Raw genomic sequence first — 121,172 nt, 5'->3', positions numbered from 1 at the left:
ATTCGGTTTCAGCCATTGTGCAATGATTTTGATCGTGTCCGGAAAATTCGCCGCAAGAGCATTTTGCTGTAAACAAGGGTCACCAAGCTTTTTTGAACGCGGGCCAGGTGTGAGATAAAACTGTGTTGAAACGGGCCGGACAAATATTTTTGTCAATGCAATGTAATAAATTCTCAAAAGTAGGGAAATCCATTCAATTTATTCAACAATATAAATTCTACATTTCTAAAGTCTTAAATGTTAAATTTTATATCGCAGAATATAGATCAAGAACATCATAGCAAAACAAATATACAAGATTTCTAGACAACTATCCTAAGGTTAGCTGTTAGCAAAACAATTGCTGTCATGAATATTCGCATGTAAGCAGTACAAAAGTTAACGTGACTTGTCCTATTAGCGCAAAATGCACGTTCGACGTTCATTTCAGCACGAGAACGTACACAGCAACAGTTTCGCCGAAAGCATGTGCCACGAGTGCGTGCCGGTAGAGAATTTCAGCCTATTTCTAGACAATTTTTGATTACTGCAATCAAACTATTACTCCTAAGAAGGCAAAATTATGATTGACTTATTCGATTCATACTTAAATTTCGAAATCACAACCAAGAACTAACGAATAGCTTTCAAAATTGCAAAAACGAGGTATTGTTTGAAACCACAACTGAAAATCTGTCCGAGTGACAAGTGTCTGAGCGGATGCGAAAGGGTCTAATGTTACGTCACTTTTTGCATCTTGCTGACTGGCCAATGTTACGAAATGAACAAGGTAATCGATGATGTAAGAAACATATTTTGGAAAAAAATTGGCCATTTTTTCGTGATATTGTGGGCCAGATGAAAAGACGCCGCGGGCCGTAGTTTGGTGACGCCTGCTGTAAAACAAGCATTCGTGATAACATGAAAAATCGCCGCAACAGCATTTGGCTGTAATATAAGTACTTGTGATAAGGACAATTAGGTTTATAGGGTTAGAATAAGCTCCTAAATACCGAATCTGTTTTAAATATGTATGTATGTTTATTAGTCTCGTAGTAGTAAGCAATATAAAAAATTGACACTATTAATATTGAAGACGGGACGCATGTACAAGACCGTACTGGCCTAGGTCATTTCAGTTGGCTGTACATCAGTAAATTATTCTATTGCGTCAGATAGGGATCCAATAACAGCCACAGCATTGAAATTAGCAGATCATTATAAACATATTAAAAAATAAAATAGGATTTAGTATGCTAGATTCGATTTAACTTTTTTTAAATAGAAATTTATTCAGTATTTCGCATTCTTAATTAACCGTTCTAGTTCTACCTCGACGCTTTATGCATAAAACATTTAACAACCTTTCTATAATGAAGAACTTATTTAGGGGAAATTATTCTCATTCTTGTTCATATATACTTGTAGCAATTTGAACTTCAAATGTAACATAGCATACAAATACAACCATGCCTTTAAAGTTGAAGAAATGTCAAGCAAAGTTACGGGAACGTGTTCGCGCTCACTCAGCAAACTTGTTCGAAAATATACTCCCGCGAAGACACAATGCCTAGCCGAGGATGATTCGTGTTGACCCACTGACTTCGCCTTCGTAGCGGGGTTCCGATAATTGGCTGAACGACCCTAAATCACCGCAGCGGGTTAGTATTTTATGTCTGTCGTTAGTTGTAAACTTCAACGATATCCAAAAACCAGTGTTCACTATTAGCGCACCAGCAAGCAGTAATCATTTTTTAAAATACAAGATATTTGAACTCGAAATTATAGACTTATAATCGTACATACCGTACTGATTCTGACAAAAGACGATTTAGGCCTTGATTATAAACAAATTAATGTGTGTACTTGCATCCGATATCCCGTTCCAGTCTTTGTAATTTAGGGTCCGATCCGATAATTGATGGAATCGTTCGTAGCACAGCACGTAGATCTCACTCAATTTATCACAGTTTTTGTCATCAATTATATGTTTTCAAGTGTGCAAAAAGCTTTTCCATGTTAAATATTTGAAAATCAAAAATTAAATAAATATCCAATAGCAATTAAATGTTTATAATATGTTCATAAAGTCTTACATGATAAACGTACCCCAACAAACCCGACCTAGGACTCAACAACATGATGGCATCGATTAATACAATCTAACAGCACTCCACTGAATTAACATTCTGACTCGTCCACAATCGAGGTGGGCCATCCGAGGCAGTATTGCGTTAATTGGAAACCTCACTTTAGGTCTAACCAAACTCCTCAAAATAGCAACTGGTACAAAAACATTTCCAAGGTCTCCACTTCCTGACTTCAGTACCGAATGCCTTGTTCCGTCTGAAACGCACTGTGCGACAACTGTCTGCTAGACATATGACGCAAAGTACTCACTGTTTTCCAATATCTTTTACGAGATAGACGAAGATAAGAAAAAAACATACGAAAGTCCCACCACTTGGCGCTGGCAACTGAAAATTAGGTCATTCTTCGTTTTTCACGAGAGAATCGATTGAGGTCATAGTGAACTTCTTGCTTTACTTTACAGATAGTGAATGTTTGGGAGGCAATGTTATTGGCTAGCGTGATTGACTCCTGAGCAGTTTTATCAGTAAAGGAGGCCGGCGGACTTCAGATAATACATATTTTGTTTGATGGAAGGAGTATTATTATAGCATATTTGGGTAAAATTAACTTCCGTTAGTTGATGGTTGGACGGACGTGTTTTAGCAATGATTTCTGATTTGACTGGAATATTGAAATTTAAAAGTAAACTGAAGTCATAAAGCGAAACCATTAGACATCGTTCCGAGCATGACCACGTCTCTGCGTTATGCACTCGGGGCATCAAAACAAGGCCATTAAATGACCAATAAATAGTTCGGTTAGAAAAGCATAAAGAAAATTGAGATAATTGAAGGTAAACTACAGCTCGACATGCAGTGCAGTGTAACTTGGATTTTTTCTTTGGGAGACCTTTCATATAAAGCGTAAGATATTGCGCATTGAAAGATATGCGCATTGTAAGATATTGCGTCTACTCGTTTTACAATAAAACAATTGAAAGCTTGTGATTTTGATATTTATGCGTGCACTACTGGGTTAAGCTCTATCCCAGTGGTCCCCAAACTGGGGGTTATTACCCCCAAGGGGGTGGGTAATTGGATAATATTATGAGGTTCACTGTCAATAAATTTTTTTATAATTACTCTCCTTTTCGCTGGTCTGACATTGAATCAAGATGGTTAGTGCTTGGCATATGTTGTCATAAGCAGGTGTCGTTACTCATATTTCACATTTTTCCGACGACACCTGCTACGTGCAAAAGTTCTACTTATGTATATTGGAACTGAATAAATATTACAACGGGATATATATGCAACACGTTAACGTTTCGAAATTCAATATGTATCCCAAAATCACTCATTTTGTTCTACGGGATCAAGGTAAAGAGAGACTGATACAGAATTGGATTTGTTCCATTCGTTTGACGTGCCCCACTTGTTCTACGTGTCACACGTGTTTCACTCATCACACTTGCCTCACGTGTCCCACTTGCCCCACGTGTCCCAGTCGATCTACGTGTCCCCCTTATTCCCATGTCCCACTCGTTCTACATGCCCCTTGTATCTCATATGTTCTCCCTGTCCCTTTCGTCCCAAGGTTGTGAAGATTGGCGTATATGTGAACTATACCTGATTAAATTAAATTATTGTGATTACTATTTATGAAAACGATTTTTTGATTCACAAATTTTAATGGCAATAGATGTATATATTAAAGATATACCGATACCGCTATATCGCCGATACCGGTAGCAATCCGATATCGACACGCCGATATTTCGAAAAGACGTTATTCCGAGGATATTCAATTATCGTCTCGATTGTGAGGGACAGCCAGGATAAAATAGTTGTCTCCAAAATCTACTGACACTGACTTTCTTGAAACTCTGACGTCATGGTGTATTACGATTGATAAACACTACATTTTACAGGGTACTTGTTAATGTCACAATCAAAGTTATGTTAAACGCCTGATTCAATCGACGTTATACTCATGGCTATACAAAGTTTTCGTCGTTTTAATTACATTAAGTGTATAATTATCAAATCACCTTGACCATGTCATCACGTACTCCGACACCAACAATCGGATAACTTTTTTTTTCGACAGACAGAATGGCTGTCAAAATATTTTTATTCTAATGTATGTATCCTCATTCAAATTTTTCATCGCAAAATTACAGTCTTCAATTGATTCGGGTATAGTTCACGGTGACCGTACATTTGAACCCACGTACATTTGAACCCATGCGTATATCCATGGGTTCAATCTATATGCGGGTGCTAAAACCCATGGGTTAGGGTTAGTATGGGTTTAACTATCCGTGAAAACAAAAAAAATTCCATAGGTGCAATAGCATACAGGTGAAATTGTCATGGGTTCAAATGTACGTGGGTTCAAATGTAATGGAACCATAGTTCACTTATACACCAATTTCAACAACCTTAAAAAACTGTTCTATCTGTTTCATTGTTCTAGTTAGTTCCAAGGGCATACAATCCATCAAAAATTATTTTTCAAATAAAACTATCTTATTAGACAGATAATATGCCAAAATGTACCTTATCTAACTGAATTATTCAAATATATACTTGAATATGAAGAAACAACGTATTAAAGACAAGTGTGGAATAAGTTGAGCACGAGGGGTACTTAGGACACACGAGACACGTGAAACAATTGGGATACATGAGACCAAAGTGACTATAAATCAGTGGTTCCAAACCTTTCTAACCTGGCGGACCGGTAAAATTGAAAAAAAATGTACTCGCAAAAATTGAAATGAGTGGAACAGAAAATATTAACTCATGTTTGCGTAATGTAGGAAATATCACTATGCTTTTAGAAAAAAAAAAACCTTAAAAAATTTTAAAAAACCATCAAATCGATATCTATCGATTACTTAGCAATGGGTATTCGTTATCAAGAGAGCTCAAAAATGAATTTGGACAATGATTCTTTTATGAATCTGGACCGTAGAGTAGTAGATGTTTCATCGGGTTTACCATATCAAAACCTCTGCAGATGATCAACGCCGCAAACAGAATGAATTTAGATTTCAATTATAACGTTTATTGCTTTAACGTCATTGCTAACTTGGCACCAGGCTCAAAATTCTGCTGTGCATCACCCGGAAAAGATTGCAGCGGCCCGTGCTTTCGTTGCGCGCCTCGTGACCACCTGCTAACTTGGCTTCAGGCTCAAAATTCTGCTGTGCATCACCCGGAAAAGATCGCAGCGGCCCGTGCTTTCGTTGCGCGCCTCGTGACCACCTGCAGGGTTGCAACAAGTTCAAGTCTCGATGGGTGTCAAAGTGAAAAAATTCAATCAATAACCACTGAAAATTTCAAAGTAATTGATAGTGTAATTAATGAGAGAAGCTATTTTTATCATACAGTAACATAAAAAGGCGAATACCAGCAATTATAATAACAAAGATTCCGTAGATCTACAAATGTGTCAAATACCCGTCTTTGCATACTAATATGCTTCCATTATCCAATCCTACAATTCAACTTTTAATGAGTGCGTGTTCAGACAATGCCGCTTTATCCTATTGTTTTTGCTCCTTACAACCTTATGTTTTCGGCTTCTTGCCTCAAAGCTACCTTTAGTTTCTCCCAAATATATACTTCGCCACACTCACATATATTACCTGACCGTGTAAATAAATATGGGAAATATCACATTAATGGGCATCTAACATGATGCCTAGCTTTACGTACGACTAGTACATTTACTGCAGTCGAATTTCAATTGCTCATACTTTCGATTTCCCACAGTTGCAGAGACTATATATATATACCCCAAACCCAAATATGTGAGATCGTCCTTTACAGCACGATACCTGACTAGCTCCCAGTGGCGGCGCGTCAATAGGGCCAACCGGGGCAATGCCCCGGTTGTTTTTCGGTATGATAAAAAATATTCGAAAAATACCTCAATATCGGTTGCACAGACTGTCTACACTAGCCATATTCTCCCGACATGGTTCATTTTTCGCTCGCAAAGCCTTCGCCGAACGTCAACGGGGCGACGCCGATTTTGCCCGGGTTGCTCATTGTATATCGTATTCTCTCTTTTATCTTCCACTCGCCGCGTTTGTCTCGTTTGTTTTCTGTTTCTTTTACTAAATCATCGGGGCTAGCACCGAAATTATGACGACACAATGCCGACGTTTCTTACAACAACGTGTTGACATATTCACGCATTCCTTCTCGTTCGTTGGTTGCTTGAAGAGTTGATAGTTTCCTCGCCTTCGTTTTTGTCGCTTGTTTCGCTATTTGAATCAGTTAGAGACCTTTAGTCCATTTGCTTTCGATTTTCCACATTCCTTTTGAGCTCCTCACTTCTTTCCGGCTTCGCATTTCTTAGCCTTAGACCTCATAAGGAATAAGGTTGATGCACTACTTCGCACTTCGTTTTCGCAGCTGCCTCTGGAACAAAAATTAGAAGTACAACGTCTTGGGTCTTATCAACAAAAAAATTGTTCACTGGAACAATCCCGTGACAGAGGAAAGCGTCGGCGTACATTCTGCGCAGAAACTTGGTATAAAAAATACGAATGGTTGTGTTACAGCGAGGACAAAAATGCACTTTTTTGTTTTTATTGCCTACTTTTTGCTACCGCCCGTGACTCACGTTGGTGTAAATTTGGTTTTAGAGATCTTAAACATCTTTCCGAGCGTGCCAGGCATCATCAATCTTCTATGGAGCATCTGGACAATGCAGTAAAATACCGAACATTCGGAAATGTTAATATTGCAGCACAGTTGGATGAAGGACGCGCGGTTTCTATTCGTCGGCACAACCAAAACGTCGAGAAAAACCGCCATGTTCTCGGTCGATTGATAGATGTTTTGAAGTTCATTGGTTGTCACGAGCTGTCCCTCCGTGGATACGATGAACGGGCTGGCTCTTCTAATAGAGGGGTATTTTTGGATATGGTGGAATACACCGCATCCTGGATACAGTATTGAGAGATCATCTTGATGCCGCAACTGTTTCGAAAGGGACATCTAAGGATATCCAAAATGATTTGCTCGACTCAATGTATTAAATTTATTTACAACATTTGGCTCTGGAAATTGAGAATTGCCAGTTCCTTTCGATTCAGTCTGACGAGACAACTGACATCACGTGCGTTTCCCAACTGGCTGTGATTTTTCGGTTCGTGAAAGATGGTAAACCTACCGAGAGATTTCACAGCTTTGTACCAATCGTTGATCGCACGGCTTGCGGGATATCGGCTGTACTGAAAGAAGTGTTACAGTCTTACAACGCGAAGTCAAAATTGATTGCTCAAACTTATGACGGCACGGCAGTCATGAGTGGGTCGAAACATGGTGTTCAAGTTTATATAAAAGAAGATTTTCCTCATGCGCATTTTTTACATTGTTATGCACACCAATTTAACCTCGTTATTAAAAATATGTGTCTTGATACCCCTCTCGTCCGTATATTTTTTGCAAATGTTTCGGGGTTTTCTTTATTTTTTTCCGTTTCGCCGAAGCGCTCTGACCTCCTTCGCCAGATATGTAGCCACCGTCTCCCAGTTTGTGCACCAACACGTTGGAACTTCCAATCACGCGTGGTGCAGGGCGTGTCCGAAATTAGGTCTGAGCTCATTGAGTGTTTCAATGGCATTCAGAGCTCTCCGGTTTGGGACGAACGCTCTGTGAGGGAGGCGGCAGGTCTAAAGCGTCTGCTAGAACAGGGCTACTCAACTATTTTTACCGAAGATCCGCATACAAAACTTCAAAATTATTTGGGTCCGGTCTTTCCAGAATTTATATATCGGCATCCTTAAAAACGCACACTTCCTTGACCGGCTAATGATTATTAGCTAATCAAAATTGCTTATTATGGTGTTATAGTTCCTTTCATATATATTCAAAACTACAAGAGTCATTTTATAAAAGGAAACTTTAAAAGTGGGGCTAATGATCTAAAATAAAGAATTAGGTGCGGTCCGAATCAAATACTCGAAAGGTCCGGATTCGGACCGCGGTCCGCCAGTTGAGTGGCCCTGTGCTAGAAGATGGTGAGTTTTCATTTTTTCTCCACAATATTCTATCACGTGGATGTATTATACGGCGCATTGCAGTCAAGGCTAATAGATGGAGCGTCTGTGCAGTCGTGTATTTCAGACTTCTGCGATGCTGTATCTCGTATCCGGGAAACAATAAAATACGACGACACACGGAGTGCTTCTTTACGCCGCGGGCAAACAACGCAGCGTTTGATTTTGTCTGCAAAGGAATGCTGTGACATTCTGGTGAATCAAATAGGCGATCGTCTGCGCACTGAACACCTTGCCGCGTTCTCTCTGATGAACCCCAAAAATTTTTCAAAATTTGCACGTCAATTTCCCATCCATTTGTTGGCTACTGTCTCAAAATTTTATCCCATGATAAACGTGAGTAAATTGGAAAATGAATTGCGATGTATATACACCAATCAAACTTTTTTGAACATCACATCAACTTGCGCGCTCTATGGGTTCCTCATAGATAACACTCTAGTAACTACCTTTGCGGCGTCTGCAAAATTTCTGGACATCATTTTGACGACGCCTATTTCTTCCGCCGACGCAGAGCGAACATTCAGCACGATGAAGCGTATTAAAACGTATCTCAGAAACACAATGGAGCAAGATAGATTAAATTCCTTGGCTGTTTTATCCATTCACAGAGACGTTATTTCTGGGATGCATGACTTTAATCAGCGCGTTATTGAGCATTTTGCTTCCAAGAAACCGCGGCGTGTTGCATATATGTTCAAGCAGTAGAAGTCTAGCAGCATATATATCTATGAGTGAGCGACGCATGTCCTTATCTTTGCATTAACTTTCCTTTCTTCATATTAACGTTTTAAACCTTATTTTAGATTTTGTCTGCTTTCCCGAAGTTTCTGTTAATATGTCATTGTATTTATCTGGGTAAATATTGCCTTTCCTTTTGAAAGAGGTTTCAAAATAAACTATGTCTATATTTATTAATCCCTTGACTTGGACCGGTTTTAAAGACACTTTCTCATCGTTAAAAATTGTCGCTTTTGCCGATTGGTTGTTACCGATGGAATGGTTTTTATACTCATAAAATGATGGGAGAACTTACAGCGCTCATCCTGTCCCCGTAGATGGGGGTGACTTGGTCCCGCAGTAGCTTGCCCCGGTTGTCAAAATGACCACGCGCCGCCACTGCTAGCTCCTATGAGTGCAATGGATAAAAAATAAGGTGTACGGTTTACATCAGGCCTGCCCAACCTTTTTCGTCTCGCGGGCCACTTTCACGTCACGAAATCGGTCGCGGGCCGCAAACGTTTGTACCAAACATTAATACCAGATAAGTCCTGATTTCGGTGTAGGTAATTACATAATACATAAAAGGCGAGTTTACTAACATAAAATCAATCAAATTTTTGAAATTGCTTCTGGTTACTGGGTGGGGCTGGCAAATTATTCGAATATCGAGTCGAATATTAGAATAGCAGTTTACTATTCGAATATCTGGTAGACGGGGCGTGGACATAACACTAGCGGGCGACCGAATCAAAGAATCAATCATTACGCAACATACTTGCGGTTTTTTGACGACCACGCAAAAAACACACACATCACGTCAAAATTGAGTATTATATTCGCGTTAAAGTGTTTTTATTCATTTATTTTCAGTAGCCACGAACCTGTTTCAACGTTTCAATGAGCATAATGTGCGCCAATGTCGCGGCAATATCAAGTTTTAGTGAGCCGTTTCGTAAAATTTGAAACACCAATCCAAGTATTTAATGAAGTAACATAACGAAGATTTCTGAATGAATAGTCCGATATATACGGATTTGTGACTAAAAAGTAGCAATGCCATACGTCAATTTCATCAGAATTATTGACTGATACGCAGTGACGACATTTCCAAAATCTTATTTAACGCGAACATAACATGAACAAAAGTACAAACATAAAAAGACAACGAGTCCGGGGACCGGGACCAGTGCCCAAGATATTGTTGACTTTTTATTTTAGGTTGGCGATAAAGACGATCAAAGCCGACACGAAAGAAAGCAATCAGAATGAAATTAATTTGCAAACTTAGGCCCCAAGTTCATTCCTATAATTGCGCTCAGCGTTCGTCCCCCATGATCGCACAATATCTTTCGAGTTCGTCGAACAGAACGCACAGTTTTGCGAGAAATAAAAAAGCTGACTTGATATCCACCAGGGTGCAAGACTTGACACATACATAATAATAATAAGAACCGACATTTGAACGTAGATAGACGGCAGGAACAATTACACCAAAATCACAAAAGATACTTATGTATATATAGTAAAATGTATGTAAAAATGTATAGTAAAGATTTAAAAAGTCTGCTTGCAAACTTTATAGGGCGGGCCGCAAAAAACAGTTCGGCGGGCTGCATGCGGGCCGCGGGTTGGGCAGCCTTGGTTTACATCAATTAAGTGGTAGGTAGGCCAATATTGCATTTCGCCAAATATATATTCACAAACTGTCGTCACTCCGACAGAGCGCAAACGTAATAAATAAAATTCCCTGCGGCTTAATTGCTGCCCTTAGGACTAGATGATGATTACGCTTTTGTCAGTCCAATCTTAGGTTTGTCCGAGATTCAGTGATGAATAAGAAAGATTGAGTTTAGCAAGATGGCAAGAGTAAGACGTTTTAGTAGTTTGAGACTTCCGAATACAGAATCAGCTAAATTAAATACTCAAAGAAGATATTTTGTGGATTGAGAATTCTAAAACAAAAAAAGCGACACTCTTGAAGTCGATAGCGTGATATCAACCTACACGACGAAACAAAAATGCAGCCAAGTAATTAAACTGAATTGCACAGTTTGGATAATCAAGATTATTTATAAACCCTCTTCCAGCGGCTTCACTCATATGAGAGAATAGTCATACTTAATTTTGTGATCGGTAAACTACTGTTAATATCGCTCTTAGCTCTTTGTTGACGTTATGCCCTGATATGAGAGAAGCGATAGAACCTTCCAGCCGTGACGCAAAGTGCGAATCGTATAAATAGCGTGGATTTCAAAATCGCCTGTCAGATGTCTGAAAATGTCGACTCAGCTCAGACAGGAAATACTCCTTTATAATGACTTATTGTTGGTTTAGCATGTATTTTCAGTCATATATACTATCCCTGACCATCCCTGGCGTTGTGTTGTTTTGGTAAATGTGATTTCGACTGCTCCATAGTTGGCAGAAGTATGTAAAATTATTGAAAAATAGTATGCTAGTAAAACTTCAGCAAGAGCTCAAGTCAAATATAAAATATATTATTTTATACACTCCAGATTATTAGATGTTCTTGTAACCTTGATATATGCCGTTTAATATATTTAAATCATAAAAGTACATTGACGCATCAGATGCATTAACTCAGAAGCGAAATTTTCTTAGAGGGAACACTGGGCGTAACTTCTAGATAACAAGCATTCTCAGACTGAGATCATCTGCCTTTTGTTGCAAAACATTTCTATTTTTTAGCGATCACAGTATGGTCGAACTTGGAGAACTTCAAATACCAAGAGGTTGTTATGCTGTGCCGTCGCCTAGAATCTAAACCTTGGATCAAGGTTTCTTAACCTATGTTTAATTGAGCACCCGTGGTTTGGCGGAATTGTTCCAGGGGTTTGAAAAAAGTTATAGAAGGCTCTCTTTGTCGTCCGTCACAGATGTCACACCCTTGAGGTGTGCTTGCGTATTAGCGATTTCAGACGCTTTCTGATATAGCTTCGAAGGTTTCGGTTGTTGTGACTAACCTCAGGGAACTTGAGTCGAATATTTGCGAAAACGACACCATATAGCCATAATCCACTACAAGTTGAAAATCAGAAGTAAGTGTGCATGATTGAAAATAAAATCAATGCGTGTTTGAGGTTCCCCAAATGGCCTATCTTTTAAGCTTTGCACGCCGACGATCTTATTATGGCACCGATTCATACCGTATCAAAATTCCTTTAAAACAATTAACAATGCTTTCGAGTGCATTTGATAGCTATTCGAAGTCTGAGATTTTTTTAATGTCTTCAGTCACACAACATATACTAACCCTTGTACCAATAAGTTTTTTGCACAGCATGGGATATTTCGACAACGCTGATCACGGTGGTTTGTGCGAAAAACTCTTTGCTATTCCCAGCAGTATGGCGGCTAATACCCTTCGACAACCCATGCTCAATCACAATTACAGAACCATTCGCACTCTATATAAATTGAAGACGGTTGCATTTTCTATAACTTTGCGCAAAATATTAGATTCCGGTTATAAAGTTCAGGTTGATCTCCAGGTTTTCACTGTTCAAAACGTTAGGATTCGACGAAATCTTACAAAATAACTTGCAGTATATATTTCAAGTTACATTTAGTAACACGCAATATTACTAATGTTTTCCGATAGTTTTATCAAAATTATAGACACGCAATGCTAAACTTATATTGGTAACAGTTTTGACTGATGACACAGTGACTATTTTGACAAAATCATTGTCATCATGCGAAAATCAGTGTAACATTAATGTTTCATAATATTCCTTATAATACCTTCATACCAATTCTACAAAGAAGCTGCAAATTAGAGTTGTTTTCATCATTTTATTTTAATAATATTATAAAAAGAGTTAGGTAGGTTCCTTATCGTATTTGGTCTTGGTAATTGAATATTCTTTCATATCGCTCATGGTAGATTTCACTGGGGACTCAAGGTTATCTCCGTTTGCATTGAGATTCGAGGACAGATCATTCTTCCATGGATAGTCACAATTTTCTCTTGCAGATAGAACACAATTTTCAATTCCATTGACGTCACCCAATAAATGCTTCTTGTCAGTTTCTAACTTGCCAAACAGTTTCATCAATAGATCCGACGGCTTAGTTCCCTCCTCTTCTTGTTTTCTCTCGTAAGAGGACTTTGATGATTGTTTTTCTGTCGAATTGTAGTTTCCCACAGTGAGATATTTTCTTCTAGTGGGCGTGTCTCCAACTGTCGGAGAATAACTGCCAAAATAGATAACTTCTTTTTCAAGTTTTTCCAGCCTTTTCTTGCAGCCATCAATGGATGAAGGGATACCCAAATGGAGATTTTCAATTTCTTTTGAAAATTGGTATCCTCTTTTCTGCATTTTTTCTACAGTATGTTTTTTAGGTTCGGTCCAATAATCCTCTTTGATTGATGAAAGTTTTTTCTGTGTATTTAATTCGGATTTTGATACAAAGATTTGGTCTAGTTTTAGGTTCGAGCAATCCAGGTTACATTCGTTATTATGAGGTTCTAATGTACTAATCAAATTTGGTAATACCTCTTTGTTGTTTATTAGGGTATGAGCCTTTTTATTTTTGACATTTTCGTTATTATTTTCATGCTTATTTTCTTGATGTGTAAAATTTGAAAAGTCCAGCAGTCTTCCATTTTGGTCAAGATGTCTTGTTACTTTAGCCTCATTCTTTTGTGTACTCTTTTCATCACACTTTTGTAACAATTGTAAAGACGGAGTTTCAAACTTTCTTGTCAAAAATATCGATGATGTTTGCAATTCGGTGTTGGGTGTTTCTATCTTATTCGAATCATATGTTTCTGGCATACACTGTTCCGAAGCATCAGTTTTCAAAAAAGGCGACGGATTTTTAATATCCTCAGATGAATCGAAAAGTAAATCTGCAGTTCTCGCATCAGTGTGTTCTTGCTCATTTGTGATAAGTTTTTCAGATGTAGAGATAGATATTTCTTGATCAAACGAATGTGCGGTTCGATTACCTGAGTTCAAAAGATCGTCTTTTTTAACCTGTGTAATATCTGGTGAATGAACCAATACATTTGAGTTTCCATCATTTTCAGATTTCAATTTCTCAGGCTCAGTTCCCATTTCAGTAGTCTGTAGTGTAGGGGGTGCTGCAAAATTGGATTCATGAACCTCTGAAAACTTACTTTTCGATATTATGTGTCGCTTTCTACGCATCGCATAAATATTAGTGTTGCCAAGAGCCCTTTCTTTCTCTCTCAATTTTGATTTCGTTTCATCAAATTCTTTCACCATTCCGTCAAGTTTTTTCTTAGTTTCTCTATGTCTTTTCCTCTCAATATTAATTTGTCGCAGAAAGCAATTTGACGTAAGTTCCACATGTTTATTTAGCTTCTCAATTTTCTGTTCAGCGGTCTCCAGAATGCGCTCCCTATCGGCAAGCTCTTTTGTTAGCGTCGATCTTTCATGGAGCTCATTTTCTTGAACAACGTCTTTTAGTTTCCGCAAAGTACTCTCCATTCTTAACATCGATTTGCTATTTTCGCGCAGTTTGGATTCTAGTTCTCTTTCAGCAGTGCGGGCTCTTCTCAGCCTGAAGCGTAAAGATTTTTCCTCTTCTGCCTGTTGCGATAGCAATCGTGGTAAATCGCTCTCCGTCTCGTCAAATTTACGAATAACTTTTTCTTGCTTTTGTTGAAGTGTTTTCAAGATTCTATTTTCTTTTGAAATCTCTTCAAATTTTTGCGTGATATCAAAAAGCTCATTTTGAAGTTTATTCAACTTATCTCTTTTTGCTTGAAGCATTTTAGCTACTAAAGTATTTCCGATATTTGCATCTGAAACAGATACCTTCTTAACTATGTTTCTCAATCCTGATCGTTTTCTTTCATCATGCCCCGTCTTTTGCCGACAGTTTTGTAAACTTCGCCTTTCATATTTTTGTGTGGATTTAGAGGAACACATCGGTACACTTCGTCTACTCTCGATATCGAATTCATCGGAATAGATGGGCGAATAAGACACATATTCATCTTCATACTGTCTTTCTTCCACGTCGTACTCCGGACTTGAATTGACCTCCTCCGAAGTATTGCGCGGATAGGGCACATTCATCTTTACACTCGTGGGTATACACTGAGTTTTCACAACATGATATTACTAAAATAATGATTTGAAAACTTTACAAACGCATTATTACGTCACACCAAGTTCACACAAATAGTTACTTTTATGTCGTCACAGTTAAAATAAATGAAATGATTTTCTCGGAATCGCAGCTCCAATTTGGTCTATAAACTATAAACATGTGATCCCATAGCGCACAAAATATATTTATTGACTTTGAAAAATGGTTTGTTTTGCAATTGGCATGATTCACTTAGTAATACACAATCTGAAATATTAAGATATTTCCAACTATCTATTCTACAGATTCGTCCTGATGACCTCATTTCTTGTTTTGACTCACAGATTTCATAGATGAAGTGTTGCAACTTCTATTTTTTCGTCATTACTTTACATACATTACAACCTTTATTAATTAATGATGGACTTTTTTTACTAGTGTTCGACACCAAAATATTCTAGTGCTATAGTCCAATATATATTTGATTCATGTTTCCGAGTATTAAACTTCTACTAAAATCTAGATATTAACAATATTTTACACTTAGTGTTTACCTAAATTCATAGTGACAGACAGCTTTTTGAGAAATTGAATATAAAGGAACTAGTAGAAAATAGTTTTTTTTACTGATGCCTCTTTTGCCAAATTTCTCCAGGTCAAATTTGCTTATGATTGTCGGTTTATGAAACAAAAGAAAAACCTAAACACCAAGTCGCTGCGCTATTTTGTGCAGATCACTGGTACGTGACTGAAGTGATGAAAGATGAACAAGATTAGTCATTTTATATCGTCCACTGCTCCCTATTCCCAAGATGAGTAGAAAATTTTTTTTCAATATTATCAATTGATATATACACAAAGTTTAGACATTGCCGATGAAAGCTCGTATTCTTTTTTACTTCTGTTTTGTTGAAACAATATCATAGTGTACAGACAACACATCTCAACTCTCTGCCTGCTACAAATGGTTCACAAGGTAATGAAGTACACTGAACTTCAACCATCTGCAGGAATCCCCCTTTCTGATCTCCTATCGTGCCGGGAACAATTTGAGGTCTTTCGTCCACACAAATGAATTCAGTCGAGTGCTTGTCACTGTGACCCCCAGACATTATATATCCCGCATATTCTCTGTGCCAACCTTTGGGACAATCGCCTCTCCCAGGAATCATCATCTGCAAAGTGTAAATTTTTAACTCAAATTAAAAGAGGGAGAGTTTATATCACAAAAATGTCATGACATTTTTTTCGAAAGGTTATACACTTTTATACAACTGTTTGAGTTGGGCGCACCAAATTTATATTTTACAATTTTTATCGTTATGCAAATATCCCTCGACTCACAATGATGTTGAATTTGAAGAATACCAGTGAATAAGAAAATCTTCTTACAAAATATAAATTGATTTACGAAGGTATTTGTAATTATCCGTTTTCTTCCAGGTATTATGATGTAATAATATTTGATGCTGATGTATGACTTTGTATGCATGTAAGAATATTTTCTACCTTAGATACCCGAGCTTCAGCCATGCACATAGCACATGGTACAGAATGGAATTGCAATGAATTTGTTTCAGTCGACGTCAAATCAAATAATTGATACACCCAAGCACTGTCTCAAAATTCGACTCCATAGACGTAGGAACTTCCTACAAATTGAGAATATAAAAGAAATTGTACAAGTTACTAGAGTTTGGCAAAAGTGCACACTTTTTGCGTAAAGCAGTGGTGTGCAACCGACGACCCACAGAGAAGTCCCTATTTTAAATGGTGGGGTGTCCACGAAACGAGTTTTTGATTTAGTTTATTCCGGTATGTGCGAGTAATTCCAATCCCTTTGCGATGCAAAGCCTATCCCTAATTTCAATTTATTATCTAAGCCTATGACGTTACAATGCCCTACCTGCTAGCTTGTGCGAAGTGAAAAACGCATGTCATAAGATCAACAACCAAATTTTGTGCCTGCAACTACCAGAAAGCCTATGTGCACCCCGCGGTTTCACCCAGTTATTTGTATCTGGCCCTCTTGTATTATAGGTTGCATATTCCTGGAGTAAAAACCTGACATGTTTGCCAGTTGAATAATATAAATATTATCTCACTACATTTGCAGCCAGTGAAGTCAGAAAGTCGATTACGTTTGGACGAAATTTTAATATTACCTTGAGATCCCTCAACATATTTTCCCGGAGTGTAAGAAACGTTATGGTGAAGACACATGTAGTTTGCTCCACTTCCAGTATTAGCGTAATAACTTGCTGCCATATATCCTGCATTGAATACAATAACCTCAATTAAAATTCCATAATAAATCCAATCCATAAAAAGAACCCGCAATGAACACATTACAACGCACGCTTGTTTTATCTAAAATGTGGACCTATTATCTTTTGCAGGGTTCTTCAAACTTTTTTCATCACGACCCACTTTTTGCGACCCCCAATAACTAAAATGAAAATACATTAAAATTTGATAATACAAAGACTATTTAACAAAAAATAATAACACTGACAATGAGAACCATTCCCTTGGATATTTTCGCACAGAACATAGAACCTGGTTTCTATTTCTATGGTTGTTGGTCTCAGTATTGGTTCCAAATCTTTCAAATTAGATCAATATTTTGTTTTAACATAACTTAGTGTCGAAAAGGATTTTACCACGACCCCCAATGATCCCTTTCGCGATTTATCGGGGGTAGACTCCCAGCAGATCTCTGTTCTCTCTTATATAATTTATGTTTTTATTTTCAACCCAAGGTTGTGCTGATTTTGAAGAAATGTGCTTCTATTTCTAATATTCAGCTTGTCGATTTTAGCAGAATCGGTTACGACATTGGGTCTCTATATTTTTTGTACTCTGTTTATATTAATATTATTATATTAAATTATTGTCGAATTCAATATGTATAAATTTGTTATGTTGCTCAATTGATTATACGATGTCTGCATTGTATAATATCTCTGAATATGTTTGTATCCAATTACTATTATTTACCAGAATAAACAAATCTCGTGATCCCGTGATTTGGGCAATCTCTTCTTCCCCATCTCAAATAAGTTATTCCTCCAGCTGAACAAAATAAATCATATCTGAATGTGTTTCAAAAGTAGCCCAGTTTAACTTTTTAAATTTTTACACTTACAATTGTTGCTTTCTAAATATTCTTCTTCTTCATTCTACAATAAATCATTAATAATAAAATAGTTTTAAATAAGATATGCGATACACACGCACCAACATGCAAAGAACACTAAATATATCCCTGATAACGAACACGTACAAACACGAAGCGGTTCTAAAACGATGATTTATATCAACAACCTTTCTATAAATAAATGACCAACACATTTAATATCACCATCAGTATGAGTCAATCAACTACCAAGCAGTTAAAATAAAGGAAACACTCCCTCGTACTTATTTCTAATTTGAAGCGATTTGTTCGATATATCATATTTTTAGTATGTAGTTCAAATTGTTTTATGCTAATTGCAAACTAACATATTTCTTCTACACCTGTGAATAACGCAACTTTTGCTAAATATAAAATTGAAAAATTGTTAAATTTGTTGTCATTTGGTAACTTACTGAAGAATGTCTGTTTGATCTCTTCGTAATTACGTGCGATGCCATATGTGATTTAATGGAATCAGCAATTTCACGCTTCATTCTGCTATGTTCAGCTTCATCTCTGTCTTTAATTGCTGCTCTCAATACTTGAATATCTTTTTCATACCTGTTGTATATATTGTCATTGCTTAAGTAGTATATCATCATATTGACAGTAACTACTAAAACAAATATAGAACAACAATTTAAAACTTTAATTGAATATCTGATATCTACAATCCACATTTTATTAGGAATTTAGAAGTAGAAGTTTTAAGATTAAAATGCCTCTCTACGGATAGAAGTAGATGCTAATTGCCTGAATATTGCAATAGGCGCCGTTATATTATTCACCTGGACAATGACAAATACTTAAATCGTACATGGACACATTTAGTGGGACAGATAAATGTCCCAGACATTTTCTGGGAATAGCTCATTACTCAAGAACTCATTTTTCAGTCGCAGCAAATTTTATGAATTGGCTTAAATAGTAAGCAAGTTTTTTGCTAATGTATGCGAATTTCATTACCTTATCATTCTTCCATTATTATGTGATATGAACTGCGTCGTACTTCCCAGTAAAATTGCAAGCACAATCAAAGATGTCGCAACTTTAACAAATCGTATGATTATCGATGTCCTGCAACCTGCCAGATAGCGGGTTCCGAGTAATCCAATGTCATTTTCGGAATCTCTTGCAAACATGATATCTATATTATTGGTTCTAATCTATTGTGCTAACAAATGCCGCCTAAAACGTAAAAATGATAATGATGTGAAAATGAAAAAATCAAGCTTTACTTAAAAGTACTTCTTACTTAAATAATTGATCCATGTCAACGCCATGAGTCACTGAAGCTGCAAAACAAGTTTTCGCTGAGGTTCAGCTTACCTAAGTAAAATTCCTCGACATGGTATTGAACATGGCGTGGTAAACAAACGGGTTCAAAAATGGGGCCTACTTACAGAAAGAAACAAAATATCAATTTGTTGAGCAAGTTGCATTCAAATCGCGAGGCCAATGACGTTTTTTTTACTCAAATTGCAGCTCCTCTGTTAAAGTTATCTTACATACAATAAACTTTTTAAATAAGTGCTAATCTGGTAAGCTTTTGCGCGAATAAAATATTATTGATTTACCGTGTAATTCTGCAAATATTTTTTGAAATTGAAATCATTCTGACAATGTATCGCTTACAGAGGAATGTTATTTGTAAACAGAAGTAAACAACGTTTCTATGGAGACGTTCAAATTATCATTCTCCAGTTGTTATTTATTAACGTTCTGCAAAATATAAAATATTTACTAAATGTTAATACAGCACGATATAATATTACAAGAAAGTATGTTAAAACAAGGTTTGGTGGTTATTACAAGTCTATGTGCGCTCATGCATGCCTCACATGGTCTATAGATTTTGAATAAAAACCACAAAATTTCCTCGATGTTAGGAAATCCCATATTTTTAGAAGCGCCTCAATGATTAAAAAAAAAAAAAAAGATGGTGTTTATTAGTTCGGCAACGCTGATTCAACGGTGATAATTCCGAAATATTCAATGTTATTCGATACCACCGATTGGTTTATACTTATATTTTTACATTCGCACGAATTATGTTTATAATTCATTAAACGTAATCTTTATGTATTCTTGTTATGGACGTTGCTCTATCAAGGTGACTGTTAATTTGAGTGTAACCAATCCAATTAAGCTTAAAGTGCACCAAACTAGCCCATTGTAAATGGATATCTTATCGATCGGTGAAATTATTATTTGCTCTGCTTATGTGATAGACGAAATCCTAAGTTATATACAATTGTTACTTCTTATGATGCGTTGTAAATCTAGGAAGACATGTTACATATAGTACATAGGGCAGCCATATGTGTTCTTTCGTATTAGATACTGCGGCATTTGCAATGGAACACAAGCTCGTACGCATACAATGACAGAGTTGAAGGCAACGCCGGTTCCAATAATAAAATCGTCTCTATTATGTCATTATTTAGGTCTCTTTGGCAGGATTTGTTTGATCATATGTTAGTTAAGTGTTTTATAAAACACATCGATCACAAATTAATACCCAACTTCGAAATTTATGACTTTCTTAACACAATTTAAGTATATATTTTATAATTCGCGTTTTCCAGATTTATGTTTTTGATATTTATGATTATGAGTAGATGCTGTCAATTATGACCAAATTTTAAGGTCTTTTCGCATTATCCTGGTACATACTGAACAAATAACACTGTCAATGTATTTTACTTTCAAGTGTTTTAAAAATAAATATGATGATGAACAATTTCAGCTCCCTTCCTGTATTCCCGCATATTGTTACGCCTATGAAACTTAGCTTTTCAAAGAGAAGATCAACGTTGGGGTGTCGATTTGTAGTGTTGGTGGTGTCACATGTGTAATCAGTTAAATGATAAATTAACTCCACAACAAGCTAATCGTGCTGTTCATTTATCGTGGAGTGATAACTGAATAGTCAGACTACGCAATTGATGAAGAAGTATTATAATGTTATTGGTAACCTACATGACATATACAAGAGTGTTACAATGCTGAAATCGTTGATACCACGATACCTGTAAGCTTTTGGGGTGAGAACTGCACGAGAAACTAAAGATATATTCATTCATATAACAGTTTATTCCATTAGTCATTTGCAACAATTGATAAATGGTTTGAAATACAATAATGTACATTGAGTCTTACCCATGAACAAGAATCCATGCACAAAAAAGGGAAAACACTCTGTGATAACCTTATCAGTTCATGAAACCGTCACAAAGAACAAGGAATTTTTTTTATATAAGGAAAAGTATGCAAACAAAATTACATTAAAATAAACTCAGCGCTAACCCCCCTTCCTCCTACAACTGCTCCCTGGGGGCCTTGGGATCCAGGTTAGAAACCACCGGTCTATATATTAACCACTATTTCACACTAACTGTTTGCCTAAAATTAAATTATATAGTGACAGCTTTTTGAGAAATTGAATAAAAAAAGCTAAAAAAACATGATTTTTTATGATAATACCTCTGGCCAATTTTTTTCACGCCAGATTTGCCTATGATGGTAAGTTTGTGAAACGATGAAAAAACATGAACACCAAGTTGCTACGCTATTATGTGCAAATTTCTGGGATATGACTGCAGTGATAATAGATATAGATATATATATACAAAATTAGTCATTTTATATCGTCATCTGCTCCTTCCTATTCACGAGATAGGTACAACAAAAGTACATAAAGCTTGAACATTGCCGATGAAATCTTGTATTCCTTTTTAAATTTATTTTGTTAAAACAATATCATAATGTACAGACAACACATCTCAACTCTCTGCCTACTACAAAAGGTTCACAAAGTAGTGAAGGACACTGAACTTCAACCATCTGCAGGGATCCTCCCCCCTGATTTCCTATCGTGCCTGGAACGATTTGAGGTCTTTCGTCCACACAAATGAATTCAGTCGAGTGCTTGTCACTGTGACCGCTAGACATTATATATCCCGCATATTCTCTGTGCCAACCTTTGGGACAATCGCCTCTCCCAGGAATCATCATCTGCAAAATGTAATGTTTTAATTGTCCGTGTTCCATTACTCAAATTATAAGTAGAGAGCATTTTTATCACAAAATGTCATGAGATTTATTCAAAAGTTTACACTTTTATACAACTCTTTAAATCAAGCGCTCTAAATTTACATGTTTTACCATTTTTATCGGTATCCAAATAAATAACACTCGTCTGACAATGATGTTGAGTTTGAAGAATACATGTGAAAAAATCTTCTCACGAAATATAAATTGATTTACGAAGGTATTTGTAATGTATTCTATTGCACTCATGCAAATTATTTTCTTATATACTAGATATTATTATGTAATAATATTTGATGCTGATGTATGGCTTTGTATGCATGTAGAAATCTTTTCTACCTTGGATACTCTAGCTTCAGCCATGCACATAGCACATGGTACAGAATGGAATTGCAATGAATTTGTTTCAGTCGACGTCAAATCAAATAATTGATACACCCAAGCACTGTCTCGAAATTCGACTCCATAGACGTAGGAACTTCCTATGAATTCAGAATATAAGAGAAATTGTACAAATTACTACAGTTTGGCAAAAGTGCTTTCTTTTTGCGTAAAACAGTGGTGTGCAACTTGCGGCCTGCGAAGAAGTCCCTATTTTAAATGGTGTGCTGTCCACGAAACGAGTTTTTGATTTAGTTTATTCTGGTATGTGCGAGTAATTCCAATTCCTTTGCGTTGCAAAGCCTATACCTATTTCCAATTTATCATCTAAGCCTATGACGTTACAATGCCCTACCTGCTAGCTTGTGCAAAGCGTAAAACGCATGTCATGAGATAAATAACTAAAATGTCGTGCCTGCAACTACTAGAAAGTATATGTGCGTCCCGCGAATTCACCCAGTTATTTGTATCTGGCCCTCTTGCATTATAGGTTGCACATTCCTGGAGTAAAAAGCTGACATGTTTGCCAGTTGAATAATATAAATATTGTCACACTATATATGCAGCCAGTGAAGTCAAGCAGTCGATTACGTTTGAACAAATTTTTAATATTACCTTGAGATCCCTCAACGTATTTTCCAGGAGTGTAAGAAACATTATGGTGAAGACACATGTAGTTTGCTCCACTGCCAGTATGAGTGTAATGACCTGCTGCCATATATCCTGCATTAAATACAATAATCTCAATTAAATTCCATAACAAATCCAATCCATAATAAAAACTCGCAATAAACACAGTATAACGCAAGCTTACGTTACTTGTTTTATCTAAAATGTATCACTTAATCGGACACTAGGTGGATCTATAATCTATTGCAGCGTTCTTCAAACATTTGTCACCACGTAATTAAAAAAATACATTGAAAAATTAATACAAAAAATAGTAAACAAAAAATAATGGTGCTTCTTGGATTTTACACTGTCTACAATCTCGTATACTCTCTTTAAATGCGTTTTTATCCGATTACAGCTCTTTACCAGAATAGACAAATCTTGTGATCCCTTGATTTGGGCAATCTCTTCTTCCCCATCTCAAATAAGTTATTCCTCCAGCTGAACAAAATAAATCATATCTGAATGTGTTTCAAAAGTAGCCCAGTTTAATTTTCTATATTTTTACACATACCAATTCTGCGATCCAAGTATTCTTCTTCTCCATTCTACAATAAATTAATAAAATAGTTTTAATAAGATATGCGATACACACGTACAAACACGAAGCAGTTCTAAACTGATGATTTATATCAGGGGTGGCCAACCTGCTCTCGACCGCGATCGACTGACTGACTGATCGGTAATAAGATCATATATACACAAAAACAAATGAGTACTGAATATGCAGATAAGTACACACATGCAAACAAAAGTTCCACCGCTGCCCAATCTCGGCTCTGTGGGCGCATTTTTAATTAAATTGCCACGAAAACTTCAATATTCTTTGGGTTTTATTCAAATAATACAATTCAGATCTAACGCATGCCTAACTTTTAGTCCTAAGTGATGAATATTCCTCAAAAAACCTTGCCAAGTATCCCTATTATCGAAACAGCGTAAAAAAATTCTTAAACCTAAAATGTTACATGACTAATCAAACTTAGGTAACTAATTTCTCAGTACCGTTTCTCAGTCAATACACACTATATTCGGCGCGTTCATTCCTAAACATTGGCAGCGGCGAAATTTTCATTTGTTAAATAATACTATGATCCATCGGACTTGGCCATACTCAAATGCTGCATGTGTACATAGTATTTTGCGCATGTAGGCTACGGTCCTGTATTTTTCTTGTTTTAAAACACACAACAGCCGCCGCATGAAACAGGTTCAAGGTAATTTTTTGGGGTATGTTATTAAATTCACTCAACATCTGACGCGATCAACTACACGAAACGTGGCAACCGGTCGATCGTGGTCGACGTGTTCTCCACCCCTGAAATAACGTTTAAGAAAAAAACCTTTGCTAAATATACGATGAAAAGATTGTTAAATTTGTTGTCAATTGCTAACTTACTGAGGAATTTCTGTTTGATCTCTTCGTAATTTTGTGCGCTGCCATATGTGATTCAAGAGAATCAGCAATTTCACGCTTCATTCTGATATGTTGAGCTACATCTCTGTCTTTAATTGCTGCTCTCAGTACTTGAATATCTTTTTCATACCTGTTGTACATATAGTCATTTATTAGTTAGTATATCATCATATTGGCAGTAACTACTAAAACAAATATAGTACAACAACTTAAACATTAATTGAATATATGATATCTACAATCCACATTTTATTAGGAATTTAGAAGTAGAAGAATTAAAATGAAAATGCCTGTCTCAAAAGAAATGCACATAAATTAGATGCTAATTGCCTGAATATTGCAATAGGAACCTTTATATTTTTCAATCGGACAATGACAATAGCATAAATCGTACATAACTTATATTGCCATGAACACATTTAGTGGGACAGATAAATGCCACAGACACTTTTTGCGAATAGCTCTTGCCTCAAGCACTCATTTTTCAGTCGCAGCAAATTTTATGAATGTGCTTTAATGGTAAACACGTTTTGTGCTAATGTATGCGAATTTCCCTACCTCAGCATTCTTTCGTTATTTTGTGATATGAACTGCATCGCACTTCCCAGTAAGAATGCAAAGACAATCAAAGCTGTAGCAACTTTAACAAATCGTATGACTATCGATGTCCTGCAACCTGTCAGATAGCGAGCTTTCAATAACTCAATTTCATTTTCGGACTCTCTTGAAAACATGGTATCTGTATTATTGGATTCAATCTATTGTGCTAACTAATGCCGCCTAATACGTAAAAATGATAATGATGTGAAAATGGAAAAATCCAACTGTTCCTAAAAGTACTTCTCACTTGAATAATTCATCCGTATCAGCGATATAAGTCACTGAAGCTGCAAAACAAGTTTTCCGCTGAGGTTCAGCTTACCGAAGTAAAAATCCTCGACATGGTATTGATCATGGGGTGATAAACAAAAGGGTTCAAATAATGTGGGCTAGTTACAAAAAGACACAAAAGAGTAATTTATTGAGCAAGGTGCATCTAAATCGCGAGGGCAATGACGTTTTTTTTTACTCAAATTGCGTTTCCTCTGTTAAAGTTATCTTACATACAATAAACTTTTTAAAAAAGTGCTAATCCGGTAATCTTTATCGCGAATGAAATATTATTGAATTATCGTGTAATTCTGCAAATATTTTTCGAAGTTGAAATCATTCTGACAATGTGTCACTCACAGACGAATGTTATTTGTAAACAGAAGTAAACAACGTTTTCATGGAGACGTTCAAATCATCATTCTTCAGTTTTTATTTATTAACGTTCTGCAAAATATAAAATATTTTCTAAATGTTAATACAGCACTATATAATATTACAAGAAAGTATGTTAAAACAAGGTTTGGTGGTTATTACAAGTCTATGTGCGCTCATGCATGGCTCACATGGTCTATAGATTTTTAATAAAGACTACAAAATTTCCTCGATGTTATAAGATCCATATTTTTAGAAGCGCCATAAAATGAATAAAAAGAAAAAACCGATAGAATTTATCAATTCGGAAACGCTGATATTCAATCGAATGAATTTTGAAAAGCAGCGAATAATAATACTAATTCGGAAATACGCAATGCTATTCAATACCAGCGATTTTTTATACTTATTTTTTCGCACAAATTCATTCGCGTGATTTATGGTAATAATCGATTACAGGTATTATTTACTTATTCATGTTAAACACGTTGCTCTATCAAAGTGAATGTTAATTTGAGTGAATTCAATCTAATTAAGCTTATAGTTCCCCAAACTAGCCCATTGTTATAAATGAATATCATATCGATGAAATTATCATTTGTCATGCTAATATTATTGACGAGATCTGAAGTTATGTACAATAGTTACTTCTTCAGATGCGTTGTATATCTAATAATACATGTTACATATAGTGCATAGACGTAGCCATCGGGGTCTGGGAAGCCATATGAGTTACTTTATAATTTAATGCTGCGGCATTTGCATTGAAACACAAACTCGTAAGTTTCATCACTAATTCATCAATTTAACAAATTTTCTATAGCATACAACAGTCAATGTCAGAGTGGTAATTCAATGTCATTTTCGTACTCTCCTGAAAACATGATATTTATCTTATTAGTTTCAATCTATTGTGCTAATAAATGCCGTAATAAAATCAAAAAATGATAATATTGCAAAAATGAAACAAATTCCAACTTTTATTAATTGTGCTTCTCACTTGATTAATTCATTCGTATCAACGCTATGAGTCACTGAAGCTGCAAAACAAGTTTTTCGCTGACGTTCAGCTTACCCAAGTCAAAAATCCTCGACATGGTATTGAACATGGCGTGATAAACAAACGGTATTCAAGTATGGTGGCTAGTTACAAAAAGACACAAAAGAGTAATTTTTTGAGCAAGTTGCATCTAAATCGCGAGGCCAATCGCGAGACGTTTTTTCTCAAATTGCATATTCTCTGTTAAAGTTATTTTACATACAATAAACTTTTTAAAAAAAAGTGCTAATCCGGTAAGCTTTTGCGCGAATAAAATATTATTGAATTACCGTGTAATTCTGCGAATATTTTTCGAAGTTAAAATCATTCTGACAATGTGTCACTTACAGACGAATGTTATTTGTTAACAGAAGTAAACAACGTTTCTATGGAGACGTTCAGATCATCATTATTCAGTTGTTATTTATTAACGTTCTGCAAAATATATAATATTTTCCAAATAAAGCACGATATACCATTACAAGAAAGTGTGTTAAAACAAGGTTTGGTGGTTAGCACAAGTCGTCTATGTGCGTCCATGCATGCCTCACATGGTCTATAGATTTTAAATAAAAACTAGAAAATTTTCACGGTGTTATGAGATGCCATATTTTAAGAAGCGCCATAAATGAATAAAAAGAAAAAATAGATGGTATTTATCATTTCGGAAACGCTGATATTCAATGTATGCATCAGCCCGATGATGTCATGTCATGGTGAGACTCCCAATCAATTGTAATTCTTTAACAATAGAATATTTTTCAAAAAGCAGCGAATAATAATACTAATTCGGAAATGTGCAATGTTATACAATACCAGTTTTTTTTATACTTATGTTTTTGCTCAAAATCATACGCGTGATTTATGTTAATATAATCCATTACACGTGATCTTTACGTATTCATGTTAAATTAACTTGACCAACAAGATAATCGTGTTTATTTATCGAGGAGTGATAACCGCAGAGTCAGACTTACGCCCGTGATGTAGAATCTTCATTTTCAATATAAGCCTACATGACATGTACAAAAGCGTTACGATGCTAAATTTCTTCATACCACGATACCTGTAAGCGTTTGGGGTATAAACTGCAATAGAGATAACGGTTATGTTTATTCATAATATTTTATTCAATTATTCCTCTGCAACATATAATAAATGTGTGAATTGTTTATTTTCCAGGTGTAAAATACAACATAAATTGAGCAAACTACACATCCCAGTTCTCTTTCCGCGACAAATGGTTCGCAAAGTATTGATTCACATTGAGTCTCAACCATGAACGAGAATTCATACACAAAAAAGTGAAAACTCTTTGCGAAATAACCTGATCGGTTAATCGCAGTGGTTCTCAACCTTTTACCGACGCGTACCACTTCACTGTTTTTTTCACTCTGGCCGCGTACCACTGAAAAAGCCCCTTTTTGGCGCGCCTTATGGCACAAAACATGCGCTACGGGAGTATTTTATAATGTGGCACTACATCTTTAGTGACCTAATTCGCAAGACGGACGAAAACATGCCCATCCCATTCGTTCGTGGACAATGGACCGTTCCCCGACATTTGACCCCCAAAAAATTCTTCCTATACTTTACCATTGAAATTTTTTGGGGCTATTTTAAGAGTGTTTTTGCAAGTTGGCGCCTTTAAAATGGGGTATGTGTTTCAAACCATCATTATGATTCATCGCATACAACAATCTGTTTTTGAAAGTATCGGTAAAGAATTTTGGCCTAGTCTATCACAGCTATTTCTACACTAATTTTTTTATTAATGCAATTAAATTAAAACCCCTAGGAAGACAGAGTGATCATTGAATTATTAGATTTATATTTACGTTTCTGAGACACAACTGAAAACTAACGAATAGAATTCAAAAACGCGAAAACGAGGTAATGTTTACGACAACGCTTGAAAATCTATCTGAGTGAGAAAAGTGCCTGAGCGGATGCAAAAAGGGAGCATTGTTACGTCACGTTCTGCATCTTGCTGATTAGCCAATGTCACGAGGTAAACAAGGAAGTCGATGCTCTGGGCAGGCGAGGGCAATTTCTAAATGCTGGACTGGCCTCTAAGACGTTTTTCCGACCCTTGACCCCAGAAAAATTCCTCCAATACTTTACTATTGCAAAAAGATTATACTTTTTTTCGAAAGTGTTTACCTTCTTTTTCATTAAAATTATTTGGCTTACATGCACTGATAGCTTAGTTTAGATTAGTCTATCGCAGCATTTGCGAGACTCATTTTTGATTACAGCAATTAAATTAATGCTCCTTTGAAGATATAATGACAATTAGGATATTTCATTCACAAATACTTTTTTGAAACGCAACTGAAAACTGGAAAATGACACGCAAAACTACAAAAACGAGGCAATGGTTACTGATTGTTGCTGGTTACGGAAATAAACAAGGAAAGTGATGCACGGGAAAACATTCATGAGGGCCGTTCAGCGAATACATACAGTATGGAAGATAAAGCGTTGTCGGCGTATTTTGGCCAACTCAAAAGTTAATTGTTGCAATAATTCAAAGCCGCTCGCGTACCACTTGATCATCTTCCGCGTACCACAGGTTGGGAACCACTGAGTTAATGAAACCGTAATAATGAACAAGGAATTTCGTTTTATATAGGGAAAAATATGCAGGAAACTGATCTGTGGCCCATGCCCATGCTTATGCTATTTCGTCTGGGGGCCATGGGCCCAGGCTGGGAACTACTTGTCTAGGTATTAAACAAGATTTCAGACTAATTGTTCACCTAAAATACATAGTGACAGCTTTTTACAAATTGAATAAAAAGAATCAGGGGGAAAAGATTTTTTATGCTAATACCTTTTTGCTAAATTTTTCCATGACAAAATGTCAGTTTGTGAAATGACAGAAAAACTTGAAAACCAACTCGATACGCTTGTGGAAATATCAGGGACATGACTGCAATGATAAAAGATGATATACAAAGGTAGTCATTTCATATCGTCGTCTCCTCCCTTTTCCCAAGATAAGTACAACAAAATTTTCATTATTTTTAATTAATTGATTTTATGTTTCGACATTGTCGATGAAAGCTTGTATTTTATTACTTTATTTAACTTTTCTTGTTATAACAATATCATAGTGTACAGACTACACATCTCAACTCTCTGCCTGCTACAAAGGGTTCACAAAGTAGTGAAGGACACTGAACTTCAACCATCTGCAGGGATCCTCCTTTCTGATCTCCTATCGTGCCCGGAACAATTTGAGGTCTTTCGTCCACACAAATGAACTCAGTCGAGTGCTTGTCACTGTGACCGCTAGACATTATATATCCCGCATATTCTCTGTGCCAACCTTTGGGACAATCGTCTCTCCCAGGAATCATCATCTGGAAATGATAGATTTCTAAATGTCAGTTTTCAAGTACACAAATTATATGTATATATGTTGAGTTTACGGAAAGCCAGAAAAAAAAAATATTCTCAAAAAATATAAATTGTTCTACGATAGTATTTGTAAAATATTTAATTGCACTCATTTCTTCATTATTACAGGTATTTCAGTTCGGATACGACGATTTCTTCTCTATTCATTATGATTTAATAATATTTAATCTTGAAGCATGGATTTGTATGCATATAAGAATAATTTAACCTTTGATACTCGAGCTTCTGCCATGCACATAGCACATGGTACAGAATGAAATTGCAATGAATTTGTTTCAGTCAACGTCAAATCAAATAATTGATACATCCAAGCACCGTCTCGGAATTCGACTCCATAAACCGCAGAACTTCCTACAAATTGAAAATATAAAAAATGTACGTGTTACTGAAGTTTAGCACTTTTTTGTACTATCTTATAAATTTTTCGTTTGCGTAAAACACGGGTGTGCAACCAGCGGCCCGCAGAGAAGTGCCAATCTCTTTGCGTTGGAAAGCCTATACCAGATTACAATTTATCATTTATGCCTATGACGTTACAATGCCCCAACATCTAGCTTGTGCGAAGAGTACAACGCGTGTCATAAGATTAATAACCAAAATTACAATAACCTGCAACTATCAGAAATCATATGTTTGTTAATTTAATAATATAAATATTGTCACACTATCTTTGTATCCAATGAAGTCCGACATTCAATTACGTTTGAATAAATCTTTAATATTACCTTGAGTTCCCTCAACATATTTTCCTGGAGTGTAAGAAACGTTATGGTGAAGACACATGTAATTTGCTCCACTTCCAGTATGAGTGTAATGACTTGCTGCCATATATCCTGCATTGAATACAACAATCCCATAATATATTTCAAATGCCACATTTACTAAGAACGACGTGCCGTGTGTCGAATCATTATACATGAATATAACTGGTTCAAGTTAACACAAAATAATGAAAACGCAAACTAACATTGCCTTACTCTGAAATGTATCATTTAATTAAAAACTAAATGGACCTATAGTCTATCGTCGTATTTTTCAAACTTTGTTCATCCTAATCTGAAATTTCGCGACGTCCAAAACTAAAATAAAAATTAAAGTAAAATTCAATGACAGAGAATATTCAAAAAAAAAATTAAATACTCAATTGATTTTACACTGTCTACAATGTATAATATCTTTAAATATGTTTCTGCCCTAATTACTATTCGTTACCAGAATAGACAAATCTTGTGATCCCGTGATTTGGGCAATCTCTTCTTCCCCATCTCATATAAGTTATTCCTCCTGCTGAACAAAATAAATCGTATTAGAATATGTTTCAAAAGTAGTTCAACTTAACTTTCCACATTTTTAGACTTACCATTTTTGCGTTCTAAGTATTCTTTTCGTCCATTCTACAATAAATATTAGATTGGTTTTAATAAGATTTGCGATACACACGCGCCAACATGCAAAGAAGATGGTTAATGTAGCCCTGATAAACGTATTTGTACAAACATGAAGCAGTAGTGAATTGACGAGTCAACTTTTCTACAAACGAATTATCAAGACAATGAAAGCAACATCAGTCTGAGTCAATCCGCTACCAAGCAGGTAAACTAATTATATTTTTGACATATTTCTTCCATACCTGCTAATGACGTTTTAAAAAACAAACTATAGATACCATTGCAAAATTGTTAATTTTGTTGTCATTTGCTAACTTACTGAGGAATTTCTGTTTGATCTCTTCGTAATTACGTGCGATGCCATATGTGATTTAATGGAATCAGCAATTTCACGCTTTATTCTATGTTCAGCTACATCTCTGTCTTTAATTGCTGCTCTCAGTACTTGAATATCTTTTTCATACCTGTTGTACATATGGTCATTTTTTAGTTGGTATATCATCATATTAATAGTAACTACTAAAACAAATATAGAACCATAACTTGAACTCTAACTAAATATCTGATCTACAATCCACATTTTATTAGAAATTTAGAACTAGAAGAATTAAAATGAAGTTGCCTTTCTCAAAAAAAATGCGGATAAATTAGATGCTAATTGCCCTTAATATTGCAATAGGCATCGTCATACTTTGCACCTGTACAATGACAATAACATAAATCGTACATAACTTATGTTGTCATGAACACATTTAGTGGGACAGATAAATGCCCCAGACACATTTTGCGGATAGCTCTTTCCTCAAGCACTTATTATACAATCGCAGTATATTTTATGAATGCGCTTATTACAAGCTCTGTGCCAATGTATGCGAATTTCCCTACCTGAGCATTCTTTCGTTATTATGTGATATGAACTGCATCGTACTTCCCAGTAAGAATGCAAGGACAATCAAAGGTGTAACAACTCTGACAAATCGTATGACCATCGATGTCCTGCAACCTGCCAGATAGCGTGCTCTCAGTAATTCCATGTCATTTTCGGACTCCCTTGAAAACATGATATCTATAATATTGGTTTCAATTTATTGTGCTAACTAATGCCGCCTGAAACGTAAAAATGATAACGATGTGAAATGAAAAAAAAAATGCTAGCCTTTTTATAAGTGCATCTCACTTGGATATTTATTTGATCCATGTTAACGCTATGAGTCACTGAAACAGCAAAACGAGTTTGTCGCTGAGGTTCATCTTACCTAAGTAAAAATCCCCTACAATTGAACATGTCGTACAATTGAACATACGGATCACTCTCCGCATACATGTGCTATCAAGACTTTGTTATCAGTATAATATCTGTAAAAATAATCTATTCCCATTTCCTATTTTCAAAAATTACTTGCATTCTAGAAACTGTAACGCGGCAGTGAACGTGACCTAATAAGCCAGGATTGAGATTAGCTAGAATGAGCCATAAGATACAATAACAATGTCTGACTTTCCCTGCGGCAGAAATTTTTTGAATGCGCGGATAAAATATTATTGAATTGTCGTGTAATTTTGCAAACATTTTTCAAAATTAAAATCATTCTGATGATGTGTCAATACAGATGGATATTATTTGTAAACAAAAGTAAACAATGTTTTTATGCAGATGTTCAAACAGTTTTAATTTACTAACATTCTGCAAATATATAATATTTTCCAAATGTTTATACAACACGACATTCATTACAAATAAGTAAAACAAGGTTTAGTAATTATTACGAGTCTATGTGCGTTCATGCATGCCTCACATTGTCTATAGATTTTAAATGAACATTACCAAATTTCCTCGGTGTTATGAGATGCCATATTTTAAGAGGCGCCATAAATAAATTTAAAAAAAAAAACAGATGGTATTTACCAACGCTGTTATTCAGCATCTGTCCGATCCATGTGATGGCAAGACTCAATTATTTACACGCAACCAATTATTTACAATTCTCTAATAATCGAATGAATTTCAAAATAAAGAGAATAATAATACTAATTCAATATCTTATCGATGAAATTATTATTTGCTCTGCTCTAATGACTGACGAGATCTAAAGTTATGTACAACTGTTACTTCTCCAGATACACTGTAAGTTTGTTGAGGCATGTTACATATATTAGTACATCGACGTAGTCAGTGAGGTCTGGGGAGCCATATGTTTTATTAAATCGATACTTTGGCATTTGCAATGAAACACAAGCTTGTATGTTTCATCATTAATTCTTCGAAATAACAAATTTTTTATAGCATACAACAGACAATGTCAAAGTTGACAGGCACTTCATGAACACAGGATATAACACCCGTTTCAGTTATAAAATCGTCAAGTCACCATTATGTTATTATTTAATTATCTTTGACAACGTTTGTTTACACATTGGCGTTTTGATCCTTTGGTAATTCGGTGTTTCGAGCACAAATTAATACCCATAACTTAGAGAAATTTGTGGCCTTTTTATCACGATTTGAGCGTTTTATAATTCGACTAAGACAATTTCCTTGATGTAATATCATCCTTCCTTTTATCACCCACATGATATGTACAGAAGTGTCACAATGCTGAATTCGTTCATACCACGATACCCTTAAGTACTTGGGGTATAAAGTGAAAAAAGAGAACAGTTATATTTTTTCATACTATTTTAATTTTATCAGTCATTTGCAACATATAATAAATGTGTGAATATTTTATTTTTCAGGAGTTCAACACGACTCAAATTGAGCAAACTACACATCTCAATTCTCTTCCCGCGACAAATGGTTCGCAAAGTAATGATGCGCATTGAGTCTCAACCATGAACAGAAAGACACCCTTCTGATCTCCGCTTGTTCCAGGAACCACTTGAGGTCGTTCGTCGACGCAAATAAATTCGGTTGGATGTTTATCACCATGACTACCAGCCATGACGTATCCTCTATATTCAGTGGTCCAACCTTCCGGGCAAGTTTCCCGACCGGGAATCATGACCTGTAAGATTAGGATTAAAAACAATAAAAGCAATAACAATATTGAGGTGTTTATCGCATAATGACAATACTAAAAATTCGTTCGGGTCGTTCAAAGTGTTGGTAATTGGTATGTTGAAATAATTTTAAAAATATTGCAACGATTGATCGTTTCATCACATTTTCCTAATTAGAAAATTAAGGAAAACTCTGAGTTTATTAGCTATAAAACACTACTTGTTTTAAACCTGGTCAATTTTTCTTTCGGCCATGCATACGGCACAGGGAAGTGAATGAAATTGTAGAGTGTTAAATTCTGTATCAGAAAGATCGAATAGTTGATTCACCCAGTTTCCATCTCTGTACTCCACCCCGTACATATGCGAAGAACCTGGAGAACAGCATCAAATTTTAATACTCATTGGAAATAACATTCCACTACATTAAGTGAAGAAATTAATTTTGATAACCAAATTGCAGAGACATATCTTCAGATAAATTATTTGAAAAAAATAATTCGCTTTCATTGTTTTTATAAGTATATTGTGCATTTGTAATTAATAGCAGTAATCACAAAAAATGAATGGTTTGTGCTTCGATAGAAACAAGTAATCGGTATAATAGACACGGCAGTTAAATTATTATACCTTGTCCCCCTTCTACGTATGTTCCCGGAGTGTAGTCGACATTGAAATCAAGGCATATATGATTAGCACCCCCACCAGTATGTGAATAATGAGTTCCCGCTGCAAGTCCTGGATAAACGATAAAGAATCATATTTGTTCAGAAAAAAAAAATGAATATTAAAGAACATACGGTACATCATTTCTTATCGGTCATCTTCGAATTCAAACTCTCTACTGAGCTTAATATTTTACTGCAATTTGAAATGAGCCCACTTGCCATGAAGAAAGTGAACGTACTTTGCAATTTGACTGTGTGATTTTATACTAAAGTATATGAAGGGTTTCGAAGTTTAGGAAAAACAGATACGTTTGAATACAAACGTGCGTCTACGCTTCACATACCACTGTACACAAGTTTACTGTTTCCTTTACAATTTCGTCTTCCCCATCTAGTGTATGTTGTTCCGTATGCTAAATTAAGAAAATATGACGTGGTTATTGTTTAAGTGAATTTATGTTTAATAAAATAGCACGATTCTTTTATACTCACTTTGCCCAGGAATCTGAAAAAAAACAGACATAATGTTTTAGTTGACTTTTACATTTAAATAATATTATTGAAAGTTGAACCCAGGCAATGAAAGATATGATATCTAATTAAATGAGGTTACTCACATATTCGTCTTCGTCAGCATCTCTCTTCTTAACATCATGCTCCTGATTTGATTCGACAACTGAAGAAATTTCGCGCTTTATTCTATCCTTTATTTGCAAAGAACTTTTCTTAAAACTTGCCCGTAGAAAAGACAGCTCTCGTTCATACCTGTGTTATTGAACTCACTAAATGTTGGGCCTCAATAGCATGGGAGGTATGTTTGTAGAAATGGCTTTGTTTTCTAAATATTAGGCAATAAGTTAGTGAGTCAAAAAGTTCCCATCTCCTCTGAGAAAGCTCTAGAATCAATGCGAGTTTCCAATGAAAGGAATTTTAGTTGTAACATTTTTAATTTTGACAATAAAGGCATAGTGTCGACACAAAGCTATTGACGCAGCTATGTCAAATTTACTGTAGATTTTGATTCAAAATATGAAAGACGTACTAACCCTTCCATCCTTTGTTGGCTGAAAGACACATACATCATCATTGCAGAACAAAGTCCGATGATAGCCGTCAATGCTGCAAATTTTTTGATACCTTGTTTCCATTGCAGCGACCGGAAAACAGATATTTGCAAATCTCTAGAAGCATTCTCCTGTCTAGTCGCCATCAAGGTACAGAGCAGATAGAATCTTATAAGCAAAACCTGTAGGCAGACGATATAAAACTGTTAAACGTCCAAATATTTTATGATAACAATCTTGACATGTAATGCCAATGCAGTCTTTTTGATTTAGTAGTCATTTCATTCGTAACTTTTGTTTTTACTTGCAACGTTTCCTTTTCTAGTCAAAAGAATCTTTCAACTTATTGCATACCTTTGCTGTCGTTTATGAGAAGCTTTGGGTACACGACTTCAAATTGCTGATACAACTTAGAACCACGAACTTGTCATGTTCACAAGCAAATCGATAAAAACAACTTTTTCTAGCTTGAAGTTTACATTACTCTTTTAAATAAATCTTGTTTTGTCACAACGTAACTTATCCGCTCCTTCCACCGGAGGGTATAAGCGGTACTTTACGTTGCGGTTTGCAAAAGCAAGATTAGGTTTCGTAACATACTCGTAAAGGTTGTTCTTAATAAAGTATTACAGATTACAGCTATATTGGTTTTCGAAAACAACAACAAGAAATAATTCATGAGTCATAGGTTTTAACTTTCTGTGCGATAACATCAGGCGAAATAGAGTTGCAGCTACAGCATTTACAACTTAAAGCATTTAAAGTTTGAGCTAACGCAAGATTATAGAGAATTGAAAGATTACAGAAGGGTAATATTGTTCCGATTGACAATTCATTCAGATAATTTTTTCTTTTCCGTATATAGGAAGGTACATTGAGTTTATTATATCACCCATTTAGGAATACATAGTCTAAATACACATAGTTGCAACTAGATCATCTTTTGGGCGTATTTGCAAATTATTCAATAGAATTTGCTCCATGAAATAAAATACCAGAATAGAAGATGGTACAAAAATCAAGTTTGAGTGCCTGGCTGAGTAATTATAAGTTAATTTTATATTGAGTATCTTTTAAGCCGTCTAAGCTATAGCGTCAGATGAAAATTTATTAAAACACATACAAAATAAAAAACATTTATTCATTTCATTCCGAAGTTAGCAATATTTGAAGTATTGAGTTTGTTTTGTAAACTGCATGGGCCGACTCCAACAATGTTGGATTTTGTTAATATTTCATGTAGTAAAAGCAAATTAGCTTCCAAAAATTTTTACAACCTGGCATGGATTTTTGCAATAGTGGCTTGTTGTCTCAGTACGTTTCTTGCCATTAAAAATCACGAAAGAATGAAAAGGTGAGCATTTTGTTTACTCAAGAGAAACTTGACAATGCGATATAACCGCATGTACATTTTGCAATTCTGTTCTCCAGTTGAAACTTTCAGCTTTTATAATCCCATTACCTTCAGAATACTATGCTTTTAACTGTATGTAACATCATTGGCTTCTATACTCATTTATTACACACTTTGTCATTTGAAATTATCAGAGAATAATTAGACGCCATGATCGTTTGTGTTGCAAGTATTCTAAAATATGGGGCCGAAGACACTTATTTAAAAAAAAAAAATTTTTAAACAAAAATAAGATGCATAAAGCATAAAAGGTAAATAAATATTGAATTCACCCGAACATACTGCGGATTTGACAGTTCAGTGATTAACGAAAGTTTCAATCTAATTTAACTTTGTTTATTGGTATCAAATAGCATGACTGGCCAATATTCAAACGATGTTGTTATTTTTCATTCAATCCATATTCAATAACCTTAGATTTATATTAATCATTTTAAATGAAATTGTATCCCTTTTTATGTAAAAGTTTGCAACAAATTATTTGTGCTTTGTAAAAGTTATAATATTTGCAGATTTGAAAAAACGTTGCTAATAACAAGAAATATAGCACAAAAACAAAACGTTTTGACGCAAAGTCGAATTAAAAGAGAAATACAAGAATACAGGGATGGAGAAGTTCCAAAGCTCGTAATTAAGAAAAATGAGAAAAAGAAGAAAAAACCCATGGTAAAATTTTTCCTTGGTTATTCTTGGACAATCCATTTTTCCGATCACTAAATGCTCTGTAAATGAAAAACATCTGCGGGAGAGTTGCAAATTTACCAATATAAATATCCATGTAATCATTTGGCAGGAGTATGGCGTATTATGAATATGACTGAGTCGGGAGAAAATAGGGGTCGTTATACCAGTATTTAATCGTTTAATAAAATCAATATAATAAAATTATTGACAATACTAATTTATTTATTTTTAGGAGAATCTTGTACTGGAGAGTGGTGAGTATACGTTATGTACAAAATGAATGTTCTAATCATTAGTGTTAGTGCAATTGGTGATTCGTAATCGAAACTACAAAATAGATTTGACGAGAATCAGTAAACCGTTCTGCATTGACTTTTGAGCAAAATATTTGCATAGCAAAATACGTAGCTACTATATATAAATAAATACATTGGACAAACAGTAAATTAATGTGATGATAACGACCGTACAAAAACTATTTTACATGTAAAGGCGGAACTACATACGTGAGATGGGGAAGGAGAGATTGTCCCGAGAAAACCCTCACCAGCATTGTATACAGTGGTAATGAATACGCTAGTCTTTAATATTATGCAGCTGTCATGCTGACTTTGGTATTTTCCAAATGGCCACTTACTTTTTCTATGATCGAATTAATTAATTATCGTTAAAGTTTCCTTATCCTTCTGTTCAACATGAATGGATTGCTAGTTTATTTAAATGTACCGAACACCAAACCTGAGTGGCACATTTTTAAAGGTGTTGCTGCTGGTACCCATTATTCACATGGCGGAGGCGCTGCTAAATACATTTGTATATTTGGAAACATAACTTATGATCACGGAAGATATGTGGAAGGATCTCAAGGTTTGTGCCTAATGTTATTATACTTATCGCTAATGTCATTGACATAGAAAAGTAATTTTTTGGGAATTAATTCCATAAAGATTTCATTCTGTTAGTTTAATAATTTTGCAGTGGATGAAGAATTGACCAAACGACATTTTGCAACTATGCGATATAAAAATTGATAACTCAAGCGTTAAAAATTGCAGGGTCCTCTCACATTTATGGAGTTGAATACAGGGATAGCGCATGGACGTATCCTTTGTTTAACCTGTCGGAAACAGAAAATAACGCTTTACAATTTCACTCTGTACCATGTGCTTTATGCATGGCAGAAGCAATGGTGGCTCAAGTATGTTGAATAAATATTTATTATTGTTATTACACATGACTGGTTCAACGCAGTAAAGGTTCAATAAACATTCCACTATTTCGTTTATGAGAAATATGCGATTTTACAACGATTTTTGTTAAATATCTGAATTTCGATGGTAAAGGAAAGGAATTTATACCTCGATCAACGAAGTTAGTCGCAGTGTGAATTTACATGTTGATTTATAATGTCAAAACAATATACACGTTATGCAACCAACTGCAATATGCGTTGATATCGTTTTGAAATATTTAGATAATGATCCCCGGACGCGAATCCTGCCCTAAAGGCTGGATGTTGGAGTATCGAGGTTACATCATGGCTGGGGGACACGGAGACACTCACACTTCGAATTTTATATGTGTCGACGAAACACCTCAAGTCGTTCCTGGAACCAATGCAAACGATAAAGGATCTTTTCTTTTTATGGTTGAACCTCAATGCCCCTCACTACTTTGTGAGCCTTTTGTGGTTGGAAGAGAGTTACGATGTGTAGTTTGTACAATGTAAAAATATTCTATAAAATGGTATAATTATCCTGTATAATTTTTTTTGCGTCTGTATGACTACGAATATATGTGATCTTCTTGACTGTTTTTCATTCATCGTGTATGCCAGGACTTCTCAAACTAGGGGCCACGAAGAGAACACCAATTTTACACTAAAGTACCTTTATACTTTTACTATCTATTGTACTTTTTTAGACACTTGATTCGAAATACAATTATATAAACTACTGTTAAAGTAAAATCTCACTATTCCAAGTGAATACATCACCATACTCCAAAAATCATTCATTGTCTTCAATTTTGTTTCAAAAATAACACTAGGAATTATTTTGGGGCGTGTCTTTCATTTCATTTTTCAAAATAAAAATGCGAAGTAAAGAATTATGATACTTTTAAATATACAAAGAATGAAAACTAATTTCCACTGACCTATACGGTTTTATTTAAAATAACTACTAAACATGGTTCACTAACTAATTAAAAAGACTAGGAAAGATTTTTGCTATCGCCTAGGTCGGGCAACCCCTGGCACTTGGCACGCGAGCCCATTTATTCGGCACGCGAGCGAATCCTCGGAAATGAGATCATGTTTCTTCAGATATAAAGTTTCAAAACTATGAATTGTCTGATGAAACTAGGTGTTCGTTTATTCATTATCGTATGTCAACAATCCGTTATTTATTTGAACTTTTTTTTTCCCTTTCGTGACATATGGCTGCACAGAAATATAATAGGGGGGAAAAATGAATGAGCTCTCGAGAAAATTTGTCGAGAAGAACGCAGCAATATTTTGGTTGCATTCTTATGTAATATAGTTCGTCTGTACCACCCTTTTCTTCATTTCTTCTCGATTTAAGAAGTTGAACAGCTCATGTTGGTTAGAGTTACCTGCTAACTCACTGTTATAAACTGATTTCGAAAGAAATATAAGCGATTAGGGAAGGAAATAGAAGAGAGAAGTGCAGATAACGGACTATTGCGTGATTTGGATGCCATTGCCGAAACTTTTTCGTGTCTTACAAACTTTGCAACTGCTTTACTCTTCATGTTTTCATCTACATATGCTTGTGAATCTCTGTTCTCCGTTATGAACATTATCAAGTCTCGTAGCAATAGTAGTCTGAAAGATGAAACCAGTAGTTCGTGTATTTCTTTGAGAGTTACAAAATATAAACAAAATGTAAAATCTCTATCATCGGTAATGCAGCAGCAGAAGTCTGACTGATATTTTTTTTTTAATTGTAAAGCTGTCTGTACATGTTTAAAAGGTTTATAATTGTGTATTTTTGCTTTGAAAGTAGCAAAGCATTGTTTTTAATTTTGGTCGTACGGGAAAGGATTTTGTCATTAAATTTAGCTGATTTGGGTGCGCGAGCCGAAAAAGGTTTCTCACCCTGACATAATCGGAAAAAGTTTTGCGCTATCAACTAGCTCTTATTTTAAAACGAGGGCTTATATTAAAATCATTTTTAAAATTCAAGATAAGGCTTATTTCCGGTGAAACACGATAGAATCATCGCGCATGCTTAACAATGCCTATTCCGACCGTAATCCCAATTTGCGCGTGCTTACAAAACAATGCCGGATTTTATCGCTAAGCCAGCGGTTACCGAAGGCGATTTGTCGAGTGTGGCTCTAAAATTATAAGATTTGTTTTGAATATTAACTAATATATAATTGAATATTTTACATATTTTATTTATTTCAAATGTTTTATTGCTTCTTACTATTGCAAATGATGTGTATGAATCAAGAAATTAATTTTACTTTTCTGTGTTATTCACTTTCTGTTACGTAGCGTCCAATGTTACACTAGTAGAGGTGAATCCTACTTGCTGCAATTTCGTAGGCTGCAGTTTATTATTCGTTCACTGAACCGAGTTTAGCGAGAGTGCGTGATTTCTTAAAGCATATTAAATGAAAATCAGGCTGAGATAGGGAAGAGAAGTTTTTTTTATTCTTCAGGCCTACATGTTTATGAGCTTTAAAATAAAGTACATATCAACGATAAAAGTGTGTTTAATTCAAAGGCAGCATTTTTTCGTGTAGGTGCCCAGTGAGTTTTTCCTTGATAATTTGGCGTCGCACGTCTGCTGCTTTGTGTTAAATTTTAAGAGTGAGCAACAATGCTGGATCTGAATCATGCCGTCGGTGGCCAGACATCGTATTCATTATCATTGATGCCTGTATTAGTTAACGAACATTGAGCAACGACTGGGCCTTCTATGCAGCAAAAAGTAGTCACACCCATCCCACTAGCATTCGAGTAACGTTAATCTGAGTAAATAGGTGTTCATTTTTGTTATATGGTAGGCCCTAATAGTAGTGAAATTTAATGTATCAGTAAAAATCTCAAAAAATGCATATTTCGAACTGTTTAGCATTATTGCCGTGAACAAGATCCACGAAAAATTTTAGTTTACTGAAAGGGGCCGCGAGCTCAAAAGTTTGGGAAGACCTGGTGTATGCCATAATAATTTTCTACAATTCAGAGAAATATTAAAATTTGACGAGTGTTAAAGTTATGAATGTTCGTTATCCAATGTGTGTTAACTCTATGAATTACATATGCAGTCGGTGTAAATTTTGCAAGTACCAATAGTGATACATATTCCTATATGTAGCAATTTAAAGCATTGCCTCAGTAAATCACAGCAATTACATTTTTGCTGTATCATTCATCTGTATAATTATTTCCGGTAGCGTGCCAGTATTTTGCCCGACCTATTGACCTTCAATTTGACTTGTAGGCCTAATTCAGATTACTGCTATATTATTACATCGAGAATCGCATTCACTTTATTTTTGTATTGACTTAAACATTGCGTCCGTTTAACTTGTGTAGTAATTTATTTGTTATTGTTGACGCCGTAATTTCCCTTGATTGACTGTGTGCTTCTACACACTCTATTACGAAACAATTGAGAGAGTCTACGTGGGTAATTGCTTTCCCAGGCATGTCTCGCTTAGACAGGAATAGTTTCGGTAATTTGCTTTATATAGCGCTTCACTTTTGCAGAGAATGGCGCTCGTTTCGTTGTCATTTGTAAGTAAGTTAAAATTGTTCAGCGACCTTGACTTTCTGTTTTGACAGTAGGACTATTGAATAATGTAGATTATGGCTGCCCCACATAGGCCTAGTTTAAGGATATTTTATGTGCAATAGTTTGCATTTGTGATTGTTTTTACTGTTACAGTTTATTTAATTGATTTGTTCGGATTTCTTTGACGAATGATTTCATGGTCAACTTATGATAATTTAAGCCTGGAATAGCAGAAAAATTCGGCATGTTATAATATGTAACTTTTTTCTGATTTGAAGGCTGCAAGTTATTTAATAGTAATTTGGTTCCATTTGCTAATTAACTATGTCTGCTAATTGTGTTCATAAATTTGAGTGGGCTTTCTAAAGGCCGAATTGTGTATGATTATTTTTTTATTATTTCAAGTACCTTGTATTGATTTGTTTTTACGTTTGTATTAAGATAACCGTGTGAACTGTATACTTCGAGTTGTGTGATTTTCTGGTTTTGAGGATACAAACTTGGGGCTTGAAAGACCGCGTTATTAAACTGTTAATAGAAATCTAGTGTGTAGTCGATGTCGTCCAGGTCACAAAGAACGGTATTGTAAATGTTACAATATGTTTATATTACCTTATTCTCTGAAATATTTCATCATGTGTTTTCTAACGCGGGGCATCTAATACACCTCCTTTACTAATAACACAAAGCACGGTTAATAATGGTAACTAACCACCCAAGCACTTTAGCTCTCTCATTAATTTACCCAGTTCAGCATTTTTGCTTCTTGTAATTCTGCTTTATCGGGGAATACCCTCTTATCCTCTAAGTAGGCCGAATGCTAATCTCATGTACAGTAATTTGTGATGCGCGATGTTTGTTGGTAAACTTCCCAAATCGTCGCTCATCAATATTAACAGTACTCCGACAATCAATATTTTAGAACAAATGTTCAATTAGATATTCTTTATATCGCGCCTTGGTTCCCCGGCGCTTTCCTTTCTCAGTGAAATGTGTTTCAATTTAAAAAAAAATTCAACTTTGCGTGGTATCTTTTTACTGAAAGGAGAAACATAAAGTAGACTATATTGACCATGACTTGATGGACTTGAAATTTTGATTACCAGACGTTCTCACGAAATAGCAGATATTTTTATCTTGTAATATAGCCACAAAATTTCCGCAACGTATGAAATAAAGTTAATAAATATATTATGATTGTTTCCCAATGTGCAGTTTTGACTACCCGATGAAAAGAATTGTATGTAATTCGTAATTCCAAAAAGTTTGCAGGAAGTTGAAAATAAATTAATCGTGTGATAAAAATCCAATCCCGCAGCACCTTAACATACTAGAAAATAATGAAAAAAAAAACGGGTGGAATAATTACCTGTAGGTTTTATACATAATCTATAGACGGGTACATGACTAAGCTGAGAAAACCACATGAAAAAAGAAATGAAGGCACCACTGGGATAGTTTTGGAGACAATTGTCATGACAGATTTCATTTTCGCAAGTCAACCATTAGTCCAACATTAAGCGTTTCTATTGAGAAATTAACACCGATATTGAGCCCTGACGTCTATGGTTGATTCCGGACCGATAACCTGCGTTAGGTCTGAAGTTTTTATGGTAACATTATCATCGATGAACAATGTGATTTTGTCACAGTATTTTATAGCGTATGCCAAATATCTTTTGTGTGTAATGATATTTCCATGCATATCGAATATTTAATATCATGACATTTGTCAAATAATATGTGATAAGTAGTGAGGCCTCTAGTAAATATTGATTGATAAATGTATTATTTTTGAGATCGAGGTGGCGTTTTAAAATTTTGTGTAGACAACGGTTCAATAGATTAAATGTTTACATTAGTTTGGTAACATTGTGTCTTATGTGTATTAACCAAACTTATTGGAATGTTTGATTGTATCAAGGTTTAAACCATTAAAGTAAATAAGAATTAAAACTCGAGTTGGTGTAGACAAAGAGCGATGACCTTCGTAGACGGGGCGGTGACCAACTTACCGGTGAACATCGGAAGTGTTGCTGTATGTCTGCAGACGGGATAGGACAAAGACTGCACCAGGTCAAGAAAATCGCCGTGGAAGAACAGCACTTCGGAAAAACGCAAGCTGCAAGTAGCTTAGTCGTTCCCTATCCTAATTAACTAATTCAATGAATATTAATTAGAAACAAGGATACTGAAGCATCCCTGAAAAACAACACTAGTCCAGAATACCAGTCCTCACGTGGAAGTCTCCAATCAAGAGACTAAGTATTGTGTGTTTACATGTCATACTTAAAAAGACATTTATAGCAACCAGTGTTTAATTAAATCAAAAAGGAGAGGGGGATGTCGGCAGTCCGCGTGGTCTAAGTTTTAGTTTAGTTCGGGCTCGTTCTATTGTATATCGTCATCGGGATGATTATCGCTAACTCGTCGTCATCATTACTTATCGATTTTAATAACCCCTAACTATCGATCGATAAGTCTTCAGTTTCCAACCGATATTCTCGTTACTGTGTTGTTGTTTTTTTGCATTCGACGTGTCGCATTTTTCTCTTTCCCGTGTTATCGTTTTACGTATTCATTTTATTATCGTCCATCTAAGCTCAGCGAGATGTTTAGGTTTGCATTTCCGGTGGTAGCAGTTTAGGATTTTATTTCTTATGGCAATTTAGGATTACATTACCTTTATAGCGTTGTGGTTTGAATTCATTTAGTAGTCTTCGTTTATAACGGCCTTTGGTACTGTATTCGGAATCGTTCTATATAGTCCGGCAGATAAGGGGACCTTTTTGCCCCAAGTTTGATTTCAGACATAAAGTTTATTTGTGATTATTCATCTTGGGGTGATTGCCCATCATTTCTACATGGGTGTGGAGTTTACAGCCTTGAGCAATTTTTTTACGGCTCGATATTTGTATTAGTGTTTTTCGTCAAACCTGTGCATCATAATGACGCACAACCTGAACCATAACCTGTTACAATACTATGTTGAGGTTGTGCGCAATCTTGGTGCGCAAACTACGCAAGCACCAAATTTACTAGGAAATAAAATCAATAACTTTAAGGTATTTATTGAGATATTTGTATTAGTGTTTTTCGTCAAACATGTGCACTATAATGACGCACATCCTGAACCATAACCTGTTACAATACTATGTCCAGGTAGTGCGCAATCTTTGTGCACAAACTACGCAAGCACCAAATTTACTAGGAAATAAAATCAATAACTTTTAGGTATTTGTTGAGCCCAGCTTTGGGTCGCGACCCATATACAGTATATGAAAATACTGTCGAAACATACGCGTAAAATAAAGAGTAATATTTCAAAATACCCGTTTTTGTTTCAATTAACAATACAAGCCTGCTAATGCAGTCGCCAGTGGTTCAAGTGGATATACACTCGGTGGAGAACAGTCAATTATTTGTTAGCGAGAATTGTAGTTCGTTCTTATGTTCCATGCCAATGCTTTTCAAACTACCAAAGACTCTCAACACTTTTGCTTCTTCTCTTCTATAAAAATACATTGTTATTATACGTTCGCATTTCATCTGTTTGTTCGTGCCCCCAGATAACCGATCAGCGGCCTCCAAGGAGGACGGGGTCCCCTTTTAAGAAACCCTGTCATCAACTAAAAGAGGCGACCGTGCTTCTCTTGCCTGTTGTCATGCTGTTCCTGGAATTCAGCTACAACAAAAATTTCACGAAAACGGATTTTTAAATTTTATGATTTTATTAATATTCTCAGCAATGAATGATATACGGGTGGTAAAATGCCAAGTTATTCCAACAACATGATCATGTTTTGCAATTCACAACCAATATTTTGCATGTAACTTTGTTTGACAGAGCCCCAAGAGCTCTAACTACAAATATCAAAAATGTGATGCCGAAAAAGTCACATTACAACATTGTCAAATGTGTAGTATTTACAATAGATAACAGGTTTACCAAAAAGAATTACACGAAAAATAGTAAAATAAAGATCAATTCAGCAATATCTACTTGGTGATATGCATCTGTTGATGATTTTATGTGTTTGTTTCGGAAGTTCAACAACAGAATTAATTGTGGTTGTTGGGGATGTTTTAAAAAAAAGTTGCATGGAAAAAAGTTTTCACAAAATGTCAAGGTTTGATAGTAGTAGAGAAGTAGTAAAAATACTTTCATGTTTTTTTTTTCATTTGATAACCACGCCACAGAACTTCCCCGATAAGTAGACGCAGCAATTGCGAGAGGCAGAAATGCCAAGATGGGATTTCATCGCATTGCAAACCAATATTAGCAATTCTTATATATTCGCGCATTCCCATCTGAACAGCGTGGAAAAGATTATACCCATCTACACACTTTAAGAACTATGTCAGATTGGCGTCATATTATCGAATATCAGTAAAGAATAGTGCAATAGAAAAAGACATATAAGAATATATATTTAAAAACATTTCGTCACGCCAACTGCAGTCCGAAACTTGAGTGGGGCTTAGATACCAATTGGCGCTCATGTACAATGGTAAGACTGTAAGAGGCACGCGATGGAGCAGATACTAAGAGTATCCATCCCCCAGTTGTCATTTGAGTGGGTACTGCTGTTTTTATTGCAGATGTTACTGATCTTTTTGTATTAAAGATTTACTGGCATCACCGATTTAAGGATGTTGGAAACCAACACGCAATATTACAAAACTTACTTTCAACACGCGGTTTGAATGAATGAAAATGCTGAAACTAGTATTCTTTAGAACAGCATACAAATTCTATGGAATGAAATCATACACAAAAGCTCGTCAAAAACTTATAGCTCAATAATCAAGTGGAACTCGATGCATGTGCGCGTTACTACGTACAACTATGTTGGCATAACAGGTGCACATCCCGGTTTCGCATACGCATACCCTCTATCTCCACAAAAATATGATCAATTGTCAATATATAAATTTTGCCAAAGTTAATGCAGCACTGAAAGGTTGCGATTCTTCCAAAAGAAAACACGTTGCACATCTTTAGATATCAGTGGATGATTTCACATGGCCTTGTTCGGGGTGAAAGACGAGGTCAAATATTCCAATCCAATTCAACTAATAAAATATTTCCCTAAAAGTCCCTAAGCTTAAACTAGGAAAACGAAATGCCAAATGTAGTTTGAAGAGCGCAATAGAAAGTGGCTAGATGCTGGTCGATAGATCTTGGCTTGTATTAGTGAAATAAACTACCATTTATTCTACTAAAATTGAATTTCTGACATTGTAAGGAGATTCAATGTTACTATGTATGCAAAACTAAACCATGTAGCTATGGCATAATTTTTTTAACAAAAAGGCGCTCCTGAAGTATTCGTACCAAGATGGCGCACAACCTGAACATTGTATGTTTGCCAGGTTAGGGTTCAGGATGTGCGTCATCTTAGACCGAATACTTTAAATTCACTTAAAAAAAATTGCTCAACAATATATACTCCACACCCACCTGGGTATCATTATATATGTCATATACATTATATCTAAACAATAAAAAAAACTTTATGTCCAAAAACAATGTTAAGGTCAATTCTGCCGGAAGGCCACAAACCCAGAAAAATGGGGAAGGGCAAATTACGCCTTTGCGATAATCTCCACAGAGTACGAGCTCACAGCAAACATCGCCACTAACATATCCTCAGCAACGCGGTTCACCGCAGAAACAATTGAATATACATGAAACAACCCCGCAGTATTAAAGAAGCTTATATAATAGCAAATAAAAAAGGTGGGCTATATAATTTTTAGAGCAAACTAAAATTTTCACACCGCTTGGGCTGTACATCACACCAGTAACGGCCAATCACTATCAGTGTGTTACATGTGCAAGATTCCATGGCAGATCGCGACTAAGTGCGTGGTAAAAGCAATATTATGGATCAATGACTATGTATTGGGCAAAAATGATGGAGAAGAATGGGTAATCAAGTCAAGAATGAGAAAATTGCCTGATAATTTATTACAAGAATGCGAGAAAAAGTGGTTTCGATTGTTGAACGGTTACAACCCGCTGTAGGCTTCGTTACGCGATGTAAATGAGTTGAATAAGTACCTCGTCTCCCAAGGGTCCCCAACATTAGAGGAAGGAGCTAGCCTGTGCAAGATATATTTTGGGTACAGATCAAAAACCTAGGATAGAACCTATTGGCAAAAAAACGTCGCACTGGAACTCGGAACCCACTCAACAAGCTGCACCCAATGCAGAAACAGCCCAGATTAGTTATTATATTATAAATAGCCATATTTTAGCTGCTGGCGGTAACGTACCAAATTTAAAGACAATGGAAGCGGCACAACTGGCATACCCGCAAAGTTGGGAAGACCGCCGACCCCTTACCATGAGCCTAAAGGGCATAGACGGGTCTTGTCAAGTAAATTCCCCAATGATAGTAAATATGGATGGGCTAGAACAGGGGTGGGCAACACCTGGCACACGTGCCAAACATGGCATGAGTCAGCTGTCGATACAAACTGTTAGGGAAGGAATGCAGGAGAGAAGTGCAGAAAACGGACTATTGCGTGATTGGGATGCCATTCCCGAAAATTTTCTTGTCTCTTTGTTCTCAGTTATGAACTTTATCAGGTCTCGTAACAGGAGTAGCCTGGAAGATGAAACCAGTAGTTTGTGTATATCTTTGAAAGTTACAAAATATAAATCCAATGTAAAATCTCTATCAGCGGAAATGCAGCAAAAGAAGTCTCACTGATATAGAATAAGAAAAGTAATCAAATATATTTGTCTGTCTAAGAATCTCTCTGTACATGTTTAAAAGGTTTATTATTGTGTATTTTTGCTTTGGAAGTAGCAAAGCATTGTTTTTAATTTTGGTCGGCACGCGGAAGAATTTTGTGGATAAATTTAGCCGATTTTGGCACGCGAGTCGAAAACGGTTGCCCACCCCTGGGCTAGAAGTTCCTTTGGTCACGGAGCAAGAGATTCCTCTAAATATAATAGGGTTCGGATGGCTGCGACAAGTGTAAAACTTGCAATCGATAACTACAGAAATGAATAACCCATTGTCGCGGATGAGTAATTTGATAGTGACAGTCGGAGAAACTAAGCGCGACGACTCTTCTGTGAGGTCCGACGCGGAAGGGCAACGTATAGAGTCCAAAATATGTAAAGACTCACCGAGAGTTTCTGGCCAAGAACGGAGTGCAAAAGTTCAGATATCCGAACAAGCAAAAGGGGGGCCAAATCTGAAGGATAGAGCCTCAGCCTTGACTCGAGGGGGTCAAGTCTTGGACTTCCACGATGAAGCACGGAGTGCAGGAAAATCATCCGTCATGCTTGAAGCAAATAGACTAGTTACAACGTACGAACCAATAAGAAATTATGCGCTGAAAGAAGGCACGCCAAACGAAGTACTAGAAGAATTGCAAAGGTTGAACGCTGAGGCGATAGCCTTCCACCAGAACTTAATTCACCTGAAAATACCATAATTTCGGAAGAAGAACGGAGGGATGTATATGAGCCCTATGTCATAGAGTTAGAAGACCTAAAGGGTCACTTATCATCACCACAAAAGCCACATAGAGTTAATGGGGTCGACAGTAAAACCTTTTGTCTCAGGACCGTACAACTTGAGGGGAAGACTAGCGGGTTGCACACGCCAACTTGCAAAAGCAGTCAACAATAAGTACAAGAAGATTTGCAATGGTAACGTATAGAAAGAATTATAGAAAGGAGGTAGGGGAAATATCCTTTGCTGTACAATATAATAATTATGTTTGTATTCTGTATAAAGATTATCGTTGTAGCCAATATTTCTGCTGTCTGGCCAGAGCCATTTGCGCCTTGTATTGGAGAACTCTGGTTTATCGCAGGGGACCAAAACGTAAAATGTTGATGCTGCTAATGGACGGAGCTTATAGCGACTCGATAGTTAATATTGACTACTCTAGGATGATTTTGGAATTGCTCATCAGTGCGCTGGTTCCTAAAATTTATCTTGAACTGCCTCCCTTTTTAAAATATCTGTTCACAGTAGTAACAGTCCCGGATTGGCCGACACACTCCCGGAATGGACGACTGGCGTCCCGTGTCCCGGGTTGGGTTATGGTTGTCCCCGTATTTACTGACAACTAAGGCGTTCTAAAATAGAAAGCCATGTTAACGTGTTGGCTTTGTTCAAAACTTGAAACGGATGTAATTCACGCGAATATATATTTTTTAAATAAAAACGTTTACATTTGTATGTTCATTCAAATAGAGGTGAGTTGAAACTTGTGGATAAGAAATGTTTCGTCAACCAGATTCAGATATTTTTTTGGCGTGCATGAAATTTGTACAAACAAAATTAATCAAAAAAGGTAAAAAAACATTAACTAGAATTCAGTTGGAAACCGATGACTTATTGATCGAAGGTTAGGGGATCCCCCAAAACAGTGGTCTTACTCCATAGTGACACCGTGTGTCCCATCGCTAATTAATAAATAACTCGCTAATTATACGACATAATCCTTCCAAAATTAATAGGCTTCTGATCCTAGCTAAGATGAATACACATGCAAAATTTGGACCAGATTGAACCTCGCTTTCGTGAGATATCGCGTGCATCTAACATACATACATACAGACAGACAAATAAATACCTATCAACATACTTACCGATCAAGATCGATAAGTAATTAAAAGAAACTTGTATACAATATTTACGCAATTGACGGGGGGCGCAAAGGACTACTAATCGCAATGACTACTAACCGTGACCTCCTGATGACATAACACTAAAATAAGCTGAACAATTGCTAAATGGATGATAAAATTATATACAGCAATCACCTTAATTTGAGAAGATCATTCAACTTGGTATATCAATTGAAAAACACAGGTAGTTTTAAAGCGGTTCTCTGACTGTAAGTCGGTAAAAGGCAAGTAAAGGCGAAGATAGGATTAAATTTTATTAGTTTTTATAAACTCAAATTGATATTTAGTTTAGTACTCATGAATACCTTTCATATGAAAGAGTTGTTAAAGTGAAAGTGTTTTGGTTTCCCTAAAGACCACAAAAAGAAAGAGCTTTGGAGAAAAAGCTATACCTAGAAAAAATAGCACTAGTGGGCATTTTAAATGTTCAATTGGTAATTTTTTAATTAGTACAGTAATTTGGGCAAAGATTTATAACACCTAACCCATTGAGATTTGTTAAAAAAATTAGTCATTAAAGTTGCGGTGCGTACAATATTTTGTGTTTCTTATTTTTAATTATAATTCACTGCTTGTGTGAAGTTATTCGGCGCTCTTCAAACATTTAGTGACTTTACATTGATGTAATAATGCTTTTATTTTTATGTTGGTGGACGCAATTGCGAATTAAAATGGCATAGCATTATGAACGTTTCGTATCGGCCACGGAATGAAAATTTAATTAAACAGCGGTAATTAACCAAGCAACTGAAAAGTCGGCTCTTTTATAAGGAGTTATGTAATCGCGTCGTCGGTTTTAGTAGTTTTTTTCATGGAAAATTCTCAGTAATTTGGAGGAAGGCTTCGAATATGTAAATTTCCACCCTCCACTCCTTTTGAAAATTATAGCTGTACCCCTAGTCGTAGTAATATGCCGCATTTCGACTTACTACCCCCAATATAGATAATGCGTCGTTCAGATCAATTTCTCAGCCTGGAACTTTACAAACTCTAACTCTAGTTGATAGAATTTAGTTTCAGTATATATTTTTCGCGCCGAATCCAGAGACATCTCGGCGCATAGTTTGGAAACATCTTCATCACGAATACAAAGGATCCAAAAAAAAATAGGATACTAAGTCTGATACAGGCCCTCTGGCCTAAAGCTGTTAAATCTCTTTTGCGGTTACTTTTATGATCTGGTCTTGTAGAACTCGGTTGAGAAAATCTTCAGCTCACGGGTTATGTAATTAGTGCAACACAGTGGAAACATACTATGTTATATATATGGCTTTTATTCATTTTTGCTAACGAATAACAATCTTAACATTTCATAACAAGCAGGAAAATTATTTATATGGAATTTCACATAACTGCGGATGCTCCTATTATGGGAGTGAAGTCTCGTAAAATAGAAGCAGCTGAGCCCAGGTGATATAAAATGATGGAATATTGTTTCTTTACCTTTGAAATGAAATACATAATTAGCGGGGTATCATACAGATGCGTTGAATCACATTAAACAGCTATTTTTGTTGTATTAGTGATAATAATTATGACGGAATAACTGGAAAATATGTTTTATTTAATTCAAGCTTTAATTTAAGATTTTGGTCATCTTAATAAGAAAATTTAGGAATTAAAATAGCTTGTATCCTATGAGTTGAACATATTATTATTAACTATACCTCATTCCATCTCATTTGTTGATTTTGATCTTTATCTATATTATACAACGAATCTGCCAGACCAGGAAACTGAAGATTCGAAAAATATTGACCAGGCGAATATATAACATGCCTGAAAATTAAAATAACAGTTAGTGATTATCAATATATTAAATATAGGTTGATCTGAATTGAGCTTTTTCAACACGTTGTTGCATGTCAGGTATAATAGTCAAATTAATTTGATAAAATGATCAGAAGTCTTTTTTGATAAAAAACCAATGCTTTATTAAAAGTTGTCTAATTTACTGGTGGGATAATTTCACAACTAAATTATACTTACTTTTCTCGAATACCATCAATTCCTTGAATATCGATGAATGAACGTTCAAGTAATACGAGCTGATCGTTGGCAGCCCTAACAGCTAGTGGACTGAATAATAAAATATCAGAATTATTACTTTAAGTTTGCGATATAAATTCTGACCAATATTACTAAATTCACATACTTTTTGAGATCCACTTTCTTCAGTCTTTCATGGAAATGTTTTGCTTCGTTTGTCAACTCTTCCACGGCCGACTTCAATAATGCTAAATGAGCAAGTAAATGAGTGTATGCCATTAAAATTACATTCTGCTGCGAAATATTTACGGTTGTTCATAAATTTATGTACGGTTATTCATGAACTATTGGGAATGCGCAATTCGACAATACTGAATAACTCCCCATACTTTTGAGAAAAACTTCTGGCAAAAGTCTTGGACCTATTGATACTTAACCTAAAGTCAATTGTTTATATATATATATATAATAATATGCCAGATTTGTTTCAATACATCTCCCTGCTATTTCAATTGGGAGTATCGGAAAACTTACATAGAAAAAAAAAAGTTGTGATTCTATCATGCTTATTTTGTTTCTGTCCTCAAAATATCAAATTTTATTGTGGCAATCCGTATAATAATATACACAAATAAAGTTGATAAAATAGCTAGAAGTAAAGATGCGTCTCTTGAAATTTTATTTCTATAATGCAACACGTAGATTGACCGAATGGAGCACACCAAAATCATAAATAGGAACTTGTATGGTTAAAATCTATTGTAAAAAGGTTCCATGAACACTTTAATATCTAAATCTATAAGACATGATACAATAACTATATTACTTGTATTTATTCCATTTGCTTCCATATCTTTCTGGAATGATTTATAATTCAAAAACGCTGCGGCGCTGGATTTGACTTGTTCGGCGTAATCTACACAGTTCATTGGAACCAAAGCAGATTCCGCCAAACTTAGCGTCAATTCACCCCATAACCGACCAATTGCTTGGTGATATACAAAATCTGGGTCGAGAAAAGTAGTCATCAAGTCCAATGTTTCGTACACAGTGTGATAAACCGGGTAAAATTCCAAACCGAGTCTCTTAAAATAAAAACATATCCTATTCAGCAAATAGGTATTCATTATACGTGTAGTCGTGTAAATGCTCATTTATGCAAATTCGTATAGATATACGCGTGCTCTATTTGCTGTCGGCAATAGTGATTTCATAGTTTCAAAGTGAGTTCTAAGACCTTCAGTGGTATGAACATGTTGATGAAAATTTCGGAAGCGGATTGTCTGGAATACTAGCATAAATTTTCATACACAGCACGACATAGTAAAATTCGGATGAAGAGTTTTGTTGATATGCAAAACTTAGACGTCCGTTACAGCTTGTTCGTAACTACTTTGTTAAAGATAAGAAGAAATAATGGAAAATATGATACCAAACTAGATAAACCGCACGTTAAACAAATATTATTATTATAAAACGTTGGGTATATAAACAAATTCTGGTACGTTTCATTTTTGTCTACATGTAAATGCTTAACGTGCAAAATTACTATATTTTTTATACTTCTAACTTTTAAAAAGGTCGAACGTGGCCCAACTTCAAAAGAATGTCTTATGAAAATAGACTTACCACATCCCAAACATAAGCCATATCCACAACCGAGATTCCGGTCAAGTGTAGAAAAGAAGCATAATCGCTACCAACTCCAGGTAATAGAACTCTAAAAAATAAGCACCGGAATACAAAATGCCATCGTATTTAATGTGGATCCGACCATAGCCACCAATGGAGTTAGGAAACTAACTGAACGAAATAGTTTCAGACATAAAGTTTCAGAATACTTATGAAAATTCTACGTCGTGAAGTTGCCCCGTTTTATTACAACAATAATTCTAGATCTGGCACGAAAAACACTATAAACCCGATAGAACCAACAACTCGTATGTAATTATGTTATCATCTCATAATGATTAAATCATGATAAACGGATCTCAAGCATAAAAGTACTTAAAATTTATTATGTGCAATGTTTCAGCATACGATTAAAAATCTATACCGATAATTTGAAAAATATCAATCAAACGAAATATCTTACGTTGGCAATGTATTAGGATCAAATAAATTGGCCGGTAATTTGATTCTCCACGCATCGTACAATGTTTTTAATCCAACTGCGGCTTCGGCTTTGTTTGGATTTGGAATTTTTTTTGCAGCATCAAACACAGCTTGGCGAAGGTTGGGACTAGAGGCCGCATACATAGAATAAATTCCGACCACTGATGAATCCACATTTAAATACGCTACCGTTCTGTCGCTAAGTATCTTTTGATATTCCTGAAAGTATATATATATATCAGGATATACTCTTGTTGAAATTTGTTTATAAATATATTTATAGCGATTTAATTAAAGCAGTGATTCTCAAAGTGGATGATTTCGTCTCCACAGAGGGGAAAGGAATAAAACTGGGAGCGAAAAACTCGGAAAAGCCTATTGCGCATTTGCGCGAAACTTCTTTAGTATATGCTCTATAGGCAAGTATTCATTTCGATAACTGATTAGCTGATCGTTTTAACCATTTAGGGCAAAAACCGAATGATAAGAAGCATATTCAGCTGAGGTAAAGCACAAAGTTTTCCAGTTCGTCTCGATAGTGAGAAATCAGTTCAGTCAAAGATTCTGTATCATAGACTGAAGCCTGTTTCTACCCGATGATTTATAAAGTATATATATATATATATATACTATACCATGACGACGGTAACATGGTCGTTTTCACAATAAACTGTTTCAGCTGAGCTGAGTTTATGAGATGACACGACGATAGAGATATTTCAATTCTTACTAATATTATTTAATGAAAAAAAATATATCTTCAATAAATTACATCACTAAAATACAAACCTCAACCCATTCTTGTGATCCCACAAGTGCAAATTCTTCGGCGCCCCAGCTACAAAAGATAATGGTTCTTCTTGGCCTCCAACCCGTTTTTACGGCTTCTCCAAGTACCCTAGCCAATTCTACCATAACTGCGGTTCCGCTAGACGGATCTAGAGTTCCAAATGCCCATGCGTCTCGATGGTTACCCAAAATCACATAACGATCTGAACATTTTAAAAATATCAGAAATAACAAACAATGAAATAGGAGTGTATTTTTTACTTCAATCAAAAATATTTGGTGACTACAACTTTAGAAATAAAGATGGGCATATGTCTGGCTATAAAAGTCTCGACATGTTACCCAAAATACAAAAAATTATGGAATGTTCCAATTAGGTATTTTATGCTAGAAATCTTACAATTCTACCTAACGATTACCTGGTTCAACTGCGCCTCTGATGTAACCAATTACGTTGTGTACAGTTTTCATCTCATTTCTATTTGCTACATGCATTCGCATTTTACTGAAAATAATGTATCAGTGTTTCATAGGACAAAAACTTGATTAAATATGACAAAACCATGATTTTTATTAGTCTATGTTGTTCGTTTGAGTACAATATTAATAGATTTAAAAAAAAAATTCCGGTTCGAAAACGTACTTTTTGCAATAGATTGAATGAAACAGCTGACAAACCTATCAGTCAAGAAAAATGTTTTGTGATAATTATCACCTTGATATATTGAAACGCATTCATGATTAATTTGAAATATTATTCTCTGTATCAGTTTTCCTAAAAATGTGCGTAAAAACTCATTTTCGAATTCCTTTACTTTTACTATTCAAACCTTGTATCATATTTTCCAGAAAATCCAGGGCCCAGTCTGTATGTAATGTTCAGTCCTCCTTTCCATTTAGTGGGAACTTCGGGCCCAGCCATTCTTGACAAATATTTCCGGGCATCGTCATATCCTATTGGGGTAACAGGAATAGTTGGTAAATCTGTGTTTGACACGTCTTCTCTCCATGCAGTGTCTGAATGAAAGAAATAATATTATTCAACCTATGGCAATAGATGTCTGAAAAGTCAAGCGTAGGCACTCAGCCGTTGTGACTTTGTTTAGTAAAAGTTAAAAGTGGATGAAATAAAAAAGATTTCAAACAAAAGTATAAGTAATATGAATGAATCTAATGTATACTAGAATTGAAATGAAAATGTATGGCGTTGTATAATTTGAACAATTTAATATAACAATAAGACCATTTTTACCGATCGATGGATACTTCGGTGTCAAAGGATCTCCACTTTGAAGGCGAAGACTGCCACGTTGGGCGGCTGATCCAGGTAGAAACCAATCGTCAGGATAAACTCCTTTTCCAGCTACGGTAAATTCTTTCGGATCAGTGTACATAATAAGTCCCAAGCAACCAAATTCTGCGGCATGTTTAGCTGAACAAATTAATTGCATTTAGATTTAATTAGTCATTATATTTTGATTTACCTTAAACATAAATTTACTTTTTTACTTTTTCTTATTTCTCTTATCACGCGAACATTTTTGTGGAAAATTTGTTTCTATATATTTTTTTAAGATTTTTAACGTTTACCGCTTGCATAAAGTGGACTTCGTTTTCTACTTATGAATTTTTAAAAACCGCTTCAACGAAAATCGAACCAGGTTCGGAAACGGCCTTTGATGACGAAGTAGTGAGAACTCATTCCAGAAATTAGCTCCCTCGGCATTGGCGAGTAAGGTGTTCAACCTCGTCAGAAGGCTTTGCAGAACTGATCCTAGAGTAAGTATTTACCACTTTATTTCGTTTATCGACTGTTTGATTAAATATTTAGCGAAAGCATGATAATACCCAGTCACACTTTTGTATGAACCAAATACAAATTGTCAATTTGTACATTTACCAAAAGAGTGATAGTCTACTACCAGATAAACGTAGAATCCCAATAATGGTTCAGTTTTTTTAAATTTATTTCACATTATTATGTAACAAAACACTGTTGTATGTTGAACCTTACTAAACTGTCTGGTGATGTTAGCCTGATCTTTTTTTTGATGTCAGTTCTATCAATTTAATTTGTATACCTTGTTTTCCAGTACACACCGCTATTAACAACACAGTCCAGCTGTTATCGATCAACCAATGGAGATTCGCGACAACACATTTATTGGCATGAATGAATTACATATGATGCAAACTTGTAATAAAATGTTAAAAATAAATAAAAACTGATTTGAATAACTGCGTGAGGTGTTGTTGTTTCGGGCTGTGGGTAGGAGTTTGCATAGATTCCAACATAATTTTAAGGCTGAAACGATCCCTCGACTTGGAGCTGTTCTTTTAGTTCCATGGAGAGACATCAAAAAAGGTTACTTGCGAAAATTTTATCCATAGTTTTCTTCTTGTTTCGAGACAGATCCATCATTGTGAAATCTACTGTAACCACCAACTCCTCATTCCATACGTTACGGTAGCGTTTTCGTATATACCGGTATAGCCAGATAGCCTATATATACCGAAAATATAACAAAAAGACTAGTTACCGATATAGGATCAGATAAGCAGAGTAAACACACATGAATTATAAAATTTAAATCATTTGAGACAAAAAATGGCCTGGTATGCGCTTTTTTACTAGAAAATATATATATTGCAGGAAAATGTACAGCACAAAACTCGAGTACGTCTTGACCTCAATTAGTTGAGTTTACTGTAATTTCTCATAATGCAATAATATTATTTAAGATATTGGTATTGTTTTAAATAACAAAAGCTTCCTCCAAATGCACCGCCCAATAGAACTAGCACACGGTTCAAAATAAGTACACAGAATGCTATAATTGCCTTTGACCTAATGCAAAGTTTTGCCGACGAGTTCTCACCACTACGTCATCAACGGGACATACTAATCTGCGTTTGATTTCGGCAGAGCCGACTTTTAAAAATTCGAGTCTCGCAAACGATGTCCATTTTATGCAAACGGTAAACGCCAAAAATCCTAATAAATTATATAGAATCAAATTTTCTACAAAAATGTTTGCGTGATAACCCACCTTTAAAGAAGAATTATCCAAAGATGCACTTTTGGAGGATTTAATAGAATTATATGTCAATTAGGTTAAAAAAAACGTGTATAATCACCAACAACAATGAATCTACCGGTGAATGTTATTGTGAAGTAAGATCATTGCTCAGATGTTGCCATTCCAAAAAATGATACGAAATCAATTTGTTTCACGAACTTGAATAAAAATGTAGTGCAAGTATCTCTTCTCAGAAATAAAATTGAGCAGCTATTTATATAGCCCAAAATTTGTTCATTATTAGGGTTACTAACACTACACTAATTACACTAAGATTAGTGTAAATACCGAAAAAAATTGATATAAAGGATCACTCAATTGTATTCTGTTATTCAATTGTTATGTATTCTTAACGAAAATGTAAAACATTATGTATATATACACCTTTTTTGGCTTTTCCTGTTCCCCCGATTCTTGCAATACAAATTTTTCCCTTGACGTCGATACCAAATGTTTCGTTCAACTCCGTAAAATCTTCAATAGATCCAAAATTGACGTACACCAGATCTCCCTAAAATGAAATAAAAATACAAAAATATTTTGAAAATTAATGCAAAAATAAACCTAAAACCCTTTATAGCAGAGGCCACAGATGCTGACTGATAAAGACAAAAGCAAACCAAAACCATTGTAATCGAAGTAAGTCAGATAATTAGTAAATGTTCGGAGAGTCTAAATTAAAATAAAAACCTAATATGACGTCATGTGATACTTATTCGATTAATAATACATTTGTATATCACCTCACCCACTGACGCAAAAATTGAAACGAAATGCACAATAAAAAATATTTTGAAAAGCAATCAGGAATATTTTCAAAATGATATAAAGTTTTACAAAAACAAGTAGAACTATCGTCATAAATAAAAATTTACCTCAGGGTCTCCAGCAGGTGCATATGCCGAATAAGCATTCACAACTCCACTGACGTTTTGAGATTGGTCAAGTATTTTGTCTTCCAACGCACTTTTCACGGTTTCTCTTCCTAAAAAAGTACAAAGTTCGTGTAATATTGGTGTATTTTGTAGTTAATTATCTTTGGTTTGGGATTAGTTTTTGATTTAAATTAATTAAATATTATAGATGCCACGGTACGGTAGTTAATATCATTTTATGGCAAAATATTCAGTTGTTATTAAGTGAGATCAATTAGCTATCTTTCCTCATTTTTTGAGTGTTTGCGCTAGCTAGTCCCTACGCGCATATTGAGAGGAGTAGTAGAAAATAATGATAACATAGAATAAGGATGACCCTATGTCAAACGAAAGATTACAGAAATATATTTGTGTTTATTTGCAACAGGACCCTTGCATAATATAAAAGTTATAGAAAGGGTATTCTAATCTCAAATATTAATTTCCAAATATTTCCTTGGCACTCACCGTCACTTGTTCTGATGGCAACGTAATTAGGATCAGTATCGCTTGGATAAGAAAGTAAAACATCATATTTGTGAATTTTTACATCGAGTCCTGAACTGTTCCAACTGTCTGATATGAAACCCACCAATTCTACTTCATCCACTTCTCTTCCTGCAATATGAGGTTTACTAGCAAGGCGCCTATACAAAAAAAAATTGCAAGTTTACAAAACGAGATCAATACAGACCAAATAGAAACTAATAACCACAGGAATACCAAAATATGCTGCAATGGATCTTGATGAAAACCCTTTAAAATAGAACTCAACGGGGTTTAGGTGAACACAACTAGGAGAAAATAATTTTATGAAATTTTAAAACTTATATCTTGCGCATTTACTATATTTTATACGTGCATTTTAAAATTTATTTCCTATTTGATTGTCTTAGTTTTTTGAAGATTTGAAAAAATGTTTACGTGAAACTAATATTACTGATAAACTTTGAAGCAAATAAATGATTTCGTTAAATAGGAAAACATTGCACTCCATGTTAAATATAAATTTGATCTCCATGCCTGAGGGTGTTGCTAAGATAAAACTAAAAATATCGTGCTATAAAAAAAATATTAATAAATTTGCCATGCAATCAAAACAATAATGCAGTATAATTTGGGTATGGCTAAATTATCATCTCAACTACGAGCTTTCACCGATGGCCGAGCAAAGAATGCGTATTTTTTCATATATATTTATACCATAGAAAGATACTGAATAAATAAATAATGAAATCGAAACACTGAACAATATCCACATTAGTACAGAAGTACAGAATGTATGAAAATATGAATATTGATACAAGATGACAATCAAACTTAATTTAATAAGACTCCGTTTTTTTTGTTGTTGATAAAATTGACAAAACAGTCGGTCATGTAATAAAAATTTTTACCGTTTATTATACAGCTGTTTATTTTATACCGGATGTAGACTTACCTCAAATTTTCTTCAAGTTTAGTCGTATTCATTTGCTCCATGATAATTTTTCTAACTTTATCAATTTCAACAGAACTTCCATGTCCATTGCCATTATCTTTATCAACAACAAGTTGTAGATAAATTACTGTAATGCCAAGTCCCATGGCCGCCCCAAGCCCAAAGGCTGAAGTTATCGCTGAGCTGGTTCTCATTACGTTTGATTTCAACTTAGTAATGAGATATAAATGTTTTTTAATACAAAAATTCCATTTAAAAATTATCTACTTTCTTAATTGTGTGTTATGAATAGCATTAGATCTTTATTTTGTATTAGTTTATACTATGAGTCCACGAGCGTATTTCGGTACCCCGATGATGCATAATCGAACGTCATCACACCTTAGGTGTGATCCGGGCAGATAATATACTTTGGTTGATAGCTTACTAAATCTGAATAAAGATATTATAATTTTGGTCTGACGGAAGATTTTCTGAAAGCTTTTACTTATTTCAGAAGTCAAAAATACGCTCTTATCCTGGCAGAGGATATATCGATTCAAGTGCTTGTCTCCCAGAGTTTTACTCAAAATCTTTACTTTTATCAACCCATCATGTTCTTTTATGCTGGTATTTTTAAAGCAATATCTTAAAAAATTTTCCGGAACTAAAACAACTGTCACTACCACTCCTCTGGCCTCACCTAAAATTATTGCTCAATTTATATTATTGTAAGTGAATAATTATCCAAGTTTAAACTTAACGTCAATAGAATGAAATTTTAGTAATATACGATTTTTTCATAATCACTATTATCCACAATTATGTGTCACCTTGACGTCATCGTAATCAATTACTTCCAGCTAAACTTACAATGAGCCTAAAATAGATTAGGACTTGAGGCGATATCTCAATTTCATCTAGAAAATGTTGCTTACGGCACATAATTCTGATTTAATAAAAGAATACATTTGTATCTGTAGCGTTTCCGAAATAACGCCAAATGATTCAGACCGCCCGATTAATAACTGTAACTTCCGTCTTGGAATCATCTGTATATATCATACGAGGGAATGTTCCATTCATCGCAATGATAACAATAGCATTTTGGCATCTAATCGTTCAATCTAAGCGATCGGAAATAAGTCGTGCCTAGTACCGTCTGTTTAAGAAATCACGATACTTAAATCACTTTTTGCCGTATTTTCCTCGACGTGAAAAGTTTAATAATATACTATATATATACATATGAAAACATAATATGTATACTTCCAAATTTTTAGACCAAGTTTTGTTAACTTCAATCGAAGAGTTTAGCTAACTTCGAAGCTTGTGCTTTGAGATTCTGATTCTGTCTTCACTTTTTTGCTGTAGTAAGATGAGCAAATACTATTTTAACAGAGTACAGTTTGTCGTAACTAATGTAGCACAATGTATTTTACTGGCGATAAATACATACCTTATTTCAAATGAGATTTAACATACAAAATGAAGCTTAAATGTATGATATAATTGTTGCCGATTAGTGCTACTTCAGCTGTTATGCCCTCTGGCGTATTTGTCATTGATCAACTACATATTTTATATCTTAATGTTGACAGGCTTTCTGTACAAAAGTTTATTTGTTATTAGATTATCTGCTGTGTCTTGGGGTAAATGCTGTGCTGTTATCTAAATTTTATTGACTGTAAAGGGACCAAGCTCATGTTCAAACGATATTTAGATAGAGCCTTTGTAGTAGAACCTACAAGGTGATTCGTCGAAAATTATATTTCTTTTTTTTATTTAGCCGAAACTTTGATTGTAAAGAGCTAATAGCCAGTTAATCGGCGTCGAAAAACAGTGCAAAATTGTTATCAATTGCATTTGAACAGCTCTGGAGAAGTAGCGGACTTGGTAATTTTATTTGTTGACTAATCAAAAAAACTGAACTCATCAACAAGCACTGATTCGCCCTGACAAGATTGCGCACGTTTTCTCCAACTGCAGGGTGATTCATTTTGTAAAAGAAAGAATGAAAGCAGAGATAATTTATATACCTAATATAACAGTGACGGAATACTGAAATTACACTGCTTTATACTCTACTTCTAATACTGTTAGGTATCAAATATAAATACATAAACAAAAAGTGACAACCAAGATAACAGTATAAACAAACGTAAGGTCCTTTAGTAGATCTCTAGCCTACACTAGCGGAAAATACGTTTTCAATTCTCCGGTTTTACAGAGTATAGATTTATAGAGACAGTATATATATAGATTGCGTTTGTATTTGGTTGTTTACGGCGAACTTTGAAATCCACGTCTTATACGATATCCATTTCCTCCCAGTATTTGAGCAAATTTTTTTGGAAGTGTACTTTCTGTCCACTCAGCTACACTGACGTGTACAAAATTGTGTACAAAACGTGTACAAAGTTATCGTCAACAAAATTGCTTAAAACTTGTTCATGGACAAAGCAAGGAACAAATTATTTGTAATACTCACGGACAGGCAAGTTCTGCCTTATCCTCCGACAATTGATATATTTTCGTTGGAACGTCACAGACGAAATTGCTGTCAGAAAAGGCAATTAGGAAAACCTGCATGTTTGAGGCAGCGCTTTCATCTTTTACCAATTCGATGACAAAATACAGGTCGACACTTGCCGTTGAGTCGGACTTGCGAGTTTTCTTATCACAAATTGCTACGGAAATTGATAAATTGTGCAGTCGAAAGCAATCTCATCTAACACATTAATATCTTTCGTGTTATTGTGATGTAAATGAAACATTACCATTCCACGTTGGTTAGGCACAGGCATTATTACGGCATAGAATGGGGGTCCGTCAAAAAGTAGATTCTAAAACAGGGGGTACGCGGCTCTAGAAGTTTGGGGAACGCTGGACTAGAGAATATATATAGAGATAGAGTTTAAACGATGAATACGGAACGTTAGTTACGTAGTGGTGCTGAGGAAGTGCTGGACATCACTCATACTATGTAAAGGGATTGATCGAGAAGAACAGCGAGGCGTCGCCCTACACATCAAATCACACCCTTCAATAGCTGAGAGGCTGATTTCAGAAACGGTTGATCAGCAATCAGCAGTGACATCAAATTTAGACGTCAAACTTTTTGTTCTTGCATTATTAGGGAAAAACCCACGGCGCACTTATACGGAAACAAAATGCTATGCTGCTTTTAAATGAAACTCAATTTTGTACTCATTAATGTGTACTCCATGTCTTTGCAAGTTTGTAAACACGTAGGCCTAAGGAATAAAAACAGAAAGTCAACTACTCTTCCTCATTTTTGCCTGATTTTTCTTTGAAATGCTAAAAAAATCACTCATGTTCGCTTAACTTTATTCAGCACGCGAAATTGTGGCAAGTGGTGTCTATCTGTACGTAACAATGGAGGCAGACACTACGTTACAGAAAGTAAACGACATAGAAGGGTAAAACGAATTTATTGATTCATATTTACAGCATTTAAAATCATAAACAATAAAAAATTAATAATAGATACGATATGTAAAATATTCAATTATATTTTAGATACGTTTCACACAATTCTGTTAATTTTCGAGGCGCACTTAGCAACTCACTCTTTGGCAACCGCTGTTTCAAGGAATTGGAAACGCAATGGAACATGAGTTGAGTATTTGATTACTCTATTTTAACATATTTTCATTACAGCAGCATGCAGATTATTCCAGGAAGATCCGATTAAAAATCAAGTGCGACTGGTCGTAATGGGCTCTTCCTGTTGGAGCAATGCTAATTCTAACGTGACACCAGACAATTGCAACCTGATCAGGAAATCAAAATTAAGGTTACAGGAGGTAATACGCGGTTCAAAACCTCTCCTATCGTGTTTCAATATTTAACTCTCCATTGATCATTTTGCTCCAATATCCCACACTTCTTTTAATTGTCTCACATATATGCGTACTGATTGAATAAAACTTGTCTTGCTTGTCTCACAATTTCTCTACTTGCCCCGCTCAACATTGTTCTTTAAAACCGAACTAAAATATCACAAAAGTGGTTTACTAATAATCATTTATATTAGTTCCCCCTATCCAATATTTTTGAAAAATTTCTTCTGATTGAACTTGGTTTACAATGTTACGTATCGTCGGTTGTCGTTAATACATCATGTCTTGATCATCAATTTACCGGGACTGATGTGCATGAATCTCTAACGCTCATGTATTTCCTGTATGTCGAGGTTTCTTTCAAACTACGATATATTACATTTGAACTTGGGCTTTGTTGTTTTCTCCGGAGGTATTTTGGCCAACTACTCCAACATTTTTTGTATCAGCGATTCAAAATATTTTGGGACGTTTTCATTACAAGTCACAGATGTTTCAAAAAAAACCAATACAGCCCAGTTCAGATGATAATTTTTCACCTTCATCTACCTTTACATTCCTACTTATTTTGCTTCATTTGCTTTGTTTCCCACAAGAACAGTGCAAAGTTTTATTGATTTTTCCCCGTTGTCTGTTTCATTATGTTGGCCATTCTCAGCAACTATCGTGTTACCGCCGCTCTGCAAAGTTTGCAAGCATGGAACAGCTTCTTTTGATATGTATTCCAATGAATTTACTTGTAAAATACTGTACAGAAGAATGACTCCGTTCCATGATGAAATATCGGAGTTTTGTAACTCGTGATGACAAGATACAGAAACTTCAACTTTCTTTCCGTTCACTACTTACACATTTGTACTCGGGCCCGATGAAGCTAAAATAAAATAACATATATTGAATATTATTTAGAATTTGGTTAACATATCTATTAAACTTTGAGTTTAACGATAAATCATAAAAAAGGGAATAAAAAGTCATCATCAGCGAAGGTAATAGGACAAAAACGAAAACGCTTTATATCCTGAGTTAACAATTACGAAATGGCCTAGCTATATACGTCAACGATAACGGTTTATCAATTATTGAAAATTAGTAACTGAACCAAGCAAGCAGTAAATGAGAATTAAAAATAAAACAAATATAATTCACAGCAAATACAACAATGCTCATATATTACCCTAACTACCCTACCTTCACCCTAATTGTACCAAACGAGGCCGAATACCACAATGAATAAAGATACTGAATAAAGCAGACGAGGCATAAAATACACAAACCTCATGTTTGTTTAGACAAAAATAAGGGAAGTTACGCGCGACACAACAGCGAAATTTGCCAAAACTGGTAACAATCAACGAACAAAGTCTCTCACAGTATTTTAAATATAAAAACTGTACCTTTCTTTACTGACAGGGATTGAGGTGAGTATAAAACACAGAGAAGGAAATTTTTTTAAAGACTAGGTAAATGGAGTAGCTTCCCCAGGTTTGATATCTCCATTTGTATAAGCCCATGTATCGTATACATTCTTTCTTCCCTCGGCTATTTCACTTGGATATGGATTAGTCACGAGTTGTGCGGCTTCAAATACGGCATTCTTAATACTTGGAGAACCACCACCACTAAAACTATAACCCCCTCTAATGGAGGAATCAACGTTTAGGTAGGCAACAGATCTCGAACCCAAAACTCTCTGAAACTCCTGTAGAAAGCGTTTTGAATGTTTTCAACTCCATGTAGTTGCTCCATATTCTTTAAAATTGTTATAGTATAACACATTTCAACGCCTTATAATTACTTTTAAATGAATAAATGTGACCGAAAATAATCGGAAATAATCATAGAATCTGAGTTTGTTGCTCGATATTGGAACACTGGACTTATATCTAATATATTTATAGTCCTGTGTTGATAAAACAGCTTTTGAGTAAATCAAATTATATTAGTTATCAAGTTTCAAATTATTTTTGATTTACAAAACAACGTTAGCCGAAGAAAATTATTTAGGACTACTTCGTATAACTGAATTTATTATAGGACGTGTTTATATACATGAGGTGTCTGAAGAAATAATACTATTAGTAAAACACACTTCAACCCATTCAGCAGATCCGATCAATCCATATTCCTCAGCTCCCCAGCTGCAAAATACACTTGTTCGGCGAGGTTTCCATCCATTCCTTACTGCCGCACCAATTGCCCTAAAAAGTTCCAGCATTGTAGCAGTTCCGGATGATGGATCGATCTATAGAGCCGAAAACCTATGCATCTCGATGGTTTCCGAAAAGCACGTATCAATCTGTTTTAAAAAGGACAAATAAAACAGCCAAACGATTGTAAAATCATAATCAGAATGAGCAAGCTTGTCCATGAGACATATTTTCCGTCCGATCTCTTCGCATGGCAATTTATGCTTGTTTCATCCATCTCATGGCATGGCAATTCCTCGGCCAATCATGGTAAATAATCTTAAATGAAAATATGTGTGCATCTATATCAGGGGTGGACAAGGTTTTTGAACAAGGGGCCAAAAATTTTGCCTACCTAGACTGGCGGGCCATGTAAGTGTGACGTAAAAAGTTACATTTTATGAATAATATTTACAGTGTTACAAAAGCAACAGTGGAAAACAACAACCCTCGTGTCAAAACTAAATTTAATCACAATCTCAACAAATTCCGTGCCAGATTTGGCCCGCGGGCCGTACTTTACCCATGTCTGATCTATATGGTATCCCGCCCTAAACAAATTTAGATATATACATCTTTTGGAAGGTAAAAAGTATAACAGTCAGGGACATAGATTACGTAATAATATTGCCATTGAAAATATCTTGTGTACTTTCCCATACCACCCACCTCATGGGACGTTTTCCGCGCTATACCCATGGGAATGATAATCCCATGTTCAAGAATGAAAATAGATGACAACAATTGAGAAATTGGCTGATTTCCTGTCCGCACAGCTAAAGCGTGAACTCAAGAAACCACGAATATCTGTTCTCAAACAGATCGAAACAATAAATTAAAGAAGGCCATCCAATCCGATGTAAATATTTTGTTATTCTTGTGGGTATCGGAAGTTTTATAAATTCATGGAATGTTTTCACGGCCTAATTCAATTGATAGGGCCTACTTAAAAAGCTTTTACATACGGAAAGCATTGTCCACGCAGTTTATTACACCGTGCACAAGGTGTGTTATGTGCAACCATTTGGCTTGAATATACACTCAGATTCAATTGCAATGCATGACAATTAATACAATGTTTGAATTTGATGTTTTATATTGCACAATGAAGTTTGTAATTTTTTGTTGCTACTTCAATGTGAATTCCAACGAGTGAAAAGCATATCGTATTATATAACTAAGCAATGCTTTGCTCGTGGACTGTTTTTAAACAATATCAGAGAAATATCCTCATCGACATATTTTTGACATTTCAAACTCTTTAAATCTTTGAATGTGTCAAATTTGTATTTTGAAAATTCATGTGCAGAATAGAGAGAGCAATTGCCTTTCTCCCTTCAGCGAATAAATTACACATACTAGGTAAGACAAAGTTTGAACTTACTTAGCAAATTTTATTGCTATTATATCTTCCGTTGTTTCCTGTAAGCCTTCGTTTTATTGTGTCGGATTTTTTGATCCCAGAATACCCGCTACATTTTTAATTATCTCAATTATGGTTGATCTCCAACACACTTTTAAAACTTGAATGATCCTTTTTATGGGAATGCTGTTATATTTAAGTGTACAATTCTAATATATTCGCATACATGTGGATGGAAATATTTTGAAATATTAAGAGGGTATGCAAACTCCACTATATGGAGTCTACTCGCAATCAGAACTCATAATATTATAGACTGAACTTCTAACGTAGCTTCTTAATAACACTCTATCACATTGGTTCTCAAACTGTGGTCCGCGGTCGCTTAGGGGTCCGCGAAGCGATTTTAGGGAGACAGTGAGACAACTTAAAGCTCGCACTTTGATTTGAAGTAAAATTTTGATGTCATACTTTTACAGCGTTTATCCAAATCACGACAGGCTCTACTGAGGACATTATTACGTAACCAACGTTCTTGAACGTGGCAAGTACCGTAAATCAGAGCTTATTGTTTATGAAAGGCGTGTGCATCTGATTGTCAACTTTTTCGGGGTAATTTAAAAATTAATGTCAATGTCAATATTTTATTGTCAGTCAGTAGATGAATCAATGTCAATATTTTGATGTCAGTCAGTAGATGAATGCTTGATATACCGCGTTGCTATTTGCTTTCATTTTTTAGTGGACCGCGAGTCACTAAAAAAATTGCAAGGGGACCATTATGCATAATTTTTCAAAAAGTTTGAGAACCACTGCAGTCTATCATGTCTGCATAGCAACTCAACAGAGACTTCAAAATAGGTCACACAAAATCTTGAAATAGTGCCCCGACCTGACGTCTTCAATTTTGTTTTCAAATAAGCAAAAACAAGAAGCTTATAACTTTGAATGCGCTTGATTTTGTTACAACGAACAATTATGGTTAATACAAAGTGAAGATATACCTATTAGGCAAATTTTACCTAATTGTAGAAATGTTGCGATTTTTGGTAATAAATAAGTCTCATTATAATATGTCATCCCGCTTTTTGATTTGATTTTTTCTGAGAAATCTATTCAGACTATGTCAAGTCGCTCACTTTTAATTACATTTAAATTGCAAGAAGGTACTGACATTAAATGTTGCACAATACTCACCGCCTTTATTTCATCCATTATCATTTTACTCTCTTATAATTTTTTGGTTACATTGAGTCGCCATAGTTTTAGCTCTTTAAAAATTAAATTTTCATAGTTAATATTAAATAGTTTGTAAATTGATTAATTAATTATACGATCATCATTGTCGATAAACTTTAAACAACAGTGACTAGGCAATATCTGATTACACGACCTATGTGTGTCACTATGCTACAGTTTAATATGAAATATTAGATTTGATAAGTCTTTAAATTTTTAAAACTAATTTTAATAAAGATAGAATAAAATGCGTGATAAATAACAAAACAACATGGAGCTCAGCAAACCAAGTAGACAAGCCCACCCTAAAATTATTCATAATGCTGTTCAATATACTTTCCACAAAGCAAACATATTAGATCGAGGAACAACCTTCAATGAATTTGAATCAACAATTCAAAATCAACAGTTCAATGAACTTAAAAACTCGTCTGCTGTACAGTATCATTTTTTCTATTGTTGCAATAAATGCTTCTTGATTTGATACATTGGGTATAAAATTTTGTTTCGTTTGAGCATATAAGGCCATTGAAGTAGAAATATAGATGTCGACAACATGAGGATGCCTGTTGATGCAAATATTTTGGAATATTGAAGGGAGAATGCAAACTCCACCACGGAGTCTACTCGCAATCACAATTCCATAATATTATAGGATGTCTAACGTAGCTTCTTAAAATCACTCTATCATGTCTGCATAGCAACTCAACAAATACTTCAAAATAGGTCACAAAAAATATTTAAATAGTGCCGTATATCCATTCGTGCTTGGTTGTTGTTAGATCTAATTTTATATTTCTGATGAAACGCCGCACCTCCAAGAGCTTCCGATCAGGTTTTAAAATTAGTTTCAATATCCGTTTCTGCTTTTAAAATGCTATTAGGTTTCTATCTATCTTATGTCATCAATATGGATTCAGCAAAAGTCACCCTCTCTAATTTTCTATTTCACTGTGTATACTTAGGCCTGCTGAAGGGATTCAGTGCTTAAGGTTATCAACAGTTGCTTTAAGGCCTAACCTTAACCTGGTACACATACTACGTTCCGGTGTCCGTGATCTGGGTTCACATACTACGGGATTACCTTTTAAATTTTATGTAGATTCATTTGGGAATCATTTTACAAATATATATCACAAAATTACATTGAGTCAACTCGTTTTAGTTTCACTAAACGTTTGAATATCCCTTGATTGGTACAACATCTCTCAGTGTCGATGACGCCGAACCGATGTGGTATAGGAGGATAGCATATTGCCGACGGACCTGAAAAGAAAATATTTTTCAGCTTTCATATTATTATAGTGTAATTCTATTTTTTAAAGGTAATAAAATTGCAGAAATAAATACCATTCATATACAAATTCAGGTAAGTTACCTTTTCCCATCTTGCATCTCGATCTGGGTCAGCGTTGATTTCAAACATCGAGTCAACAAGTCCAGGGAATGCTGCTCCTCCATACGTATTGTGGAGACTTGGAGCGTATATCACGTGACTAAATAATATATATAATCACACAAATAAAGAAAGTTCCCAATGAAAAATAACTTTTACAACAATGTATGTACTTATGAACGTCTTTTCAGAATGGAAGAAAAAATGTTATTACCTAAACTGGCTCCTTCCTTCTATTCCTTGTTTATCGATGAATGCTTGTTCAAGTTGCATAAGTTGATCATTGATTGCTCTCACGGCTAGTGCACTGAAAATACATATATACATATGATATCGACATCAGATCTGTTACTCCATCAAGCACTCATTACAAGTTACAGAAAGAGTTTACCCAGTTTGAGTTTGATCAAGGGTTTTATTTTCTACAATAAAATTGCTTCAGTGCGTAAATCTTAATTAAATTACAAAACAAGGTTATGCCTAAACTCCAATTTTTAATAAGGACAATAATTATAATGAAAGCACGACAACCTACTGGAGATCCGCCGACGTTCGCTGCAAACGAGATTCGCTGATATGTGTTGGCGGAACCGCCGTCAGGTGTGCAAATTTTAATGACATCATAGCCCACGAAACAACTAATTTCATAGAGCTCACAGGAATATTTGAAATAAATAAAATATAGACTTCTTGCGAAAAATGCAATCTTTAATCACTTCAACGACTAGTAATTTCAAATCATTCGTTTCATTAATTTAAAGAGAAAGGCAATTTTTTTCGTAACAATAGGAAGAAGAATAAATAATAAATAACAAGCAGAACAACAATAACAAGACGATCTATAGGTCCACTCCGTTTCCTACAAAGGCGCAATTTCAGCTATGTCACGGTTGGTTCGTTGGAAGGAGGATTGGAAGCAGATTAACGTCGGAAGTCGGATAATCAGTGAATCGCGCTTCGTTTAGATAAACATAGTGTTAAATAATATACAGTCATCTTACTCTGTCAGATCGAGATTGTTAATTCTTTTATGAAGATTCGTTGCTGCTGTGGTAAAGTTTGCGACGGCGTCGTCGAGTAATGCTGAAATGACCAAAGTGGAGAAGACATATATAATTTATGAGTATGTTTGAGTTGTTCGTGAACACAAAACATTACACCTATTGGCAGAATTTCTTATCAAAATAAATAAATTATCAAAATTTATCTGTATCATAAAACTGGTATATGTACTTACTTGGATCCATGCAATGATCAGTCAGATTTTGTTTATAAATATTCAACATTGCTTTTTTATCAGCATTCATTTTTGTTGCATAATCTACAGCGCTCAAAGGCAAAACTGGCGAGTCCGCCAAATTTCTTGTCAATTCCGCTAAAACTCTCGCCGCTGCTTGATGATTGAGGAAATTTGGATCCACAAAATTTTTAACAAAATCGAATGTTTCATACACGGAATGGTACACTGGATAGCCGGGGATATCAATTCTCTAAAAAAAAATCAATTCATTATAGGTTTTTCTCACATTTTTACAGAAAAAGAAATATACAACTACTTTAAATTAAATATCTATTGATATCTAAAATAAATTTGTCATTTTGAGATTTACTCACCGAATCAAATATGTAATTTGCATTCATTACTGTAGTGCCAGTGAGCTGCAAGAACATTGTGTAGTCACTACCTGATCCAAGTGTTGAAAATCTGCAAATTTTACAAAATAGGGTCGCGATGAATAAGTATAAATATAACAAAAATTACTGGAATGTCTAAGTCTTGGAGACAAATAAGTACACTGGGATGCTTACTCAGGTTCGTTCCCTCCATTTGTATAAGCCCATGTATCGTATACAGTTTTTCTTCCCATGGATATTTCATTTGGGTTAGGATTAGTCACGAGTTTTGCTGCTTCAAAAACTGCATTCTTAATACTTGGAGAACCGCCAGCATCAAAACTGTACCCTCCGTTAACAAGCGTATCAGCATTAATAATGTTACGTATTGTCGGTTGTCGTTAATACATCATGTCTTGATCATCAATTTGCCGGGACTGATGTGCATGAATCTCTAACGCTCATGTATTTCCTGTATGTCGAGGTTTCTTTCAAACCACGATATATTACATTTGACTTGGGCTTTGTTATTTTCTCCGGAGGTATTTTGGCCAACTCCTCCAACATTTTTTGTATCAGCGATTCAAAAGATTTTGTGACGTTTTCATTACAAGTTACAGATGTTTCAAAAAATCCAACACAGCCCAGTTCAGATGATAATTTTTCACCTTCATCTACCTTTACATTCCTACTTATTTTGCTTCATTTGCTTTGTTTCCCACAAGAACAGTGCAAAGTTTTATTGATTTTTCCCCGTTGTCTGTTTCATTACGTTGGCCATTCTCAGCAACTATTGTGTTACCGCCGCTCTGCGAAGTTTGCAAGCATGGAACAGCTTCTTTTGATATGTATTCCAATGAATTTAATTGTAAAATACTGTACAGAAGAATGACTCCGTTCCATGATGAAATATCGGAGTTTTGTAACTCGTGATGACAAGATACAGAAACTTCAACTTTCTTTCCGTTCACTACTTACAATTTTGTACTCAGGCCTGATGAAGCTAAAATAAAATAACATATATAGAATATTATTTAGAATTTGGTTAACATATATATTAAACTTCGAGTTTAAAAGGGCATATAATACAAGTCTCCTTTTCCTATGGAAACTGAGAAAAATTTGACTTGAATGGTCGTCCTATGGTCGTCTCGTTACTACCCAGACATTCACCAAAAATCTTTATTTCATGTAAAACTGTTATACTGTGTTTTATTTACCGAACAAATGAATTTTCCTTTTCTCGTTCTTCCAAAACCGGCCAATAGACAAATGTGAAAATTAAAACAGTGCCACATTTCAAAAGGTATCGATAAATTTGGATCGGTCGCCTCTAGATTTACCGAGGCCGTGCATATATTAAAAAAACTAATGAATAAATCAAAAATGTTCTTCATGCTAGATCTAATGATTGATAACCAGCCAGTTTGATTTTTGTATTATGTTATGAATGCAACTACTAGATGCATTTGGTTCATAAGAAACCAATGTTGTTCGAATACAAGTATTATTGAAAGAATTACCGAATCTACAGTTGTCTTTTTTAGTTTCTAACATCTTAAATCAGTACAGATATTTGTATCTGTGTCTTAATCCACAAAATGTCGACAGAATTCTAACCTGTGAAACATATTATATACGAAGGAATGGAGTATTGCTATGTATGCATATGTGTGTATGTATATGTATTGCATAAGTATGTTACTCCAATTTGCTATTGAAAGGATAATATTTTCGGTAATCACCACTTTTGAATACATAAAATTTATACAATTTGTGATAGTACACATTAGCAAGTCCATCTATAAATAGCACTATTTATAATTGGTCACTGTTTAGGTGAGCAAGTAAACAGAATGGATAGCTTCATTACCAGCTGTTCTTGCTGTCGTCTATAACAGGGGTGTGCAAAGTGCGGCCCGCGGGCCAAATGCGGCACGCAAAGGAAAATTGTGCGGCCCGCGGAGGCAACTGGAGAGCAGTTTAAAAAAAATTAATATTAAAAGATACAAAAGCTAACAATTTAGGCGTTTTAACTTGTCATTTCTGCAAGGACCCCTAATGATGACATGAGATCAATAACAAAAGGACATCATTTTGTGCCTGCAACTAATAGAAAGCTGAGTTTGAAAGCTGTGTTAAATGTAGGTGCGGCCCGCGGTTTCACCTGGTTATTGATATTTGGTCCGCCTGCGAAAAAGGTTGCACACCCCTGGTCTATAATATCAAGTTTGTTTGAATAATTTATAATTTCATTTGATTTAGTTTTATGATATATATTTTGTTCTGTCTTTTTTTCCTGTAGTTTGATGGTCGTTTTATTGTTAAAAGCTGACGAATTCTTCAAAAGTGAATTGTTCTTTAATTATTCAAAAATTCTATAAATTTAGCATGCAGGTACAAGGAAATGATATATAATACAATATAATATTTGACCCCATGATATGGGCCCAGATGCGTTATCGTTATTCAGATTTTCTATAGTGTATAACCAATATAAGTCATTGGAAAATTTTTGAGTTTTCATTAAAATTGTCATTCATTTTGATACTATCGTGAAATTACGTGATACCATTAACAGGAAATTAAATCAATGACTGATTTATGCTACTAGAATGAGGGTTTATTTACTGCAATGAGTATTATGAAGACTTATTATGGAAAAATGTACACAAATATACATCACATCTGTTTTCATTACTTTATGCGTTTGAATATCCCCGGATTGGTACAACGTCTCTCAGTGTTGATGCTGCAGAACCGATATGATACAAAAGGATAGAATATTGTCGACGGACCTGGAAGAAAAATAATTTCCAGTCTGTGTGATTCTGTAATTTTCTGATATAGCATAGCTATGTCGTTGGTCAATAAATTTTTTTTTTTTGTTTGTTTGTAATTGCTATTATTACCTTTAAATAATCAGAAAAACAAGAATTCATGTGGTTCTATGCTTAAATTACCGTTTACCATCTTGCATCCGGATCTGGGTCAGCATCGATTTCAAACATCGAGTCAACAAGTCCTGGAAATGCAGCGCCACCATAAGTATTGTGAAGACTTGAAGCGTATATTACGTGACTAAATAAAATCGCAGATGAAAAAATGTCATTAGGTTCCATATACTAGACGCCGGGTTCGGTAACGATAATTTGCAATTCCGATAAAAATAAAAATTTACTTTTACAACAATATATTTTATCATTTGAGAGTTAGCCTACACTGTGCTATAAATTCTTAAACATTGCTAGCAGAAAAAATACATTTAATATTACTTAGGGTAATTAAGGCAAATTGTTATTACCTGAACTGAGTTTCACTTTCTATTCCTTGTTTATCGATGAATGCTTGTTCAAGTTGCATGAGTTGATCATTGATTACTCTCACGGCTAGTGCACTGAAAATACAGATGTACATACACGCTCATCGACATGTGATGTGGGACTTCATCAAACAGGCATCACAATTTTCAAAAAAGATTTTAAATAAAATTATAAAAAAGCTCGATTTGATACAATAAAATCGCCGTAGGCACAAATACCTAACTAAAGGTTCCCAAGAGCAAAGAAGCAAAGCATAAATTGTATTTTGTTTGTGCTTTTTCTTTTCGAGAAAGTAGATAACACTGCAATACTCGCACTAAACTGAGAATTACGTGATTCATTGCCTTTTCCTGCGGATATAGCTATTCATTAATTAATTGTACTCATATGATATAGATTATGGAGATTCTCTGCAGCTGTAGTAAAATTATTCATGGCGTCGTCGAGTAATGCTGAAATCGTCAAAAAGAAGAAAGCATAATATAATTTACATGTACGTTCAAGTTGTTCGGACACACTAAACATTACAGCGAGTGACAGTAGTTTTAGTATAGAATTGGGAACATGTCTTTATCATAAAACTGGTAAATGTACTTACTTGGATCCATGCCATGATAAGTCAGATTTTGTTTATAAAAATTCCAACAATGCGTCTTTATCGGCATTCATTTTCGTTGCATAATCTACAGCGCTTAGAGGCAAAACCGCCGAGTCCGCTAAATTCCGTGTCAATTCCGATGCTTGATGATAAAGAAAATTCGGATCTACAAACGTTTTAACATAGTCGAATGTTTCATAAATTGAATGATACACTGAAAAGCTGAATAGGCCGAGTCTCTAAAAAGTCAATACATTACAAGGGTTTTTAGTCTTCACAGAAAAATATATATTCAACTTCTTTAAATTAAATATGTAAAAATATAAGTTTGAAATACATTTTCCTTCTTTTTGAGTTTACGCACCTGATCATACACATATTTCGCATCCATTACTGTAGTACCCGTAAGCTGCAGAAACATTGTGTAATACTGCCTGATCCAAGAGTTGAAAATCTGCAAAATGGGGTTGTCATATTTAGACACACGAATGTTTCATGGCATAACCTATTTTAGGGAAGTGGGTTAACTGCAAATATAATGAAATATTTAACAATAAATCATAAAAAAGGGAACAAAAAGTCATCATCAGCGGAGGTAATAGGACAAAAACGAAAACGCTTAATATCCTGAGTTAACAATTACGAAATAGCCAAGCTATATACGTCAACGATACCGGTTTATCAATTATTGAAAATTAGTAACTGAACCAAGCAAGCAGTAAATGAGAATTAAAAATAAAACAAATATAATTCACAGCAAATACAACGATGCTCATATATTACTCTAACTACCCTACCTTTACCCTAATTGTACCAAACGAGGCCGAATACCACAATGAAAAAAGATACTGACCAAAGCAGGCGAGGCATAAAATACACAAACCTCAAAGAAGTTTAGATAAAAATAAGGGAATTTACGCGCGACACAACAGCGAAATTTGCCAAAACTGGTAACAATCAACGAACAAAGTCTCTCGCAGTATTTTAAATATAAAAACTGTACCTTTCTTTACTGACAGGGATTGAGGTGAGTATAAAACACAGAAAATGAAATTTTTTTAAAGACTAGGTAAATGGAGTAGCTTCCCCAGGTTTGATATTTCCATTTGTATAAGCCCATGTATCGTATACGTTCTTTCTTCCCTCGGCTATTTCACTTGGATTTGGATTAGTCACGAGTTGTGCGGCTTCAAATACGGCATTCTTAATACTTGGAGAACCACCACCACTAAAACTATAACCCCCTCTAATGGAGGAATCAACGTTTAGGTAGGCAACAGATCTCGAACCCAAAACTTTCTGAAACTCCTGTAGAAAGCCTTTTGAATGTTTTCAACTCCATGTAGTTGCTCCATATTCTTTAAAATTGTTATAGTATAGCACATTTCAACGCCTTATGATTACTTTTAAATGAATAAATGTAACCGAAAATAATCGGAACTAATCATAGAATCTGAGTTTATTGCTCGATATTGGAACACTGGACTTATATCTAATATATTTATAGTCCTGTGTTGATAAAACAGCTTTTTAGTAAATCCAAATATATTAGTTATCAAGTTACAAATTATTTTTGATTTACATAACAGCGTTAGCCGAAGAAAATTATTTAAGACTACACTTCGTATAACTCAATTTATTCTAGGACGTGTTTATATACATGAGGTGTCTGAAGAAATAATACTATTAGTAAAACACACTTCAACCCATTCAGCAGATCCGATCAATCCATATTCCTCAGCTCCCCAGCTGCAAAATACAATTGTTCGGCGGGGTTTCCATCCATTCCTTACTGCCGCACCAATTGCCCTAAAAGGTTCCAGCATTGCAGCAGTTCCAGATGATGGATCTATAGAGCCGAAAACCCATGCATCTCGATGGTTTACGAAAAGCACGTATCGATCTGTACTAAAAAGGACAAATAAAACAGCCAAACGATTGTAAAACCATAATTAGAATGAGAAAGCTTGTCCATGAGACATATTTTCCGTCCGATCTCTTCGCATGGCAATTTATGCTTGTTTCATCCATCTCATGGCATGGCAATTCCTCGGCCAATCATGGTAAATAATCTTAAATGAAAATATGTGTGCATCTATATCAGGGGTGGACAAGGTTTTTGAACAAGGGGCCAAAAATTTTGCCTACCTAGACTGGCGGGCCATGTAAGTGTGACGTAAAAAGTTACATTTTATGAATAATATTTACAGTGTTACAAAAGCAACAGTGGAAAACAACAACCCTCGTGTCAAAACTAAATTTAATCACAATCTCAACAAATTCCGTGCCAGATTTGGCCCGCGGGCCGTACTTTACCCATGTCTGATCTATATGGTATCCCGCCCTAAACAAATTTAGATATATACATCTTTTGGAAGGTAAAAAGTATAACAGTCAGGGACATAGATTACGTAATAATATTGCCATTGAAAATATCTTGTGTACTTTCCCATACCACCCACCTCATGGGACGTTTTCCGCGCTATACCCATGGGAATGATAATCCCATGTTCAAGAATGAAAATAGATGACAACAATTGAGAAATTGGCTGATTTCCTGTCCGCACAGCTAAAGCGTGAACTCAAGAAACCACGAATATCTGTTCTCAAACAGATCGAAACAATAAATTAAAGAAGGCCATCCAATCCGATGTAAATATTTTGTTATTCTTGTGGGTATCGGAAGTTTTATAAATTCATGGAATGTTTTCACGGCCTAATTCAATTGATAGGGCCTACTTAAAAAGCTTTTACATACGGAAAGCATTGTCCACGCAGTTTATTACACCGTGCACAAGGTGTGTTATGTGCAACCATTTGGCTTGAATATACACTCAGATTCAATTGCAATGCATGACAATTAATACAATGTTTGAATTTGATGTTTTATATTGCACAATAAAGTTTGTAATTTTTTGTTGCTACTTCAATGTGAATTCCAACGAGTAAAAAGCATATCGTATTATATAACTAAGCAATGCTTTGCTCGTGGACTGTTTTTAAACAATATCAGAGAAATATCCTCATCGACATATTTTTGACATTTCAAACTCTTTAAATCTTTGAATGTGTCAAATTTGTATTTTGAAAATTCATGTGCAGAATAGAGAGAGCAATTGCCTTTCTCCCTTCAGCGAATAAATTACACATACTAGGTAAGACAAAGTTTGAACTTACTTAGCAAATTTTATTGCTATTATATCTTCCGTTGTTTCCTGTAAGCCTTCGTTTTATTGTGTCGGATTTTTTGATCCCAGAATACCCGCTACATTTTTAATTATCTCAATTATGGTTGATCTCCAACACACTTTTAAAACTTGAATGATCCTTTTTATGGGAATGCTGTTATATTTAAGTGTACAATTCTAATATATTCGCATACATGTGGATGGAAATATTTTGAAATATTAAGAGGGTATGCAAACTTCACTATATGGAGTCTACTCGCAATCAGAACTCCATAATATTATAGGCTGAACGTCTAACGTAGCTTCTTAATATCACTCTATCACATTGGTTCTCAAACTGTGGTCCGCAGTCGCTTAAGGGTCCGCGAAGCGATTTTAGGGGGACAGTGAGACAACTTTAAGCTCGCACTTTGATTTGAAGTAAAATTTTGATGTCATGCTTTTACAGTGTTTATCGAAATCACGACAGGCTCTACCGAAGACATTATTACGTAATCAATGTTCTTGAACGTGGCAAGTACCGTAAATCAGAGCTTATTATTTATGAAAGGCGTGTGCATCTGATTGTAAATTTTCTCGGGGTAATTTAAAAATTTTGTTTCGTTTGAGCATATAAGGCCATTGAAGTAGAAATATAGATGTCGACAACATGAGGATGCCTGTTGATGCAAATATTTTGAAATATTGAAGGGGAATGCAAACTCCATCACGGAGTCTACTCGCAATCACAATTCCATAATATTATAGACTGTCCAACGTAGCTTCTTAAAATCACCCTATCATGTCTGCCTAGCAACTCAACAAAGACTTCAAAATAGGTCACAAAAAATATTGAAATAGTTCCGTATATCCATTCGTGCTTGGTTGCTGTTAGATCTAATTTTATATTTCTAATGAAACGCCGCACCTCACGTAAATTGAAAGAATATATATATAACTTCAAGAGCTTCTGATCAGGTTTTAAAATTAGTTTCAATATCCGTTTCTGCTTTTAAAATGCTATTAGGTTTCAATCTATCTTTATCAATCAATATGGATTCAGCAAAAGTCACCCTCTCTAATTTTCTATTTCACTGTGTATACTTATGCCTGCTGAAGGGATTCAGTGCTTAAGGTTATCAACAGTTGCGTTAAAGCCTAACCTTAACCTGGTACACATACTACGTTCCGGTGTCCGTGATCTTGGTTCACATACTACGGGATTACCTTTTAAATATGTAAATTCATTTTGGAATCAATTTACAAATATATATCACAAAATTACATTGAGTCAACTCGTTTTAGTTACACTAAACGTTTGAATATCCCTTGATTGGTACAACATCTCTCAGTGTCGATGACGCCGAACCGATGTGGTATAGGAGGATAGCATATTGTCGACGGACCTGAAAATCAAATATTTTTCAGCTTTCATATTATTTTAGTGTAATTCTATTTTTCAAAGGTAATAAAATTGCAGAAATAAATACCATTCATATAAATATTCAGGTGAGTTACCTTTTTCCATCTTGCCTCTGGATCTGGGTCAGCGTTGATTTCAAACATCGAGTCAACAAGTCCAGGGAATGCTGCTCCTCCATACGTATTGTGGAGACTTGGAGCGTATATCACGTGACTAAATAATATATATAATCACACAAATAAAAACAATGTCATTAAGTTCCATATATAATAAACGTTGGGTTTGGTGAATGAAAACATGACATAAAGAAAATTTCCAATGAAAAATACCTTTTACAACAATGTATGTACTTATGAACGTCTTTTCAGAATGGAAGAAAAATTGTTATTACCTAAACTGGGTCCTTCCTTCTATTCCTTGTTTATCGATGAATGCTTGTTCAAGTTGCATAAGTTGATCATTGATTGCTCTTACGGCTAGTGCACTGAAAATACATATATACATATGATATCAACACCAGATCTGTTACTCCATCAAGCACTCTTTACAAGTTATAGAAATAGTTTACCCAGTTTGAGTTTGATTAAGGGTTTCATTTTCTACAATAAAATTGCTTCAGTGAGTAAATCTTAATTAAATTACAAAACAAGGTTATGCCTAAACTCCAATTTTTAATAAGGACAATAAATATAATGAAAGCACGACAACCTACTCGAGATCCGACGACGTTCGCTGCGAACGACATTCGCTGATATGTGTTGGCGGAACCGCCGTCAGGTGCGCAAATTTTGATGACATCATAGCCCACGAAACAATTAATTTCATAGAGCTCACAGGAATATTTGAAATAAATAAAATATAAACTTCTTGCGAAAAATGCAATCTTTAATCACTTTAACGACTAGTAATTTCAAATCATTCTTTTCATTAATTTAAAGGTAAAGGCGATTTTTTCGTAACAATAGGAAGAAGAATAAATAATAAAGAACAAGCACAACAACAATAAAAAACGATCTATAGGTCCACTCCGTTTCCGACAAAGACGCAATTTCAGCTATGTCACGGTTGGTTCGTTGGAAGGAGGATTGGAAGCGGATTATCGTCGGAAGTCGGATAATCAGTTAATCGCCGCTACGTTTAGATAAATATAGTGTTAATAATATACATTCATCTTACTCTGTCAGATCGAGATTGTTAATTCTTTTATGAAGATTCGTTGCTGCTGTGGTAAAATTTGCGACGGCGTCGTCGAGTAATGCTGAAATGACCAAAGTGGAGAAGACATATATAATTTATGAGTATGTTTGAGTTGTTCGTAAACACAAAACATTACACCTATTGGCAGAATTTCTTATCAAAATAAATAAATTATCAAAATTTATCTGTATCATAAAACTGGTATATGTACTTACTTGGATCCATGCAATGATCAGTCAGATTTTGTTTATAAATATTCAACATTGCGTTTTTATCAGCATTCATTTTTGTTGCATAATCTACAGCGCTCAAAGGCAAAACTGGCGAGTCCGCCAAATTTCTTGTCAATTCCGCTAAAACTCTCGCCGCTGCTTGATGATTGAGGAAATTTGGATCCACAAAATTTTTAACAAAATCGAATGTTTCATACACGGAATGGTACACTGGATAGCCGGGGATACCAATTCTCTAAAAAAAAATCAATTCATTATAGGTTTTTCTCACATTTTTACAGAAAAAGAAATATACAACTACTTTAAATTAAATATCTATTGATATCTAAAATAAATTTGTCATTTTGAGATTTACTCACCGAATCAAATATGTAATTTGCATTCATTACTGTAGTGCCAGTGAGCTGCAAGAACATTGTGTAGTCACTACCTGATCCAAGTGTTGAAAATCTGCAAATTTTACAAAATAGGGTCGCGATGAATAAGTATAAATATAACAAAAATTACTGGAATGTCTAAGTCTTGGAGACAAATAAGTAAACTGGGATGCTTACTCAGGTTCGTTCCCTCCATTTGTATAAGCCCATGTATCGTATACAGTTTTTCTTCCCATGGATATTTCATTTGGGTTAGGATTAGTCACGAGTTTTGCTGCTTCAAAAACTGCATTCTTAATACTTGGAGAACCGCCAGCATCAAAACTGTACCCTCCGTTAACAAGCGTATCAGCATTAATGTATGCAATTGATCGTGAACCCAAAACTTTCTGAAATTCCTGTAAAATTAAAAATTGAAAAGGCTTTTTGAATATTTTAATTTTTAATCCCATATTTTTTAAAAATTGTTTTTAGTCTGAAATATTTTTCAATGCTGCATAACTACTTTTGAACACTAACATTAGTCAAATAATCACAAAATGGGAGTTTGTTGCTTGATATTGGAACACCGAACATGCATGCAAAAAATAGGTTTCATCTAAAAACTGCTTCCGCGTTATTTTGGATCAACGCGTCCCGTGAAATATTACCGAATCAAAAATAATGCGGCAAAAACTTGAGGTATCTCATGGATTAAGGTAATTGATGATATGTCTCAATAATATATTTTAATTGAACATACTTCAACCCATTCAGAAGATCCGATCATTCCATATTCCTCAGCTCCCCAGCTGCAGAATACAATTGTTCGGCGTGGTTTCCATCCATTCTTTGCGGCCGCACCAATTGCTCTCGAAATTTCCAGCATAGCAGCAGTTCCTGACGATGGATCCATGGCACCAAACACCCATGCATCTCGGTGGTTTCCAAAGAGTACGTATCGATCTGTTACAAATGAAGGTCCAATTATTTTAAAATCAAAAATTAAATACACATTTCAATTGCCATATTGACTGATTTCCCGGCTTGAAACTGTGAACTGAACATGTGGTGTTTAAAAAGTACTAACCCATAAAGGTTTATCTGTTCATCGAGCTTGGATATTTGTCATGTAAAAAAATTAATTAAGTGTACAATAATAAATTAAACATACCAGGTTCAATAGTTCCTCGAATATAACCGATAACATTATGAGCTGTTTTTCTTTCATTTGCGGTTGTAACATGCATTGACATCTTACTAGAATGAAGCGTAAAATTTAGGATTTGCAAAAACAAAAAAATATGAAAAGCTAATCAAAAATTCAAAATAAAACTGGTTGCAGAAATATTAAAAATTCTAAATAAACAATGAAAATAAATAATTCTGTTTGTCGATAATCGTATATTAACGATAGAGTATTATTTTTTTCCATTTATTATATTGTATTGTTAGTTACCCAGTTCCTACCTAGAAATACTCGTCTAAATAATGAATAAATAATGCTCGTTGAAAAAACTATTTGAGTGCAATTCCATCAAAATTATTCTACTGTCCTTGATTATTTAATCAGAAACGTACCTTGTGGTATGCTTTCCTTGGAACCCGGGTCCGTATCTATATGTTATATTCAAACCTCCTTTCCAACTTTCTTCCACTTCTTCGCCTCCCATATGCATCAGGTACATTATTGCGTCATCATATCCAACAGGTGTCACAGGTATTCTTGGAAGATTCGCATCTTCTTCGTTTATTCTCCACGCAGTGTCTGTAAATGATTGATATTGTGCTATTATTATTATTTGAAGTAGCATAAGTCCAAATTGTATCACAGTACTGGCTAAAGAATTGACATTTTTATACTATTTACGCGAAATCAAATACCAAGTTCTATATAAAACGAGTTCATATAAGTTCAGACTAACAACGTTCGTTGCAATATGCAGACACAAGAGTTGCGCAACATCGAAATGGAAGATATTGAAAATTGGTATTGCTTCTGACGCTTATATCGCCGGTAGTATAAAGAATTTAGAAATCGAGTTAATTTTACCTATAGATGGATAATGCATAGTGAGAGGATCTCCTTCATCTTTGAATAATGTCCCACGTTGTGCCCCAGTTCCTGGCAAATACCAAGTATCGGGATAGACTCCTTGTCCCGCCACTGCATAATCCGCCGGGTCGGAATATAATATTAATCCTGCACATTTGTATTGTCCGGCGTGTAATGCTGGCAATTAGAGAAATGTATACATTTAATTGAAGAAATTTATAAATTCGTATAATTTTAATAAAATTTGGGTTTATCATGATATTAGAAAATATCAGAGATAGTTTATAATATTGATAAGAATAACATTTATTTAGGTATATTTAAGTCAGAGTATGATGTTATAAAAATGTGCAGTGTTTTGAGTTTTGAATTGCTTGAACATCGTAGAAACAACATTCCAAGATACAGAAAATTAAAAAAATTCGAAATTTTTTTAAATGTGCAACAAATGTGACTTTATGTGAGAAATTACCTTTATCTCCTCTAAATATTTTTCCATAACGAGCTATGCAGATTTTTCCAGTAAGATCGATAGACTTAGTTCTATTGATGAAGATGAAGTCCTGGATTGTGCCATAATTTACGTACACAATATCCCCCTGCAATAATGCAAAAAATAGGGCAATTAAAATATAGTAATATACAGTTGAAGGGTTTTGGTATTTTCGTTGTTGTTCCTATGCTTGTTCTTTGACACGTTATAAAAAAGTCGCTTTTCTCTCGGATTACTGGACCAATTGCTTCGAAATTTTCCGTGGTTGAAGATGAATTTTTTTCCACAAGGCTATTACTTTCATTTATTTCGAAATTTCCTATGAATCCGATGAGATCTGCTATTTCATTCAAAATTTCACTGTTTTAACTTTTACGCATGGGAACATTGTTTTGACATTTATTTCAAGCAGTTCCGCCAAACGTGACGGCTGCTTCTGAAAATCCTTACTACTGAAAACTTTTTTGAAGGTACCGGTAACGTTAAAGGTAAGTACTGCTTCGCTCTGGTTTACGTGTCCATATATTTGAAGATTGCTCTCTTGTTTGAATGGTGATAAAATTAAAATCAGATCGAGAAAATACTGTTGAATTAGAAAAAAATGTTTTAACTGATAATTAATTTCGAATAACAATATAATCTTTGTCCTAATGGAACTACCCAGTGTCAAATATTTAAAATAGTCAGCTAGACTAAAATGCACACTTTGAGATATTAGATGTAACATTACCTTCGTATGTATATTTCACGGTGGTCTATTTGATATATAAAATTACCTGTCAGATAATTACGGCTAAAGAAAATTAAGAATTTGATACCTCTGGATCACCTTTTGCGGCATAAGCATTGAACGGATTGACCACGCCTGGTTTATCTTGTGAGGGATCCAATATAGCTTCGGTTGGATGACTTTTACTAACAAGAGTTCCTGTGAAAAAAGATTTTCCGAGAATCATTATCTATCAATCAGAAATGGAATTCATTTTTATATGCCTTAGTTCAATCATGTGTGTTACCAAGTGCACAAAATCAATTGACCGAATATGGTTCTCAGCTTAAAAAAAAACTTGCTAAGGGGATGTGCCAAAGTACAATAAATTAATTAGCATATTCAATAATTTAGGCAATTTGAATTACTCACCATTTTTTAATTTTATCGCAAGGGAATTAGAATCTTCCTGATTCGGATAAGACAGCAATACGTTATATGGATGGATTTCAACAGTTAGGCCAGAATCTCGCCAACTGTTTGCTACAAATTCTACGAGCTCGACCTCATCGACATCTCTTCCGGCTATATGTGGTTTTGCAGTCAATTTCCTGCAATACATGTACGAATTAGAATAATTCTGCATATTCTCGTAACCACGTTGAGAATGAGTATGAAATACGGCGTCTGATTAAGATTTGTTATCAATTTCTTTGGGGCAAAAAATATAATCTTTCGATTTGAAATATGCAGTAAAGGCTTTCTCTTTATCGGATGTGTCTCAGAAAAAATGGCTGCCATGTTTCTTATATCCATCGTTAGCATTGCATTTTCAGAACCTATATATCAATAAGAATTTAAAAGAATAACATTAAGATCAGTGTGAAAATAAAAACAATGTACATTTTAATTACAAGAAGGTACTGACATTAAATTTTGCTCAATATTCGCCTCCTTTATTTCATCCATTATCATTTTACTCGCTCTCGTATCTGCTTCCGATGTTTGATGACTCGAACCACCACCCCTACCAAAATAACCGATGATCACTCCAATACTCAGACTAATAACAGCTGCGACCACAGAAAGAATTATAACTCTTTGGTTACATTGAGTCGGCATAGTTTTAGGCTTTCTAAAAATAAAATTTCCATGGTTAATATTAAAAATTCCGTAAATTGATTAATTACCTAAACGATCAGCATTACTCATAAACCTCAAACTTTACACTACAGTGACTAGATAATATCTGATCTATGTGTATCAATATGTTACCGTTTAATTTAAAATATGAGATTTGATAAGGCTTTGATTTTTTAAACCTCATTTTAATGAGAATAGACTAAGATGCGTGATAAATTATAGGATAAAATGGAGCTCAGCACACCAAGTAGACAAGTTCACCCTAAACTTATTCATAATGTTGTCAAAATTCTCATAAATTAAACATTTCTGATCGAGGAACCTAAGTGAGTTTTATAGGGTTCATACCATCAATACATTATATTGAGTGAATTCATTTAACTCAAAAACTCGTCAGATGTACAGTTTCATTTTTTCTATTGTTGCAATAAATGCTTCTTGATTGGATACATTGGACACAAAATGTTATTTTGTTTGAGCATATAAGGTCATAAAATAGAAATATACATGTCGACAACAAGAGTAATATCAACAGTCAAGGTTATATTAAACAAAATTATATGATGCCAATTCCAATACTCTTCATTGCACGAATTTATGTATATGTGATAAATATATTCAGTTCAAAACTCGTTATTACCTAGTATGATATTTTTCGTCTCGGTTACTGGTGTATGTGTAACTTACACATTAACACGATATGTGTATAATTGCAAAATTTCTCTATCTCGAACCAGAAATATTTCAAACTTTTATGCATCATATTTTTCACAGTTGTTTCGTTCTAACTGGTTTCTGCCTAAATACCTAAATACTGTAAATCTATTTCTACTTCATCTCATGGTGATACCTGGTTCTTTTCTTTAATTCTCGCAATTTCTTTGCTATAGATAAAAGCGAATGCTGGTCTAAAATTTTAAACATTTTGTTCCAGATAGCTTGTTTGGTAATTTATATTATAATGCAAATTAAACTCGACTACTAAATGAATACCGAACATTGTAATACAATCGCAAACTTCTATAGGTATGCTGACGTAAGGCTGAATATGCTCCACATTTCAAATATTCAAACTTCACATTTTGCAATATTTTTTGGTAGGCTGCATACTGCGGAAGCACTCGATTACAATGACGATTGATTAGCCTCAAACTACTCAAAACTGTATTATAATTTAGTGCAATAAGGAAAATATTAAAAAACCACGAGCTTCGAATATACATGCATACGTTTCAAACCAGAATGATATTCTTCCCATTGCGATTTCTCGATTTTGGGCAAATGGTAATATTTACTTTATTCTGCAGCAGTTTTGACGACTTTATTGCATTTCTATTTGCTCTTTATAGCTTCACAAAAAAAAAATTGAAATAAATATGAATGATATGGAACAATCATCCTTTTTGCCAAATTGTTCACATCGACAAATTTGAATTCACTTAGCAAATTTGATTGCTATTATACTTTCCTTGATTCCTGTGGGACATCGTTTCATTGTTTCGGATTTTTTGATCCCAGATTAGCTGCTACTTTCTTAATTATCTCAATTATAGTTGATGTTGAACACACTTTCTAAACTTGAATGATCATTTATTAGTAAATGTTGTTATATTTAGGTGCACAATTCTAACATACCCGCAAACCTTGGATGCAAATATTTTGAAATAATAAAGGGGAATGTAAACTCCACTATAAAATCTACACGCAATCAGAATTTCTTAATATTATAGGCCAGTATTCTTCAACCTTTTTCACAGTGATGTATCTTTTTATAATTTTTCAAGAACTTTGTATACTTTACAAATACCAATGTTTATTTAAAGCTTAAATAAACATTGAATTTTAAGCACAGAATGTAAAAAAAAAACTAAAACTGACGATACTGCAATATAACCATGCAATCTATTGGTCTACTGTCTAAGTTGTAAAGTAAAAGGTCTAAATTTGACTGACGGCCCTAGCGCCAGCGGGAATAGTGCTCAACGTAAATCAAGCCACGTGCATGACAGCTGAAATCATCAACCCCAGACACGTGCCTGCATTATCTAGATAAATTGTGATGTAACAATCTACTCAAGTAGGTTCGTTGGGTAAATGCCTTTTATTTTTCACGTGCGCCACGTTTGCATTGTTGTCTCCAATTGATTATTTTATAATTTTAATTTATTATATTAAAGTTTAGAATCCCTGACTTGAGCTGTACACCCTTCGTATACCGTTTATCAGTTGTATTACTTATGCTCCGGTATACACTTGGATATACCTTATACCCGGTTGAAGGGCACTGTTATAGGCTAAACGTCTAACGTAGCTCATTAGAATCAATCTATCTATCATGTCTGCATAGCAACTCAATAGAGACTTCTGAATAGGTCACACAAAATATTGAAATAGTGTCGTATATCCATCCGTGCTTGGTGGTTGTTAGATCTAATTTTATATTTTTAGTGAAACGTCGCACATCACTTATATTGAAAGAATATATATATAAAACTTCAAGAGCTTCCGATCAGGTTTAAACTTCGTTTATCAGGTTTTAATATTCGTTTCTGCTTTTGAAATGCTATTAGGTTTCAACCTATCTTATATCAAACAACCTGACGTCTACATTTTTTTTTCAAAGAAGTAAAAACGAGAAGCTTATAATTTCGAATGCGCTTGTTTTTGTTACAATGAACAATAATAGCATTAGAATATGTAGTTCACAGAGATACTAATGACTATAAATCTACGAAGCGGGTAAGCTGAATCTCCACTTATTCATGCCATTTTTTGATTGAAATTCATATTATTAATGTGGATACAGCAAATATCACACTCTCTGAGTTTACACTTCACTGCGTATACTTGTGCCTGTTGTAGGGCTTCGGTGCTAAAGGTTATCGACAGTTTATTATTTTAAACAAGAATACCATAACCCATTTTGACGAAATATCAGTTATGTTAGAGCGCTTTCGTTAGATCATAGTCTAATTTCTTCAGACAAAACAATAATACCTGCAAAGGTGAAAGATTAAATATTATTTATCAAGTCAAGTTACTATAATAAACATTTTTACTTTTTAACTAGCCTACGAATCGAATAAGGGTCCGCAAGTATTCGTCCTTATTGAATTAAATAAGAAATTCTGTCGAAATTTATCACATTATGGTTAATACAAAGTGAAGATATACTATTTAGGCAAATTTTACCTAATTGTAGAAATGTTGCTATTTTTGCTAATAAATAAGTCTCATTATAATATGTCATCCCGCTCTTTGATTTGATTTTTCTGAGAAATCTATTCAGACTATGTCAAGGCGCTCACTTTCAGTATGTGGAATACCATGCAATTCTAAATTCTATCTACGAACACAATGAGCAAACTTTTCGCATTTTTGGTCTTGACGATGTTGCAAAATCGCGATAGAGTATTGAATATAGTATTGATATTAGCTCTCGGATCCATCACCATTATATCTGACTCTGGCATATATTATTGATTGTCAAGTCAAATTCAACACTCATAGAAAGGAATAGCATTCTAGCCACAAAAACAAATTTAATCAAGGAAATTGGTCCAGTAGTTGAGAAGGAAACAAGAAGAAAAAGAATACCAACAACAACGGTATACTATTTAACATATTGGGTCGGGATGCGAGTTCTGCAGGTTCCCTATATTTAACGAATATACGCCATCAACTAATTTTTGAGGTTTCAATAGAAATGTCATGCATATTGGAAATCATGGTGGAATGATGGAATACAATTTATAGCAAATGAATTCGACGATCAATTGAGCGTTTACTTACTGCATTTTAAATGGTACTCCCGTAGTATGTGAACCAAGATGGCGGACACCGGGACGTAGTATGTGTACCAGCTTAGGGTTAGGCCATAATTTTATTCCAATTTTCCTCATTTTAATTATATTACGAGTTCAAGTGACTCCCGTAGTATTTGTACCTAAATGATGGCTTAACCCTAACCTGGTAGACATTCTACGTTCCAGTGTCCGCCATCTTGGTTCACATACTACGGGAGTACCTTCTGAATATTATGTGGATTTATTTTGGAATCATTTTACAAATTTAAATCACAAAATGACATTGAGTCAACTCGTTTTAGTTACACTAAACGTTTGAATATCCCTTGATTGGTACAACATCTCTCAGTGTCGATGCTGCAGAACCGATATGGTACAGGAGGATAGCATATTGCCGACGGACCTGAAAAACGACGGATTCTGAGCTTTCATAATATTATAGTGTAATTCTATTTTTCAAAATTTATTAAAATTGCAGAATTAAACACCATGTATATAAAAATTCAGGTGAGTTACCCTTTCCCATCTTGCATCTGGATCTGGGTCAGCGTTGATTTCAAACATCGAGTCAACAAGTCCAGGGAATGCTGCTTCGCCATACGTATTGTGGAGACTTGGAGCGTATATAACGTGACTAAATAATATACAATCACACAAATAAAAACAAAGTCATTGGTTTTCATATATAATAAACGTTGGGTTTGGTGAATGAAAATTTGACATAAAAAAAGTTCCAATGAAAAATTACTTTTACAATAATGTATCAAATACTTTTGAAACGACGTTGTGCATGGAATTTCTAAAACAACACGAATCAAAGCAATATGAACTAACATTCTTGAATATATCTTTTCGAAATAAAAGAGGAATTGTTACTACCTAAACTGATTTCTTCCTTCTATTCCTTGTTTATCGATGAATGCCTGTTCAAGTTGCATAAGTTGATCATTGATTGCTCTCACGGCTAGTGCACTGAAAATACGTATGTACATATGATATCAACATCAGATCTGTCAATTCATCAAGTATTCATTACAAGTCTCAAGAATGGTTTGAGTAGGGTTCATTTTCTGCAATAAAGTTGCTACAATGCGTAAATTTTAAATTTCAAAACAAATTTCTTCCATAAATTTCCATTTATAACAACGACATTAATTTTATTGAAAGCACCACAATCTGAAAGATCCCATTTGAAAGGAAGCACGGCATGTATTAATTGAGGTATTGTTTTTTGTTTATAAAAAGTGTGTATACACTGCGATAGTAGATTTGACCCAACATCTACGTGTTACATTATGCCAGCTCACAAGTATGGAAAATTAGTGCACTATGCTTACAAGAGCGCAGCGCACACAGACTTACTTCGTTGCTGAAGTTATCCGAGATTAACAAAAAGGCGCAATTTATTCTGTTTCACTGTTGGTTCGTTTGAAGGAGGATGTCGGGTTATCAGTGAATCGCTCACTAAATATACTAAATAAATATATATACATTTATCTTACTCTGTCTGATCGAGATCGAGAATTCTTTTATGGAGATTCGTTGCTGCTGTTGCAAAGTTTGTGACGGCGTCGTCGAGTAATGCTGAAATGACCAAAGTGGAGAAGACATATATAATTTATGAGCACGTTCGAGTTGTTTGGACACACAAAACATTATGGCGATTAGCAGAATTTCTAACATACAACTGAAAAGCAAAAATCTCAAAATTTATCGTTATCATAAAACTGGTAAATGTATTTACTTGGATCCATGCGATGATCAGTCAGATTTTGTTTAAAAATATTCAACATTGCGTTTTTATCGGCATTCATTTTTGTTGCATAATCTACAGCGCTTAGAGGTAAAACTGGCGAATCCGCTAAATTTCGTGTCAATTCCGCTAGAACTCTTGCCGCTGCTTGATGATTGAGGAAATTTGGATCCACAAACTTTTTAACAAAATCGAATGTTTCATACACGGAATGGTACACTGGATAGCCGGAGATACCAATTCTCTGAGAAAATCAATTCATTATAAGTTTTTCTTACGTTTTTAAAAATAATCTAAAATAAAATTGTTATTTGAAGATTTACTCACCGGATCAAATATGTAATTTGCATTCATTACTGTGGTGCCAGTGAGCTGCAAGAACATCGTGTAGTCACTACCTGATCCAAGAGTTGAAAATCTGCAAATTTACAAAATGGAGTCGCGATGAATAAGTATAAATATAACAAAAACCAAGTGGAATGAATAAGTCTTGGAGACAAATGAGTAAACTGGGATGCTTACCCAGGTTCGTTCCCTCCATTTGTATGAGCCCATGTATCGTATACAGTTTTTCTTCCCATGGATATTTCATTTGGGTTAGGATTAGTCACGAGTTTTGCTGCTTCAAAAACTGCATTCTTAATACTTGGAGAACCGCCAGCATTAAAGCTATACCCTCCACGAACAAGCGTATCAGCATTAATGTATGCAATTGATCGTGAACCCAAAACTTTCTGAAATTCCTGTGAAAATAAAAATTGAAAAAAAAATTCTGATGTTTTCATTTTTCAACACCATGTATTTTTTTAAATTATTTTTAGTCAAACATATTTCAATGCTGTATAACTACTTTTGAACACTAACATTAGTCAAATAATCATAAAATGGGAGTTTGTTGCTTGATATTAGAACACCGAACATGCATATACTCACAGTTCTATACTGACGAATTGGCTCTTGTTTCAAATCAAAATATAATAACTATATGTTATGAAACAAAAAATAGGTTTCATTCAAAAAAATGCTTTCGCGGTATTTTGGATCAACGCGTGCCGTGAAATATTACCGATTCAAATGTAATGCGGGAGAAACATGAGGTATCTCATGGATGCGATTAATTGATGAGATGTCTCAATAGTATATTCTAATTGAACATACTTCAACCCATTCAGAAGATCCAATCAATCCATATTCCTCAGCTCCCCAGCTGCAGAATACAATTGTTCGACGCGGTTTCCATCCATTCTTTGCGGCCGCACCAATTGCCCTGGAAACTTCCAGCATAGCCGCAGTTCCTGACGATGGATCCATGGCACCAAACACCCATGCATCTCGATGGTTTCCGAAGAGTAGGTATCGATCTGTTACAAATGAAGGTCCAAATATTTTCAAATCAAAAATTAAGTATACATTTTAATTGACACATTAACTGATTTCCCGACTTGAAACCGTGAAATGTGGTGTTTAAAAAGTACTAACCCACAAAAGTTTTTCTGTTCATCGAACTTAAAATTGGTATATATATTTAAGTTAGGAGCCTTCGAGAATATCAAGGGCAGCCCCGGGTAGTGTTTATTTTGCAAGCATTAGGATTGGATAGACATCCAGAATTACAAAGGTAACACAAATTAGTTTGGTGCTCTACAGTCTACACTGCACAAAAAAATTGAAATCTCATTTTGTAATTTTCATATCTAATTCCAACGAATCAACACTATGTCGTATGACAGAGGTATAGTACTGTGGCACCCTTTTCAATTAATATTAGAGCAATGAGTCTCTCTGACATATCTTCAACTTTTCAAACATTATGAAATGAAAAAACTGAATTGAATGTTTTGGATTTGTCACGTGAAAAATTTATATGTATAATAGAACAATTCATCCTCTCTGTTCAGCAAATCCATTACACATACCAGGTTCAATAGTTCCTCGAATATAACCGATAACATTATGAGCTGTTTTTCTTTCATTTGTGGTTGTGACATGCATTGACATCTTACTAGAAAATAACGTAAATTTAAAATTTTTAAAAACAAAATTATATGGAAAGTTTTCCATTCAAAATAAAATTGGTTGCGGAAATATTAAAAATCATAAATAAACAATGAAAAGGAATAATTCAGTTTGCCGATAATCGGTATTTACGATAAAGTATTATTTTTTTTACCCTTCATATTGTATTGTTAGTTATTCAGTTCCTGCCTACAAATACCAGTCTATATAATGAATAGCATGCTCGTTGAAAAAAACTATTTGAGTGCAATTTCATCAAAATGTTAGTCTACTGTCATTGATTATTCAATCATAAACGTACCTTGTGGTATGCTTTCCCTGGAACCCGGGTCCGTATCTATATGTTATATTCAAACCTCCTCTCCAACTTTCTTCCACTTCTTCGCCTCCCATATGCATCAGGTACATTATTGCGTCATCATATCCAACAGGTGTCACGGGGATTTTTGGAAGATTCGCATCTCTTTCGTTTATTCTCCACGCAGTCTCTGCAAAAAATCGATATATATTGTGTCATTATTATTATTTGGAGAAGCATATGTCCAAATTATATCATAGTACTGGTTAAATAATTGACAACTTTATACTATTTACATGAAATCAAATACCAAGTTTTTATGTAAAAAGGGTCGATATAAGTCCAGACTAACAACGCCCGTTGCAATATGCAAACAAAAGAGTTGCGCAACGTCGAAGTGGGAGATATTGAAAACCTGATTATTCTATTTCTATTGTGTGAGTTTGACAGATCTGCCTAGAGTAAATATGAATGAATAGAAACGCATTTGCCATTCGTGTACAATCCTAGCATACAGTGATAATAAAAAAAATTCTCCGATTTACAACCAGATTCTGACGCCTATATCTTGCCAGTAGTAAAAAGAATTTATGAATCGAGTTAATTTTACCTATAGATGGATAATGCATAGTGAGAGGATCTCCTTCATCTTTGAATAATGTCCCACGTTGTGCCCCAGTTCCTGGCAAAAACCAAGTATCCGGATAGACTCCTTGTCCCGCCACTGCATAATCCGCCGGATCGGAATATAATATTAATCCTGCACAATTGTATTGTCCGGCGTGTAATGCTGGCAATTAAATAAATGCATTCAATCGTATATTTGTAATGAAATTTGGGTGCATCATGATATTAGAATTTATTAGAGATTGTTTATTGTATTGTTTATGATAACTTCATCATTTATTTAGATATAAAGTCAGAGTATGACGTTATGAAAATTTGCAATGTTTCGAGTAGGGAATTGTTTGAACATCGTAGAAACAACATTCCTAGATAAATAACTTTAAAAAAAAATCGAAAAAATTTTAAATGTGACTTTTAAATTACCTTTATCTCCTCTGAATATTTTTCCATAACGAGCTATGCAGATTTTTCCAGTAAGGTCGATAGACTTAGTTCTATTGATAAAGATGAAGTCCTGGATTGTACCATAATTTACGTACACAATGTCCCCCTGCAATAATGCAGAAATGTGGCAATTAAAATATGGTAATATACAAATTGAAGGATTTGTGGATTTTTGTTCTCATTTCTAATTACTGTCAATTATTTGAATGGTGATAAAATTAAAATCAGATCGAGAAATTACTGTTGAATCAGAAAAAAATGTTTTTCAACAGATAATTAATTTCAAATATCATTAAAATCTTTGTTCTGATGCAACTATCTACTGTCAAATATTTAAAATAGTCAGCTAGACTAAAATGCACACTTTGGGCTATTTCACAGATGTAACTTTACCTTTGTATGTATATTTTATGGTAGTATATTTGATATATAAGATTACCTGTCAGATAATTACGGCTAAAGAAAATTAAGAATTTAATACCTCTGGATCACCTTTTGCGGCATAAGCATTAAACGGATTGACCACACCTGGTTTATTTTGTGAGGGATCCAAAATAGCTTCGGTTGGGTGACTTTTACTAACAAGAGTTCCTGAAAAGAAAGATTTTCCCCGAACCATTATTTATTAATTAGAAATGGAATTCAGTTTTATATGACTTGATTCAATTATTTGTGTTACCTCACATGCCTAAGTGCACAAAAAAATTGACCGGTATTCTGTGCGTTTTAGATCATCTGGTAAACAAAATTTGATACGGGAATGTACCAAAGTACAATAAATTACTAGACATGTTCAGAATTGCATTCCCCCACTTGAATTACTCACCATTATTTAATCTTATTGCAAGGGAATTTGAATCTTCTTGATTTGGATAAGACAGCAATACGTTATATGGATGGATTTCAACAGTTAGGCCAGAATCTCGCCAACTGTTTGCTACAAAATCTACGAGCTCGACCTCATCGACATCTCTTCCCGCTATATGTGGTTTTGCAGTCAATTTCCTGCAATAAAAACACAAATTAAAACATCTTTGCATATTCTCGGAACGAAAATTTAAAATAATGTGATAAACGCCGTCAGAGTAGGAGTTGTCTTTAATTAACTTGAGAAAAAATATTTGTATCTTTCAATTTCAAATATGCAAAATGGATATCTCTTTATCGAATGTGTCCATGAGATAATGCCATGTATCTTACATCCATTGTTACCACAGCATTGCCAGAAATTGATAGAAATTAGTTTTAGAACGATAAAAGTTCATATATTAATTACAAGAAGTTACTGACATTAAATTTTGCTCAATATTCTCCGCCTTTATTTCATCCATTATCATTTTACTCGCCCTTGTATCAGCTTCCGGTGTTTGTGGACTCGAACCACCACCCCTACCAAAATACCCGATGATCACTCCGATGCCCAGACTAATTGCAACTGCGACCACAGAAAGAATTATAATTCTTTGGCTACGTTGAGTCGCCATAGTTTTAGGCCTATTAAAAACTAAGTCTGCAATGCCCCCCAAAAAAGAATTTTTAATGTTATTAATAAAAATTGCGATAATTCCTCAATTTGCTCAATACGATCGCCATTACTGATAAACTTCCTACAACTGTGACTACACTTGACCGAATGGTTGAACTATACACGTATGAGTTTTTAGGGCGGACAAATATATTTTCTTTCACGCACGACTCTATACCAGTAAGCAAATTACAGTATAATACATGAATTCTGTCAATCAAACACTCAAAGCTGACCCCGTTCACACAATCTAATTGTCTGACCATCCACACAAAACTTGTTAAATGCCTCTAAGACGAGGTACAAAACGACAAACACTCGACAATTTAGACAAGCCAAATTCGTGATTCAATTCACGTTACGTTTGAGTATAAATAACAACATGAGCTCTATATGTCATATTACGAAATCTTCAAGATTTACAATTGGGGTACTCGAGTTTAAGATGACGATTTGATTTGATTTTCACTTACGTCATTGCTAAAACCATTCTAGAATCGAGGCAAGTTGACAACAAAAACATATTTTTCAAAACAAGCCAACCAATATCTTTTAAATCGGCAAAAATTTATTGATTGTTTTAATAGAAAATCAGTGAACTATTTGCGCTCGCTTGTTGTTTCATCCATCATCTAAAACTAGATAAATTATAATCTATTAATTATTCCCTGACATGAAGTGATAAGAGAACGACTATACTACCCGAATAATAGTCGTTCTCAAATGTTTAACAAGGCAACTTTTAGTGTCAGACAATTTGTTTGTTTACAGTTCACTATAATTTGAAGAAGAAGTGAACTTCTAGTCTTAAAGTTTTGTTGAAGTGTTATTGGCACTCGAATTAAATATTACTGAATAGGGCTACTGAGTTTCGCAAAAATTTTGTGCGACTGTGATATATTTTTACATACGACTCTTTTTCTAGTCTTTTGCTTTAATTCTTCAAAAATGCCATTGAATAGTAAATTCAGATGAATAACACATTAAAAGTTTCCGGTAGGCTGCATACTGATGAAGCATTTGATCATGGTGATAATTGCTTTTACTCAGAGAAGACTATTCAGAACTGTATTAAAACCAGTGCCTAAAATAAAATATATCATAATGCGCACATCAAATGGAATATTTTTAATAAAGATCCGTCGATCGTCGGCAAATAATATTGTTTGCTTTATTCTTCAGCAGTTTGGGCTCCTCTATTGAACAAATTTATTTGTTATTTGCTCTAAAACTTTTAAAAGAAAAATTCTTTTGTCAATGGGAATATGTCAACTGTTGAACTAATGTTCCCTTAGTTAATTCAAACAAAAACGTTAGTTATAAATGAACTCAGTCAAGCTACAAGCTTGTTTTTCAAAACGTTATTGAAAATAATTGTTTTGAGAGCAATACGGAAACGACTTTTATTTTCAAAACGCCACCAATTCTCAGGATCAGTAAAAATACTGTAGCTGAGTTAAAGTGTGTAAAACTATTATCTACTATCTATTATCTACTTCTTTTATCATCTTATTTCAAACCTCAACCGATCAAAAACTAATTTATTTATAAATCGTTGAGTTAAAACTGTGGCAACTTTTATTATAAGGAATGCCAAAAAAATTTTGGAAATGCAAAAGCTCAGGCTGCTGCTTACATGACAAATATTAGCGAGCCCGATCAAGATTCGAAGAATTTTCGATGGTTAGTTGATCTACAACAAACATCACTTTTGCAAAATCGTTGTCATCGAGAAAATTAGGGGGAATTTATACTATTATAGAGAATTTTGTTTGCTTACATCTCTTTCATTATGGACTCATAAACTTGAAAAATGAAAACGGTAAAAAAGTGAGTATTAGCGAGTGGGTGATATGTCAATTCCACATAGTGTGATAACCGTCGGTGAGTGACCAAAAAGATGTTTGGGCGTGCTAATAGTTTGTAATTCCCGTATTATTACCGTATGTACTTACTTATGATATATAACAGGGTGGTCCAAACCCATGCCCGCGGGCCACATGTGGCCCGTAGCGTCATTATCTGTGGCCCGCGTCGCCTTAGCTGAAAGGTAATAAAAAAATAACATATGGTGTTGTTTCGTCGTGAAAATAACAGAAAATATTTTCGACATCACTAGGGCTGGGAATGGTTAACCGGTTAACCGATTTCAGATGGTTAACGGTTACGATTTATCCTAACCGTTAACTGACATCTCAGTTACAAATCATCTTCATACCGTACAATTTCTTCAAATATGATTACGTCGTCGCAAAATTATCTCTTGTGGCGTTTAATTCAAAATAATATTACTAACAGTGTGGGTAAGGACTCAATAAATGTGAAAAATAGGGAAAGTACCAAGATTGCTGATTATGGAAATTTGACAATGATGAATTCAGAATCAGTTTTCGGTCGATTTACGATTTCATTGCAAAATCGGATATTCAATGTCATACAACAAGTGCGCAGTTGATGCCATTTTTTTTTTATATGATATATATCTCGAAGTAAAATTTGCACATCGAACACTGATATTTTGTCACATAAATGACGTTTAACGACGGAATCAGGTTTTCCAAAATACTTCCACATGCCCGAACCACGCTGCCTATCTCTTGCAGCAAAGCAATCATGAAACTATCTCGATTCGTGAATAATTTTGTTGAGCGATACCGGGATAAGAACACGCAAAATTGCTTTAAGCATTGTGACGTAACAAGCTGAAATTATAAATTATTACGTCAAACGTCACGCGGCGGTTAACCGGTTAATTTTACCCGGTTAACGGTTAAAGTGTTTTCCCTGAAATTCCCAGCCCTAGACATCACTAATGTCACTGAATTGACTACGGCTAGCTGAATCGACTAGCGAAGTTGAATCGAGTGTGATTGGGTAGTCCAAATTGTTCACTCTCTTTCTATCTATTTGGTTGCGAATATATCCCCACAGCAGTGGTGTAGCATCCACCCCCGCAACCCCCGCGGTCGCGGGGGGGCCCACAGCGCAAAGGGGCCTCATATGCGTTTTGGGACCTCATATAGCGACATCTAGGCTCAGGTCACATGACCTGTGACGCGCGGCCACGTTTTGGCTTTTTGGAATACCAAATTTGACAGTCGACTTCTGACACTCAACTCTGGGATCTCTCGCGACACGCACCTACTACTACTCCAAGCATCTGCCTCATTATTGAGTTAAGTTATTTTACTGTTTGATATCTATTTCATGCTTTTATAACATCGTTTTTATAATACAAAATACAACCACGAACTTACTCGTTTTAATCAGAGACTTAGGAATTAGGAAACCTTGTCTCGGCACGCGGAGTCTAGGGAAATAGCAAGAACCCTATAGCTGCATAGCAAAACCAGGAATGCACATTTAATTATAATGTTGATTTTAGTTCTGCTCAAATCGTATTGTTACGTAACAATGCCGGAGTCGTCGATTTTCGGCGTCGTGAAGTTTGATCGTACCGGCACAATTACGAAAGCTGTCAGAATGATGTCGAAAGAAAAACCTCTCAGTGGCGCACAGAAACGAAGAAAAATTTTAGGTTACCATAACCTTTATATAGCGACATGTTATGCTTTTTGACGAAATAAAAAAACGTTGTTTAAGCTTATGTCCGAGAGTTTTCAGGGTCATTTCAACGAAATACTTTTGCGGGGGGCACGAGAGTCTTGCTACGCCACTGCCCAACAGCCATAAATAACTAAATATGATGACTAAATATTAATACTATAATCTGAGAATATAATTCGTTGCGGTGATGTTTTGCAGCCAGCCTAAACAGTATTACAAAAAATGCTTCTAATATTTCAGAAAAAATAGTAATTACTCTTCTGTACCTTACATTTGGTAAAATATGATAATCAATCATTCAGCAGTTATGGCAAATATAATCTAAAACGGCATTTTGCTATCATGTGAGCAATGAGCATTTCCAAATTTCGAGGGATTTTGCTTTGAGAACCGATGTTCGAGAGCACTTACATTTGCGGGAGCACTTTCTCCGTAACGAAGAGTTAATGAAATATTACATTAAATGTAGATATAGCAAAACTTTTGCATGTTTCAGTGATTTTTCTGGCGTATTATGTATGATTTAGCTTGATAAAGGACAAACAATGATCAATCGTTTGTACAATAAAAGTGTTTGTTGTTTACATATTTCTGACGCTATTGTGGCCCGCGAACAATACAAAAATAATTTTATGGCCCGCGAAGGCGACAACCTTGGACCACCCTGATATATACCATCATTACAGGCCACATATATTTTGACTCGCTTTAATCTCATAATTTCGACATGTCATCGGTGTATTTTATATTGTCATAAACGTCTTATGTAGCTGCTTAAAAATCTGGGTCTATACAGAAACTAAACAGAGTCTTTAAAATGGGCTACAAAAATTGTTGATGAATTAAGTCAATTCTGCTTGATTCTTGTCGAATACAATTTTAAAGTTCCCAAACCAAAAAACATCAGGCTATATAGTCGGCGACAAAAACAAACAACGGCTGTGAATGTGAAAGCTGAGGCAATGACCCCACATTGTTCCATCGAATTTATCGACCATCGTACACGGAGGAAGCTAAACTTATTGAATCATAATTTAACTTGTTTATTGACATTTGTAATATGTATGCTAATTAATTAATATTATTAGTTAAATCAATTCCAATTGATTTTGTAAATTAAACATAATGAAGATTGTAGAAAAAGAAATAAATAATATTTCAATGGTTAATTTAAAAATATGGTGCAATGGTGGTTCTATTTGTTTGAATATCCTTTGATTGGTACAACATTTCTCAATGTAGTTGATGCAGAACCGATGTGGTACAGAAGAATGGAATATTGTCGACGGACCTGAATAAATAAATAATAAAAGATAAATAACAAAAATTCAATTTTTAATTGCCAATAAGATCCCCTCAAGTCTCAAACGTATATATATTACTCCCTTGTACCGCAAGTATATTGTTGTTTAAGAATTGTAAATTAAAATATATCTGTTTTTTTTTCTAACTTCTATATTGTAATTTCTAATATTCATGAATCGAGCAAATTTACCTTTTCCCATCTCGCATCTGGATCTGGGTCAGCATTGATTTCAAACATCGAGTCAACAAGTCCAGGAAATGCTGCTCCTCCATACGTATTGTGGAGACTCGGAGCGTATATTACGTGACTGAACAGATGTGCATAAGTTAAACATTCAGGTATGGTTTTCTGCGTAGTATTTGTAATACTCATTGGCCAATATCATCAACACAATTTTTTTTTGCATCACGTGGAATTTTATTCCCCATTTTTGAAAATGGCAGCTTTCAGTTCAACAATGGTTGTTGGTCGGTGCGTGTACACCTCACCCTAAAGATGGCCCCACAGAAAATAATCTCAAGATGAAAGGTCGGGCTAACGTTCTGGCCGTCCCGTAACACCACGCAACGAAACCAAATGCGATGGAAAGAGTCATCGCAAAACATTCACTGATTTTTTATTTCATGTGTGCAGTTGCTTCATTCCGTTGCAAAGATGCATTTTTTCAAGATTTCTGAATTTTGACGTTAAAACGTTTTGCAGCATATTGCTGATAACGAGTTAAGGTAACCGAAACGACATGAAAAAAAAATTAAGGACCTAAAACTCGCAACTGCACACCGCAATGTTGCATTTTTCATCAAGCGACAGAATAACAAGGGGATTAATCCAACAAATGAGGTGCAAAATTGCTGTTTGGCAAGTGCATGTAAACCAGAAAGGCAAACTCAGCGCCTCTTTAACAGAGAACAGCGCCTCTTTAACAGAGAATTTGGAATTAATTTGGCTTTAAATGTTTTTCTCTGAGCATCCGCTCCTTGGTACTCCTGATTTTTTTGCATCAACTACAGATCCAGTTTCCATAGATTTACGATGAATTGCATAAATTGTTAGTTGTGTAGGAGGCGAATTAATTTCGAAGTATCTGTTAAAAATGCGCTCAGTTTGCCTTACTGGTTATGCACCTCATTTCTTGGATTAATCTCCTTGTCATTCTGTGAATTAATGAAAACTGCAAACAATACTTAAATTTTATTACTTATCTATACTATGTTTTCTGAAAAAATGAACGATCTATGATGAGTACCTGAAAAGCAAATCAAAATTAAAAGTGTATACTTACTTTTGAGGCACCCTGTACAGTCAACAAACACAAGAAAATATCTCAAAGTGCATGGGTAAAAGCTGAGGTTAACGAGGTGGAAAGGGGATCATTCTTATCAAAACATTACCGAATTTGATATTCAAACTGGCAACATATTTATATATATCGCATTATTCACAGAAACTTACTTTAGAAAAAAAGAAACAAAAATAAATGGTCAAAAACGCACCCAAGTAGCCGATGTTATGTACATACCTATATTGATCTCTTCCTTCTATTCCTTGTTTATCAATGAACGCTTGTTCGAGTTGCATGAGTTGGTCATTTACTGCTCTCAGCGCTAATGGACTGTAAAATTTCTGATTTTCATTATTAATGAAGAGATTTTAGCATTACAAGAAAATGCTGCGAATAATAAACTAGATTAGGCAACTTAATGCTAACAAGCAAAGCCGGAGTTCTCCGCAATGTAAAGCAATTTTCAATCTGGAATTTATAAAAACTGTTTCACAGGAGAAAAATATATCAAACCGCCATGCAAAAACAAAAATATTCTTAGAGTTCTTTTTGTGCAAACAATTGTTAGTTTTTATGCTACCACATGTGTACGAAAAAAATTACATCATTTACTGCTAATGACATGAAAAAGAAACGTCATACTTTGTCAGATCAAGGTCATTTATTCTATTGTGAAGTTCCGTTGCCGCTGAGGTAAAATCTTCTATTGCCTTGTCTAGTAATGCTGGAATGAACAAAACGTTGTCGATATTTTATATGAATAAATGCTTTTTTTGTGTCACAAAAGTCAGTGACCATTGGAGAATAATCTCATAAAGGAAAATAACAGAGAAATTTAATTTTCATCGTTATCAAAAAATACACTTACCAGGATCCATGTTATGATCAGTCAGATTTTGCCTATAAACATCCAACATTGTATTTTTATCATCATTCATCTTTGTTGCATAATCTACGACGTTGAAAGGCAAAACAGGCGAATCAGCTAAATTTCTCAGTAATTCAGCCAGGACTCTTGCCGCTGCTTGGTGATTACGAAATTGTGGATCGACAAAAGTTTTGACAAAATCAAACGTTTCATAAACGGAATGATACACTGGGTACAACGAAACTCCGATTCTCTAAATTAAATATTATTAATTTGAATACTTTCGCAAATAAATAATTATTAATAGTTTACTCAGACATTTTCAATTCAACAATGTTAAAAAAAATAACTGTCTTCATGATAATATACGAATAATATATTCTGCAAATCATATACAATCTCATTCTCTAAATTATTCACTAAATTACTTACCGGATCAAATACATAATGACCATCCACTACAGCAATACCAGTTAGTTGCAAAAACATTGCGTAATCACTACCTGACCCAAGAGTTTGAAACCTGAAAATATATTTGCATAAAGAAAAAAAGCAACAGAAAAGGAAGAATAAAAAAGGACAAGAAATATGAACAATTGGAGAAGAGACAGAAGAAACAAAACTATGCTTACCTCGGTTCACTTCCACCACTTGCATGAGACCATGTAGCATAGATGGTTTCTCTACCGTTTGAGATTTCAGTTGGATTTAAATTTGGCACGAGCTTTGTTGCTTCAAACACAGCTTTTTTGAGACTAGGCGAACCCCGAGCATTAAAAGTGTAGTCGCCATATACAAGTGGATCCGCGTTCAAGTATGCTACAGATCGTGATCCCAAAACTTTCTGAAACTCCTTTAGTATGAGAAATATTACAATGTACTTTTAGAACTCGAATATTTCGACAAAATAAACTCTCAACAAAATGCTTATAATAAGTGAAAAACTATATATCACTAACGAGAATTATGTTAACGTATTCAGTTGGTTATTTCTATATATATTGTTTCCTATTGATATATATTGTTTCCTATTGTTTAATCTGCTGTGCCATTGGTATACGCAACACATAGAAATATTGGAAAATTACAAAAGGTCATGGAACGAAGAGCCACTCAAATTTGTGATCATAGTATTAATTTTATCAGATAGTATTTTTTAGTTATATAGTTTTCTAGTACTGATTAATCAGCATTATCATTCAAAGTCGTCAAAAATGATTAGGTCTTTAATGGAAATGAATAAAAATACTTCAATCCATTCTGTCGATCCGATCAATCCATATTCTTCAGCTCCCCAGCTACAAAATACAATCGTTCTACGAGGTTTCCACCCATCCTTAACAGCCTGACCCATTGTTCTAGAAATTTCCAACATTCCAGCGGTACCAGAGGATGGATCCATTGAACCAAATACCCAAGCATCTCGATGGTTTCCAAAGAGTACGTAACGATCTGTTATGCAATAATATAATTGAAAAAAAATATGAAACAAAATACTAACCTTGCTTCATTTTATGCAATTTAAGAGTCCTGCTGCACACTAACACAAATGCATTTCAGTGCCGTTTCGTCTGACCAAAATCAGACGTCCTCACCAAAGCAGTTTATGACAATTTATTTCAAGGGGAAAAATTAACATGGTAAGTAAATTAAAGTTTGAAAGGTATTTTCAATCAAAAACAACATGTTAACTATTATCATTAATATAAAACAATATCATCATACGAATATTTTTTATACTTTCACAAAAATTTGATAGCAAAAGTGTATAGAATAATTAAATCTGTATACCTGGTTCTACATATCCCCGAATATAACCGATCACGTTGTGAACTGTTTTTCTTTCATTTGTCGTTGTAACATGCATTGTCATCTTACTGATTTGTGATATACACAATGTATTTTTATAATGATTCACTTATGAATATTTGATAATAATAACAAAATATAGAATATATGTAGGTACTGAGGCACACTGACCAAAACAATCATTTTAAGTTCAATGTTAACTTGATAAAAGAGAGAAACGTTCTACTAACAGCAAACTTAAACAGGTGATCAAACTGTCAGTCAACTTGAAGGTATTTCTAGTCAGTATCGAATTTGCTGGTGCTGAGTTGTGTGCACATATGAATTAAAAGAATCGTCTAAAATTTGAGAAGTGCTAATACGATACGTCCGAATCTCTTCAAATCTGTGCATATGTTAGCAATATTTTCAAAAACACTAGTTCAAATGTACAAGTTGGGTTATATGGGCAGTTTCTACCTACAAATGTGTGCTCATCCTACTCAATTTCAGAACAATTCCAAATTAAACATATATACATAAAAGCTAAAGTATTTCAATCATAACAAAGTTTTTGTTTCTTCTGGAATTTACCTCGTGTTGTGTAGTCCTTGAAACCCGGGACCATATCTATATGTTATATTCAAATCTCCTTTCCAACTTTCTTCTACTTCGTCGCCTCCCATATGCATCAAGTACATTATCGCGTCGTCGTATCCAATCGGTGTTACGGGAATTTTGGGCAGCTTTGTTTCTTTCTCGGACACGCGGGATGCTGTATCTGGCGTAGGAAATTGTTTTTGACTGCCTGTTTTCGTTTTCAATCAGCTGCTTTAGCAGCACACTTAAAAGTATGCTTTCTCGTATAAAGAAAAGTATGTGGCTGCAATTTTGCTTTGAGAGTAAAAATTAGACCCAGGTTTAAAAAAACAATACGCTGTCATTTTGAAACAAAAATTATTTTTATGTCAAAGTATTCTCAACTCATTAAAGATTACCACAACAAAATAATTAATGTCATAATTTATAGTTTAATAATACTAATTTAATAATTCTGTATTCACCGATAGAAGGATAGTGGGAGGTCATTGGGTCACCCAACGCTTAATTAACAACTCATTAGAGATTAACACATGGTCCCCCAACGCTTAATTAACAACCCATTAGAGATTAACACAACGAAGTAATTAATGTCATAATTTATATTTTATTAATACTAATCGAATAATTCTATATTCACCGATAGAAGGATAGTGGGGGGTCATTGGGTCCCCAACGCTTAAAGCCAGAGTTCCACGTTGTGCACCAGTTCCTGGTAAAAACCAAGTATCCGGATAGACTCCCTGACCTACTACTGCATAATCCGCCGGGTCCGAATACAATATTAGTCCAGCGCAATTAAATTGCTCGGCATGTGAGGCTAAAAATACAGAATATTCAAGTTTACAATCGTGTAATAAATAAATAAATAGTTCTTGAAAAATCATTGAGCTTAACTGGAGATAATTGCAAAATAAAATTATTGATAGATTTTATATAATTTTTATGTTTTTTTCAATTAAATTGTATGAAATATTTCAACACCTTTATCTCCTCTGAATATTTTTCCATAACGGCTAATACATATTTTTCCAGTAAGATCGATAGATTTAGTGTTGTTGATGAATAGGAAATCCTGAATCGTTCCATAATTGACATAAACAATGTCCCCCTGAATATACGAAAACAGTAATTAGTGAATGGGAAGCAAAAATTAACAATTACTTCATGCATGGTTGTGGTAACATTGTTAAAAACACAACTGCATTCAACCACATTGAGGTCAGGCAAGGTTTCTATGGCTTTTCCATAGTATAGATTCAACGAATCTTAAATTGAATCTCACACTCGGCGCTCCACCTACGATAATACGATAAAATAGTCCAGCTATGATAAATCGGAAAGATTCAAGGCCACAAAGCAGTCGGAGGGGGGCCACAATGCCAGACGCAGAACTGACTTTACATTTCCATTTACAAGAAAACTTCCCGTTTTTCCTAGTTTCATTTCTTGATAAGGATATATCACAGGGTGTTTTCATTTGTTGAGTATGAATTGCTTGAACATAACGGGATTTGAAACCTACCGATCATAATAACACTCTAAATACCACTGGAAAAGTAAACAGGAGGGAGGGGGTCATGAGTGCCAAGTGAGGGGGCCACGTGCCATAAAAGGTTGGGAACCACTGCCTTATGCATTTCTTTTCAGAAACATTTACTTTTACAAATTCCAACGTTGCATTTGTTTGATTTTTTATTCTTCTTTATTTTTTCCCTACTCGCATTAAACTTGAGGTCAAAACTGTATAATTATTTTTATACATGTAATTCGCCACAGTAAGATCACGCACACAACTAACTCAGAAATATAAGAGATTCCCAACTGGGTAACAGGCGATCGCTAAAATGCCAAAAGTTACTGCGACCATACGAAATCAGTGCATTGACTCACGTGCAATTTACGTCCATGTAAATAAGAACTAGAAAATGTGAAGCCATGTGGAAAAGGACTATAAACATGTTGATCACGACCGGTAAACGCTATAGTAATTTTGAAGATCTTATCCATAGCGCTTATATTTTTCCCATGTCTGAAAACGCAAGACTTATAAAATAGAATATTTAACGTTGTCCGGTTAGAATGATATTGCTCCGACCAGAAACTTGATTATTAACAGGAGATTCATTCGAACAGTAGCGAAGCTCATGTTTCTCAAAATACTCTGCCATAAAATGGTCTAACTATATTTAAATAATTTGAATTGGTGGTAGTAAATATGCTATATTAATGAGATGCTGGCAAACCACGTCATGCGAAAAGGAATTAAGTTAAAAACTTATTTTTAAGTGTTCTCAACAAGGTAGTCCTATATATACAATTAAAAACAATATACATGACATTTAGGAATAAAATTACGTTTGCTAGAATAAAGAGGTAACATTAAAAATGTACTTCTGGATTTCCATTTGCAGAATAAGCGTTAAAAGGATTAACCACGCCTGGTTTATTTTGTGATGGATCCAATATAGCTTCGGTTGGATGACTTTTGCTTACGAGAGTACCTGTAAAAGGTTCAAAAATTCAAATTTACAATGAATGAATATACCTCAAAATTATACTTTCAAGAACTAATTTTAATATGCTGATATGCTACCAAAAAGAACAGGGATATGCCGCATATAGCAGCACACGGTCTATATTTTTACAACAAATAATTTGATTATACCGAATTTTTTAATGATTCAGATATTTCCAGCTATATATACTGATACTAAAACTCGTTACCATTTTCCAATTTGATGGCGAGTGAATTCGAACTATTTTGATTTGGATAGGACAGTAGTACGTTATAAGGATGAACTTCAACAGTCAATCCAGAATCTTTCCATCTTTTTGTGATGAAATTAACAAGATCAACTTCATCAATATCTCTTCCAGCAATATGTGGATTTTCAGTCAATGTCCTAAGAAAATGAATAAAGTTAGTGTAATATATTTATATTCGTGGTTAACCATAAGGGACTTCTGAGCCTTCTCTGAAAACTTATAAATAAGTCGCTGATAATCATAATTTTAAATTTTATTTTAATAATTATTGCCGCGTTGTGCATATACCTGTAGGGTTTTAATAGTGAAGCATTTGGCTATTCGGTTTTTAGCAGTCAACTTGACAGAGATCGTGAGGATACCTAAAACGAATTTCAGCTTCACATACGAAAAATAGGAAATCGAGAACAACCCTTGATTAAGCTATCTACCCCAGTTGAGCGCGCAGAGCTGTGCGTTGTTGTTTTATAAATAAACAAATTTGGAAAAACAAACGGTTTGTGAGGCAGAATTCCTGTCAACTTCATTTATGAGGTTGCTCATTCTATCTTCGTATCAACCAGAGATATAGAACTTGTGCATGTTGACCGTGCCACCTATCTCTACCTAATACGCCGCTCATTCAGCTATATATATTTATAGCAATTTCAAACTTAATCGTCACTGATTCTACTATAATGGTTGTGACAAACAAGTTATTTGTGTACACAAATTTTATTATCATTATTACAAAATTATGAATAAAATTAAAATCTGGATATCGTAGACATTGCGACAGACAATTTAAAGACGCTGCTGGAAACCGACTAGCAAACTACCAAACACGGCCCAGAAAATATGAGTTTCGTTTTTAATTTTTGGCGGAAATGTTAAGTATTGGCGCTCAATTAGTATTATAATTTTACCGTATATAACTCGCCCATAGAGTACACATTCACTTTATAGAAACATATACCTTTCTGATATAAAACAAAATCATAAAACTAACTTCAGATTTTGTTCAATATTCTCAGCTCTAATTCCATCCATTATCATTTTACTCGCTTCTGGATCGGCCACTGGTGTTTGCGGACTTGAACCACCCCTTCCGAAGTAACCAATAATCACCCCAAGAGCAAAACAAATTAGAGCCGCAATCACGGATAAAATGATAATTCTTTTGTTCTGTTGAGACGTCATATTTCGCCTTTCAGAATATCTAAATCTTTGCAAAGAGCATAGAAAAGGAAAAAACGTTGACGATCTATCAACGGAACTACTTTTATTTAAGAATGTAGGTTTGCTAAGTGTTAAAAAAAACAGTAGGACATTTACGTATTAGTTTATACTATCAAGTCGTGTCATAGTTCACAAAACACAATCTCACATGTTAAAATGAGTCGAATATATTACAGAAGAATGTATGTGGGCTACTCTATTTATGCCTGATTGCACATTTGTGCTGTAAACCTTTCTTTATTTTAAGGGCAAGAGTTAGAAGATGCAAAATCCGATATTTCGCTAAGTCTTCCCGGATATATCTTTCCAATTTGAAAATACTCAAAATATTCTTAAAATAACACAAATATTTTAATTTGCAAAATATGTTGCAGATTAGTTTTATTCTTCTATAAGCTATACTCTGTTCGCTTATAGAGAACAGTTTATAAGCTGCTCTTAATTGAAATTTGAGGGATGACGCTTTTTCAGCATTCTACATCTCAACTTGTCCGTTTAATCCAGCTTAAGAACCCCCAACTGCTGACATGCATCGAAAAACCTAAATAATTGACAAAATAATAAACTCATTATTCACTGAGAAATGTGTGTTAGTGTTAGTATCTAATACGACGCCCAAACCTAACAACAACTTCATACACGAGAAAAACTAAAACCTGGAGTGTAACCACCGAGAAAAAGTTGTAAAAATATTTTTTTTACGCATGGCGTACTAAATAGTAAACGTGATTGACTAGACGAGAAGTATACTGTCTCCTGATCTATGGGTTTGTTTGTATGGTTTGATAACTTATGGTTGCAAAATACAAATTACGTCATCCCCGCTTTGAATCATTTTGCCTAAAATCTTCATATTTATTATTTTAATCGTTGTTCGGTGGTTTATCACTAGATGGTCAAATTTAGCCATGAACGATGTTTTTCATTCACTTACTGTTCACTTTTACTATAACCTTAATATAGGATAAAAATTTATAATACCTGATTTTTGTTTTTTCCGTGCAAGATTCGATTGTGCACATACTTGAACTTTTGTATTAATATATTCCAGAAATGCATAAAGTATTTATAAAAAGTTTTATTGCATTAATCAAGCTAATCAAACATGAAACAAAAATCTATATTATATCAGCATTAAAGCAATATTTTTCAAACCGTTCTCTACGTACAAATATGCTAACCATATATATATATATGAAACAAAAAACCAGGACAGTGCGGATTAGATCAAGCTTGGTTCGATTCCGATGCTTAATAATATTCTTATTATGTAAATATTAGTGATATTTGAATCATGGGAAAACGTGTACTTTGTTTTTGGCATTTTGAATAATTTAACTGCAGTACAGCCAATTTGAAATGTTAAATTTACGTATTTTAAATTTATAATAAATATGACATAACAATATAGTAGTTCTCACTCCCACGCTGAACTATAGTGAAGCCGCAAATCAGTGATAAATGGGATGCCTCCAAAACTGTTTTGTCCTGATACTACATAGAGAAAAAAATCATTACTAACACACTGCACGACGGAGATACCAGTGACATTTGCTCTTGTGTCTTTTGATTGAAACAGCGACTGCTTGGTTTCACCAGGTCGCCTTGACGTACCTATTGCTCTTTCATTTTACCTTTTACTTTAACATATTTTTGTTCGATTTTATTGTATTTATCACGTTTTGTTAGACTTTCTCATCGGTGTCGCCGCTCGATAACCAGCTTTGATTTTCGGCGTCTCCCTTCACCCTGAAATGCGATTTTTTTATATATTCTTTCAAATTGTGTATGTAGAATTCGTATTTTTCAGCATGGTGAAAAAATAAATTACCGATTACTGTGTTGGTTTTACATATAAAACTTATTCTCGTACACCATCTGGCGGAACGTGATGACACTTTCAAATTAGAGAGTGCATAGTAGATTATGTCACAAAAGCTTATGAAGACAACGTCCAAAGTATCCAAGTACGAGGTAACTCAGCTGAAACAAGACATAAAAAATACATTTCAAAAAATACAGTTGGTTTGTGAAACTATACGACAATTTTAAAGAGTTTACTTAATTAAAAAGTACAAGTTGGAGTTTTTTGTCTTCTGGAAATCTCAAATCGATTTCTGAACTATATTTATGCGTTCAGGAATATGAAAAACATCTTGCGTATTTCAAATTTGTACTTTCCATGAAAATATTGTAATACAGATGAGCTCTGATACAGATTGATTCACCCGACATTAAATCTGCCATGTAATTTATATTTTTGCAAATGAATGATTGAATGAAAACTAAGACTCTAAAAGTTTAAATGATTCAAAAACTTCAAATTGACTCGAGACAGAACTTGCGGGCCTGCGAGTATTGACAAATTGTGGAAACTCAGTATCCAAATTAGATCAAATGGCGTATGCCATGGGCTTTCTACTTTTTTCATTGATCTGTACAAGTAATCCAACAATACAGGCCCACCATAAGTGTATCAAATGTGCGTGGAATTTTGCACAAGTCTTACGAATATGACAGGATTTATATCAGCCAATCTTGATATTGTCAGACAATGGAGGGTTAAATAGCACACCCAACATTTCCAAGTTAGGTTCATGTATTATTTGCTATTTACATAATACTTCTAATATCTGTAAACCAATTTGAAACAGTAATTTACCGAGGAATAATTTTGACCGGTTCTTTAAATTCTTTTGTTCTACCGACGGATCGACCTCTTTTACAATCCTAACAATTCCACAAATGTTATTCATTAATTTTTTGTTTTGATTTTTATACACCTTGTTCATGGAAATTCCCAAGAAAATTCTACAGATGGCGCTGTACGACTAGTGAACAGCGTTAGTGCTCTTGACTATATAGCCATGTTGAAATTTACCGTAATGGTATAAAGAAGATGCTCGAGTGGTTTGCAGAATGTTGGGGTACATGATAGAAAGTTGGTTTATTACGCCAGAAAAAGGCATCATCTTGCTATATAACGTGCAGTGTGTATGGACCAAAGAAAGCTTGATGAATGCAAACAGGAGAAAACAACTGCGTCCACGCATATGATGCTGTGGATTGCTGGATGAACTGATCCTCGTCATTTGCGTTATCATCAAACCATTATTATTTTCTTGCTTTCAAAATGACACGTTTCAAATTTTTACTAATTGTATATGCACGTACGGGATTGTCGTGATGTGATTCTAATTTTCTGGTAGCTACTTTCCGATATGTTGCTACTTGTGTTACGCAGTTCTTGTGAAGCGAGTTACTTTGTGCAGCGAATTCCTTAAGTTTTAACAAATGGGAGCAACTGTTTTTATTAATAATAAAATTGTTTACTCAAGGTATTAGTAAATATACGATTCACTACATTTTCTCCTTGCCACGTTTTAAAACATTTTCATTTGTACAAGTTATAATAAACCTGTTGGATTTTACGTTCACATTGCCCTTTATTTGGCCGCGTATCAAAACACTATTTCACACAAATAATTATATATTCTGAAATGTCTTAGATGATGAACCAACAATAAATATCAGTAATATAAATGAATTTTTATTCAGACCTCTAGATCCTATATCGTATTGTAAAATATAAAGGTAAATGTGCTTTTGCAAAGAGTCACTTTTATATAAAAATAGGAATAGACTTTTCTCGATATTTATGGTAATTATCATTTGAATTACCATACGAATATTCTTAAATACAAGTTTTAAGTATAAATACTAGTTTCACATATAAACAGTTAAAAATTGAACACAAATAGTTGAACTCGCATTACAACGAATTAGTGATCAAATTTTTCTTTGAATCCACTTCATGTGTATAGTAAACAGTAAGATATAACCGACATTTAAGATTCATGGATTCCCTAACAGTTTCCACGGTTTATATATAGGCCACCCTTTCAGACCAGTTTGGCAATAAAATGAACTTAAAGTGCCAGTAAAGATATTAAAGGAAAATATTTTATGTATATTTTGTGGTGCATATGTGTTCTTTTTAATCCTGGGTTCGATCGAAGCCTTGGGGTTTGGTGGAGCTGTTACAGAGAGATTCTAAGAGAATCCTCTATAACTGACATGGACAAACTACGGCTCGTGGGCAAAATCCGACCCGTTGGGTAATTCGATCTGGCCCAGTTGATGCTGCCACAACCAAACTAAAACCAAATTTTTATGTTTTACCTGAAAAATAGCTTGAGTAATTTGTTAAGATTGCGATTAAACTTAGCACAAGTTTTGGCATGAGGCTCATTGTTTTCCACTTTTGCTTTTGTAACACTATAAATATTGTTCATAAAATGTAAAATGACCCACCAGTCTATGCGGGCTAAATTTTTGGCCCCTGATCCAGGAACCTTGCTCTGTATTCTAATCCTATATCTTGAAGTAATTGTATTATCAAGCCTATTAATTAAGTAAACATAACTACAGTTCACTGCAAATATTCAAACGTCCACGTTTTAAAAAGGCTTAACTGTGTGTTTTTTCACGCAGATATAAGTTTTAGTGGACCTACTAATTAAGACTGTTAGAGTCTACGCCACTTTTCAATCGGAGTGCAATTTCCAAATGCCTATGTGTGATACAGCTTTAACAACTATTATTAAGAATATAATTAAAGTCGCTTCGGTAGTGAGGATATGTCAGGATATGAGGATATATGCAAAAATATGTCATTGAGCAAAATGGAGCCACGATTTGAAAATTTGTGAAAGAATTGCAATAGCACAAGGGTCAATAAAACGACAGCTTGTTATATTCTACTGATAAAATATAGCCCAGTGTTATGGCCAAGTTAAAAATATGAAGTAGTTATAAATGAAATTTCAGTAAGGAATATTTCATGCACAGAGCTTCACGTACATTTATCATTACACGTTCCGAACGACTTCAATATTATTTATATATATCGTGTGTCTATTTATACATGCAAAACAATAAGCAAATGACTTTATCCGCATCTTACTGCAGTTTTGAAGGATGAGAAATGAATAATTTGCCATCAACATTTTAGTGTTCCTATTTCTGAAGTTGCAATTTTTGTTTTGGCAGTATTTCCACTTCCCACCTGCACGGCTTCTACAACAAAACGCATTTTATCAACATAACCTCTATCGGCGGTAAAATAACCTCTGACGCATCTGTGACACAACAATGGTTATTCCGAAATGATATCTAAGTTTACGCCTTAGCGATTGTGGTAGTTCCGAGTTTGTCCAAATAATTCTTCGCAATTACAAGACGTTTTTGTAAAACATGTCCTTTAAGAAAAGGACTTGGTCGAATGACCATATACAGTTAATTGTTTTCTTGTTGCAATTTATATTATTATAAAAACTGGCAAAATCAGTGGGTTGGCGGTATATACCCCTTTTAGAATGTATATTCCTCAAATATAACCCTTGAAAGTCAACCTACGCCAAACGCAATGCATTTGTACTATATGAATTAATGAGAGTTACATTTTCGTTAACAGCACATTTGCACCCACGTACATTTGCACTCGTAAACTCCACCGAGAGTATTTGCACCTGCATATTTTTGCAATCACGGACATTTGCGCCCATACATGTCCACCCGCAAATTTAGCACCCGCATATAGATTGCACCCTCGGACATTTGCACCCATGAATATTTGCACTTATGGACGTTAGCACCCATGCACATTTGCAACCACGGACAATTGCACCTATACATTTGTACCCCATATTTTAGCACCCACATCCAGATTACACTCAAAAACATTTGCACCCGCGTACATTTGCATCTATCAACATTTGCAAATGTCCATGGGTGCAAATGTTCTTGAGTGCAATCTGGATGTCATTGCTAAAATGCGGGTGAAATGTATAGATGCAATTGTCCAGAGATGAAAATGTCCGTGGGTGAAAAAGTATACGGATGCAAATTCCCTGGGTGCAATTCACGGGTGCAATTCACGGGTGCAAATGTACGTGGGTGCAAAGATATGGAACCACATTTTCTATAGTCTTGTACGAAATTTACTTCAGCTGTTTAGGACGTTGACGTTTGACGAAATCTTGCAGAAAAACGTAGGGTTCGTCAGGTACGCAAAGGTTAACAAATCACTGGTCTAGTCTAAAAACTGTTTATTTTATTTTGACATGATATTGAGAAACTTATATATAAAGAGAGCAACTAAACTATACCGTTGGGCATATATACACAATGAATATATGTATAACAATTACATACGCCACGTTTTAGAGCAAAACCAAAGCTTTAAAATACATGAAGTTAGTCCTTGAAATTGTGGTTATCGCTTCCACAATACGGTTCAGATCTCAATGTTTGTTCAGTATGTTGGAGAGTTTTTATAGAATCATTCATCCGTGTGATTTTTGACGCACAATGAAAATTGTTGTCATTTTAATACGGAGTGAGTGTCTGACGACAATAATCTCTACAACAATTTTGTTTTGATAGAATACTAATTGAAATAGGTGTGAAATGACTTGAATTTTGTTGTTGCGTATGAAATTCTGGTTCCTAAAATCTGATGTACAGTGAGTATGTTTATAAAACTTTAGATAATGACAGTATGCTATAATGAAGTAATATTTTTACCGACGACCAATTGGTCTTAGGCTCGGGAGTGTCAAAAACGAATTAAAACTGAAAACTGAATAGAATTCTTGACCATTATTGTTCAGAAGATACTTTGGGGCTTTTATACTTCCATTCGTTTTATCGTGTATTTTTATATTTTATAATATTTTTTCAATAAATTTGTATTAATATATTGTTATTGATTTCAGCGACACGGTTTATCCAGTTTGGAAGGGTATCGGAAGGAACGGTTTTGTGCGACCAACTAACATCGCGGGTAGGAGATAGGAGAAGTTAGAATTTGAGTATAGGCTACAAGAAAGGTTAATATCCAATTCTGTGCAAAAGGCTAGAATCAGAAAATGAAGTCTATTTTTAGTATAAAACGAGACCATCAAATAATATCGACTATGGAATTGCAAAAAGAAAACGGGTGAACTGTATGTCATTTCAATATTTCATAAATGTTGATAAATTTTTGTGACCGACACGAATATTAAACCGAGTTATTGTAAAACACGTTTTGTCGATATAATCCAATACTGAAACGTGATGTAGAATTGGCAGAAGAGATTCGGATATATCTATATTAAGAGAATGGCATTTTTCATACTCTCATTTCACTTGGAGGTATTTCTAGTCATTCGAAAAACAGCCTTCTTGTCATCGCATTGGAGTTGACTTCAGTGTCTTTAAGGCAAAAGTTTGAAAAGACAAATTTTTCCAAACAAATATTTTAATCAATAATGCCTTCCTACATCTCAAATTAATGATTTCAAAATAGAATATTCTTTCAATTTCGTAAAGTGTAGAACGACTACGCCTGACGTTAAATAAGAAAGAGACGTTCATTAACAATTTGATGAATTTGACCCGATCAATCATTATCGTTTACGTGGAAATCTATCGTTTACGGTCAACATGTTTTATCAACAATAGCCACAATCACCCTATTGTATGTGTTTGTTTTGGCCCCTGACAAAAGCGAGTTGTATTTTTCTTGGGATGCAGTTAAATGTAAATCAGCACAACGGTAAAAGCTTACAAGTTTGTTACCACCCATTGCAGGCGTGTAAATCAACAGGAACAAATAAGCCATATGTTGTGAGTTTCAGAAAATACGGTGTGATGGGGCAACTGAATCGAATTTAAATTAAATTTGTAAAATTCTATATTTAAGACTTCGGGGATCACATTCTGGACTCTGTTCAACATATACACAACTTTAGGATTTACAGCCAAACCTATTGGTATCTGTGACAATAGATAATTTCATATAAAAATAGCTCATTTAGCTGCTTTAGCAACAACCTCAATAGATTTGCTGATAGAGTTCAAACAGAGATACTGCATTCGTCTACCATGAGGTTGGATCGCATTCGATCGCACACATACAAAAATCCATCTTCCAAAGCGTTTATCAGATTAGCTATACTGCTATACCATTTGAAATGTGCCAGAATTGAAATAATTTTTTCACATTATTGGTGATTTTGGAATTACGTAAGATTTAACATGAACACTGCACTAAATGGATAACTCCTTTCATTTTTATTTCATCTTAGAATGCCATGCTTTTTCGATAGAATCTCTCATTTTACTCAATCAAATTCTAACTAGGTTATAAGAATCACAACACATGATGGGTGGTAATTTAACTGGGATGCTACCTATAGCAAGCAAAACGTCTGAAGTAAAAAAAAAGTTAAATTGTTACGGCTAAGTTGACTTCATAAGTTTTAAGTGGAGCGTGTATACAACGTTAATCTGTCAAAGTCAAGTGAGCAATATACAAATACATTGAGGGTGTGGTGTGGAGGTCGAGAGTTAAATACGCCTGACAGGGAAATATAGCGTGCTAATGGCAAGAAAAGTGGCATAAGGCTATTTCGGGTTGGCTATTATTATATTTAAACTTTATAATTGGATGTATAGATAAAAGTTAGTTAATCTAACAATTAAACTCACTCCAACGTTTTACGGTATGTGCTGTATATCATCTCTGAGATCAAGTCATTAGAATAGAACTGCTGGGAGATGACAGATACCG

The 121,172-nt window shown here is 34.7% G+C and overlaps 13 protein-coding genes across 14 annotated transcripts; 1 reads left to right on the top strand and 12 right to left on the bottom strand.

Annotated features, from left to right (window-relative positions):
- Nucleotides 1-12,637: 12,637 nt before the first annotated feature.
- LOC120335295 (uncharacterized) lies at nt 12,638-14,939 on the bottom strand. Its single transcript, XM_039402784.2, has one exon. It carries the CDS (start codon nt 14,929-14,931, stop codon nt 12,700-12,702), a length of 2,232 nt encoding a protein of 743 aa, XP_039258718.2. The 5' UTR covers nt 14,932-14,939; the 3' UTR covers nt 12,638-12,699.
- Nucleotides 14,940-14,950: 11 nt separating this feature from the next.
- LOC120335300 (uncharacterized) lies at nt 14,951-19,342 on the bottom strand. Its single transcript, XM_039402792.2, has 7 exons — nt 19,092-19,342; nt 18,539-18,686; nt 18,093-18,126; nt 17,945-18,019; nt 17,110-17,217; nt 16,454-16,596; nt 14,951-16,119 (listed from the first exon to the last, which is right to left on the bottom strand). The coding sequence occupies exons 1-6, from the start codon at nt 19,265-19,267 to the stop codon at nt 16,565-16,567; spliced, it is 573 nt and encodes a 190-aa protein (XP_039258726.2). The 5' UTR covers nt 19,268-19,342; the 3' UTR covers nt 14,951-16,119; nt 16,454-16,564.
- A 1,858-nt stretch (nt 19,343-21,200) lies between these two features.
- LOC120335301 (uncharacterized) lies at nt 21,201-25,529 on the bottom strand. Its single transcript, XM_078110020.1, has 7 exons — nt 25,207-25,529; nt 24,631-24,778; nt 23,746-23,779; nt 23,598-23,672; nt 23,175-23,282; nt 22,518-22,660; nt 21,201-22,142 (listed from the first exon to the last, which is right to left on the bottom strand). Exons 1-7 carry the CDS (start codon nt 25,380-25,382, stop codon nt 21,888-21,890), a joined length of 939 nt encoding a protein of 312 aa, XP_077966146.1. The 5' UTR covers nt 25,383-25,529; the 3' UTR covers nt 21,201-21,887.
- Nucleotides 25,530-28,580: 3,051 nt separating this feature from the next.
- LOC120335303 (uncharacterized) lies at nt 28,581-32,857 on the bottom strand. Its single transcript, XM_078109861.1, has 7 exons — nt 32,632-32,857; nt 32,066-32,210; nt 31,719-31,752; nt 31,571-31,645; nt 31,084-31,191; nt 30,567-30,709; nt 28,581-30,300 (listed from the first exon to the last, which is right to left on the bottom strand). Exons 1-7 carry the CDS (start codon nt 32,805-32,807, stop codon nt 30,046-30,048), a joined length of 936 nt encoding a protein of 311 aa, XP_077965987.1. The 5' UTR covers nt 32,808-32,857; the 3' UTR covers nt 28,581-30,045.
- A 1,561-nt stretch (nt 32,858-34,418) lies between these two features.
- Nucleotides 34,419-36,973, bottom strand: LOC120335327 (uncharacterized). Its single transcript, XM_078109999.1, has 8 exons — nt 36,833-36,973; nt 36,461-36,660; nt 36,032-36,179; nt 35,907-35,919; nt 35,759-35,827; nt 35,377-35,484; nt 34,978-35,120; nt 34,419-34,751 (listed from the first exon to the last, which is right to left on the bottom strand). Exons 2-8 carry the CDS (start codon nt 36,622-36,624, stop codon nt 34,497-34,499), a joined length of 900 nt encoding a protein of 299 aa, XP_077966125.1. The 5' UTR covers nt 36,625-36,660; nt 36,833-36,973; the 3' UTR covers nt 34,419-34,496.
- Nucleotides 36,974-37,638: 665 nt separating this feature from the next.
- Nucleotides 37,639-41,302, top strand: LOC120335304 (uncharacterized). The gene is made up of 7 exons (XM_039402795.2): nt 37,639-37,832; nt 38,405-38,558; nt 38,809-38,830; nt 39,069-39,140; nt 39,336-39,443; nt 39,632-39,774; nt 40,051-41,302. The coding sequence occupies exons 1-7, from the start codon at nt 37,693-37,695 to the stop codon at nt 40,303-40,305; spliced, it is 894 nt and encodes a 297-aa protein (XP_039258729.2). The 5' UTR covers nt 37,639-37,692; the 3' UTR covers nt 40,306-41,302.
- Nucleotides 41,303-53,267: 11,965 nt separating this feature from the next.
- On the bottom strand, nt 53,268-63,024 carry LOC120335329 (glutamate carboxypeptidase 2-like). 2 transcript variants are annotated; one of them, XM_078110045.1, is made up of 15 exons: nt 62,342-63,024; nt 61,369-61,547; nt 60,862-60,971; nt 60,371-60,497; nt 58,159-58,338; nt 57,737-57,923; nt 57,326-57,411; nt 56,907-57,109; nt 56,098-56,336; nt 55,632-55,722; nt 54,829-55,087; nt 54,169-54,250; nt 54,003-54,092; nt 53,681-53,792; nt 53,268-53,456 (listed from the first exon to the last, which is right to left on the bottom strand). In XM_078110045.1, exons 1-15 carry the CDS (start codon nt 62,533-62,535, stop codon nt 53,358-53,360), a joined length of 2,238 nt encoding a protein of 745 aa, XP_077966171.1. In that variant the 5' UTR covers nt 62,536-63,024; the 3' UTR covers nt 53,268-53,357. The 2 variants fall into 2 exon arrangements, 1 of the variants encoding a protein (XP_077966171.1); XR_013474340.1 differs by lacking the exons at nt 53,268-53,456; nt 54,169-54,250 and having other exon boundaries at nt 53,675-53,792; nt 62,342-63,023.
- Nucleotides 63,025-67,645: 4,621 nt separating this feature from the next.
- Nucleotides 67,646-68,404, bottom strand: LOC144432117 (putative N-acetylated-alpha-linked acidic dipeptidase). Its single transcript, XM_078120204.1, has 2 exons — nt 68,279-68,404; nt 67,646-67,888 (listed from the first exon to the last, which is right to left on the bottom strand). Exons 1-2 carry the CDS (start codon nt 68,402-68,404, stop codon nt 67,646-67,648), a joined length of 369 nt encoding a protein of 122 aa, XP_077976330.1.
- A 3,202-nt stretch (nt 68,405-71,606) lies between these two features.
- Nucleotides 71,607-73,843, bottom strand: LOC144419875 (N-acetylated-alpha-linked acidic dipeptidase 2-like). The gene is made up of 5 exons (XM_078110019.1): nt 73,611-73,843; nt 73,375-73,456; nt 72,588-72,680; nt 72,356-72,473; nt 71,607-72,243 (listed from the first exon to the last, which is right to left on the bottom strand). Exons 1-5 carry the CDS (start codon nt 73,678-73,680, stop codon nt 72,148-72,150), a joined length of 459 nt encoding a protein of 152 aa, XP_077966145.1. The 5' UTR covers nt 73,681-73,843; the 3' UTR covers nt 71,607-72,147.
- A 5,130-nt stretch (nt 73,844-78,973) lies between these two features.
- LOC144432115 (putative N-acetylated-alpha-linked acidic dipeptidase) lies at nt 78,974-80,375 on the bottom strand. The gene is made up of 3 exons (XM_078120202.1): nt 80,371-80,375; nt 79,609-79,816; nt 78,974-79,216 (listed from the first exon to the last, which is right to left on the bottom strand). The coding sequence occupies exons 1-3, from the start codon at nt 80,373-80,375 to the stop codon at nt 78,974-78,976; spliced, it is 456 nt and encodes a 151-aa protein (XP_077976328.1).
- A 930-nt stretch (nt 80,376-81,305) lies between these two features.
- On the bottom strand, nt 81,306-88,681 carry LOC144411663 (putative N-acetylated-alpha-linked acidic dipeptidase). The gene is made up of 15 exons (XM_078110018.1): nt 88,471-88,681; nt 87,975-88,153; nt 87,652-87,761; nt 86,813-86,939; nt 86,338-86,517; nt 85,866-86,052; nt 85,459-85,544; nt 85,048-85,250; nt 84,483-84,703; nt 84,288-84,378; nt 83,911-84,163; nt 83,675-83,756; nt 82,890-82,982; nt 82,594-82,711; nt 81,306-82,481 (listed from the first exon to the last, which is right to left on the bottom strand). The coding sequence occupies exons 1-15, from the start codon at nt 88,662-88,664 to the stop codon at nt 82,386-82,388; spliced, it is 2,220 nt and encodes a 739-aa protein (XP_077966144.1). The 5' UTR covers nt 88,665-88,681; the 3' UTR covers nt 81,306-82,385.
- A 3,097-nt stretch (nt 88,682-91,778) lies between these two features.
- LOC120335296 (putative N-acetylated-alpha-linked acidic dipeptidase) lies at nt 91,779-99,135 on the bottom strand. The gene is made up of 15 exons (XM_039402786.2): nt 98,920-99,135; nt 98,456-98,634; nt 98,111-98,220; nt 97,609-97,735; nt 97,169-97,348; nt 96,562-96,748; nt 96,161-96,246; nt 95,403-95,605; nt 94,767-94,987; nt 94,572-94,662; nt 94,236-94,488; nt 93,994-94,075; nt 93,371-93,463; nt 93,008-93,125; nt 91,779-92,894 (listed from the first exon to the last, which is right to left on the bottom strand). The coding sequence occupies exons 1-15, from the start codon at nt 99,111-99,113 to the stop codon at nt 92,799-92,801; spliced, it is 2,220 nt and encodes a 739-aa protein (XP_039258720.2). The 5' UTR covers nt 99,114-99,135; the 3' UTR covers nt 91,779-92,798.
- Nucleotides 99,136-103,743: 4,608 nt separating this feature from the next.
- On the bottom strand, nt 103,744-112,620 carry LOC120335297 (putative N-acetylated-alpha-linked acidic dipeptidase). Its single transcript, XM_078110203.1, has 15 exons — nt 112,323-112,620; nt 111,293-111,471; nt 110,960-111,069; nt 109,550-109,676; nt 109,206-109,385; nt 108,560-108,746; nt 107,969-108,054; nt 107,427-107,629; nt 106,810-107,030; nt 106,610-106,700; nt 106,178-106,430; nt 105,952-106,033; nt 105,547-105,639; nt 104,217-104,334; nt 103,744-104,012 (listed from the first exon to the last, which is right to left on the bottom strand). Exons 1-15 carry the CDS (start codon nt 112,511-112,513, stop codon nt 103,917-103,919), a joined length of 2,217 nt encoding a protein of 738 aa, XP_077966329.1. The 5' UTR covers nt 112,514-112,620; the 3' UTR covers nt 103,744-103,916.
- Nucleotides 112,621-121,172: the final 8,552 nt, after the last annotated feature.

The sequence above is a fragment of the Styela clava genome, chromosome 2, assembly GCF_964204865.1.
Source record: "Styela clava chromosome 2, kaStyClav1.hap1.2, whole genome shotgun sequence".
Classification (NCBI taxonomy): domain Eukaryota; kingdom Metazoa; phylum Chordata; class Ascidiacea; order Stolidobranchia; family Styelidae; genus Styela; species Styela clava.
This window is presented reverse-complemented; position numbering and strand designations above follow the sequence as displayed.

Coding starts and splice junctions, on each gene's coding strand:
- LOC120335327 (XM_078109999.1), bottom strand. CDS start 36,624: ATGGCGACTAGACAGGAGAATGCTTCTAGAGATTTGCAAATATCTGTT. Junction 36,180..36,460: donor AGCCAACAAAGGATGGAAGG/GTTAGTACGTCT, acceptor TCAATAACACAG/GTATGAACGAGAGCTGTCTT. Junction 35,485..35,758: donor CAGTAAACTTGTGTACAGTG/GTATGTGAAGCG, acceptor TCGTTTATCCAG/GACTTGCAGCGGGAACTCAT.
- LOC120335297 (XM_078110203.1), bottom strand. CDS start 112,513: ATGACGTCTCAACAGAACAAAAGAATTATCATTTTATCCGTGATTGCG. Junction 111,472..112,322: donor AATATTGAACAAAATCTGAA/GTTAGTTTTATG, acceptor TCATTTTCTTAG/GACATTGACTGAAAATCCAC. Junction 109,677..110,959: donor CTGCAAATGGAAATCCAGAA/GTACATTTTTAA, acceptor TCGTATATTCAG/GGGGACATTGTTTATGTCAA.
- LOC120335295 (XM_039402784.2), bottom strand. CDS start 14,931: ATGAATGTGCCCTATCCGCGCAATACTTCGGAGGAGGTCAATTCAAGT.
- LOC144432117 (XM_078120204.1), bottom strand. CDS start 68,404: ATGCTGGAACTTTTTAGGGCAATTGGTGCGGCAGTAAGGAATGGATGG. Junction 67,889..68,278: donor GATCTGCTGAATGGGTTGAA/GTGTGTTTTACT, acceptor CGCTTTCTACAG/GAGTTTCAGAGAGTTTTGGG.
- LOC120335296 (XM_039402786.2), bottom strand. CDS start 99,113: ATGGCGACTCAACGTAGCCAAAGAATTATAATTCTTTCTGTGGTCGCA. Junction 98,221..98,455: donor TGCAATAAGATTAAATAATG/GTGAGTAATTCA, acceptor CTTTCTTTTCAG/GAACTCTTGTTAGTAAAAGT. Junction 96,749..97,168: donor TATGCATTATCCATCTATAG/GTAAAATTAACT, acceptor GATTTTTTGCAG/AGACTGCGTGGAGAATAAAC.
- LOC144411663 (XM_078110018.1), bottom strand. CDS start 88,664: ATGCCGACTCAATGTAACCAAAGAGTTATAATTCTTTCTGTGGTCGCA. Junction 82,983..83,674: donor AACAATCTCGATCTGACAGA/GTAAGATGAATG, acceptor ATGTATTTTCAG/TGCACTAGCCGTAAGAGCAA. Junction 82,712..82,889: donor GAAGGAAGGACCCAGTTTAG/GTAATAACAATT, acceptor TATATTATTTAG/TCACGTGATATACGCTCCAA.
- LOC120335300 (XM_039402792.2), bottom strand. CDS start 19,267: ATGTTTGCAAGAGATTCCGAAAATGACATTGGATTACTCGGAACCCGC. Junction 18,127..18,538: donor GATCAAACAGACATTCTTCA/GTAAGTTACCAA, acceptor GATTTATTGTAG/AATGAAGAAGAAGAATATTT. Junction 16,597..17,109: donor ATATGTTGAGGGATCTCAAG/GTAATATTAAAA, acceptor CTCAATTTGTAG/GAAGTTCCTACGTCTATGGA.
- LOC120335304 (XM_039402795.2), top strand. CDS start 37,693: ATGTTGGATTTTGTTAATATTTCATGTAGTAAAAGCAAATTAGCTTCC. Junction 39,141..39,335: donor CACCAGCATTGTATACAGTG/GTAATGAATACG, acceptor ACATTTTTAAAG/GTGTTGCTGCTGGTACCCAT. Junction 39,775..40,050: donor CAGAAGCAATGGTGGCTCAA/GTATGTTGAATA, acceptor TGAAATATTTAG/ATAATGATCCCCGGACGCGA.
- LOC120335303 (XM_078109861.1), bottom strand. CDS start 32,807: ATGTTTTCAAGGGAGTCCGAAAATGACATGGAATTACTGAGAGCACGC. Junction 31,753..32,065: donor GATCAAACAGAAATTCCTCA/GTAAGTTAGCAA, acceptor TATTTATTGTAG/AATGGACGAAAAGAATACTT. Junction 31,646..31,718: donor ATACTTAGAACGCAAAAATG/GTAAGTCTAAAA, acceptor TATTTTGTTCAG/CAGGAGGAATAACTTATATG.
- LOC120335329 (XM_078110045.1), bottom strand. CDS start 62,535: ATGAGAACCAGCTCAGCGATAACTTCAGCCTTTGGGCTTGGGGCGGCC. Junction 60,972..61,368: donor TGCCATCAGAACAAGTGACG/GTGAGTGCCAAG, acceptor GTACTTTTTTAG/GAAGAGAAACCGTGAAAAGT. Junction 58,339..60,370: donor AACAGGAAAAGCCAAAAAAG/GTGTATATATAC, acceptor TAATTTGTTCAG/CTAAACATGCCGCAGAATTT.
- LOC144432115 (XM_078120202.1), bottom strand. Junction 79,217..79,608: donor GATCTGCTGAATGGGTTGAA/GTGTGTTTTACT, acceptor GGCTTTCTACAG/GAGTTTCAGAAAGTTTTGGG.
- LOC144419875 (XM_078110019.1), bottom strand. CDS start 73,680: ATGAATGCTGATAAAAAAGCAATGTTGAATATTTATAAACAAAATCTG. Junction 73,457..73,610: donor TGATCATTGCATGGATCCAA/GTAAGTACATAT, acceptor TGGTCATTTCAG/CATTACTCGACGACGCCGTC. Junction 72,474..72,587: donor GAAGGAAGGAGCCAGTTTAG/GTAATAACATTT, acceptor TATATTATTTAG/TCACGTGATATACGCTCCAA.
- LOC120335301 (XM_078110020.1), bottom strand. CDS start 25,382: ATGTTTTCAAGAGAGTCCGAAAATGAAATTGAGTTATTGAAAGCTCGC. Junction 24,779..25,206: donor AATAACGAAAGAATGCTGAG/GTAGGGAAATTC, acceptor TATGTACAACAG/GTATGAAAAAGATATTCAAG. Junction 23,283..23,597: donor CACAAGATTTGTCTATTCTG/GTAAAGAGCTGT, acceptor TATTTAATGCAG/GATATATGGCAGCAGGTCAT.